The sequence below is a fragment of the Perna viridis genome, chromosome 4 (assembly GCF_037379345.1).
Source record: "Perna viridis isolate PV_CMFRI_1.1 ecotype Kerala chromosome 4, ASM3737934v1, whole genome shotgun sequence".
NCBI classification, from domain to species: domain Eukaryota; kingdom Metazoa; phylum Mollusca; class Bivalvia; order Mytilida; family Mytilidae; genus Perna; species Perna viridis.
The window spans coordinates 20681143-20825321 of NC_142448.1; the positions used below are offsets into that span (position 1 = coordinate 20681143).

The 144179-nt window shown below is 33.4% G+C and overlaps 5 protein-coding genes across 12 annotated transcripts in view; 3 read left to right on the forward strand and 2 right to left on the reverse strand.

Annotated features, from left to right (window-relative positions):
• The first annotated feature begins 416 nt into the window (after window positions 1–416).
• On the forward strand, window positions 417–22396 carry LOC148619270 (radical S-adenosyl methionine domain-containing protein 1, mitochondrial-like). Of its 5 annotated transcripts, XM_088578970.1 has the most exons (17): window positions 417–617; window positions 3558–3680; window positions 4177–4353; window positions 5844–5896; window positions 7399–7505; window positions 8870–9002; window positions 9742–9787; window positions 11735–11796; window positions 12159–12264; window positions 12871–12963; window positions 13299–13349; window positions 14583–14636; window positions 15577–15640; window positions 16704–16851; window positions 17602–17656; window positions 21504–21607; window positions 22081–22396. In XM_088578970.1, the coding sequence occupies exons 3-17, from the start codon at window positions 4204–4206 to the stop codon at window positions 22172–22174; spliced, it is 1320 nt and encodes a 439-aa protein (XP_088435096.1). In that variant the 5' UTR covers window positions 417–617; window positions 3558–3680; window positions 4177–4203; the 3' UTR covers window positions 22175–22396. The 5 variants fall into 5 exon arrangements, with proteins under 5 accessions (XP_088435096.1, XP_088435095.1, XP_088435097.1 ...); XM_088578969.1 differs by lacking the exon at window positions 3558–3680; XM_088578972.1 differs by lacking the exons at window positions 417–617; window positions 3558–3680; window positions 4177–4353 and adding an exon at window positions 6362–6653 and having other exon boundaries at window positions 5863–5896.
• A 9670-nt stretch (window positions 22397–32066) lies between these two features.
• LOC148619271 (tuberin-like) lies at window positions 32067–83407 on the reverse strand. Of its 2 annotated transcripts, XM_088578977.1 has the most exons (38): window positions 83084–83407; window positions 78888–78974; window positions 76574–76684; window positions 76156–76235; window positions 75435–75499; window positions 74260–74392; window positions 72281–72329; window positions 70201–70326; window positions 69769–69842; window positions 69302–69422; window positions 68755–68898; window positions 60981–61136; window positions 60291–60394; window positions 58607–58688; window positions 57507–57800; window positions 56170–56298; window positions 55859–55974; window positions 55481–55607; window positions 54794–54919; window positions 54406–54549; window positions 53221–53410; window positions 52852–52945; window positions 52049–52151; window positions 50493–50605; window positions 49100–49261; window positions 48357–48784; window positions 48003–48157; window positions 47079–47259; window positions 46304–46351; window positions 45473–45495; window positions 44172–44744; window positions 43674–43760; window positions 43013–43199; window positions 42363–42502; window positions 41180–41258; window positions 39505–39531; window positions 37007–37098; window positions 32068–36768 (listed from the first exon to the last, which is right to left on the reverse strand). In XM_088578977.1, the coding sequence occupies exons 1-38, from the start codon at window positions 83216–83218 to the stop codon at window positions 36592–36594; spliced, it is 5262 nt and encodes a 1753-aa protein (XP_088435103.1). In that variant the 5' UTR covers window positions 83219–83407; the 3' UTR covers window positions 32068–36591. The 2 variants fall into 2 exon arrangements, with proteins under 2 accessions (XP_088435104.1, XP_088435103.1); XM_088578978.1 differs by lacking the exon at window positions 39505–39531 and having other exon boundaries at window positions 32067–36768.
• Window positions 83408–93944: 10537 nt separating this feature from the next.
• LOC148619272 (carboxylesterase 1D-like) lies at window positions 93945–113733 on the forward strand. 3 transcript variants are annotated; one of them, XM_088578979.1, is made up of 3 exons: window positions 93945–94041; window positions 110342–111867; window positions 112205–113733. In XM_088578979.1, the coding sequence occupies exons 1-3, from the start codon at window positions 94015–94017 to the stop codon at window positions 112455–112457; spliced, it is 1806 nt and encodes a 601-aa protein (XP_088435105.1). In that variant the 5' UTR covers window positions 93945–94014; the 3' UTR covers window positions 112458–113733. The 3 variants fall into 3 exon arrangements, with proteins under 3 accessions (XP_088435105.1, XP_088435106.1, XP_088435107.1); XM_088578980.1 differs by lacking the exon at window positions 93945–94041 and adding an exon at window positions 95204–95279; XM_088578981.1 differs by lacking the exon at window positions 93945–94041 and adding an exon at window positions 106688–106776.
• Window positions 113734–119423: 5690 nt separating this feature from the next.
• The window catches only part of LOC148619273 (uncharacterized), a 33358-nt gene continuing 8602 nt past the window's right edge, over window positions 119424–144179 (reverse strand). Inside the window, exons 6-7 of the mRNA XM_088577028.1 lie at window positions 123536–125041; window positions 119424–121551 (exon numbers count right to left, since the gene is read on the reverse strand). Of these exons, the coding sequence (XP_088433154.1) occupies window positions 121257–121551; window positions 123536–125041 (1801 nt within the window). The 3' untranslated portion in view covers window positions 119424–121256. The remainder of the gene's footprint in view (window positions 121552–123535; window positions 125042–144179) is intronic.
• Window positions 126971–132212, forward strand: LOC148619274 (fatty acyl-CoA hydrolase precursor, medium chain-like). The gene is made up of 3 exons (XM_088578982.1): window positions 126971–127060; window positions 129751–131300; window positions 131667–132212. Exons 2-3 carry the CDS (start codon window positions 129775–129777, stop codon window positions 131854–131856), a joined length of 1716 nt encoding a protein of 571 aa, XP_088435108.1. The 5' UTR covers window positions 126971–127060; window positions 129751–129774; the 3' UTR covers window positions 131857–132212.

Genomic DNA, 144179 nt, shown 5'->3' on the forward strand with positions numbered 1-144179 from the left:
ACACCTGCATCCTAATACATCCCATTCATTTAGTTAACGCATATAAATATCCAATTTTTAATTAAATACCAGGCTGTAACAACTGAAAGAACCTAACCACTTTGCAAAGTAAATGAAAAAATATCAAATATTTGAACAACCAGGCATGAAAAACAGGAATATTGACTCTGCTATCTTTTAGAAACATTTGTCATATGTATCGATTAAAATCTCAATTCAGGTAAAGAAGCATGAATTCTATATTTATAACGAGTCTCTGTTACGGGCTGTTAGAACGGCGAATTTTGTCTATACTACCCCGTCAGATAGTAATGATAAAGTACTTAAGTCAAAGTCAAGTTAAAAAAGGTCCGTTTCAGAAATGGTATAACTAAATACCAAAAAAATCTTCCACACCTTTTGTAATGGGTTTTTCTCCCCTATACTATAATACCCCTGACAAAGTATATGCACAGCAAAGATAGGATTTCTTGAATGAAGCTCAAACTCCGTTATTCGAAGACATTTGTCATATTTTTTTAAAATAGTTTTTATTACATTGCTTCGGACACCTATTCCTAAAAGTGATTAAGTTACAATATATTACAAAAATGTAAGGCTGTCTTTACTATTTAAAGGTAATTGAGTTTTGATTCTTCAGGATCAGAATACCTGTCACCTGTTTATGTCAGGAACTTACAGTTTCTGAATGAATACACATAATATAATTCCTTTCAAATCAATTAATAATATGATGAACGCTCCAGAAGAAACATTAATTAAAAACAACTTTGATAATTTTTGTCAGCTCTTCTTTGATATATTATACTTATAACCTTCTAATATAATATATTTTGGAATGATATATGTCCTGAAGCATTATACTAATTGTCATGGTCCGAAATGTCCTTGGGTCGAATTGTCTGGCATTGGTAAACATTATGCTTCTTATAATTAGCAAAACATCTTAACAGATTTCTTTTATTCAATTTAGTTTCGCTTGATACTGTTTTGATTTGTATCATTTAATTATATTTTTATTACGAGTTGATTCATTTTATTGAATTGTTTCATTTTGATTCTTTCTTTTAACGATTATTTTTGTTTCGTTTTCGTTTCATAATTTTTATGACCTGAGAATTATGGGCAATATTGATTACATAATTTTAGTAAACAACTGGGTGTCATACTGCAGACTATGATGACCAACCCTATCTTGGAAAAGCTATGATTCGATTTGTATTTGATTATCGAAACTAGCGAATATTTTCCAAGACTGGTTTGGCTCTCAAACGCATATATCCAAGTATACGCAAATGAAGCTGCTATTGTGCTGTTTTTCAGCTCCTGAAAATGAAGGTACAAACCAGATATTGATGCCTTTTCTTGCCTTAAGTATACAGAATGCAGGGGTCGCGCTGGGCTTCGCCATTGTTGCAATGTGCGATTTTTTATTTGATCTGGCGACAAAAATAACCAGTTGGCGATTTTCATGGCGCCTAAGTTTTGTATATTAAAATTTACAGGAAGTTTATCAGCAAGGGATATTTTCTCTAATTATCAAATTATGTTGACACCTGGTCAGAGTTAACTGACCATGACCAATTTATGACTGAAGGAAGTTAACAGTAATTAGACCAGAAGACCATGACTGACAATATCCTCATGGGAGGTGTCAATCAAATGTAAATATATTATTGAGCCAATCAAAACTCTCATCATCTGGGCAAAGGTAAACACAATTATGGCCTTGTGCATGTGGCTACATACAAGCTTCACAGCCCTGTTTAACCATGTGATACATTCAGAAACAGATTTACCTAATAACAGAATAAATTAAATCCAATTAACAATGATTATCCCATCATGAAGTGTCTAAATACTTAGAAATTAAAGAATTGATGAAAGAAAATGGATGACATTTGTTTACACTTTTGCCATGTGACTTTTTGGCAGAAAAATCGGTAAACAAATAGAATGGGGATTCCCAAAATCTAATTAAGGAAATACTATTCAGATACCAAGATAATTAAACAGGGACACAATTAATGGTCCATGGTACAAAATGTGGTTTGTTAGAAATTTTATCACTTGAAAAAAAAAAGAATCAAGTTTGTTAAATTAAAAAAAAAAAAATTGTATTGTAAGATAAATTAGACCATAAAGAACAAAGGTGAAAATGCTTTAAAATCAGGGACTAAAATACCTGTTTCTGGAGTAGTACTTATTTTATGCATATGAAAGTGACAGACTAGAGCTGAAAACCTGCTACATTCATGCATCAAGAGTGAATCTTGTGTACATGTATGTCATGAATGGAGAGGTTATTTTGATGAATTGACAAAGATAATTCATCAGTGGACTTAATACTGTCATATTTTTAAAAAAAAGTATAAATTTTTTTTGGCCCCTCCCTGGCTCTAATTTCTGAAAATTGGCAACATAAAATGGCAGCTGGCGATTTTTCTGGCGACAGAATTTTGAAAGCCAGAGCAGCCCCTGGAACCAAGTTGATAATACACCATAAATGCTCCCTTTGGGAGCGTATTATGTTTTAAAGTTAGTAATTTTGTTTCAGCTTAATAATTTTTATTCCTGCAAATAAAATGAAGTTGTAGTCTTCATATCAAATGATTTGAGCAGGGACTAAAAGTTGTTTATATTTAATCCGAGATTTGAGGAACTTCTTTTTGGCCTTGGAAGATGTTTAGCAATAAATTTGCTATATTTTCATTCAAAATTGTCAACTTTCCTTTCATCTGAGGCAACTTCCCTTCAGCACCTGCATATGGAGTGTTCATATCACAACTCATACATTATGCCAGAGCTTGCCAAAACTACGCAGACTTTTTGTATCAACTAGAACTCTAACAAATAGGCTTCTGGAACAGGGTTATGTTGCTACAATATTGAAGTCATCACTACAGAAATTTGATGGTCATCATCATGAACTCGTGGATAGTTACGGTGTATCCATCTGCGCCATGCAAACTGATTTATTCAACGGGTCATAGTTTTTCTTTCCTGTTTTCTTTTCCTCGTTTGTCTACCCCGGACTTGACTTTTTATGAGCAACTCGGCAGGTGTTTCTAGAAAAGCAGAGGACGCTTACCCTACCAGTGCACCTGGTCTATGCTCCCAGTTCTTAGTGGAGTCCGAGTTGCTCATTTGCTTTTGTTACTTTTTATGTATGATTTTAGTTACTTTATGTTCTTTGTTGTGTATGTCTGTTTTCCATATCTGGTCTTTGTCCCAGGATTACATTCTTTTGATTACCGCTATAACCTTGGTTTCTTGATTACTCTATAAATGTATGAGGAAAGTTTAGTTTTTGCAAAATGTGTCAAGAAGCATTGAATATGTTAAGCATATTTATCACAATTATCATAATTTTCATCCTTCCATCAATATTTTATAACTGATAAACAGGAAGTGAAGAGCAGTAATTTTAAGTAAAATTGAAGGGAAATTCGACTTGATGAAAAGTGTGTATTTTTTTAAAAATATTTTGTACGTCTTGGAAATTATTTTCTTAAGCAGAGTTTTTGAATGAAATTGCAAATTAATTTTTTTTACAGGTTTAGGAAATTGTAAAAAAAAGTTTAAATGATCTAAAAATCATATCCATACCCGTGAACTGTCCACATTTGGGGAAGACTCCCACAAAAGCAATGAAAAAATGAGAGTCTCCAAAATAAAAAGTAAGACTTGTGGAAGGTTTTTAGGTTAAAATACTACCAATATATTTTCTATGAAAAATATGAAATAATTAAATTTTGTCATAATTTTTTTTTTCTCTAAAAATCTCCCACACGAACTGAAAAGTAAACAGGTATGCACATCTCTAAATCGATATTAAAGATTAGCATTCAGTTTCAAATTTAAGAAAGATAACCAGTTCTAAATTACATGGGAAATGCAAATTCATTATTACAGTTATATTTTACATCACAAAATCATTGAAATTGACTCTCTGTATTCTACTATTACTATAATCAAAAACCTTCAGTGCTAACAGCACTTTGATTTTTTATTGTTGATGAATATTAATTAATATATGAGAGTTACCTCCCATAATGCATTGTACACAAAGGACCATAGATACATATACATTTTGTAGTGTTTATTAATTTGATATACACTCATGTCATGCAATATTCAAACTTTACATTAATATTTGAATCATTTTATTTTCAGGTACTTTCAATCAAAGATTTTTGAAATATGTTGCAGTTCAGAAACTTAGCCATGCTCCCTAGGTTATTTGAGAAAACCTCCAAGAACTACTTTGGACCTATAACCTTTTGCCTCCTTTCAAGTGTACAGCAGAACACCAGTATTACTCCTTACCAGAAGGCTACACTTTACATTCATGTATGTTGTTAATGATGGAATTTGATATGATTTTTCCTTTTTCTTGATTAGTTAAGGTTATTTATTGATTTACATGTGAATATTATATCTGAAGATAACTGATAAATGGTCACTGTGGGTGAACTGATGTAAGATCTGTAAATATACACCCACTCATTAGAGTGAGGCTATATTGCAATCAACTTGTCTGTCTGTCCGTGACACCTGTTAGTTGTGGGCCAGGTGAGCTATAGCCACCACTTGGCATCTGTTGTCGTCGTTGTCCACCAGAACCAAACTTGGTATAAATGTTCCTTAGGGTATTCTGCATAGAACTGATTTGGGGATATTTGATTTATGAAAAAAAATGGCCGCTGTTGCCAAAAGTAAAACATAGGGGTCAGAAAGAAGTTTTTCGCATATATCTCCAAAACTGTAAGGTTTAGCCAAATTTTGTGTGGGTAAAAATGTTAAGCATGATGGATCTCTCTGTAGTCAAATATTTATTCTAATCTGTAAAGCCATGTGGGAGTTATTACCCTTTTTCAACCTTTTTTTTAGCTCTTTTTAATTTAAAAAAAAAAAAATCTTCTCTGTCATTACTTGATCTATTGGAACTAAACTTGGTATGAATGTTCCTTAGGGTATTCTGCTTAGAAATCTCGAGTGGATTTTTGATCCATTGAAAAACATGTTCACTATTACTAAAAAAAGAATAAAAGGGTCAGTCAGAAGTTTTTTCTCATTTATCTCCAAAACTGTTAGGTTAAGCAAATTTCTTTCACATGCTGAACAAATTCTTAGTATAAGGCCTACAAAAGTTTACTGGGATCAAAGGTGTTGTACAACTCCTTGTTAGAGTTTTTGCTCTTGAATGGCAAAAATTTAACCCAGGTGATGATTCATGCTCCTGGGAGACTCTTGTTTTGTAACAGATTTCTCATCCTCTACTGTAGGGAATGCTTAGACATTTTTTATATTGCTTTCTCATGATAACTTATACAATGTCTCACCTTTTCAGTTTTAGGGTGCTGCATAAAGGAAATTTATGTAACAGTTTTCTTATCTTCTACTAAAGGGAATGCTTAGATATTTGGTATATTGGTTCAGCATAACAAATTGTTCTATGTCTCCCTGTCCCAGCTTTGACTGAAATGGTTGAGTGGGGGGTATTATTAGCATGATGTAGGGTGCAACATCTTGTTTAAAGCTTTCTACCATATTAAAGAAGAGTGTTGTTGATTTGTATGTGATCAGTGGAAATTTTGCTAAATATTCTTATAACCAGTTGAAAAAAACAACTAATACATTATAAATACAGACAATATATACGATAGAAAGTACATGTATCTGGTATTTGCTTTATTTACAAAAAGTAGTGACTAGGATTTGATTTATCATCCAAACTAGATTGTAAAAATGAAAATAAGACTGATTTTTCTGAAATGTGAAAATATTGTTTTAGTGTACCATACTATTTAAATATTTATATCTAGGATGATAATTTTCAGTGGCCTTATTGTGCAAAGATGTGTTCCTACTGTAACTTTAACAAATACATTAGGTAAGTAAACAATTTGGTGTATACATGTACATGGATTTATATTTACATTTCACATCCATATTAGAAAGCTAAACTGGAAAACATCATGATGTTGCAGTTTAGCTTTTAGTACAGTGTTTAAAAAAATATAATTAAAAACAAATTTTACAGAAATTTAACTATTGTTGGTAAACAATTTAGGCACCGGTACTCAGAACTGTATAAAATCTGATAGGTTATACCACTGATATAGTGGGAAATAGATCACCATTAACATTGCCTGTGTTATAATTGGCAATAGATAACCACCAACATGCCAGTGATATAATGGGCAATAAGTAACCATCAACATGCCAGTGACATAACAGGAATAGGTTACCACCAACATGCTAATGATGTAATGGGCAATAGGTAACAACCAACATGCCAGTGATATAATTGGCAATACGTAACCATTTACATTGCTTGTGTTATAATTGGCAATAGGTAACCACCAACATGCCAGTGATATAATGGGCAATACATTACCACCAACCTGCCAGTGATGTAATGGACAATAGGTAACCACCAACATGCCAGTGACATTATGGGCAATAGTTAATCACCAACATACTAGTGATATGATGGGCAACTGGTAACCATCTTCATTGCCAATGATATAATGGAAAATAAACAACCACCAATATGCCAGTGATATAATGGACTATAGACAAACATACTAGTGATGTAATGAGCAACTGGTAACCATCATCATTGTCAGTGTTATATTTGGCAATAGGTAATCATGAACATGCCAGTGACATAATGGGCAATAGGTAACCACCAACATGCCAGTGATAAAATGGGCAATAGGTAACCATCAGCATGCTAGTAGTATAATGAGCAATAGATAACCACCAACATGCCTGTGATGTTATGGGCAATAGGTAACCACCAATATGCCATTGATGTAATGAGTAATAGGTAACCACCAACATGCCTGTGATGTAATGGGCAATAGGTAACCACCAACATGCCTGTAATATAATGGGCAATAGGTAACCACCAACATGCCAGTGATATAACTGGCAATAGGTAACCACCACCATGCCAGTGATATAATTGGCAATAGGTAACCACCAACACACTAGTGATATAAAGGGCAATAGGTAACAACCAATATGCCAGTGATATAAGGGGCAATAGGTAACCACCAACATGCCAATGATATTAGGCAATAGGTTATCTCCTACTGAACTACTGTAAACCATATTTTTGCTGTTACTTATTTTCATGTTTCAGGATATCAATTCCTTTTAGCTATTTCAGGACTCTGTTTGTCTTGTATTCCATATAATGAAGGTACATCACCAATGATTTATTTTCTTGAAGTTTTCTTGCTTGTGAAATTGACAAACTTAAATTGCTTGCAAATGATTTACAGTAAATATTAGAAATATTTTCAAACTCAGGTTGTATAAGTAGATAGATCTTTCCATCATAATATTTTAACTGGTGCACTCAAAACAAAATTCTTGTTGTAGGGATACAGTTGACAACAAAAGAATGACTGAATGTTTAAAAAGAGAAGCTGAGACGTTAATTAGAATGAGTGGTGTCACAGAGATTCAGACTGTCTACTGTGGTGGAGGTAAATTTGTTAGAATGTTTAAACATAAAGTACAGTTGCATTCTAGTATTTGGCTTTTGAGTTATTCTTATAAGCATATTTAAACCCCCCTTGTTTGCGGGGTATAAGTTTCATCCAATCTGTCCATCTATATTTCTGTCAGAACTGTTTTCTTAGCAGCTTGCAGCATTGTTATAAAGTTTTTGGGATGTAATATTACCACATGGAGATGTGCATACTGTATGGAATTTATGTTTGAACAAAAATTGTAGAAATGACAGCTGTTGAATTTAAGTGTTTTTCAGCAAAACTTCTCATGCTTTGTCCGCATCTCCTCCTGAACTTATTGCAGGATTGTTGTGGAAGTTAATGGACATGCACGTATCGTCAGGAATTTATGTTTGGACAAAAATGTTTGAAATAACAGCTGTTGAAGTTAAGTGTTTTTCAGCTAAACTTGGTCTCATGTGTTGTCTGCAACTCCTCAACAACTTGAAGAATTGGTATGATACTTAATGGAGTGTTAAATTACCAGATTGGGATATGCATATTGTCAAGATTGTATATTTTAAGCAAATTTGCAGTCACACTCTGTCATTGTGTTGTCAACAACAAAAAAAATAGTACTGATAATGGTTTTGAGTTTTAAAAAGGGCAGCAAACTTTTGTGTCAAAAGTGCTTAGTTTATCCCCCATAAAAATAGTGTACAATATGAATCTTGTGTGGTCTCCGAATATTTAGGGTTTAACAGTCTGTGGGAGGTATAAGTTCCATTAGAGGCAATGTCTAGTTAACCTTGTCTCACTCATTTTAGAAGATTTAATATTATTTTGTTGTTTTTTATACTAAAATCTCCTTCAACCAAAAAGTAAATGGCTATACTAATTAGATTTCCATATATACCCTATACTGTGAAAGTACTATTGTTTGTTGGGTACCAATTTTCGTGGTTTTCGTGGGTGAGTCAAGCCACAAAATTCAGTTTCTAACAAAAAGCAGATTCCCATTGATGTGTGTACTGAAAACCTCAAAACTACAAATTTTTCTACTGCATATAATGAAGAAGGGTAAAACAAATTTCATCTGCATTGTGAAAATGTCAAAAATTATTTCAAAGAAAACTTTAGGATTACAAATCAGAAATTATAATCTCTGTTAAGAGAAAGAATTCATTTTATTCTAAACTCACTTTGTAGACTTTATCAATTATGATAGCTATTGGTAAAGGCAACTTTAACATTTTCATAATAACATATTTCTTATACTGTTAATATTGATGATTGAATTCTTGTTCTCAAGAACTCCGAATTCATTTTTTGTTTGGAAGACAAAAATGTTTTGTCACACAATGCTTATGTAATATTCTGTTGACCATATTATCTAGGTACACCAAGCTTGGCTGAAGCCAGTACCGTGGCAGCCATTTTAGATACAGTCAGAAATACTACTATGATGGCATCAGATACAGAAATAACTCTTGAGGCTAATCCTACAACAACAGAAAGGGAGAAATTAAAGTGAGTCAATATAATAATATAGTAAGGTGGTGTAGGAGAAATATTGTTTTGATACAGTGTATGTGTTATAGTAGAGGAACAGAACCAATTCCTCAGTTATTATTATAGGTAGACAAGTCAATTGTAATTTGACATAAAAATTTAAATTTAAGGAGTTTTTAGATTAAATTTATAAAAGTGTCCTATAGTAATAAAGTTTCATTACACTAACAGAGAAAGTACTGTGAACCATTTTATTTTTGTAATTTAGGGTGTAAATCCCATTTAGAGGCTATTTAATTTTGGTCTCACACTCTGTCAGAGTTGTATTCTTCTGTAAAGAGGCTTTTTCCCAGTGGTTTGTTTCTTTGTTTTCTCTTGCTTGCCAAAAAAAAAAGTGGTTTATATTACATGACTATAGTTACAAGACAGACTAGAACACACTTTGATGGATATAAAGCTGTGACAAGCCTCCTCAAAGACATAAAAAGCCAACAGTACAATACCTTGGATCACTTGGGATTACATTTATTGTCATCAAAAGGATTTTTTGTTTTCCCCAAAATCAGCTCTTATATATGCAGCCTATGACAGTGAAGGCCATGTAGAATCATCTCTCATGGCTTGATAATCATGATATCTGTAGTGTAAGAATATTGATCTTTACTGGAGAAAGGTTCTAACTCCCTTTTTAAGATCTTCAATTAAACACTAAATAGTGATTTTAAAGTATTTGGGTCCTTGTTTTATATATTTACAGACAATTTAGAGATGCCGGTGTGAACAGGTTATCAGTAGGTGTACAGGTATGTTGTAATGTCTTGTATCATAAAACTAGAATTTAAATATGTATTTTTAGTGTTAAAAAGTATAATTTTACTTTAGATTTAGTCCACAAGTGATGAGGCATGGGAAAAAAAGGAACCAAAGACATTTAATAGGTGTTCAAGTACTTGTACATATTTTTAACAGAAAGTAATAGCAGTGATAAGACCTATACTGCTACCACACTCTCCAAAGAAGAGATTGTGGAAAACCATAAATCTGTGCTGTCCTGTTTTGGTCTCTCTACCAAGGACGATGATTGTGATTTACCGTCTATGTACTGGATTCCTAAACTCACCAAGAATCCATACAAACAACGTTTCTTAGCTGGATCTGCAAAATGTACCACCAAACCTCTTTCAAAACTTTTAACTTCTATACTCACAACTGTCAAAGAGGGTCTGCAGTCCTACCACAACACTTGTTACTCCCGTAGTGATATTAATTCAATGTAGATCTTGAAAAGATCTTGAAAGATCTATTGTAGACAATCAGTTCAAGGCTATTATCTGAATATAATAGCATTAAAACCTATAATTTTTCAACATTGTATATTTCTATTCCCATACTCAGTTAAAATCCCGACCTAAAAACATTATACATCGTTGTTTTTCCCAAAAAGATGGTACACCTAGATACAAATATATAGTTCTTGGTAGAGATTACTCATATTTTGTAAGAAAAAATTCCAAATCATCTTCCAAATATACAGAGGAAGATGTTTACAAAATGCTGGAAATTTTAATTGACAACATATTTGTCCAATGTGGTGGATGTGTTTTTCAACAAACAGTCACATTTCAATGGGAACAAATTGTGCTCCTTTACTTGCTGACCTATTCCTTCACTCTTATGGGATTGACTTCATAGCTGATCTGATCCGAAAGAAAGAATATCGTTTTGTTAGATCCTTTAATCTCAGTTTCCACTATATAGATGACATATTATCTTTAAACAATCCCAATTTTGGGGATTTGATACATTGCATCTACCCAAAAGAACTTTAGATAAAGGATACTACAGACACTGTGAAGTCAGCCTTATATCTTGACCTACACTTAGAAATCAATGGTAAAGGAAAACTATTGACCAATTTTTATGACAAACGTGATGACCTTTCATTCAGATTTGTCAACTTTCCTTTCATCTGTGGGGACATACCTGCATATGGAGTGTTCATATCACAACTCATACGTTATGTCATAGCTTGCCGAAACTATGCAGACTTTTTGTATCCCGCTAGAACTCTAACAAATAGGCTTCTGGAACATTATGTTATGTTGTTACAAGATTGAAGTCATCACTACAGAAGTTTCATGGTCGTCATCATGAACTATGGATCGTTATGGTGTATCCATCTGCGCCATGAAAACTGATTTATTCAATGGGTCATAGTTTTCCTTTAATCGTTTGTCTACCCCAGACTTGACTTTTTATGAGCAACTCGGCGGGTGTTTCTAGAAAAGCAGTGGATGCTTACCCTACTGGAGCACCTGGTCCATGCTCCCAGTTTTTAGTGGAGTCGGAGTTGCTCATTTGCTTTTGTTATTTTGTATGTATCATTTTAGTTACCTTTTGTTCTTTGTTGTGCATGTCTTTTTTCCATGTCTGGTCTTTGTCCTTGGATTACATTCTTTTGATTACCGCTATAACCTTGGTTCCTAAACAACAATACATCATAATAATATACCTGGAAGTTGCAAACTAAATAAAAATTGGTCTTTCATTTTTAATGCTTTCAACAGTAGAAAGTTGGGATAAAAAATATATCTAGATGAGACTATCAAGCCCTATTTCTACTACATTACTTTATCAATAAATCTGTTTATTTTTGTATTTTGTCTTGAGTTAAATTATGTTTTGTAGAAATGCAGCTCAGACAATGTTAAATGTATAAAAAAAACTGTCTTTTTTTTTTTTTATCATAGACCTTACTAGAGGATGACCTTAAGTTCCTGGGCAGACAACACACAGCCAATGATGCTATAAGGTATGGACAGTTGTTGTCTTATTGTTGGTCATGTTTAAGTGTCATTTAAGGGGGAAGCGAATCAGGGGAGATAATTTTTGAAGAAAAATAAGTTGATTATATAATGTATGTATCATTACTCATGAAGGTATAGTCATGGGGTATAGAAAAACTCTTTAGTAACATACTGACTCCAACTATTTCAGTCCAGTTTTGAGGATTATAAGTTATTGACTTTGATACAATTAAAACTGGAATGTAGATAGAGTATTGGAGTGATTTCACCTTATTTATGTCTTGAATTTAGATTAGGGTAAGCCTCTGGCAATTCTTTAATCTTACTAGTATGTGACAGTAAATGAATAAGTCAATGTTCTATTAAGGTGTATAAGAGATGCCAAGGAACTCTTTCCTGGTCAAGTGTCAGTGGACATTATCTTTGGTAGACCTGGTCAGACAGTTGACAACTGGAGAGATGAGTTAAATAAAGTAAGTGTCTGCTATATACATGTACAGTCAAACCTGTGATATCAACCACCTGTATTCAGAAATAACCTGTGATAGCAACCACCTGTATTCAGAAATAATCTGTCATAGCAACCACATGTATTCAGGAATAAACAGTCTTAGTGACCACCTGTATTAAGCAATAACCTGTCATAGCAGCCACCTGTATTCAGGAATAACCAGTCTTAAAAGACTATGATTAAGATATCCATATGAAGTTATATTATATAAAATATTATATAAAGACAATCTCAGTTACATGATGATGATATCACTCTCCCTTGGAAGATCATTTATGACAGTTGTTACCGTACCGTTAAATTCAAAGACTTCCAAGAATAAGGTAGACAAGTAGAGTATAGTTGATTTTGTGTAGTCAATCAAACTGCAGAGACGATTCATTTCCCATCAACTATTAAGATGTTGGCTCCTAATACCAGGTTTAGATTAATATAGATTGAGAAAATTGCTTAAAACTGTGATTAATGACATCCATAAAGGATAGCATTTGAGGAATGTGAATAAACCAATAAATTAATGTTAAAACTTTTGTACTTATTGTCAGCATAAAGTTTTTGTATAACTCAGGTAATGGAACTCTGTGATGACCACATATCTCTTTATCAGCTCACCATAGAAAGAGGAACACCATTGCAGAAATGGGTGGATGAAGGAAAAGTGGTATTTTATTTATTTTTATTTCATATTCGCCATTTTAATTTCAGCTTGTACTGTTTTTCCATGGGAACATTCTTTCCTATACATACATCATAAATATCATTTATATCCTCCTTGAAAGGTTATATACAAGTTTTAATTTTCATCTGAATTTTCTTTAGTCATACATCATTTGAGTTGCCTACCCGGTAATTTTAAATTGATTTTTCTGTATTGTTTTACTCATTGCCATAATTTCTTTGTTTGCACTAGTTCACTGTACAAATTGATGACTGTTTTATAGAAACTTACAATGCTACATCAGAAATTTTACCACCAAAATAAACAATTTTTTTCAGGTATTACCTGATGATGAGATGATGGCAGATTTGTTTGAATCAGCTTTAGAGGTATAGCATGTTTGTTTAACATGTATTATTATTTTATTTTATTTACCACTTAAGCGAGATAACAGGAACTTTTAAAATACTGATATAGAACAAAGGGTACATTTATTTCACTCTATGGAGTATTGTCCCATACCACACAATCATCAAAGTTTTGGCATACTGAAGACCAACTTATTTTCATGAGCAATCTATTTTTACTATTAAGTTTCATGAGCAAGAAAAACTGTGAAAATAAACTGCCACAAATAAGTTTATACTAGATTACATCTTTGAAAGTGTGTTTAATAGATGCAAAATTAAAAAGAAGCAAACTTGGATTGACATGCTAAACCACGAAAATAACTATCTGTGAAAATAATTTGGTATACAGTATGTGATAACTTTATATGAAAGATTATTAGGCAAAACAAATTTATACCTCTGTTTCCTGTTATCGGACCGACTCATGCTTTACACTCCAACTGACTGAATTTCATGTTAAAAATAATATAAAGTACCACCAAACCATACATTAAACAAATAGTAGTCAATTTTGGGTTTCCACAAAGTCCTTGTAGACAATTAAGATGATTTTGAAGTTGATTTCCAAGAAATTTGGGAAAAAATAAGTAAATAAAATAAAATAAAATCCTGACCTACTGGCCTATTTTTTCCTTACATGTAACAGGAAACAGAGTTACAATTTTGTTTGGCCTAAGTATGGCTATGTTAAACTAATCAATACTTACAGAAACTATAAATGTACAAATATTAGCTCTGGGTATTTCAGTTGACTAAGATAGTTTGTAGTTGTGTCATAGGAGTACATTTTCACTATTTTTGGTGGCTCACAATATGATAGGTTCAAAATTTGTATGTTTATTGTCTGTGAAACATTATTTGTTCATATGTGTACAATGTAAAGAAATTTAGAAGAGGTGAACATGTCTTATACTCAGATTTTTTTTTTTAAAAAGATAATCATGAACAAAGAAAGATAACTGCAGATATGTTTTAAATACTGTATGGAGAACTGTGGGTTTATATGATAGACAGGATAAATTCTCCTTTCACTAAATTTTAACCAAATTTTATTGTAATTTTAGGGCCAATTACATATTTAAATTTGATGAAATGTGGAGTTTTGCAAAAAAATAGTTGTTTCTCACAGCCCTAAAAGAAACACTGCCATTATACAGTCACACTAAACAAATTTACAGGAATTTAGTTATCACTGCATAGTTTATGTTTCAGACATTGGAAAGTCATGGCTTTATTCAGTATGAAGTTTCTAATTTTTCTAGAAATGTAAGTGACAGAAATTGACTTTGCTACTTTTTCATGTTATATGATAAATTTGTAAGAAACTACAGTTAGAAAGAAAAGGGAACTTGAATTAAAAAACAACTTACCACATATAAGAATTAAAAACAGACAAAAACAACTCACCACGTATAGATATCAAAAACAGACAAAAACAAACTCACCACATATAAGAATTAAAAACAGACAAAAACAACTCACCACGTATAAGAATTATAAAACAGACAAAAACAACTCACCACTTATAAGAATTAAAAACAGACAAAAACAACTCACCACGTATAAGAATTAAAAACAGACAAAAACAACTCACCACGTATAAGAATTAAAAACAGACAAAAACAACTCACCACGTATAGAAATTAAAAACAGACAAAAACAAACTCACCACTTATAAGAATTAAAAACAGACAAAAGCAACTCACCCAGTATAAGAATTAAAACAGACAAAAACAACTCACCATGTATAAGAATTAAAAACAGACAAAAACAACTCTCCACGTATAAAAATTAAAAACAGACAAGAACAACTCACCACGTATAAAAATTAAAAACGGACAAAAACAACTCACCACGTATAAGAATTAAAAACAGACAAAAACAACTCACCACGTATAGAAATTAAAAACAGACAAAAACAAACTCACCACTTATAAGAATTAAAAACAGACAAAAGCAACTTGCCCAGTATAAGAATTAAAAACAGACAAAAACAACTCACCATGTATAAGAATTAAAAACAGACAAAAACAACTCACCACGTATAGAAATAAAAGGAAATTATACAAAAACCTATAAATTATAAGATAAACCAACTAGACCATATAGTATGGACGTGATGCATCAATAGAGTACAAGTCTCGTAAATACATTAGTAAAAAAATCTACAGGATTAAGTTATATTTTCATCTATGTATTTTTTCAGGGTAAATTTGGTCGACATAACAAAGCATACTGGGAAGGAGTTGACTATATTGGCATAGGACCAGGTTTGTAAAACTTCTCACACAAGTTAATATGATGGAGGAATGCAATATATGTGCATGGGGTCCTCTTCTGAAATTATTTCTTCAATTTTCTAGTATGGGTTTACAGAAAAACACCTTATAGGGTATATTTGGTTAATAAGAAATTTGGCTAAGAAAATTTGTCAATCAATATGGATATTTCATGCTACATGTATTTGATAAAATATGTGAACAGTTTTTGTCAATTAAAATTGACACGTTTTTTTTTCATAAATAAAATGAGTGATTTCTTAGACAGCAAAAGTTTCTCACAGTTTGTGAATATATGACATGGAATCTAAAGTGCAAAATGTGTAAATATAGGCAGATTGATTTGTTTGATTGAAATATAGGACTTCTGTCTAAACAACTCGAACAAAATCTATTGAACTGAGACAACCTCAGACAGCCTATATCTTAGAAGAAATGCCGTAAGCAAATGTTTTAATAGTGTTTATCAAGGTCAGTCACCTGGTTTATTCAGACTTTCACACATTAGATATAAATTTTAAGGAATGTTTCAAATTTTTGTACAGGTTATACGAAATAACCTGGTTTGAGGCAGTTTATATTTATATACCGCAAAAGTGTAAACTGGCCCAAACAGTCAGAAACATTCCTTAAAATTTAATTTCTAATGTGTTGAAGTCCAAATATTAAGAATTGATTTGTTATTAAAACATGATTTTGTTCGGGATTTTTTGAATCGCAGAGTGTGGACCCATGGACATTGATTATGTTGTAGTACCAAGCTAGGTTATACAAAATAACCTGGTTTGATCAAATAGAACCAACCAATCAGAAATGTTGTCACAAATCAAATTATTAACAAATGTTATTTCTTAAAGAAATTGCTTGGTTTGGGCCTGTTTTAGAATATTTTTGTAGAACACTGTTTCACAAGATGTTGATGTCTTAGATATATGGAATAATCTTGAGAAGAAAATACAACTATTGAACTTAATACAATGTATATCGGTTGAATGAGCATGTTAAAAAAATAAAACTGCCTATTCTGTTGTACTGATTATAGGAAATGTTGTAGGTGCACATGGTAGATTTACACCTGTGAATTCAGGTAAACACCTAAGAGAAGCCAGGGTTCAAATTCTAGAACCAAATAGGTGGATGAGAGAGGTAGAAACACATGGACATGGTACAAAGTTGGCCAAGCCTCAGTCTATTTTGGAACAGTGAGTTATATATAGTGCCAAATGATTCTTTTAGATAGAAAAAAAGATTTCAGTAGATTAAACAATAAAAATTACTGTTGCTAATAACAAAATTTATCTATGAAAAATGATCTAAAATACTAGATTTCTTTGATGCATGTAAATTAATCTTTGAGGATTTGTGACCTCATAATCCATAGGTATATCAGATGTATCATAGGTCATATTACCTTCAGAATAGATGAAGTCTGCAAAAGCAATAGACTGTGCATGTGTTTTGTGATTTGCCACTATAAAGTCACAATGACAGTTGTGGGAAATGATGATGGTGTTTCAGACTTAATACATGTAGTTAGATGGCATGAAAAATGTAGTGTTTTTCAGAAGTGGATACTTACTATTAACCCTATTGAAACTATTGGATTTCTTTTCACTTGTGAGAGAAATTTAGTATCATTTCACTTCTTACACTGCACTCCAAACAAAGAAAAATCAAAAAGACAAAGTTATCACCGTCATGGAAGAATTTCAGTAGGGGCTTGGGTAAGAATTTATCAGATATTAAACTTTAATTTTCCAGAATAGATTTTAATTTTTAACTTAGAATGATGGAAGCTCAAATGACAGATACATAGCCTATTGAGTCATAAGTTAGAGGCCATTATTTTATGGTAACAATGGTCACTTAGAAGTAAAGTTATTGGAGGTATTATAATGGTTTTTCATTTGATGTTAGTCGATTTTGTATATAATTACTTTGATTTATTTCAGGCAAGAAGAACTGATTGTGATGGGGTTGAGAACTATCAATGGTGTTATGAAGGAGGTATATAACTGTATTTATTATATTGTGCTCTTATGTTTGCCAGTCTCTCTTTTGCTTTCAAATGCTCTTTCCCCCTTTTTTTATAGAATAGACATCTACAATCAAAGAAAGGTCATATTGATCTAGTTTCAGATTAGGTCTCAGTATCGTATTAATTTTCCCATAGACTTCTATAGTGAAGTGCATATTTTTAGGAATTTTTAAAAAATATGTAAATTGATTCAATAAAACTTTCACTTATGTAGCATTTCTAAAGACATGTGAAAAAATAATTTCCCGCAAAGAAAATAGGGTGAGTCCACGAAGATCGGACAGAAAAGTAGTCTCGAACTATAAATAGCCATTTTCCCTACTTTCACTTTCGTTTTGCACTCACCAAACCAACCTTTTCAGTGGAACATTTTTATGATATCATGTTAGATTTTCTTTTAAAAAAGTTCTTCACCTTACAGTGTGATGTTTGCTCTATTTTATAAGTCATTGTTCATATCTTTTGACAAAATATTAGTTTGTAGAGAGGCAAAAAGAAAATGCACTATATTTTTATAGCATCCATGTTTTGACGTACACCTGCTCAGGGATATGCAATACGATACTGGTACCTATTACTAATAAACATTTCAATATAATCATAAAAGTTGTTGTTTTTCTGCTAGAGTATTCATTTTCATACTGAAAATTCAGAATATCATTGCCCTGCTATAAACATGAGTTTTCTATTAAAATTTTTATATAGGTACCCTATTCCAGGCATGAGACTAATATCTCAATGTTAGCCAGAAAATATTACTTTTGATAAAAAGTTGCTGCATTAGTCAAACTAAGCAAATTTGTGGTTTATTCTGACATGGTAGATACATGAGCTGTACTATGAGTTCCAAATCATTATTTAATCCCCCCTTGTGAGTTCCATATATGGAAATATTAATATCCAAACCTCCTTTTTTGTCTTTAACTCAAGGGAGCCTCTTGTTTAAAGTAAAGTATAATGACCGGCACAACCAACTGTTTTAAACTATAGATATGGTCATTTCAATTATAATAAATCCAAAAAAAATTATACCAATATCATAGTTTTAAAAAAATATAGCTTTTCATATGCAGAAAATACAGATTTTAAGCCATTTTGGTACCCCAGGCAGATACAAATGGACCTCAAAATGACAGGAAAAGGACTTTTATTTAAAACAGATAGCTATGATGCAAGAAAAATAGTTTATTGGTATAAATATTATAATAAAAACTGTCTGCTTTAGATACTTTTTGAAAAAAATCAGTTTTTATATGAAAAAACACCTTTAATTTTCTTGCCGCATTAGAATCTGTCCATTTGAACCACTAAAAAAAGTCCACTAAAAAATTGGCTGTTGACTTTTGTGATATTTCTGTGTTTAAATCAACCACACAGTTATATGGCAACTCATTTGAGCTATTTATTTGAAAGAAAAACAAAAAATAAAAAAAATATTTATTTTTTCATATATAAGAGGCAATGTATGGAAAATGACTATTTTCAAGTCCTAACCACATACTTAAAATGTGTTGTAACTTGAAAACTATCCTTTATGCAGGAGTATTACTTGCTTTAGGTTACATGAATATAGATATGCTCATCATAAACAGTCAAGATAATAATTTTATTGAACTGATATTATACAAATTCATGAAAACAAAATGCATTTCCAAATTTGGTAAAGATTAACCATAAATGCAAAAAACCAGAGCTACCATAAAAAATCAGGTTCAAAAGTTGGCTAATTCATCTTAAAAGTGTTACCTGCAGTGGGGTACTACTTTTTCAGTTGGTAAAGACCACTTGCTGAATATCCAACTTTACTTGAAAAACTGGCTTACTAGGTCTCAGTATCGTATTAATTTTCCCATAGACTTCTATAGTGAAGTGCATATTTTTAGGAATTTTTAAAAAATATGTAAATTGATTCAATAAAACTTTCACTTATGTAGCATTTCTAAAGACATGTGAAAAAATAATTTCCCGCAAAGAAAATAGGGTGAGTCCACGAAGATCGGACAGAAAAGTAGTCTCAAACTATAAATAGCCATTTTCCCTACTTTCACTTTCGTTTTGCACTCACCAAACCAACCTTTTCAGTGGAACATTTTTATGATATCATGTTAGATTTTCTTTTAAAAAAGTTCTTCATCTTACAGTGTGATGTTTGCTCTATTTTATAAGTCATTGTTCATATCTTTTGACAAAATATTAGTTTGTAGAGAGGCAAAAAGAAAATGCACTATATTTTTATAGCATCCATGTTTTGACATACACCTGCTCAGGGATATGCAATACGATACTGGTACCATTATACAAAGTTGTATAAGAAAATAATTAGAGTTATCTCCCTGTGTGTCTGTCAAATTTATTGTTTGTCACTTTGGGGAAAGAAAATTCTGTGAATTGATTTATTATAGTTATCATCCTTTTTTTACAGATTACACATGATCATGGCTTGTCTGCCTGTCTACTCCTATAGTTTTTGAACTACATCTAAAATGTTTTACTGGGTATTTTTACACATGATGAAGGTGTGCAGGGCCAAAGGATTTTGATTTTCATGAAATATTATGGAAATTGATGATAGTTACACTTAGTCATTTTACTCAGAAATATATGGATCATGACTAGTCCGGCTATCTCCTCCTACAGTTTTTGAACTACATCTAAAATATTTAATAGGATATTTCTACACATGATGAAGGTGTGCAGGGCCAAAGAATTTTCATTTTCATGAAATATTACGGAAATTGGTGATAGTTACGCATAGTTATTCTACTCAGATATATATGGATCATGCTTTTCCGGCTATCTCCTTGTACATTTTTTTTAACTGCATCTAAAATATTTTACAGGGTATTTCTACACATGATGAAGGTGTGCATGGCCAAAGGAATTGTCTGCTCTTTGGAGATGATCCACATTGAAAATCCAGCAGTTCCTATTGTATTTTAATGTCCCTTAATTTTGAAGTCTACTCTACATTCTATATCATTTTTATCTCCTAAGAACAAGGGCTATATGAAAAGCCTCATGTTAATTTCAGTTAACTATAACATTTTAAACAAAATATCAAAAATATGTAGGCTTTCCAACCATGAGTCACATTTGCATGTTTCTTGTCTGGAGTGCTACTTAAATTCTGTAGAACACTCACTGGATAGCGAAAATATCTGTCAGTCTTTAAAATGATGCTTCACTGTATGTTTTTAACATTTTGTGCATACTGGTCAATAACATTCTTTAAAGTTTCTTTTTGTCTCTGAATTTTCTTTATTTCTCAATGTTCAGTCTAAATCCTTTCTAGAACACAAGTGGCTTTCAAGGTCAAGGCCATTGAGACAACTTTTTAAATGAAGGGGTGTCATGTTTCACATTTTTTACTGCTTTACTTAAAATTGATATTTAATACATACTTGAAAATTAAATATTAAGTACTTATAGTCCAGTATTAGCAATGAGTGTTCAGTCACATCCCTATGAGCTGTCCTGTATAGGATACTTTCAAGTATATGGCTTTGGCTAAAGTCATGTTTTTTATTACATATAAATTTAACTCAGACAACATGCCTACTCTGAAAATCTAAATTCAAATCCACTAAATTAATTGTTTTTATCTAAACCTTACACCATACATATGATTTAAGATATTCATTAACTGAGTTTTGTTGATCAAAACAAGCACTGTAGCTAGACAAAATTTGTCTGAGTGAGGAAACCTGGAGGTAATCAGAGGTGGACAGGAATATAGTTTCTGTCTTTGTTTACAATTTTAATATGTGTTCTGACCATATGTTTTTATTGCTAGTAATATATATGTTATATTTTCAGTCATGGTCTAAAAGATGTAATACCCAAACCTTGAGAGAAATGTTCCAAATCCATGACACAGTTCAGAATTATGTAGATTCCAGACTGTTGGTGTTTGATGATAGGTAATTTAACATTTTTATATGACAACAAAATGAGCTTTACAAATCTTCATGATATTCTGTAAATAGAAATATATAGAATCTACAACGATAACGAGTTGATTATGGAATTTCTCACATCGAGTGAAATAAATTTTATAGTTTTGATAGCGAGGCTTGCTGAGCTATTCAAACTATAAAATTTATTTCACGAGATGTGAGAAATTCATAATTAACAACCTTTGAGTGTAGATTCTGTTTCTCTAATGCCCTAAAAATGTCAAAAATACCCAAAAATGAAAAGCGTGTGTAATGTTATGATTTCGATTCATAGGAAACATGTTGATGTCACACAAACGCAAACATTCCAAACAAAAGAAACCAGACGATTTCAAAGGTTTTTTCACTTCAAATCTTCCAGAGTCTCTTCATAATTCTTATTTAAGGTAAGAAAACACCAAAATATCTAAAGTGATGTTTTCAATATCTATTTACAGGGGAATGAGAGCCACAAAGAAAGGACTTGCTGTATTGAATCCTATTTTACACGATTTACTGAACATTCTCAATGACCAGAGGCCTGGTGGCTGATCCTAGATACATTATCACTAGTTAGAGAAAAATAAGTCAGATATGAATTGCTGATGAAGTGATTAAGCTTTAAGAACAGTGTGAGCAACTGCATATGTTTCCCAACAGGCTGAATTAACAGATGAAATTAATGCAATGTAGTTTGGAACCAAATAAAGCATTCCACTGAAACTGTCTATATTATAGTTATGGCTATTATAGTGAATAAAACAGTTAACTCAGGGAATAGAGTTGGTCTTCCTTGGTTCAAGTAATAGGAAGTTTATTTTCATCCAAGTTCTAATAAGACAGTTCATTCAGTCAAAAGAACTCAAACTATCACCTAGAGTTAAATATTTTACTTGTTTTAAGGTTTAGAATACTTCCCTGAAAGGGTTTGTATAATAATGACCAATTTAGTTTTTTATCCCACGTGGACCACTTTCAAAATCCCACCTGGACCACTTTCAAAGTAAGTTATATTTTTGAAATTGTACCACTGTCATTACCCCGAAGGAAGGTGAGAACTGGAAGCATTTAAGAATCAAGGGCCTAAAAGGAGCCAATTTTATTCCTGCCAAATTCTCATCCTGTGACAAATGTCATATTCCAATAAATCTTCAAAGCTGTATCATAGGCTATGTGTCTGTATTTGCACCAATTGTTCAGGGTTTGACCTATGTGATTGTATCAAGCTGTACATAGTGAAGCAATTTATTCAATTTCAGAGTTATTGGACTAATAACACAAAAAATGAGACATGAATATCATGTGCTTTAGTGAGCTGTTCATTGTTTAAACTCACAATCACTTTAATTTCTTTTTATTGCATTAACCAATAGCTTTATTGTAAGGCATGCTTCCATTTCTAGGAGACTAGTCTCTGAATCTAGATTACCTTGGAAGTTCCTTACACAGAATGGTAGCTTATGTGTGCTAAAGTGAAGTTCTGTTTTAAAGGTCACCTACAAATACAACAAAACAAAAATATCTTTGGTTATATTCCCTTCTAGCAAAACATCTTGTTCTACTCATTAAAACATGTGCTCATTAAAAATGAAAACACAAGGGCAATTTCCTCAGTAATTTGACAATACAGTGTAGTAGATGCAATTTAAGAATATTAAGACCAGTAGACATTTTCAAGCGACATTAACTCCAGGAGTGATGTCTGTTATACATTTAACCCAATAACAATGTCCATGATTACATTTAACCTAGTTGTATGGTTTTGTTGCCTATGCCTCATTTACTCTTGAGACATGGCTAGGACTGATGTTCATGAAATATTCAACTGTAGGAGTGATGTCCATGAGACCTTCAACTGTAGGAGTGATGTCCATAAGACCTTCAACTGTAGGACTGATGTCCATGAGACATTAAACTGTAGGAGTGATGTCCATGAGACCTTCAACTGTAGGAGTGATGTCCATAAGACCTTCAACTGTAGGAGTGATGTCCATAAGACCTTCAACTGTAGGAGTGATGTCCATGAGACATTAAACTGTAGGAGTGATGTCCATGAGACATTCAACTGTTGGAGTGATGTCCATGAGTCTTTCAACTGTAGGAGTGATGTCCATAAGACCTTCAACTGTAGGAGTGATGTCTATGAGTCTTTCAACTGTAGGAGTGATGTCCATGAGGCATTCAGCTGTAGGAGTGATGTCCATGAGACATTCAACTGTTGGAGTGATGTCCATGAGTCTTTCAACTGTAGGAGTGATGTCCATGAGACATTAAACTGTAGGAGTGATGTCCATGAGACTTTCAACTGTAGGAGTGATGTCCATGAGACATTGAACTGTAGGAGTGATGTCCATGAGACATTGAACTGTAGGAGTGATGTCCATGAGACTTTCAACTGTAGGAGTGATGTCCATGAGTCTTTCAACTGTAGGAGTGATGTCCATAAGACATTCAACTGTAGGAGTGATGTCCATGAGACCTTCAACTGTAGGAGTGATGTCCATGAGACATTCAACTGTTGGAGTGATGTCCATAAGACATTTAACTGTATGAGTAATATCCACTAGACATTAACTAAGGACATAACTGATTTACCCCAGTAGTAATTTTCACCCTCAGGCCAAATAAAAATAATTAGTAGATTTTTCATCCCCTCCTACCCCCTAAAAAATAGAAAAAAATATAAAAAAAAATGGGGAGGTAATTTCAAACTCGGTTTGATTTTTTTCGGGTTAGTTGCTACTATTACGATACTTCAACGCACAAATTTTTCATTTCTTTGTGACTGAAACAATGTTTCTTCTCTGAAACTGATGTGACTATAGATTTAGAACATGTCTATACTTCAAATAGTTAAAATTAGGCTAGCAAATAGCTGGTAAGGAATAAAAAATAAAACCTTCCACCCCATATGTTTTGTGACGATTGGGTGAAAATCTACCGTTACTTTGCCGTATAGTCATATCAGTAAATGTACTCGTTCTACAACACTACACTAACATGAACCTACTGAACTTGTAAATACATTCAAGATAAGTTCTTATCATGGACTATATTAACTACGTTATTAATATAAAGTCCCTGTTTTATTGAGCATGGTATGAGAAGACATTCTACTGTCATGTCTTGTACTTAGGTAATCTTGTTCAATGCACGATGTCCCTTTCACTATACAATGTAAAACTACTAACAAATTGCAGTTATTTTAGGCTATTCGTGGCATTGATCTTAACTTGCGAGGTTAATGTCTTAACTAGTAAATATTGAGGTTTAACTTCATATCATTTTGAGCTATATTTAGCGCGTCTGCAATATACCTATAAATGGCTATATAAGAATATCACTCCCCAAAAATGCCCAGTCATATTGCATTTCTCTGTTATAATAGGAAGCATTTTTATTTGCCATCTAATACAGTATAGGGATAAGTGTATTGTGGTAGTGCTATTTAAAACAGAGCTTAGAATGAAATGTATTGAAAAGATTATTTTTTTATATTGCGTTTGTCATTAAAAAAGAACGGGTGTCATACAAAAATACCCTTGGTAATGATCATATGATTGACAGGCATTATAAATACCTATTGAATCTTGCAAGTCTTAAACACTTCAACTACACACGGCTAAACCTATAGGTCACACAATACTGTATATTTCTATCATCCAACGGTAATAATTTATAATTTGCTTTCCCTTATGACACCGAATAGTTATTTGACACTCCTAAGTGTTGATGTAAAGACAAATATGCCGACATTTTAGCACTGTTGAATTTGTGATATAAGCATTTTAAACTATTTGATTCATTAAAAAATAAATCATACAAAAAGTCTCCATTGTATATTTTCAAATTCTGTTATTTCTCTGTGCATCATTGGGATAACTCGGGAATTACAAAAAGTGAAAACAGTGGAGCGCAAACATAAATTACTAACAAAACATTCATCTATTCCGACTGCCTTATGAGGGTTGCCGATCATTTTTGGATTGATTGATTGTTGGAGTTTAACGCCCGAGCAGCAAAATTTCAGCTATGTTCAGGCTAAAGATCATTTTTGGTATTATTATCTCTTCTTTTTACGCTATTCCGACTTCCTTGTGAGGTTTGCTGATCATTTTTGCTTTAAGTATCTCTTTTGACGTTATTCCGACTGGCTTGTGAGGTTAGCTTCCGGGGGTTTGCTGATCATTTTTGGTGTTAGTCTCCAGGGTATTACCTCTTTCGGCGCTTATTTGCTTCAGTTGGACGAAAAAAGAACTTGGACTGAAATATGTAAATTCAGACTTTCTGTGAAACTGAAACCTGATAATTAGGAACAAAATTTGTTATCGACTAAATGTTACACTCCTACATTGCCACAAAGATTCCAGGAAGTGTATATAATGGATTGGTATTTCATACCTTGAATGAACACGGATATACGATTATATAAAGTTTAAATACGCTGTTTGAATTCTACGGTATTTGGGTTAATACCAGCAAAATATCGTTGTAGTGACGTGTGTCTTAAGTTGGTATAAGACTTGCTGAAACTCAATTGTAATATAATATTCCACTCCATTTCAATTTTGCATGATTTTACCTGTGTCATTAATGGTGAAAGCAGGTCAAGAAGCTACTTGATTTCGTTCGTCCGCCCGTCCATCCTGACGCTTAGAGGGTACATACTTTGTGTAATTTACTGTTGTAAACTAATTACTCCATTGAACCCTCCCCACCCCCCCCCCCCAAAAAAAATATTATATTCATTTTATCAGGGTTTACATTCAACACAAATTCGTTTTTTAAAATAAGGAAAATGTCAATAAATATACCATTCAAGTTATCGGCGAGCACTAATTAGCAAATATCTTTTTTATGTAGAACTCTAAAAACAACACACGTTGAAGACCAGCAGTGAATGAGCGATAAGGGCGATCTAGGAATCAGCTCTAACCCGGCCCAACATGTATGAAATTTTCAGTGTCTGTAAGTGAAGTATTCTCATCTCTGAAGTACTTGTGATGGGAAGACTATCTATTAGAATTTCCGAAAAGGGGAAGGGGCTCCAGTAATTTCCAGTTTTTATACTACCGCCAAAAAAAAATGTGGTCCTATATTTGTTTGGCGTTTTCGTGAGTTAAGTTGAATATTAGTCGGTTGATCTTTATAAAATTTGAGAACAAGGTTTCAAAATCACAAAGGGAAGGTTGGTATTGATTTTGGGGTTATAGCCAAGACGGTTTTAGAATTAGGGACCAAAAATGGGCCTAAAACAAGCATAGAATTTAACTATAAAACTCGAGTAAAAACATATTAGTGTCAATGATATTGTTTCACAGAATTCTATACCACAATGGTCAGACTTGAACTGATTTTGGGGGTAAAGACTTGAACTTTTCGAAGATTAGGGGCAAAAAGGCGGGCCAGAAACATGCATTTTCCTTACGTCAAGACAGTCACTTGTTTATTTTTTGTCCGATTTTGAGAATGGTTTTATTGAATTCCGTATGAAAATCCCTGCCTGCATTTTAATCAGATTTTAGATGTCTCTTAAGGTTTTTGAATTATAAGGGGTCTAAATGGTCACGCTCCAAAAATCGGCTTTTTGGTCTGATTTCGAAATTTTTTTTATTGGCTTCCTTATAAAAATCCATGCCTGCATTTTTGATCAGGTTTCAGATGTGGTTTACTGGTTTCGAGTTATAAGGGATAAAATGGGTTATACCCCCCCCCCAAAAAAAAAAAATAGACATTTAATTTTTAGGATACGGAAATTTTTAATTTAATTTCAAATTTTGTGCTATATTGTGTCCAAAACAGTTGTTGTGTCCATAATGTATTGCAAGTCCGTTTGAAATCTTTATAATGGTGTTCACACTTGCCCCATCTGCTCAGGGTTTGACCACCGGGGTCGTATCTTGCTGCGCTCGATGGGGCTCTTTATTTAATATGATCACCAGCTCACGTTTCGTAAACCTTAGTTTATATATATGTTGTAGCCACAGGGGCTTGCTCCCACAATCAAAAATGCAGCCCACTAGTATATATATATTTTTTAATTGGATTTTAAAACGGTCTGTGAAATGGAAACTCGTCATGTACTAGTAAATTCTATTTTTGTTGTTATAGAACAAAGGCGCATATTTTTGGGAACAAATTAAATGTAATATTGTTGGGCCAATGAAAGGTCGCAAATTTTGTGCAAATAGAATGCACCTTTTGTTTGGCGACATTGTATTAGCATGACATCGGGGTACTTAGCTGAATAATAATATGTAGTAGTATACGTAACCATTAAAATATTTTTCAAAAGCTTGTCAACTCCTATTCATAGCCAGATAAGATTAGAATTACATAATTTAGTTTTATTTGGACATCAAGTTCGAATGGTTAAAAAAGTAACACGGTTACAGTTGTTTCTTTTTCGCCTATTTTTTTTCCAAAGACAAGAACAGGTTAAAATAGGCAACTTCCGAGTCGGTGGTGACATATCCCCGTGACTTAAGTACAAATTAATAAAATATTATTGCAGTGTCACTAAAAATAAGAAATGGCTCCAGATGGTGACTGTATGTGGAGGTTCTGCTTCGTTTCTTGATCAATTGACTTACATACAGCAACTGGAATAATCCACTGAAACAACATTTGAAAAGTGAACATTTCCAGTGCGCCGAATTTACTGAACATTACAGATGCGAGCGGATGAATGCGCAAATATTTCAAAATTTTATTCATTCATGTAGATGTATCTCGTAGTTTGTGAAAAAAATGTTAAAATTACAATAGCCTTATCGATCACGTAAGCGCATTATTCAGTTTGACATTTTTGGACGTAGTGCTAAATTTTACAATTTCTCAATATTTGTTTCCGTTTTCGCGCGGTTTTATTTGGGGTGTATTTAAACCTGTACACTGTCGACTTTCTGAAAATGTCGGGAATTTCATAGTTCTAAAAATATGACACAAAAACAAAGGAAATTTAAACTTAACAATCGTTATTTCTCCGAACGTAACAAGAGGGAAGTATTTTAAACTTCGTAGAATTGATCAATAGATAGTCGACTCAGGTTAGGGTGGACGAGTTTTGGCAGTTCAATATTCAGGAGGGTTTACGAGTAGAGCCTGTTCATATGGACACGGGATTTCAACTGGACATTACCGAGGATAGAAAAACGGAATGCCCCTTGAAATCCTGTATGTGTCTGAACTAATCTTCAATGAGACCGGTGCTATGTCAACTTCGGGTAAGTTATTCAAATATCTTCACTTATTTTTAATTCATATTGCATTATTACTTTTTTTATTCTACATACTGAATAATACTTTTCAAGTCAAAATTCCTTGACGACTAACCACATGAAAGCGCTTGTCGACTTGTAATTTCCATATTATTTTTTTTTCTCGATCCAGGAAGTATTTCATTTCTCACTTTCTACACGTTAATTCTACCAGGCATAAGCATGACACATCCTAAAGTTTAAATACTTATGATTTTCACCTCTAAACTAACAGAAAAAGAATTTACACCAGAAATCATTTATCCATTTTAGATGTTTACAAGGTTTTTTCAGCTTTTTTGGTCACACCTTTTATGGGAATATTTTCATTATTGAAAAAGAAAAAAAAGAACAGATATGAGGAAATGTAACAAATGCACCAGAAAATTACTTAAGTACAAAATAGTAAATACTTTCATAGATCACCAAAAGGTCTTTAACAAGTGTAAACGCACTTTCAAGCGCTGAAATACCACAACAACAAATAATAATAATAATAATAATAAAACTCCACGGTAACAGAACGGTGAGAATTCTTCAAAATCGAACAAAAAGTAATATACATTAATGACCAAAATCTCCTAATTGTGGACAGGCGCATGTCTGGTGCGGTTAAACTACTTTTATAAGGCCTTAACCACCGCCCTTGGATGAAAGATCTAACACGAACTGAAGTACATAAAGACGATGATGGAATCGGGTAGGTCACAACAAACAGCCACTTGTAATTGCATTTTTTTTAAATAAGAGAGTAGACCTTGACACTAATATTTAATACCAGTAGCAGTTAAAAAATATTATCAGTACAAAAAGTCGACAAAATTAACAATGGCTTGCCATAAAGGTATACTATGTACATGGATAAAGACGATAAGGAACCAATTCTGACCATCAAATCCATAAATCATACATGTATGAGGAACAAGCACTATGAAAATATCAATATGGAAAAAAATCATTGACAGACGGAACTTAAAACAATAATCCCTTTAACTTTAACCGGTTGGGGACTAAAAAAATACGTGGAACAAATCTAATCGAAGTACTTTTCAACATCCCGGATATGGGTCCTTTAATTTCAAGAGACATCGACCATTGTGTGGCTTCACAATTTTGTTTCCTTTGTTCTGCTCTTTCATTAAACGCGGAAATGGAAATGTGTGGGAATAGATAAAAACTTAATTGTCATCTTTCCGACAAGGAAATTATTTTGTATGTGAAAGTATATATTCTTCCTTGTTTTAACTCATTTATTGCTAAATTAAAACAAGTGTTAATTATTATAAGTTATTGAATTAATAACTAATTAATTTAAACCAATGTAAGTCATATGAACAACTGTTTTAATGTCCACTTCTCACATCCTAGAGTCATTCCTTCCAAAAATACATATGGTTATTATTTTCGCCTACCAAGTAACAGTTAAATGGAATAAATCTTTTCATAAGAAGTAAACGTGCACTTGTGGCTATAGTGCCTCCATTTTATCTGTTTTATTTGTCTGCATAGGATAAAATTAAAACCCACATTTTGTAGATTACAATTTTATGTGTTGATTACTCATTTTCTAAGTTATTTTTCTGAAATATCTTTATCTTTACAGAGAAAATAACAAAATTTCCATTTTTAATTAGTCATGTTTTCAATATTCGCATATGCGTTTCCTCAGTATTTGACTTGAACTCATTTCCTATACTCCTATTTATTTCGATGAAAAACATATTTTCCTTGCAGCTAACAAATACAAAAATACCCACTTTACATAATGTAAAGGATGTGAAAACATTGCACAATGGTAACACGATGTAAGAGGAATTCCGTTAACAGGTGGCAAAAAGTTAGAAAATATCTTGCTATTACTGGAGTAACTTCGTCAGTTTTAACTAAAAATAAAAATAGAGAAAAAGTGATGCCCCCGCCTGCAGTTCGCTTGAAGAAAAACTAAAATTTTTAGAGTGTCTTAAGACAGGAATGATGCCTCGAACAAACACATATAACGCATTTGTCCTTTATAAATGGACATATATAGGCATTAAAGTGATATCCAAAAATACATGTCATGTAACCCTTTGGAATTTTGAAGTCGATAAGTCCAACTTCGGGGAGATTTTATCAGCAGTAAGAAAATCTTTGGTCCTGCATATACAAAATTTAAAAGCTGTACATAAAAAAAATTGCTGGGACAGATAGGTAGCTGGGGCAAACTATGTACCTCTATTATTCCTATCACATATTTCTAATTGATTTCAACTATCTCTAATTTTGGAAATATTTTTTTTACCCTGTTCATCTCCATTGTGTGTATAAACATCTTACAAAATTCAAAAGAAGAAGCTAAAAAACTGTAGGTGGAAATAGGGAGACAAATCATATACCCCTACCCAGACAGACAGACAAATGAACAGAAGGACAGAATAAATAAGAAGTCCCCAATTTTTAGTTACAAGTACACATTTTGGTAAGGTTAATTAATGCACTTCTTCAAATCAATCCACCTGCACTGACTACTTAAATAAGTATTTCCTTTACCAATATAGTCAATGGTCAAATCCCAACTCTGCAACTGATAACAAATTCCAAAAGTAAAAGAAAATAAAATAAAAGGACAATTGTTGCAAAACAATTGCAAAGATCTTTCCCATGAATATTACTTAATACCAATGTTTTTCAGAGTAAGAAGTATCCAACTTAAGAGTGAAATGTAAAATAAAATAGAATAATAATAATAATAATAATAAAAAACATTTTCTCTTCGAAAATCTGAATCAAGTGTTCATTCTTTTTGACATCGTAACTGACACGTCCAGCTTTTTAAAACTTCAATTAAAATATGAAGTGTGTATCTTTTACATCATGTGTACTCATGTTGTTCTTACTAAAATTGCTTTAAGCTCCATTTAATTAACATAAATAGAGATTTATCACAATAAAAAAAAACAGTTTCGATTATCTATTACAGGATCGCCTGTATTACGTACAATTTAAGACAGTAGAATTTGCATTCCCAATTATCAAGTTCAAGATCAATTTTATAAGTAGACTTCAAAACAATAAAATTTGCAGTTCCACTTATCAAGTTCAAGATCAACAATAAAAGGTAAATGTTATTAATTATTATTATTATTATTATTATTATTATTATTATTATGTTAACAAGTTTTGACAATACCAACAATATGGATATTTTGAAGGAAACCCAATGGTGTATATTTACCCCAACATAATAAATGGTTTTATCAATATACATCAGAAATCGTATGAATAAAATACAAACGGTACTTCTTAGTTTGTATGAAGTAACTCCACCAGATTATACGGTCACATGATTCACATACCATAAGCCAGAGGTATGGGTTTAATATGCTCCGAGGCGATCAAATACAAGTAACATGCAACAATACGAATAAAGCACATTCATGAAGCAATCAAAACAAAATTTTGTATCCGAGTAGTACGAAAAAACTATACTCAACGCAGGAGTTTATCGGTAATACTGATATTTATAATATCAATTATAAAAATATGTAGACTTTACAATAATGCATCATGATTTGCATGTATCTTAGATGGAGTGGTACTTAATACTACAGTTTGGTACAGAAATTAATACAAAATTTTTTTATCAATATTTATTTCACATAATATTTTGTTACTGCAATCATAATCAATATTATATATAATAAAGGTTAATATTTATTAATTTGTTTCCGTTACATTTGAAACTTTTGGACTATATTGGACTGAGCACAACATAGCAGATAAGCAACAATAACCCATGTATAAACAGGGACACAGATAGTTCAGCCTTAGAGGGCATATTACATAATGAAGAACATCCGCATTGATAAAAACAGTCTGTTGTCAAATCAGGCATACGCAAATGGACATAAAGCTTTTCATAATTTTTTTTGTATTTTAAATTTACTACTAGATCAATATGGTGAGGTAAATCTCCAGCGATGCAGTGGCTCAATGATAAAATTTGCTGACTTATTATGCCTTGTCTTGTTATATTAGCTATGTACCTAAATTGTGAGCGGCGAAAATGATCAGGTGCACCTGTATTAGATTTCAGCTATCAGTTTTTCTTACGTAACTAAAAGGAAGAATGCAAAAGATTATTCACGGCTCATTGTCAACAGCAATAGGCAAATAACAGTTGGCATACCTGACTATGTTTGACCTTTGAATTTTCAAGGCCTTCTGTGCCTACACATGAAGGTCTTCTTAAATAAAAATAATGTGGTATTTAATTTTTTTTTCTCCCTTTGCAACTTGACAAAATTCAAAAAACAGTCATTAGCCACATTACATAACGGCAGTAGTAAATAGAAGCAAATAGAGAAATTTGAATTCCTTTGACCGATTTAAAGACATAATCTCAAAACAGATTATTTGTTATAGAAAGAACAGACAAGGTTTATGCCATACATGAGTAAAGCTATTTGATATAACAAGATTGAACAAATACAAAAGATTGTGGATCATGTAAACTGATACATCTAGCTTTTAGCTGATAGAATAAATTGTCAGTATTGTATTTTGCATTAATGCTTTATATGAACAGCTATCATTTATTATTTCTACTATTTCAGACAAATAAGTTGACATAAGAAAATGGATAAGCATACCATAGTATTAAAATCTGCAGATAATAAGTTTACAAAGATATTTTCCCTCACATAATGATGTCACTCATTCACCTGATTTTCTTGCAAAAATGATATTTCTCTCTTTAATATATGTAATTTTTTATGTAGTAAATCTTTCTTTCTCACATGCATCTGTTGCTAGCCTTCTAAACTCAAACTTGCACTAATGCGCTTATAAGTCTTAGAAATACAAGAAATAAATATTATTTTAGGCTTTGTCTATGAGGGACGGTGCTATCTGTATTCAAATCATAACACTGTTGATAATGTGCCACCAATTTGTTATTGGTAAAGTCTCAATCAACAGGAATATGTGTAGACTACCACCATAAGCCGGTCTTAAAAAAATCACATAATAATGTCTGATATTGCATACCCCCTAATTATATAGACATCACTGACACACTGCCTTATCTATCATTAATATTAATTTTTAATTGGAATGTTTCATGACTTCACAATTTGAAAAGTAATCATCTGAGAATATTGTCTGCTCCAAATGACTTTAAAGAGATTAAATCACCTATGAAGGCAGGCTGTGTTTGTTTTGCTTCTTCCATTTTACAAATCAGTTTTCTAAACAGCAAATATCTATAAAAATCACTTATGTTAGGGGAAAAGACCCTGTTTTATGTTAGGGGAAAAGACCCTGTTTAAAGTTGGACTCATAGCACAAAGTACAATTCAAACAAGAGCTCAATGTGAGCTATATTCCAAAACATTCCACGATACCTTCATAGGTACAGTTTAAACCTAGATTTTATATGGCAATGATCATGTACCACAATGGGAAAAAAACTCAGTGTGAAACATCGTCAACATATAATAAAGCATCATATACTCTATCAAAGAATATCTCTTAGACAAAAACAAAGACAATACAGTGAAATACTGCAAAAGATTCCTGCATATTGACACATGGTTTATGGGACTAAATATTAAAAAGAACACTAATTTAAAAAAATATCCTATGACTAAGGGGTTATTTTTGTTCATGTTTTATAATTGGACCATAATTTTAAAAATTGATGGAAGGACAAACAAGACCTGGTTAATTTACTCACTATTGGTAAACACATGATTTATCAAATATAGTAAAACATTTAAAGTAATTGTGCAGAGAGCCATTTTTCTAATGTAAAGGAATAAAAATAAAAATTGAGATGTGACATTTACTTTACCCTCTTACTTGTTGCACATGCCTCATCTTATCAGGAAAACAGTTTGTTTCCAAAACAACAAATATTTCTATTGAGTAACCAGAAAGTTACAAACAAGTTAAGTGACTCAACAAGAAGTTAATATACAAAACAACAAGAATCAAAAATGCATTTACAGGTCACTCAAGACTGAGCTCTTCCATTATCTTGTCACCAAACATTTACAGGCCACTCAAGACTGAGCTCTTCCATTATCTGGTCACCAAACATTTACAGGTCACTCAAGACTGAGCTCTTCCATTATCTGGTGACCAAACATTTACAGGTCACTCAAGACTGAGCTCTTCCATTATCTGGTCACCAAACATTTACAGGTCACTCAAGACTGAGCTCTTCCATTATCTGGTCACCAAACATTTACAGGTCACTCAAGACTGAGCTCTTCCATTATCTGGTCACCAAACATTTACAGGCCACTCAAGACTGAGCTCTTCCATTATCTGGTCACCAAACATTTACAGGTCACTCAAGACTGAGCTCTTCCATTATCTGGTGACCAAACATTTACAGGTCACTCAAGACTGAGCTCTTCCATTATCTGGTCACCAAACATTTACAGGTCACTCAAGACTGAGCTCTTCCATTATCTGGTCACCAAACATTTACAGGTCACTCAAGACTGAGCTCTTCCATTATCTGGTCACCAAACATTTACAGGCCACTCAAGACTGAGCTCTTCCATTATCTGGTCACCAAACATTTACAGGCCACTCAAGACTGAGCTCTTCCATTATCTGGTCACCAAACATTTACAGGCCACTCAAGACTGAGCTCTTCCATTATCTGGTGACCAAAAGAAACTTAACATAACACAACAACTAAGCAGTTTAACAAGTGATAAAAATATTTCACTTGAGAAAATTCTACTTTAACTAATCTGTATTAGGTTTAACAGAAAACTAGTAAAGTTACAAAACCTAACAGAGTAGTAATGACTTACAATCATGAGTAAGAGCTATCAAAACAAAAAATAATTGACAACCTGACATCTCCTTTAAAATGTGCATACTGGTACATTTGTAATTACAATTGTTTGAAAATAAAAACAAAACAAAAACAAAATAAAACGACAAAAAGATAACAAAGAGGAACAATATTTTGATAGTGTGGGAGCAGTATGACAAAAACCCATAATCATGAAGGTATTTGTAGGTTTGAAATGCCTTTGAAAAACATGATATCAGTGAGCCAATGCCTACTAATAATATACCAATCAAAACTTAACTATATGCATTATAAACCTGAGGTCAAAATACTAAGAAAGTACTTTAATTCGGCGATACCAATTTCCGTGGATTAGGAAACACAAGTTTGTGGATTCTTGAATTTCTAGCTTTGAGGTTTTCAGTATACACATCAATTGGATTCTCCTTTTCATTTGAAACCAAATTTCGTGGTTTGGCATACCCATGAAAACCACAAAAATTGGTATCCCATGAACAATAGTACTTTCACAGTACATACAGAGATTAGTAGGAGCATAAGCCTAAAATCAAATCCCAGGATAGGGCAAACCTTAAGTCAAAACTGCAAGTGACTGTGACAAGTATGTGCAAATGATGTCATATAAAACTACCGGTATACAGGCTTGAAAATATTCTTTAGTCAGTGAAGGGAAAATAGGTTGATGAAATGTTTGAATTTGTTAAGCCCAATATGGGACCCTAACCTGAGGTTTTATGTGAAATATTAAGTTGCTCAGAAAAGTGCCAAAACAGTTTTTTGAAAGAATGGGTGGACTGAGGGTAAACCTTTGGAGTGGGGTGTTAGAAAAATGTGTGTTTTGTTAACTAATTAACAATTGTTAACATGGTAAAAAATAACCTTTAGAGTCTTATTTAAACAAATTCAGTGAAATCTTCTACTTTATGGCCCTGATCTGTAGGATTCTGTAGGTCTAACTCTAACAAGGCTTTCTGTTTGATTCGTTTAATTTGCCTCAATCTCTCCAGTGGGTTGCTAGCAAATGGATCATGTGGATTAGACTGATGTCTCGATAACACCAAGGATGCTAGCTGTAAAGATGTAAACAATAATGTTCATTTTTTGGAGCAAGATCCTTTTTTTCATTTTTTTTGTCAGTCGCAAATCAAAATGAACCAAGTAGTCTCTCCTGGAAAGGGAATAAAATCAAATAGGGATATCTTGTTTTTTTCTCTTTCGTATCAAATTTGAGCTTTAAAACACAAATCTATTAGTTGTTTCTTTTCTTTTTACATCTATTATCCCCAGTACAGATAAACTGGTACTTACATTGCAATTAACAGCAATCTGTCTAACTAAATCAGCCAAGTGTTGATCTGATATTACTTTAGTATCTTTGTGGCCAAGAATTTCTGCAATATCTAAATAGTAAAAAAAAACAATAAATCAAAGTAATTATGAAGTTACATATCTTATGTCTCCTTATCACATAATTAAAAAAAAAACACATTTGTAGGTAACTATTCCTCTGTGATGTGATGCATTAAACCTTAAGAGTTTTAAAAGAAAAATAAGCCCTACTGTCGGTATTTTTTTCATTTCAATAATGGATTTTTATTATGTAATCTTTGCAAGTGATCATGGAATCCAGGAAATTTTAAATTTTCTTATGACATTGAAAATTGTCATTTGTTTGAGGTAAATAAATGGATGTATTTGTTTTAATACCATGCTGGTATTAATATTTCCGTACAATGGGCTACCTGAATACAGATCACCTGGTGAAATCAGCCCTTTCTAAGGTAAATCAATTGTTATGATTAAGTAAATCAAAATGTTTTTGTCTTTATCTGAAGAGGAAGACAACCTTACTGTTCATTTTATGACAATATATGGGTTACATGCCAGGACATTGTGCTGAGTTTACATGGTACTGATGATGTGTTGTTATAATCAATTGAGTATCTGATTTAAAATCATATACTATTATCCATGTTAATACAGACTGCAAAGTATATAATAATGTTTACTTCAAGCAAAAAATATTGATGACCCATAATGGGCTCTACTTTTCTCCAAAACTACCAAAGGAGATGAATTTTTTTGGGCAATTTCCCCCAAATAATTGTTTCATTCAAACTCTTCCAGGTAACCATATTCTCATGTTATTTATCTTGGTAAAAAGACAAATTTATCAGAATGAAGCATATTTGATGACATTCTGTTGAACATGGAGGACTTATTTGAAAAATGAAAAATTGAATGACAAATGTAATGTACTTTGTGCTTTAAACATTTTGATGATAACTATATGGCATATCCAAGCAGGAAGTAAAATGTATATGGAAACATTGACAATATATATACTGGAGACAAAGCACAAGGTATCAGCTAAATCTCATAACTTTACAAAATTTGATAAAAATTGGTGGCCTATTCCACCAAAACATCCCTATCAATTAATATTTTGAAAAGACTTCATAGCTGAATGATTAAGATGATATCTAAACATGTTTTTTCCTGCTAGCTGCTGAATATACAAAAATAACAAGACAAGATTGTAAAATGTGGTATAGAGAAGGTCCAACCTATATACATGTACTAGTATTTTCTAATCATTAACAGTATAAGTAATGTTTTATGAAATCTGTACTATAAATAGGAAGGAACAGAGCATGACAAAATCATTGCACAAATTCCATGTATTATCCTCATGATTATTTCCAGTGTTTTTTTTGGTGGGTTTTTCTACACCTTGAATCACTTTACAATTTGCAGTGTGGACTGGTATTTAAACATAAAAAAGAATGTGTTTCTGTCTTTCTTAGTAGAAAGGATTTTTTTTTCAATAAAAAATATGCATTATATTTAATCTACAGGTATAAAAGAACATGTCTATTAATATCATCTAACATACTTAGAAAAGACATTTTAATTCTAAAAAAGCCCATAGATAAAGAAATATGATCATCTGACAGTAGGAATTTCAACGAAATGTTGAATGTTTAACCAAATTTTAAAATCCATTGAATTCTTTTTTCAAGTGAACATTTAACAGACAATAAACATCTCTTTTTTTAAATGAGAAAATACAATAGTTTTGAAGGGTGCAGCTTGATACAAACCACAAAGGTCAAACCTAAAACAGTTTGGTCAATTATGGCCACAACATTCAATCTTGATGCAGCTCTTAATTTAACACAGCATAGGCTTTAAATAAATTGAAAGTGTCAAAAAAACTTCAGAATTCAAAATTATACAGAAGAAATCGTCAATTTATATATTAAGTTGAAGGAAGTGTTTATTGCAGATACCTTATTTTGAAGTGGTTAAGGCATTGATCTATGTGGTAAAACTGTATAGAAATCTATACAGTATTAAATAACATAGTGTTAAATGTGATTAAATGCTTGTTTTGGTCCCTATTTCTAAATGACTGGGACTATAACCCCCATAATCAATACCAATTTTCCTTAAGACCCACAAATGCAATAATATTCATCTTATAGCACAAATTCTGAATGTCTGAAGATGAACGTGATAAAGGATGATGCCACAATGACAACAGTGCCATATCACAAAAAAAAAATTGCAGTTGTGTAATAAAGATTCTTTTTTTTTTTTGTGCATCTTTTTCTGGATAAGTTTCTTCGAGCTTAAACTGGCATTCTGACACAATTCCAACTTTATTACTAACATACTAGCTATACAGATCAGACTTAGGAAGAATTGGGTTAGTGTGAAATCAAGCAATCAAAAGCAAGCAGCAATGTAAAAGCAGTGATATTTCTAGATATTAGCAGCACAGAAGCAATACAGAATTATACCTGTAGTAATACTGTCTTTAAAAGGGACTAGAAATACAAAATATTCTCTGTTATACATGCATTTCATAAATAAAAAGGATATTTCTAAAATAGTTACAAGGTACAATAAAATCAGGTGGATTTACATGTATTGGTGAGACATGGCCTCACATAAGACAATCTTTTAAAACATTTTAAATTTATATATGGACTTATTGGAGAAAGTCCTTTTGAACTAGATTCCCTTCACCTTTCTCTTAAGCACTTTAAAGCATACTACAATACAAGCGGGTGAAAATTGTCATGGCACATGTTAATGAACACCCTGATACTGAATGATGATTTGAAGATATGTAAACTTACAATAAGGTCAACGAAAAAAAAGTTAGGAAAATTTGAATCAGAATTGTTTCGCACATAAACTTGATCACTACATGAATGATTTTGTATCAATATTTATTTTCCCATTTTTTTCAATATAAAATATTCCATGTTGGAAACAGACTTATAAATCTGTAAAATTCATGTTTCTTAATCTGTGCCCATATTTTTGTTGTTGTGTAATGAGACCGTGACATCATCAACCTTTTTAAATAATGGAATCATTAAATTTTTATACTAAAATTAAATGATAATGGAATTACTGTTATATTGAAACAACCTCAATAAATTGTGGTACACTCTTGAAAATAACCTGCTCCACATGTTATTATCTGTGCACAACATTGTTGAGGTTATTTCTTCAAAGACAGAAAAAAATATAACAGTCATTCATTGAATAATGTGTTATTCTAATAGCAATGACTAAAGTTACTTGAATCATAAGATTGAAAAAAAAAATTGTCATATTTTTACATTTTAGTCAAAAATTGTTCTTTTTAATTCAACAAATTAATTGTAAACAGCAGGGAATGCCCCTTAATATGCAGGCAATTTTACTGATGCTAAAAATACATATCACAAGTACTGATGAAGCATTTTTGTTGAAGTGCTATCAATATTCTAGGTTTTATGTTTACAGCACATATTGGAAATTCTCAACAAAATATACTGTAATCTAAATAAACGAAAAAAAAAAATCATCAACTGGCAAAATTATGATGGACCAGGTAAAATGGAAAACCAACATGCTAAAGTACCTTTAGGCTTTATAAAAATATACTCAGATAGTATACAACATGGTGATAGTTTAATAATGTGTTGTGTTACTTTTAAAACATCATGCAGAGTTTGCATAGAAGTTGCAGTTGTGATTTGAAATTCATTAGTCTCCAGTAAATTCATGCCAAGAAAAGCTTCTTAATAAGACACACACTTTAAGGAGGTAGACCTAGGGTAAGGGACACAACTCTTAAAAATCATTGGAACATTTGTATTCACCATTTTACATCAACCTTATGTAAGCATCAAAGTAACTTGGATTAAATTTATTCTGTTTCAAACGAAAGCTTGAGAGGCTTTGGTGAAATTGAATATAATACATACATATCCCTGATTTCATGAGTTATGTCCTTTAGCCTGGGTCTACCTCCTTAAAGCAATAGCTTACAAAAAAAACCCCAAAACTTACTTATAATGTATCAATAATTAGTTGTAACATTTCAAACATTTCAAAACATCCAATTTCAAATCTCATCTGAACCAAATAAAAGAAATGAAAATTCTGCTTTAGTGGAACTATAGATGATAATCATACCTTCTTTCGCTTGTAGTGTGATGGCATTACTCTCATGGTCGATTGGCTTAATTATAATATTGACATAATTAAATTGTCCCTGAAAATGGAAGATTAAAATAATATTTTGAGAAATGTCCATTTTTTCACAAGAAGACAGCGCCTAATCTAGAGGGAGAAATGGGCTAAAACTTCTCCTTATTTGTCCTCACTTCTCCTTTGAGAGGGAGAAGTTTTTATAATAGATTACATAGACAATAATGTCAATATTGTTAATTTTTAAACAGAATTTACTAAAACTTCTCCTGGTCATCGCTGTCTAGATTAGGCCAAGGAAGATAGATAAAATAAGTGTGTTATAAAAATAAAAACATACGTTTGTGACCAATGAATAATGACCCAATCTTCTACGGTAATCAAGCTTAAAATACTAATTTCATTTGATATTTTTTCATTTACATGTTATAATGTTTAGTGACCTGTAATTAAAATAACCTGAAAAAAAAACTGACATATAACCCACACTACCAATTTAAAGTTAAAAGGGAGACAAATGCTATTTCCCTAATAAAGTGAAATTGCTATACGTAAAAAATACATCTAAAGTGTACAACATAATATAATAATATAAAAATTTATTACATAGATAGCAATGATTTATCAAATGTTTCCAGTGTAATAAATTTCGATAATTCACACTGTGAAATAAATTCGGTAATTTCACTGGTGGACTTTCTCCCGCCAAAACGTCACAACTTTGATATCAATCCGCTGAATTGAAAATTCATGTTGAATATATCGATAAATTGTGAAGAAAATCTATATAATTAATAGGATAAGCAATTGGTTATTCATGAATAACCAAAATATTATCACTCATGCCAAGAATGCTTGAGGATTTAACTCGTGTGCAGAACAGGTTCTGCACACTTGTTAAATCTAGGCATTCTTCGGCACTTGTGATAATATTCTGATTATTCACTCTTTCCAATTAATTATCCTATCAATATCAGGCTATGGCAAGAACCAAACTGATTCCTTTTTCCTAGTGCTGTATCAAACAAAAGTGAAAAATACTCAAACACAATGATTATTGATAGCTACAGGAGTAGGGGGGATTTAAATGTCTACGATGTAGAAAAGTACTTTGATTCCACCATGAAAAATGACATTTAAAAGAAAAATGGGAGTAAACTAATCAAACCTTGATTGTACCAATCCTATAGTCTTCACCACTCTCATTATACACTATAGTCACATAGTCATTTCCTATATGTAACTTCTTTGCATTACAGTTAGGATCTGATTCCTTGTTAGGCATCAGAGTAGCCACATGGAATATCACTGTAAAAAGTAATCTTAGTATTACTTTCAATAATATCATTAGGACAATTGATTTGGGCAAAATAAAGAAGTTTCCAGAATAGAAATCAGGAATTCTGAAGTCAGATTTTCTTTAATGGTCAAAAGTGAACTTAATCACAAAAAGGTACTACTTAAAACATTCTAATAAGAGCTCATGGTTGAGAGACTTAGATGTTATTTCTACTTATAAATGATCAGTGTAACATTTGAACACTATTGGTCCTTTTCCAACAGATTAAATGAATCAGGGCATGCATGCTGATATGACATCAATCCACTTGAATCATACCATGATTGCATAATTAACATTAAAGTCTAAATTTACTCAAAAAAAAAGATAATAGTGACTATAGCATGTAAGAAATGCTCAGTTTAACATAGATCTTTATATACATAAATGTCTTTCAAAATTCATCACAGTATTTGGGAGACCAAACAAGCTTCAGACAGTTTTGATTTTATATTCTCTACCATTATTTAGGTACATACCATGCATTGTTTCATCTTGCCAACCATAACAGTATTGGCCATCACTCCCATCACTATTAAGACCACCTAGATATACCCTATTGGGGTCGCAGTCACTCAGCCGTATCAGCTGACCTAATCCTTCAAGGAATTTTAGATACCTCTCAGAACCAGACTGGTTAGAAAGGATGGACTGTACATCTTTAGCCTGAAAAGTACACAATATTTGTACAAAATATACAACTTACAACGAATATTCTCCCATTAAAACTTTTGATTAACCAAATATGCAATTCTATACACAATGTTCAAGAACAAGTTGTGTTCAGTAAAAAAGTACTCTTCAGAACACCTTAATTTTGCTTCCAGTTTACTTCTTAAAGAATTAGCAGGAAAACTGTGAGCAATGGCTCATTAGAAATACCCCCGGTTTTAATCACAATGTAAGAAAAACGAACAAATGAGGAAAAAGTCCTTGGTAAACAGGAAGTTGAGACGAGAAATTGCCGAGAAAAGTGTGACGAAAATTTCAACTTTCAAAATATGAAGAAAAAAAAAACAACAACAAAGTCCTCGTTAAACAGGAAGTTCTTATCAAATTTTTCCAAAAATAAATCCCACCATTCCACATACCTACAGGGCATAATGAATCAGAAATTGAGAATCTGCCTTTTTTTCTAACCTGATTATTTCCAACATAAATTACTCCTATCTTGTGTTGGGCAAATGGGAAAATTCTATCCAACATGTTAACTGATCTCTTGCTTGCCTGAAAAACAAGTTAGAAACAAACTTCAAATATTATTAAAGACCATTTACAATTTGTATGTATCCAAAATATTTACTTTGTTATATATATGATTCTTGTAATACAGGGAAGAGTTTCAACTGAATCTATACAAAACTTAAGATTTCAGCTTGTTTTACTTGACATATGAGTGGTCACAATAAAACACCCCAATAAGACGGATACCACAGGCTTCAAAACATAACTGTTTCAAATTAGTAATAAGTTTTAGAAAGATCTCAAAACAAGTTTCAATACAAAATTGAAGCACAAAAAAGGAAAAGTTACCTACATATTTTCCCATAACAAAATTAACATAAACATAAATAATAGAGATTACAATTGAAGGGGGACAACTGTGATTATTTGGAGTAAAAGGGAACATGAAAATACCTCAGTTTGTGGAAGTAAAATTGGCATTTCCTGTCCAGCATGAAGAAGTCCACTAAAATAAAGCTGAAGGAACACAAAGCTGGGACTATTACCACCCTTCCCAGAATCCTTCACACCAGTCTTTTCTTCATGACCTCTATCTTGTGGAATAACATTTATTGTGTGTCCTCTAGGTTTCCTAAATGCAGGGAGGTCAGGAACCTCATCATGAGCTGATGATTCTGAGCTACCTGGTGACAATGAATACTCGGCAGAGTGTGCTAGGTTTAGTTTACTGGATGAACTAATGACCTCTGAACTTTTTGAAGTTAAATTAGTTGGTCTAGAAGCAGACAAATGGTTTCTATCCATACTTGTTGAAATACTTGTTCCATCAATGCCAGCTTTATGCAAATGAGAATCTGAGTCATGATACTGTTTGTTTATATCGGATAATAGTTGTGTTTGTAGATCCTTCTCGCTAGAATGGTTACTTCCTGTTTCCAACAAAGATGGTGAAGACGTACTTCTTTTCAACAATGAAACAATTCCATCATTTTCATTAGTACTGGTATTCTCCTTGTATGTATTGTTCTGTAATAAAAAGGAACATGTTTAGTACAGGTTTGTCTAAGCATCATGCAGAAGGTAGTCAATTGCCTATTTGGTATTTAATCCTAAGTATTCTATACCAGACTTTTTTTTAAATATAACCTTTAATTAATCCCTGCAATGTTTGTTTCCCAATGAATGCAGTACATTACAAGATAATTTATCACTGTTTATTGTGTAAAATGATGTACAAATTTTCATGGAATATTTTCCTGTACATTTTCATAAAGATACACATGAATCATTAATTATCTACTTTTGCCTTATCCTTAGGTTGAGCTATATTTCAATCTTAAATTTGTAAGGAAATTAATAAATATTTCATTTTTAGAAGAAACAAAAATATGCTGTTACATGTAAGCTCTACTCCATGTTATGCTCTTGTTAATCTTTTGATAAGACATCAGCTGATGGAAGTCATATCACAAATGCAAATTTTAATTTACAGCAATGCACAAAAGTATTGTTACATGATTATTGTACATATATCTTTCATCTAAAACCATTTACAATGTTTAAGAATATAACACCTATAATACCTGTTCTTCTGGTGATTCATTTGCTGTTTATTCCATTTTAATACTTTAAATTGGCAAAAAAAGAGGGTATGAATGTTTTACCCAATACAAGTTAGAGTTCGTATTAAGGTTGTATAATGCTTTTTTCCTTTCAGTGTTGCTAAAAAGAATAGTTCTATCAAATATACTTACTTGAATATCTACACCATTTTCTTCTGAAAAAAAAAAAAAAATAGTGACTCATGATAAATCAATATTGCTTAATTCTTAAACACCTCAAACACATTGCTGTCATCACTTACAGAAAATACTTTCTTCACAGATGAATTCTACTTCAAATCTATAATAATTCTACAAAAGTGTTTCAAGAAAACTAAAAGAACACTTTAAATAAGTATAATGCAACCTCTATTCAGCAGCCTATGGGGATTGCAAAAGTGACCTCTCAAGAGAGGTGACCTTTACACAGAGGTTTAGTAAAATGGTAAAATTTTCAAAGTCCGAAGTGAAAAGTACACTAGTTGTGAATTCATGCTATTTCAACACAAACTGTTCATAATTTCCTGTTTTATGATGCTTTTGTTTTATATCTCTGGGATCTTTATTTTCTAAATCATCTGATATTTCAACTTTTCTATTCAAAATCTGTATGATCTGAGTTTTTCCAACACCCATGGCTCCAGCACTTTTTCCACTTATCCAGTAAAGATTGTAGGTTTAATCAAGTACCAAATGTAGACACAAATAAACGACTGTTATGAACAAACAATTTTTTTTAACATTAAATGCACTACTACTGTCCACATTAATGAGGTGGCCGCTGAAAAGAGATAAATTATATAGGAAAACAATGCCAAAGGATCAAAATGGGTGTACAATGAATGTGACTGCTGATTTGAGGTAGCTGTTCCATGTTCCACTGTAGTCATTTTTTTTCAACATCATGACTATAATATTGGTTTTTATGTAGCCATTATATTTCCACATCATAACCAATCTTCATTGTTTTTATACACTACTCACCACCAATTTTGTTATCTTCATCAATCAGCACTTGAATATTGTCAGCACCTGCAGAAAGTAAATAAATAATTAAGGACATTCAACCTACAGTAACTCGTATCCTTGTTAAAGCACATAAGTTGATATTACAAACCATGAGAGACTTATGGGATAGAAAGATAACCACATCACTGTAATGTCATGTTAGTAAACTCAAAGTTTTACTTTAAAGGAGACATTTATCTGCAAAAGTAGTAAAGAAAATTCATCACAAGAGATAAAAGGATACAAGGCTCATCGATGATTACTGTAACATATAAAAAAAACAACATACACAACACTTTACCGGAGGATCTATGGTGTTAGATGAATTTTGTTCATACAGAGAAACACAACACGTCAAGATCACAGGCTATACACAACACTTTACCGGAGGATCTATGGTGTTAGATGAATTTTGTTCATACAAAGAAACACAACACATGTCAAGATCACAGGCTATACACAACACTTTACCAGAGGATCTATGGTGTTAGATGAATTTTGTTCATACAGAGAAACACAACACATGTCAAGATCACAGGCTATACACAACACTTTACCGGAGGATCTATGGTTTTAGATGAATTTTGTTCATACAGAGAAACACAACACATGTCAAAGTCATAGCACTATACACAACACTTTACCAGAGGATCTACGGTGTTAGATGAATTTTATTCATACAGAGAAAAACACATGTCAAGGTCATAGCCCTGTACATTAAAACCACATTATATTATATAATAATACATACATTCTGCAAACAGACCACCAGACGATCCATGATCTGAGGGGAAGTGTTGATCATACAATGTGACATACTCCTCCTCCCCTAAACTGTCGACATCAATCCTACTGGTTAGACTGTCAAGGTCAGGTTGTTTGTTGTTCCGAAAGTTAGCAAACAGAATCGTGAAATCATGCAGTTGTGAATCCTAGAAATAAAAACAAAGGCTCTGAATGAACAATTAACAATATTGACATTGCTGAAAAGGAAAGTTGATTATCATACATAAACTGAAACATACGATAAACATATCACACATAATTCATGATGGGTGATAACAAAATTACAGAACTTATATAGTTATGGTTCACCTGTAATAAATGTGTCAGCAAAACAGTAAATAATAAAATAATTAATAATTTATTCACAGGCCAGTTTGCATTTCAACAGCAGACAGTTGTTTATCCCAGACATCACCTTTTGTCACTGGATGGGTGTTAATTGGTTTGTACACACATCAGACAATCGGTGTCATTGAATAGAGCAATCTTTAAATCTTTAAATCTCCACCAGTAAACTGACAATGTGTAGGGTAATAGAACACATAAATGTAGACAACTCTTAGAATGCATTGCTATTTTTCACAAAACTGGCCATCCCTATAAACATGTCATTCCCTCTTGTCCTAGCGGCGTCACACTTGGAGAAGTTTCACTGTATATCAAATTATCAAATGCAAAGATTTTATAATTATTAAAAAATATTTACATCTTATTTGATAAAATATTTCTTAACTTGAAAATACCAGCTTTTTCACAATTTTTTCCTTAAAACTTTACAAGAGGCATAACAGCTACAGACATTCCAAGCAAATGCATTTTGTCAATTAAATAAACCTACAATAGAAGACACTGTTGTATCCTACTTATGATAACTACTAATCAGACAGACCTGAAGTGAAGTGAGTGATGTTTCATTCTCAATCCTCATCATCCAACCAGTAACACCACTTGGTGATCTAATGTACACTTCAGCCCATCCTGTACACCAACAATTACACTGGTAGTTACTGAACATTCTACCATCAGCTGACTTGTTCATTGGACCTGTATGGAATATAATATACCATATATGCTTATTCATAGTACTGGAGATGATCTTTAATAAAAGTCTCTCTTGATTTTAATAAAATAAAAAATATTTTACTGTTATCAATCTCCAATATAATATATTACTTAATAAAAAGATTTTTGTATAATATAGAGAGAAAAAGGAGGAGTGACTTTTAAACAATTTAGACCTTACCACACAATATGGATTCAAGATTTTCACTTTCAAATCCAGATTTTGGAGTGTGTTCTGTCAAAGAGGATCCTGTCTGTACTCCAATGCCTTGATCAAGCCCCTCCTCCATATTCATGTCATCTGAGAAGGAGAGTCTTGATTGAATACCAATGTCATCAATACTTGATTTGGTGTTATCAATCATTGATGAACTCCTCCCAACATAAGCTGATCTATGCCGTCGTCTACTACTACTTGGAGTTACAGGTGTCTTTTGTTCTGTTGGTGTGCCTTGTTGTGTGTAGTGTGCTACACATTTATCACACAATGAACCAGGGTTACTATATTTAGCACCATTACCACCACTAGTTGTTATGGTAACCAGTTTGTTGCCAAGTATCCAGGTTTGAGATTGACCACCTTTTAGTAAAAATTCGGCAACCTGTGACCTTGAAAGATACATGTAAATATGTCCAAATTAAACAATTAAATTATACCTATGTTCTTGTACTTAATATTTTCTAGTAATTAGCTAATAGGACAGTGATGATTTTTAAAATCACAAAATCATTCAAATACATCATAATGAACTAAATATGACTTGTTTTATACTGTATAATGACTTTCTTATAATTTGTAGTCTCAAGTAATTTGATAATTTGAATCTGAATTCATTTTTTTTTTAAATATAGCAAACATATTCAAACATTAATAAAATATCTCAAACAAATAAGTAATACATGCATATACTTAAAAAAAATTACCTTTGTGGTACAGCATTGTAGTTGGCAAATGTGTATCTAGACATGATATCCATACATGTCTCTGTCAGCTCTCTATGGAATACAGACATCTTTTCCTCGATAGGGGGAGAAGGGATAGTGTGCTTGGGAGATGTTGTTCCTGATGCTGCTCGCCCCCTCCTACTGTCAAAACAGAAAAACAACTTCAAAATAGTATAATAAATTTCTATGTTCTATCAAAATAAAGAACATTATCGTACTTTTCTTGTGATCAGTTGATTATTTGGAGTCACCCAACAGTTTTAGAAACTAAATGCCAAAATTTGAACTTTTCATATACAATCCAACATATTTTCTCTTCCCCTATCACATTTTAAACAGCTTTATGTCTCTCTGAAAGCTATTTATCATATATTACACATGGAAGTTTGAGATTACAGATTATGTTCTTAAGATTAATGATGGAGGTCATTTTCTTTCCACAAGTAATAGACTTTTTGTCATTCAGTTATCTCGATATACAAATCTCAATATACAATCAAATTAGAAACTCAAATATCTAGGTTGATTTTCACTAGTTAAATAAAAAGAATAATGATCTATTCTAAATCAAATGCTCAACAGACATTAAAAGGATCCTGAACAAAAAGTGATCTAGAAGTTGTTCAAGGTAACATATTAAGGAATTCTATTTTTTTCAACTTAGGCCTAGGTATTCAGGTACAATTTGCAAACTAAATGCCGATGCAGTATATATAGGTAGTGATAAGAACTAAGCGCCGATGCAGTACATATAGGTAGTGATAAGAACTAAGTGCCGATGCAGTAGATATAGGTAGTGATAAGAACTAAACGCCGATGCAGTACATATAGGTAGTGATAAGAACTAAGCGCCGATGCAGTACATATAGGTAGTGATAAGAACTAAGCGCCGATGCAGTAGATATAGGTAGTGATAAGAACTAAGCGCCGATGCAGTAGATATAGGTAGTGATAAGAACTAAGCGCCGATGCAGTATATATAGGTAGTGATAAGAACTAAACGCCGATGCAGTATATATAGGTAGTGATAAGAACAGAAACTGTCAAATCAAACATAAAACAATAATTTGATTTCCTTTCATTATTGACTGTATTTCTCTGATATAGCAACATTCAAAGTATATTCACAATAATTGTGTTAAAAATCACAATACGTTTATCGCAAAGTTAAACCAGTTACTTTCATGTTAGAAAAAATATGTTCTGAAAAAGTTGTATAAATTCATTAGACAAATAAATAGTATTTTATCTCCTGGTATAATTGTTACTACTGTGTATTTGTGTTGTTTTTATGTTTTGTATTTCTCTATAACATTGTAAAACTGGCTGTTTGAGAATAAAAGTTTTAAACCATAATCATATGTGTCCTTACCTTTTCATAACAGATTCATTAATAGTAGCAGACCTCCCTCTCTCTGACGAGTCCTGATTCAAATGACTCAAAGCATTATCTTCAAACTGTTTCAAAACATTAGCTTTCAGCCCCTAAAATATATATTTCAAGCAATTAAGTATGTCTGTTAATAATCATATTAATTATTATTCTTCAAAGGGTATAAAGCTATCAATACTGCCCAAAAATATGAACTTTGTTGTAATAACATAAAACTTGTTCATAACATAGTAAAATATACAAATATAAGAAAATGTTTACTGCCATTAGTTCATTGTAATGACCTCATGATGGTGTCACCATTATACCTTAATTGACAAAAACTGCTGAAAATTTAAATTTTGCTGTTTTTTTTTTTTTGACAAACTTACATCCAGAAAACTATGTCCACACCAAAGAAACAAGTCCACATTTTCACATATGATAAACTATTTAATAATGAATGTATTCACTAAATATGATTGACTGATTGATTGTTGGGGTTTTATGTCCAAGCAGCAATATTTCAGCTGTATTCAGACGATCACTAAATATGAAGTTGTTTCTTTAGTGTGAACACCATTTCCATGCCAAAAATATTACTGGAATGAGACCAAGTACAAAATTTACACAGTATCTAAATTTAAGTCAACTTCATGCAATTCTTTTGTCCTTTTAATGCAAGAATAAATGGATGTCTTATTGTTATCTCATTTCTTATGGATTTCAAGTCCATAAATAGTCAAGGATACCCAGTGGATTTCAAGTCTTCAAATTCACAATTAAACCTTTCAACAATGCATAATTGATTTTCAGTTGCATTTTATGCTTAATACCTGCCTTTATCACTCCTTCTCCTTTAAAGTACAAGTGAAGTACAAAACTTGATTGTAGTTTGAACAAAATTGTGTTCAAAGGGAGCAAACTCTTAAAGCTGCATTAGCTGCCAAATTTGTTCAGTTTTGATTCTACTGGATTTTGCTGATTCAATGAAATAAGTTTGTTGTAATGCAATTGAAGCAATTAATGTCAATAATACCTACAGAATATTGTGAAAACTACATTTTTAATCAGAGAAGATCGATAGGTCTGATCTAATTATTTTTCGCCATTACTTTCGAAGATTGCTGACAGGACATTCACCAGGGTTAAAAATACTTTAACCTTGGTAAAAAAAATAACAATAACAGATACCCAGGTAAGCATGTGTCTTGTTTTTATTTTATTCCATCTATTTCAAATAAATAATGACCATATTTGAGCTGCATTATATCACAATACGTAAATTTCAAAAGGATCCTTGCGTTATAATCAAACTTCTTTCTTTTATGGCTTGCATTTTATTTGTGGGTATCAAATGAAATTGTACAAGAAAAGTACAATTTAGTACAAATAATTCAAATTTAGGGTATATTTCCAAAGAAACAAAAAATTAAGAAAATGACAGCTAATGCAGCTTTAATATTATCAACATTTTGTGTAAAAATACAAGTTAGTAAATTATACAGCTAAACTGCCAAACTCAACATAAAGTCAACATAAATTATACTATATACCTTCTGAATGAACTTTACAAATCCTTTCCTAAAAGGAATACGACATCTGATGAACCATATAGCAATAACGTGATGACCCAATGACACTGTATAGTGACTAAACCTAAAATTAAATTTAGTCTGCTAGAAAATTCATTTGGTATATATCTTGAAGAAATAAACAAACAAACAATAAATATCTACATACTGCAATATAAATTTTTAGGCCTGGTTATTTAAAAAATTTAAATTGAAGAAATAAACAAACAAACAATAAAAATCTACATACTGCAATATAAATTTTTAGGCTTGGTTATTTAAACAATTTATCCGATGGACAAAAATCTTCCACTGGGTAAGTCTAGTACATTCTATATAATATATCCAGTGGATAAAGTTTTGGACAACCTGACCCTGGTCATTAAGTATTCTGTTGTGTTGTAGTGGTATGGAAGCAATACCTGCAGTAGACTTTACATTCATAAATAAAAGCACAAGAAAAAATTATAAAAAGACTACAGTAATATTGTATGCCTAAATTTATCTTTTTCTTGACATCCTCTATAGAATTAATTTTATGAACTATGAATTCAATGTTGCATACGTTTATTCCAAATTCCCCAATTAAAAAAAATGCCACATATTTTCCCAATGAAAAAGGGATGAGGTAGTTTTGAAAAAGGCCAACAATATCACTGGACTACATACTTTATAATTGTAATTAATTATGTTCATAATAATATAGTTTTGGAAGTCAAGTTTCTCAGGTAGAATCCTTTCCATACCAAGTAACCAATAATTCTAGTTACTATTCTCCTACTTACTTGAAAGGATTTGTGTAAGGTAAGGCTATTGCAAACACACTCATGTATTCATCCTCTACAAAGTTGGCATACATCTTTGGTAAACGTACAATACCTACAAAATTATGGCACTTCAGTCAAATCTGAATGATAAAAGTCCTTCATTTTTAGGCAGCTATAAAGAATTCATAGAGCTAATAGATAAATGATGTACGTAGACCTTTATCTTTACTGTAACAAAGGAAAAATAAATTTCATGTCAGTTTAACATGATATCACATAATTTAGGTTTAAGTCATCACATGAAATATGTATAAAATTTAACAAATAAATCATGAATATCACATGAGCTATTTCCCATCTATCTTTCTTTTTAGATAAAAAACCTACTAGAGAGAAATGCTAAGACTGGAATAGCCATGTGAACTGTAGCGGAGATCTTAGACAGCTGTAATAACACCGAGGGAAGGTTCCTCATCATAACATCCTGCATCTCCAACGTACAGATTCTCAGTGAATTGGTGCACATCTTGGAACATTTGGACACCAATCCAAACTGTAAACACCTAATCAGTTGTCTCTAAGGACCAGAAAGAAAACTTTTACTAATCACAATATTATTATAGGAAAACCTAAAAATCACAATACAGAAAATACTTAATATCATTGTACACAATACTGTAAATATATTAATTTTTGGGGTGTTACAATTTTTGCTATTTTCACAATGGACAGATAAGTGTGAAAAATTGTACCTGCATATTTATATTTTTAAAACTATTTAAGGATAATCAGTTTTATACCCCTGATTATGGTCACATGACAGAATACACTAAAATAAGGAACTACAGAATTCCAAGCAAAAACCAGGCAGTGGGCCGCACATGACAAATTTTGTTTTAAAAAATTATTCACTTATTTCATACTGTGAAAGTACTATTGTTCATGTGGTACCAATTTTTGTGGCTTTTGTGGGTAGGCCAAACCACAAAATCTGGGTTCCAACGAAAAGGAGATTTCAACTGATGTGTACACTGAAAACCATCAAAACCACAAAATCAAGAATCAACGAACTTGTATTTCTTCCCTAATCCAAGCAAATTGGTACCCATGCATTAAAGTAATTCACAGTATCACATTTGCCTTCTTTTTCAAAGTTGAATATTGATTTCTGATTAAATGCAAGGATAAAAGAGAAATGAATTATGTAGAAAGTATTAACTTCATTGAAAAAAGAGAGATAACTCTTTAATTTGAGCAAAATTTGGTTGCTCTGTAAAGAAATTTAAAAATCCCTTTCTGAGCCATTCATTGTCCATTTAAAACAAACTTATTACTGTTTGACATATATGTTGTTTAACTTTACATTGGAACAAAAAATTCAGCAGGATAAACTTTACCTCATAATATCTGCCAGATATTTACATGGACAGCTTCTTGATAAGTTTATTATAATTTAAAAAACAAGTCACGAGTAAAATAAAACAAAAATCAACATTTAAAGAGAGCCATAACAGTAAAATAAGTTTCCCATTACATGGATATTTGTTCAGAAATTTATTGTTAGAGAATTACCTGCTGGTTTTTATCCAGATATTTATGGTAAGATACCAGTGATGCTAGGACAGGGAATATGAAGGTATGGAAATCTGAGCGTGTAAATTTCCCTGGGGGAACACTCTGCAGCTTCTCTGGGAATCCCAACTGTCTGTCATTTACCTGTGATCGGAAAAGGTTTTATAAAAAAATACTTAATTTTTGGAAAACGCAAGCACTTAAATTTTAAAAAAAAATTAATATTATTCAGTTTTAAGTCCCCGTTTTAATTCTGAAAAAAAAAAAACAACATAAAATGTATTGATTGGTAACATCACATAAACAGGTTAATATTTTGACGACTTAGATTTCAACACACAGTTATTTGTTGGACTAAACACCATCATTATATGTAGAAACAGTTTACCATTGAGCATAGTTTTTGGCACAGATCATCAACCATATAACGTTTAGTTGACAATACCAGGGACTTGTTCTGTAAAAGGAGAGGTAGGTTAACTAGCACACACTCCATCACCTGCCAATCTTTATCCTGTTGAGAAAATTTAAAAAATTGGACGTTAAATTAAACTCTGCCAACACTTTTTGGGGGTTAAAAACAGATTGAAATAGCCATTACTTTTGTGTAAATAATCCAGCAAAGTGAAATTTGAACTTGATCTGTATTTTATGTTACTCAATAACTGAACAAAGGTTGAATCAGATCCTTTTACAGTTAATGTCTGGAAACTGTAGGGGACAGACATACAGACATGCAATTTTTCGGAGGGAATCAAATAATATCTCACCACCTTTAACAGATATTAAACTGATTAATGAAATTTTTGTAGTAAGCAGGCATTTTATTATAATGTGTTTTATTTTAATTCCACATATACATGTTTTACAAGCAGCATTCTAGAATTCTTATATTCCATAAAGTTGTAATTAATGGTAACCTCTAGCCAAATACACCTTCAGTTTTTATGTTAGTTTTCAATGTAACTTTTTATTGTTTTAATTCTGAAATATATCCACTTAAAATAAAATGTGTGATACAATTAAATACTACTTAAATCACCAATCTTCACATTAGAAAAATAAAAAAACTTACGTGTTCCAAACAATCTATGAACATTTTAAATATATCATCATAACTGAGCAATGCAGCTTGGGACCATAAGAATGCAGCACTACTGGTTTGGTCTGGACTGGAAGGTATTGGATTAGACTGGTCCTCACTGAAATAATAACTTACATGGATGAATAAATTGTAGAAAATTCATCTTTTCATCCATTACTAATCATTTATTGGGTGATTTTTAATTACATTTAACACACTCAGTCGAAAAAAAAAGAAACAAAGTGATTCATTAGATACAATAAACATTTCAACAAAAAAATGTCATGTAATTTCATTGTAAATTCACATTTATATTGTCATACTTCAACGTAATATAATCTGTGTGAAAAAAGACTTATTAAGACACACCTTGTCTGACAAACAACATAGGGACTAAATGTAAACTGATTTTCATCTATGTTCTTGGCAATAAATCCTAATCTATGTAAACTGTCACATCTCAAGTGAAGAAAAGCTTCTAAAATCTGCAAAGTAAACAAGAACAATTTTCATCTTGTGCAAATATTTCCAAATTGTACTGGCAATGTCAAAATATAAACGCCTTTGGAAACCGTGAAACATTTCAATCAAAACATTTGGTCAAACTTGTTACCATGTCAACAACTTTTTGGAAAAAAAACCAACATGCACCACACAGATTTCATATTGTTTAAACTTACATATTTTCTAACATTAGCAGCAGCAATACTTTGGTAATCTTTAGGAGAAGAATATTGTTGTTTCATGTGACCTTTAAGAAGGTCATACAGCTTCAAACATTGGTTTGATGGTCTAGTATATAACTTGGACTAAAAAAAAAACCAAAATATCATAAGTCAATACAATTAGGAAGTGATGTAATGAAAATTTTTATTAAAGTAAAGACTGTTTTCTTCTTTCTGTTTACATGTATGGAAAATAACTTCACAATAAAATACTGTAAACATAGTGATTTTCGAGGTTGCTAATTTTTGCGGATTCTTTCAAGTGAACATACTTGAGGGTAGTAATTTTCACATTAAAAAAAAATGTTTAGTTTTATATAGTGTAAAAATCAATTTTGTGGGTTTTATTTTTGCAGTTTTCTGTCCATCACGAAAATAGCGAAAAATTAGAACACAGCAAAAATTAGTATGTTTACAAGAGTGCATCCTGGGCATTGAAATTAATCAATATGGCAGAAACAAATATTACAGTCATTCCTTATACTTAATTTAAATATAAAAATATTAACAAGATAATCAAAAATGTTAAATGTCACCACAGTCACACAGCGAAATTTTGTCCCTGAGTTGATTAACAAAATCATTAAAGTATTGCTTCTGATATCAATCACTATAACAAAGATAGGTAAGAAGTCCTCAAAATAAACAACTATAAAATACACAGTGAAACTGGTCTAAATCATACTGAAAACCTGTCTAAACCAGTCAGCTTCTACAGTTTCTTTATATCAGTTCTAATACATTTTGAAACTATGAATTTAAAACACTTCCCTAAAACAAACAAATCTTTCAGTCAAAAGAGGTTCAGTTTGGACAGATTTCTCTGCACTAATGAATAATAAAAAAAAGGTCATGTACCTAGGGGTTCAAATTTGCTTTTAAGGATTGAAGGTCTAGGACCTTTGAAGGTTTCAAATCATAGATCCACCTGATGTTAACCACAGGTCTTTATTAGAAATTCAATGTAATGTATTGAAGGTCTAGGATCTATGTCCTGGCATCGATTTCACAAAAAGTTGTAAGTGTGAAAATAATCGTAAATTATGATGTCACAATGCTATTTTTGGTTGTGACATCATTACTTACGATCAACTTTACACTTTTAACTTTTTGTGAAATCGATGCCTGGAGATCAGACCTGCATTAATTTGAACCCTTGCAGTGCCTTATCTGTAAGACAAGTAAACTATACTCTTAACCATGTCTCAGTCCCTAGAATGACATTTATGAACTGAAAAACTCCAACAACAAAGTGAATTTTGATATGTAGACAATATATTTAACAGTAATACCTTGAACAGGTCGACAAGTCCAATGAGTGATGTTTTAATGTCCACCAGATGTCCTTCGTCTAATTTCTGTAACATATCACTACCTTCCATACCAGGATGTGGTGAGGTTAAGTGAGCTATCATTGGTCGAGTGATTAGTTTGTCCAGAAGGCCAATGATCTCTGTGAAGCTAGCAGGACTACAGCTCTGAGCCAGATTGATCAGAATATCAGCTGCTACTTTCCTTACAGTAGGATCTTTGTCATTTTCTATATGGCACAATATTGGCAAGACAACAGTGTTTATCAAGTCATCCTGAAAAAAAACCCATAGTACTATGGGGTTAATACGACATGAAACCAACACCATACATTACACAAAACAAATTTCAATTGACCATGTGACTCTTGTTCAAGTGACCTCATACTATACACAATAGACCTTTAACAATTCATATCTACCATCTAAAAGAGTATAGGAGTCAGATTATTATCAGATAATCTTTCAATGTTAACACAAGTATAATCTATATCTACACAAAATAGAACATTCTGGCTACCATGTAGGCTTTGGTCCATATCTCTTTTAAAAGTTCCATAAAATATGATATTATATGCACTGAGCTGCCATATTTATGTACCATCATTTGCTTTGACCTTAATCTTGTGATCTATCATTTGTTTTAAATGAATTATTTACAGGTAGTGGAAATAACAATATAAACATTAAACAGAACAATTTACAGGTCTCAAACAGCAAGATATGTTATCAATGACCAAAAAGAAAGGTTACATCATTCCATACAAGGTATGATTCTCTCTTTAGGCCTGTAGCCAAAATTTTGTTAGGGGCTTCAAAAAAAGGTTACTTACGAATATTTTGCAAATGTTAACACTGCTAAACTTGTTTTAACAGTTTGAATGCCTTATTTGCCTCCGAGGAGTATTTTTTATTATGTCCCTGGCAAACTGTCTGCTCTTGCTTATGAAAAGTAAATGTTTCTTTTTTCAGTAATGTCAATGAATAGATTAATTAATCAGATGATAGCATTGAAATTACATGATTATGCATATGATTATCATTTAAAATATGAACTTTGATCCATACACCTAATTACTAACCTCATGCATATATTTATTCACACTAAGTGTGAAAGCCAAAACATTCAATGCCTTGACTCTAATGGCAGTTCTATGTTCACATCTAAAAATATAACATTAAATTGTTAAATATGTACCATATTTTCTGGACTATAAGTCTATGTGGAATATAAGTCAAATTGCCTAACTTTGAACAAAATTGACGAAAAAAAACATAGATAAGTCGAATTAGTCAGATAAGTCGAGGGTCAGACATGTGCATTTATATCGTACGTATCAGTGAAGATCAGAGTTGAGCGGTTTGTTTTCAACAGCAAATTATTCCAGCAATATTACTATGTATAAGATTTCTGAATTAAATAAATATCTGTGTTTTTTGTTAAAATGTACTTTGTCCGGGAGTTCAATTATTTTTATTGAATGGCGTGTTAATGGCTCTGAAGCCATATATCATCATAAGTATGAAATCGTAAACATGTCAAACGTGGGTAGCCATGTGTGAAATAAGCGGGAAATTTGTTTGATGAATTGGTCATAATTACGAGCTGTAATTAGTAAACAATATTACCTGGTATTACATAATACAATAAAAAATAATTGTTACCTGCAAATTTGGTTGCAATAAGCCATTTAGATAACACCTTTATTGAATTATAATTTGAGCCACGTGCAAATGTGTTACAACATACCACAAATGGGTATAAATTTGCATATTAAAGGGCCAGTAACTCCAAAACACTCGGTAATGTTTTTCAAATTAAAAAAGGGTTTTGTATATCTTCTAGAGTTTATTTATATATTTTAGCGGTTTTAAAGTTTCTGAGTTTTTATTAACATCATCGTAATCATTCACAAAGGATAGCGGCAATGATCAATAATATTTGAATTCAATCGCTGGTTTGACTGTTTGAGTGACGACTTTCGTTAATTGCAGTTTACCAAAAATTTTGAATTAAAGCAATCAAAAGTGAACTAAACAAATCTAATGAAATGCATTGTTGATGAACATTTTTTTCTTGAAAAATCCTTAGATAAGTCGAAGTGGACGATAAGTCGAGGCTGACACTTTGCTGAAATAAAATATGGACTCATAGTTTGGAAAATATGGTACCTTCCTTGTCACATTTGCGTCCATCTATGCAAGTTTCATTCAAATCCATACAAACAAAACTGAAGTGCCATATATAGACAGAAGAACAAGGCCAAGTTTTACATGTATGCAAGGTAAAAAAAAAACCACTTAATGTTTATATAAGAATATCATATATCTATCAAGTATGATCCATGTAAGAAAGATAATAGAATTCTCTTACATTACTAGCACATTAATTTTTTTTCATCAAATTTCTCCATAATAAGAAGTGTACATCTACAATATGTACATTTATATAAACCATGTGCTAAATTTGGAAAAATATTGGTTCAATACTTTTTGAGTATTACGTAGGTACCCCCTACAGCATGTCAGATGCATAGACTAAAACAGTTGCTAGAGCTGACTATACCAACTGACTTGACTTAGTCCTCTTCGTCCTTACGAAACATAGGGCTGAAACAGTTGTTCGCCATTTAACTCATTCACTGGGTCTTGCTTTGTTCAAATATAGAGGTTCTTGTTACTTATGGTTTGAGGACACCAATTGTAACATAGGTAATTATACAAAATTTCATACGACAACTGTTTTGTAAGCCTAACTAAGTTCACCTGAAGTATTTATCTAATAGTTGGAAGAGATTATTTAGCCAGTTCTCTTTGCCTGGATTGATCTGCTGGGCATGATAGTCAATCAACATGGAAACCGAACTCTCCTACAAAAGATCACCACACTAAATACTATAGGGCTTCACAGTCTGAGAAGGGAACAGTTTAATACAAGTGGGTAATACTGCATCCTATCAGTAATTAATAGATGCTAGAAAATGATAGATTTAGACAGCAGATTTCAGACAATTCATCTTAGGACTATGCACAACTAATTAGCAGATTTTGTAAACTGTAGGAAGATTGTTGAGTATAACGATCCATTGGTGCATCATGATCTTTCCAGTTACGTTCTGGAAATCAATACTGGGGCTGTTTTTACTATTCTGATCTAACTGGAAGTAAACGAAATAATGACCCCTAAAAATTTTGTTTCTCAATCACAAACTGATTTACCTTCTGTTTTGAACAATTTAGACTTGCTTTAAGTGTGGCTATGTCATTTTTTTGGTAATTAGTTGAAATTTTAATAAAAGAGCTCTATGTATAATATACATAATATATACCGGTATACTAGTATTGAACAGAATTTAAATGTATTTGAGAAAAGAATAAATTACTTTTTTAAAATGATTCTTAGTAAGGTTTTCTCTTATTAAAACAGTTCAGAACTATAGATTAAGATATACTGACTGATCTCTTGGTAGCACACAGTTCTATTAACTTGAAAAACCTGGAGACACAACCACTGTAATGTCCACGAGCATACAATTCCTCTACCACTGTGAGAATGTCATGTAGATCAGCTATCATCTGGGGGAATCCTTGTTGCTGTGTCTGTACTGGAGTCTATAATAATAATATTACACTTACTGTTAACTTGGAAATTAAAGCCTCAATGTAAAATTGTTGTTATCAAACTAATTAAATAGAACATGATGAAAAGAAATTAACCAAAGCATGATTTTTCTCCTAATTTGTGAAAAATGAAAACTGCAGTATTATACTGGTTTTCAATGCCTCTTGGGTTTAACTGGAAAAATTTTGTGCTTTACATTGTTCAATTAAATCTGCTGTTAAATAAAGTCATATAACATCATTTAACACAACTCAGCATGTTAATGAAGATCCTTTGAAGTTTAACGATCATATCAAATAATGTATTGGTTTTGTGTCATTAACCCCATTTCTTACAGTGTTATTAACACAGCCTCGGCCAAAAGATGCAAAAACATAGCCTCAGTCAAAAGATGAGCACTTAACTTGCATGTTTATAAAACTATTATCAACCTAAAAATAGAAAAAAAGTTTTTCCAAACGTAAGGAAATTACTCTAGTTCAAGCTACAAATGCTTGCTCATGCTTTAACCAAATCACATTCATTCTTTGTTTCTATAACCAAAGTAAAAATAGTCTAGTTGAAGTTTCATGCTCAGTAATTCGTAACCCTAAGGTTACCGTCACAGATTTTGACCTGAATGGAATCTCATGAAGAGACTCTACAATACAAGACAGAACCTCAGACGACAACAGTATCATCATTGCATGATTCTCAACATACATGAAATAAGTCAAAGTTTCACACTCAATACAACTTTTATAGAAAGTAGTTGTCTAAATACCTTGACCATGTACAACTTCTTGATTATTTGAAATATTTCAGAAGTAAAGTGTGTAATACCAGGGTTAAATTAATAGAAGCTATGTCTGACACTTCGGGAGTGGTGGGGTGGGAAGTCCAGATGAACAAACAACCTAATCATTTTCAAAGTAAGAACATTTCTTTTAACCTGTGAAAAATGGGGGAAAAATCTAGTTCAAGCATCATGCTCAAAAATGAGTAACTCTAAAGTTACACGTCACAGATTTTGACCTGTATGGAATCTCATCAAGAGACTCAACAGTACAAGACAGAACCTCAGAACGACAACTGTATCATCATTGCATGATGGAATCTTATTACTCTTTAAATGGCATTCATATTTATCACATAGTAATTTTCACTATGGAATAGATTGGTTCAGTCCTTGTGCTAAGCGGGTCCTCTGTGTACCACTCAATCATAAACTTCTTTATGATTTTCAGGTATAGCCAAGGACCAAATGTGTTTCCCCAAAATGGCTGACAGAAAATTGTCAATACACGGTGGTGCAGTGTTGACAGTAAGACAAATTTTGTTGACAATGTAATTTTTAAGATTAATAAATGTCACCATCTCTGTTAACAGTTAAAAGTCAATATTTATGTCACAGGAAATGCTTTTGTTAACAATTGTATTTGCTAAAATGGCAGGGGAAAATGTAAAAAAAAAAAACTGACCCTTGACCTTACAAAACATCATCTTGGCTCAGTAAAGATGGAAAGAGTGGTCATAAAACACATTTACCAGACATTATAGGAATTAACCAATCAACAATCAAAACATTTTTGCAACAGTTCCACAAAAGAAGAACAGCAGAAAACAAACTAGCAATAGGAGGCCAAAAATCACAAGTACCCATGACAAACATAAGCTGGTCTACAAAGTAAAACATAAGGATCATTTCAGTAAATGAAAGTCTAAATCTATCATAGTTTTCAAGACATTGGCTGAAAACTGTAATAAAAAATCCTGTCATTTTCCCCTGTCAAGGGCAATAACTCTTATAAGAAGGCGTCTGACAAATTTTATGCCTGAAGACTTCTTTAGTCCCAAAAATAAGGATCATTTCAGCTATTGCCATCAGCAAGAATTTGGCTAAACCTAATGGTTTTGGAGACATATGCGAAAAACTACTGTCTGAACCCTATGTTATATTTTTAGTAACAGTGGCCATGTTTTTTAACGGATCGAAAAACCCCACTTCAATTCTATGCAGGATACCCCAAGTAACACTTATACCGAGTTTTGTTTCAATTGGTAAAATAGTGTCAGGAGAAGATTTTTGAAAGAAATAACATTAAAAATAGCAAAAAACGTTGAAAAAGGGCAATAACTCCAACATAGCTAAATAGATTAAAATGAAAATTTGACTGCATATTGATCTCATCATGATAAACACTTTTACCCCTTTCAGAATGGGCAAGACCTAACCATTTTGGAGATATATGCGAAAAACTATTGTCTGACCCCTACGTTTTATTTTTAGTAACGGTGGCCATACTTTTCAACGGATCAAAAATCCCCACATCAGTTCTATGCATGATACCCCAAGGAATATTCATACCAAGTTTGGCTCCAATTGGTCGCATAGTGTCAGAGGAGAAGATATTTGAAAGAAATAACATTAAAAACAGCAAAAAATCGCCAAAAAAGGGCAGTAACGCCAATGTGGCTAAACAGATTAAAATGAAATTTGACTGCAGATAGATCTCATCATGCTGAACACTTTTACCCAGTCAGAACTGGGCTTAACCCAACCGCTTAAATATGTGAATAACTACTGTCTGAACCATGTTCTATTTTTAGTAACGGTGGCCATGTTTTTCGACGGATCAAAAATCCCCAGGATACCCCAAGGAATATTCGTACCAAGTTTGGTTCCAATTGGTCAAGTAGTTTCAGAGGAGAAGAGTTTTGAAAAATTGTTAATGACGATGACGACGATGACAACGACGGACACCAAGTGATGGAAATAGCTCACTTGGCCTTCGGCCAGGTGAGCTAAAAAAAGAAAAGGGCTATTTTCCACACCATCTGTATGAAACATAAGTGTAGGTGCCTTACAAGGCTCATATAGACAATTTTTACCTTTTTTTTTAATTAAATTTGCTGTTAAATAAAAAATACTGAATCATTAAAAACACATCTAAGTAACTGCTTGTTGATGTTACCCATTTCCAGTAATAACAATCAAGTCAAAACAACTCAGTGATTTGGTGTCCTTTTCCCCCATTTAATCTTGTGTAATAAACATAGCCTCAACCGACAGATGCAAAAAAAAAAAAAAAAATTAAGCCAAAAGATGGCTATTATCAACCCTAATAATAAAAATAAATAACTTTTTCCCCAAGAAACAGGAAAATTACTCCAGTCAAGCTACAAGTGCTTGCTGCTTCTTCAATAAAATCACATTCATTCTTTGTTTCCCTTAAGCAAAGTGAAGAAGACAAAAAATCTTGTTAAAGTTTCATGCTCAAATATTCAGTAACCCTAAGGTTACACGTCACAGATTTTGACCTGTATGGAATCGCACAAAGAGACTCTACAATACAAGACAGAACCTCAGACGACAACAATATCATCATTGCATGATTCTCAGTATACATGAAATTAGTCGAAGTTTCGCACAGAATACAACTATTATAGAAAGTACCTGTACTTGTCAAAATACCTTGATGAAGAAGAACTCCTTGCTTATTTTAAATATAAATTGTACCAGCAAGGGAAGTCTGAAATACTACTTTTAAGCTAATGAAAATTATGCCTGATACTTGAGGTCAAATTTCAAGATAAAAGTATTTCTTTTACTGTTAAAAAAAGGTGAAAAAAATCTAGTTCAAACATCATGCTCAAAAATGAGAAGCTTAAGAAATACATGTCATAGATTTTGACCTGTATGGAATCTCAAGATGAGACTCTACATTACAAGAGAGAATCTCAGAACGACCGCTTTATCATCATTGCATGATAGAATCTAACTAATCAAAATAAATGATATTTATATTTATGACATTATAACTTTTCAATGTTATTTTGTTCCATGGAATTTAATTGGTTCAGTTCTATGGCTAGGTCAGGTTGGCCCTTTATGCACCACCTAATCATCAGCTTCAATATGATTTTCAGCTACCTTTATTCCTTTCATTTACCAATCAATTGGCTGGCAAAATAGAATATTCTCAGATTATACTGGAAGCCTATACTTGTACCTCATTAGATGAAAAAAATCCTAGAATGTCGTACCTCAACTGTTTCTGAAGTTCTAAGTAAATTAAGTGTATAACAAATGAAGAAATTTAACATACAAAGGGATTTCCATGTTGTCTAATGTTTTAGCTGCTATCTAATAATATCAAAAAAGTTGTCATCAATTTTTTGGGATTGGACTTAAATGTTAACTTAGAATCTTTACCTCAACAAAAAACACTTACATAAACATACATGTATTATTAATATTAATCATACAATAGAATTATTAATGTTATTCATATAATGGAGTTAAGTCCTTTAAGTAGGTGTTAAATATTTTTTTCAACAATTAAAGAAAGTTAGTGAGCATGCGAACAATAAACAGACAAACATTTGCATTCTTTGGAAAAACTTCATTCCCTACACCCAAATAAAAAGTGGTCCCCCTTAACTGATTTCTGTGAAATTAATCACATCCAAGATGTTATTGCTACTAAGTCATTCATCAAAGTTTGAATGAAATCCAACTAAAAAATAGAGGTACTATCAAGTGACAAGCATAAATAACAGGCAACAAGAAGTTGTGATTTACAAACACAAATGTAGGTCCTTTAACATTATACCCTCACAACCTTATTTCCTAGGGTACAATAAATTTTCACAGCAATAATTAGCATAAAATGCTTTCTGCTAAGCACATTTTATTATCCTGGCCCCATTTTCTGGACAAGTAACACAGATATCTAATCAGTCGTTGAAGATATTCCATATTTTCATAACAACATAAACTAGCTTGGAATAAGATCTAATCATTACTAATCAATTGTTGATTTCACAAAAAATATTAAAAGTGTAAAATCAGTCATTGATTTAAATATAAAAAAGCATCCTGACGTCATTATCCCTTTCCAGTTATGAAAATCATGTCCAAAAAAACTCACTGGTTTTGTATCTGCAAATATCATAAGTTCCCCATTACTGCTGTTTTATAAATATATTTTCAACCAGAAGATGGGCTCCTAACTTGCTTACTAGTAGGTTTAATTATCAACATTAGCATAAAAAGAAAATAATTATTTTTCAAAACGTAAGAAAATCATTCAGTCAAGCTACAAGACCACATTCATTCTTTGTTTCTGTAACTAAAGTAAACAAGACCAAAAACCTATTTTAAGTTTCATGCTCAAAGAATCAGTAACCCTAAGGTTACATGTCACAGATTTTGACTTGTATGGAATCTCATGAAGAGACTCTACAATACAAGACAGAACCTCAGATGACAACAGTATCATCATTGCATGTTTCTCAGTATACATGAAATAAGTCAGTTTCACACACAAAATTATTTTAATAGAAGGTAGTTGTCTATACCATGACAAAGTAGAACTTGTAGTAGTATTTGATATATATTAGAAGGGAAGTGTGCAATAGTAGGTTTAAGCTAATGAGAGCTTTGTCGGACACTTGGGGAATGGTAGGGGAGGGAGGCCAGATAAACAATCAACCTAATTATTTATGAAGTAAGAACACTTCTTTGAACCTTTAAAATGAGGAAAAAAATCTACTTTAAGCAACATGCTCAAAAATGAGTAACTCTAAAGTTACACCTCACAGATTTTGACCTGTATGGAATCTCATCAAGAGACTCTACATTACAAGACAGAACCTGAGAACGACAACTGTATCATCACTGCATGATGGAATCTTATTACTCTATAAATGGCATTCATATTTATCACATTGACACTTTTCAATGTTATTTTGTACAATGGAATTTAGTTAACAGGGGCGGATTGAAGTGGGGGCGTGGCGGGTGTGCGCCCCCTAAAATTTGCAAAGCATGGGTTATCAGAGGTAGATTTAGGCGGTTTATGGTTGAAACTTTAATTCATCACTAATTTTACCACAAAAGATATCTACAATGAACCCACTCTAGAAGAATATTTCAAAAATTAAACCTTAAAAAATTTTAACCGCGACTTCCCTAATCTAAAATCCTGGATCTACTCCTGGTTATTTCAGTCAGTGTGCAAGGCGAGTCCTCTGTGCATCACTTAATCATCAACTTAATTATGTTTTTGAGGTACAGCAAAGGACCAAACATGTTCCCCCAAAATGGCTGACAAAGTATTTCAATATATGGTAGTGCAAAGTGTAAACATAAGAACAAATTTTGTTGACAACCTAATTTTTTAAAATTTATAAATGTCATCATCTATGTTAAAAATAAAAGCCAGTTTTTATATCACAGGAAGTGTTTTTGTTTACAATTTCATCCCCTAAAATGGCTGGAAAAACATAAAGAACTGACCCTTGACCTCAAAAAACATCATCTTGGCTCAGTAAAGATAGAAAGAGTGGACACAAAATATCAAACATGACAGGAATTAACCTGATGTCATTACTTACGATAAATTCCACATAAGATTTTTTGTGAAAACCACTAAAGCTTGGCAATTTTAAACTGATTACCTAAATAACATATAAAAAAATCCTCAGCATTCAATGTGCTTTTTGACTACATGTTATAAATGATACAATCATGCTCAGAAAATGAGTAACCAAAGGTAAGTAATCACTGACAGATATCTGAATGGAATCTCAGAGAGAGACTCTACAATACCAGATATCTACTCAGAACGACAGATCCTATCATCATTGCATGACATGTGAAATAAAGCATCCTATGGGTTAGTTTGATCAAACAAAGTTTCTTATCCTGGCACTCTACAATAGGGTATATTGGCTTATAGCAGTTTACATCTTTATCATTTATGGAATATTTTAGTTTACCAAATAAAAAGAATTTTGGGAATATTTAGATGTTAAAATGATGACTAAATATAATGCTTCACAGAATGCAGCTAGATAAGCCTGCAGATGTTGAACCCAGAACAGATGGAACAAATATGGACACACAATTCAAGCCTGAAACAGCTCTGAATTTTTATCATCATTAAATATTTGACTCAAAATATATAATAATCAAAAAGGAGTTTACATTAATAAAAGAAAAAAAATCAACAAAATTTCATGAAAGTGCAATGATGGGAAATCTCCCATTTTAATTGTGTCCAAAAACTTAAACAGGAATTTAAGACAATTGAAAAGGGAGCTTACACCAATTGATATATACTATTTTCCATTTTTAATAAACATAGTCCAATAACACTTAATCAGAAATTTATTAAAAAAATAAAAGAGAGCTTACATCAATACAAATAAACAATTTACCAATGTTTCATATACATTACTGCTAGGGCTTTTTGAGTGACAGTCCTAAAACTGATAATCACCCTATTTTTGAATAAATAAAATCCCATAATTTTTTTTAAAAACAAAAGATCAGAAATTTATTAAATACTGAAAGGGAGCTCACATCAATAGAGAGAAACAATTCATCACAGTTTCACAAAACAATGATGCAGCATTTTTGAGTTATTGTGCAAAGAGTGAATGACTGACTGAAGGATGGAAACAGTCCTGGGTAGATAGAAAGGTGCATAAAAGTTGAAAGATTATGGGAACAAATGGTTGTGTGCAATACAGATATTCCAACTCATTCTGAGTATCTTCAATTTAAACTGGAGAGTGGGATGTAATATATCCAACTTTTACGTGACAATTTGTGTTTACCTCAAACAACTTAAGTAAACTTTCCAGAATATCCAGTATACAGTTCCATGTGACATACTGTAACTCTTTACCATACTTCTTCAGTAATCTCTGTACACTTAATATCACCTCATGTCCTACTATGTAACTGTTAGTTGAGAGCACCTAAAATTAGGTCATTCATAATCAATTGCTAGATTTTCATCTCCCAGCTGACATAAAAATAATTATCAATTTTTAAATTTTAATATATACAAAAAAATAATTCAACTGATATATAAAGTTGATAACACCTAGATCAAGAAAATTATCTAAAGCAAACAAATATACATGAGCATCATACATGTATATTGTTAAATCATAATTTCTACAACGTTTTTGAAGTTCAGTTTGAAATATAAGTTAAAACAAGTAACAATTTTTTGACAAATTTTCAATATGTTCAGTAAAACTCCCAAGTCCCACTTAATTGTTTGGTAAAATGCTTTACAGTATTTTATTAACTGTTTAATCATTAGAGCAGTCCATAATATATTGTATTACAACATTCAAACTATATTAATTGTACCTGTAGAAATGAGGGAAGAACTGATGAAGGTGTTTGTTTCAATGACGTAACTTTCTTATGGCCCCACAATGCCATTCCAATATAAAATACAGCACCACGTAAAAGTTCAACTTTCTGTTTCCTGTAATTTAGAAAGTAATAGAGCTTATTATGATAGAACTGAGCTTATTTTTACATAAGTATGTCTAACTGATATATATATACATGTATATATATACATCAATTTTTTCACTTCTTGTCACTTGGTGTAAAATACCACCAAAAATAAAATCTACCACATAAAGCCAGGAATCAATGAATTATTTCTAATTTAAAGCTAACTATGATTAAATTCCTTTTGATAACCTTTCCAAGAAGCTGATCTATATCGATTAATTCTCTTCTAATAAATCATTGTTCAAAATGTGTAGCCTACAAAAACATTTTATAAGTTACAGCCCTGAAATTATTTTAGTGCTAATACCTACTTATTTTGTAACATGCAGCACATGGTATAAATACTGCTGTGACCCAAATGTGTTCCCAGTAACTTTCTCATCAGCTGTTAAAATAAAAATCACACAGATACTCAGGCTTATTCTAAAATCTCTGTACATGGAATCAGAAGGCATCTGTCATTTTCAAAATTTCTAAAATAATCTGTCAAATTTTATATATTTATAGGCTATCAAAGGCAAGAAAATTGAATACTGCAACCAAAATTTGGCTCAGTTAAACACACTGAATGCAATATAGCCCTCTATTACAAGTTCAGGTTAAAGTAAGTCAATAAGAACACCATTTAAGCTTTATCCCTAATTCTAGAATGTGCAAACTAATGGCAAAGACAATGGTAAAGACAACTGGCACATTCATAGTTAAAGTATTTGTATGATTCCTTAATACATGTATGTACATACATCCCAGCTTGGATTACAGAAATGTGCAGAGTTGACCATTCTACACAAAGCAGCAATGAAGTAGTCTAGACATTCTGTTGGCAAGAAACTGTAGCATAGAACAGCATTCAGCACATCCAAACAACCCTGAAAATAAAAGAAAGTTTACATGTATACTTCACCTATTCTAAGCTGGTGATTAACTTTATGCAAAAGTTTTTCTGCCATTTTACATTTTTCAAGGTTTCTATAGATTTTAAGGGAGAAACTGATTCTCCTTAAGCCTATTTGTGACATAAATTATTTTTCCACTCTCAGATTTTACCATGTCGAATTTTATCATCTAAAATAAAGAAATAATTTAAACCGTCCATTATTGTATACGGAGCTCATACATTATGCAAAAACTATGCAGACTTTTTGTACCCTGCTAGACTTCTTACAATTAGGCTTCTAGAACAGTTATGTTGCAACAGAAGAAAGAAGAAAGATGAGGAAGAGAAGGAATAAACATCACTACAAAAATTTTATGGTCGTCATCATGAATTTGTGGATCGTTACAATGAATCCATCAGCACCATAAGAACTATTTGTTCAACACGTCATAATTTTCCTTGCCTATTTCGTCTACCCCGTACTTGACTTTTAATGAGCTGCTTGGCGGGTGTTTCTAGAAAAGCAGAGGATGCTTACCCTATCGGTGCACCTGGTCCATGCTCCCAATTTCTGGTGGAGTCAAAGTTGCTCATTTACTTTTGTTGCTTTGTACATATTATTTTGGTTATTTTATGTTCTTTGTTATATGTGTCTGTTTTCCATGTCTGCTATTTTCCCTGAATTACATTCTTTTGATTTCCACTAGAATCTTGGTTCCCCTGATGACTCTTATTGAAGGACAATCTATATGTATATGTAATGTACAACTATGTAAACTTTTATGACAAAGTTTCTGAATTACATGTAGTAGCAGTAAGTCATTTTCTACTTCATAATCAAACAATAATTAGTAAACAGATTAAGTATACTTGGGGGTGTTTGAATTTCTAAACATGGCAAAGGAACATTACCAATCTTCAGTTTTGTGAAGGTCTTAATTAGGTACAACAGCATTGCTGTATTCAAATTTTTTCAGTTAGTTGTGGTTGGAAAATGACAAGTTGAATGTAGTAAAAAACTTAGTTTTGGCAAAAATAGCTAACTTATTGTAAGTAACTGATTATTTTGTCAAATTTGATACCTGCACCAATGTAGACTATCAAATCTTCAGGAATTCGATGAAATAAGACAAAAATGCTTCAGAATATTGTGATATAACATAAGTCTACATTAGTCAAGACATTTGTATGGAATTAATAATTTACACTCGTTTTGTGAAATTTAAGAAATCTAGTTACTTTGACTAATGATTATTACCAAAATGTACAGTACAGATAAGTTATAAATATAGGCAATTAAACTTTAGGTTATTATTTTAGTTCAACAAGTAAAAGTTTGCTGTGACTCAAACATCAATTTTAACAAAAATAAAGGAGCAAATTTCACCTGTAAATGTACCTTCATTTTTATATATCAACTTTTTGAAAAAGTAGTAATTTGGTGATACAAGTATTTACCATTACAGATTATAACTTTCAATACTCCTAAATTTCTTTCCTGATCTTGTTTTTAAAAGCTGACACAGTAACACAGTACCATGAGAGAAGATAACCAGTTACCAATTGATGATTGCTATTTTTTTCTTAATATGTAATTGGCATTTGTGTCAACCATCCACTACATGTTTCCCTCTTGGTAATGCTAATTTGTGACTACCGGTAGAAATAATCACTCATTGAGGTTAAATGACAAATTAAAAAAATCATTGCACAGGAAATTTATCACTACATTTTTGTTTATCAATTTAGTGTTTGGCTACTTGTTTAAGAAATTTTGGCTGTTAACATTATAATCTGCAATGTAATATTCTTTTTATTTGTAAATCTACTCCATCCTTCCCACTCACAGATGTAAAGGATGTGGTATGTGGTTGATGTCTACTGTAGCTATGATTTTGCCCTTCCTGAGAATTCAGTGTACAATATATAACACAATAAACAAATACCTTACAGATTTCATCTGATCTTGTCTTGTCAGGAATGAGGCATGTCTGTCTGTAAAACAATTATCACAGTTATTTTTTAAGATGACTAATAGGTAGTGTTCCTCATAGACTGTTTCAGAAAGGTGCAGGCGCCCTACCCTTTTTGATGGCTTACCTATCAATTTTCCTTTAACATAGGTTAATGCTAGCATGGTGTGCCTTTAAATTTGCCTCTAATGTGCTGGAGTGGCCTTTTTTACCTGAATTACCCTTTCAGTCTGTCAAGCACTTTTGGGTCCAAAAAGAAATTAGGAAATCAGGAAATAATTTTCCAAAAAATCAAGAGGAAATCTGGAATTTTTTAATATAAAAAGTAATGTAATAATACAAAATTCCATAAATTGGCCACCTTCCACCACTTTAAGTAATAGCTTTCTAGAAATGTTGCAATTTGAAAAGCAACACTTTGAAAGAAGTTTGAACACTTCGATTAAAATACTTAGTAAAGGATATGTCAATATAATGCCAAAGTTTGTCTGATATACTAAAAGGTCTTACTAAATAGGCCATTTTCCTCACCTCCATTTATTAAGCTCTACATAACAAACAAACTTTAACAAAGAGTTTCATACAAACTTATAAATCAAATAATGTCTACATTTTTTAAGAAAAATTTTATAATCTTTTAAAATCAGGAGTTGTCAGGAGTTTCTCTGGAAAATTCAGGAAAAAATCAGGAATTGCTGAAAAAAAAACAGAAGAAATTAAAAATAATCAGGAAAATCAGGAGTCGCTTGACAGACTGACATTTGGAACAGGGAACATTAATAGGATGAGTGATAATCAAAATGTGATCACAAGTTCTTCAGAACAGCTTGATATAAGGAGAAATCAGTGATATGTGTGTATCATATTCAATTCTACTGAAGCCTATCAAGTTTTCATTTGAAACAGAATGAAATCAGTCCAGGTTACTTTGATGTTTACATGAGATTGATTTAAAATGCAGAATACAAACATTCCATTGACTTGTAAGAGTTATGTCCCTTACCTAAAGTCTACCTCCTTACCAAGTGTATGAAATAAATTTTATTACATGTAGTTAGGACTTCTGGTATGACTCACAATATTTTCATAACTCCTGTTAGTATGCTACACAGATTTATGCAGTGTTTTAAAGTTGATCAAGTAGAATGTCTAACTTTCAGTGAAAGGCACTGCAATTTCATGAACCACCAGTAATCTTAGAAAGCATTGTTTGATATATTAACAAAATATTGTAACAGTCTGCAAAATGTTAGTCTTGAAATGAAGGCAAAACATTTAAGTACCAGTCCACATAAAATTCAGCCACTGCCAATGGTAAAGTGATTCATGGTGTAGAAAAACCCACCAAAACAAACAATGTTTTTTCAGTCTACATATGCTATACTTTCAAATAACAATGAACATTTCTGTAGTCAGGTCTGCACTTTTTAGAGAATCATACATCTATCTCCCACTATAATCAACAAAATGGAACCAAATCAAGAACGATAACTCTTGCAAAGTGCCAATTTCATATACAATCTATATAATTTTTTTATCCCAAAAACGCAACAACCAAATGAAAAACTAAGGCTGGTTATGTGATCAGTAATTGTTTCTGAACAAGAAATAAAACTGAATTTGGTGGGTTTATGACATGCATGAATCACCTTCTGTCTGATTTTTATAAAGACTGATACTTAATTAACTGATGTATTGAAATTGATTACTGGGAAATCAGATGAATCATTGAAGCAATCAATTTTTAAAAATAATTAATTATGATACATTTTCGACTTATATTTGTTATTATATCTGGTCTATGATTTCCCCATTATTCCTATGGATTAAGCTTTGATTGCATGTATAGCAGAATTTCTTGAGGCATTGATACTTTGGGCTGATCAATGTTAACATTCAGAAGAAACTCATGAATCATTCTGAAATATGCTGAACTGTAAACAAATACAAACTTGACAATTCCAGACACCACATATTCATCCAAGTAAGCAGCATTAAACTTTATAACATTAACAATCAACTCCAAGTACTCTTTAATCTTCCCTGAAGACAAGACATCAGGCATCCATCTCAACAGAAAAGGTCCTAAAATCATTCAAAAACAATACAATAATGGACATAGACTGCTATGTGAATACAAGGAATACTTCTGAGACATAGCTTTCCAAGTGAAATATATTACAGCTAGTAATATAGTTAACTTCAGGGAATAGAGTTAATCTTCCATTGATTAAATAACAATCAACTTCTTACGGTAGTTAATTAGATAATATTGACAAGTATCAAACTTAAAATACCTATGAACTGTTCAGTTAACTACCTAAGACATTTTGTCAAGTAATGGTCATTCAATCAAGAGCAGACCCACTCTGTTCCCTGAAGTTCAAGATAAAAACATATATTTTAATAGCTTAACAAACCTTTTTTAAAAGCATGTTTTTTTTTAAATACAAAACATCCAAAAACCTTATGATAAGATAAAATTCCACATATCTCCAAAAATACATGTCAGATATTAGTGGTAAACACTGTGATTTTTTTGTCTATTTTACTATCAAAATGATCATTTGCAAGTCTAGGGGCAGTTTCATAAAAAATCTCAAACTGAGATTTTCCTCAAATCCTTCTACAACTTAAATTTCAACTAATCTGATGGCTTGAAATTGAAAATTTGTGGAAAATCTCAATTTGTGATTTTTTTTAGGAAACCAGGCCCAGAGATCCTTAAATGGAAATACCAGAAATTCTAGTGTAGTTTCGTAGGGAATATTTTTCATAGACACCATGAAAAAGAAACACATATACATTTACAAAATACAGAACAAAAAGGCAAATTTCACATAACTATGGAAAATAGAACCTAAAAAGAGTATACATAGAACTTTGACCAAATGAGTTTTAAAGAATCATGATCACTTTCTATATATAAAAGCCAAAAGTAAATACATGTGTCATCATTTTTTTTTATCTTTTCAAGAACAACAATAAAAGGAGGGTAATGTTTATTTAATACAGAAAGATAACTATAGAAAATTAGCTTGGTATAGTAATCCACCAATCTAATCCAATTATGACCATTGTGATCAAATAAAGACAAAAAACCCAAAACATGGTCTAAACAATATACCTGCGTCTTCCTCAAATTCATGTAAATTTCTTCCATGTTCACTCAGAATAATCAGCAGTTCTAACCTATCAGGTTATAAAGATAAAATAATATATATTTCAATAAATTAAAAAGAAGTATCTTCAATATGTATAAATTGTGTAATTTTGATCTTACCATATGATCAATGAGTGGTCATTCATTTTCTAAAAGCAGTATAAAATCTTTCTCCCTAGTCTCAGTCATCTGCATTATTAAAACAATATAACTAAAAAAAATTATTTTCCCATAGTAATCAACTATTAAAACAACTTGTAAAGGACAAAAATGTATATTTATGACAAACAGCACAATTTTGAAGTGTTCCTGTATTTTATTTTGACGGAGGAACAGAATGTAAGGACTTAGCCTCATTGGGCTGGACACCCATCTTAGAATCACATTGATTAAGTCAAGACAGCGTTTTAAAAAAAAATTAACAGATTTTCAGTGTGTTTTTGGGAAAAGAACATCAGGGCCCTGATCTTGGCTCATGAAAAAAAATAGAGATTTGGCAATAAAATAATTTCTGTCAGGCCCTTCAAATTGGGTCGGTCGGTGAACGGCAAACAAACATATTTACAATTTAGGCCCCATGTAACTGCCCCATTGGATCAATAAAAGTATGTATTTTACTTTTTTCATTGAGATATATCAGAACCAAAATTTTTACTCTAAATTCCCCAGTAAATCTACTAATTACTTGTAAGCTGTGTCACTGGCCACAGATAAGTTCTCAATAACATGGAAAAAGTAGGCTCTTAAGATTCCCAAGTATTGATGCTGTAAAGACATATCAATCATTATTGTAATACAAAGATATAGATGGTGAGAATCATAAGAACTAATTTAGGTTTGTAAGAACCTGATAAGTGTACTGAGTGCATTCAATTTCAAAATTTTTACATGAATAAAGTCTCATAACTTGAAAAAATAAAAATTGAAGTTTATCAAGATACATGAATAGAAATAAGTTTCCTAAATGAATAACTTTAGAAGGAAATTTGTATGATTTTTTTTCAGCAAGTAATTTTGAGAATTTATTAAAGCTAAAATAGATATAACCAATTGTAGACATCTTAACTTCCAAAAAATTACACGTATTGATAAATTAAATTCACCTGTCCTTGTAAAAGACATCTCAAAAACTGCAAAGCAATTGCCCTACTTTCTGGTTGAGCAGTATTCTTAACAAGGTCTTTAATGCTGTGCCATAGGGCTTCAATTGCATTCTACAAATAAATTATAAGTTCATTCAGCAAGAAATAAAACAAAAAAGAGCCATCAGTGAGTGTTCATATCACAACTCATACGTTTTGCCAGAGCTTACCGAAACTGCGCCGACTTTTTGTATCGCGCTAGAACTCTAACAAATAGGCTTCTGGAACTGGGTTATGTTGCTACAAGATTGAAGTCATCACTACAGAAGTTTTATGGTCGTTATCATGAACTCGTGGATCGTTATGATGTATCCATCAGCATCATGAAAACTGATTTATTCAATGGGTCATAGTTTACCTTTCCTCGTTTGTCTACCCTGGACTTTACTTTTTATGAGCAACTTGGCAGGTGTTTCTAGAAAAGCAGAGGACGCTTACCCTACTGGTGCACCTGGTCCATGTTCCCAGTTTTTAGTGGAGTCCGAGTTGCTCATTTACTTTTGTTACTTTGTATGTATGATTTTAGTTACTTTATGTTCTTTGTTGTGTGTGTCTGTTTTCCATGTCTGGTCTTTGTCCCTGGATTATATTCTTTTGATTGCCGCAATAACCTTGGTTTCCATGATTACTCTTTCATAATGTGCCTGTTCTCTTTAAGATCAACTTTACACTTTTAAAAATTGTATACAGGTATTTTTTTATTCATTAATGGGGATTGATTACATATAATGCATCTATCTAAATATGTGATATTGAAGGCACAGGTCTCACATGATAAACTAACAGAAAAATTACTCCATTTTTTACATGAATAAAGTCTCATACTTGAAAAAATAAAAAATGAAGTTTATCAAGATACATCAATAGAAATAAGTTTCCTCAAAGTTTCATGAAAACTACAGTAATATTCCTGAGTTATAGTCAGAAAACAGGAAATCTCCAAATTATCTTCAAATTAAATCCAATCATGAGAACATAAAGTTGGAAGTTAATAAAAATAGAAAAAGAGCTTACGTCAATTGAAATAATCAGTTATAGTTCTAAAACTGTGAAAACACCCCTTTTTTAACTGAGTCTGATAACTCTTAATTGTAAAATCAGAAATTTATAAAAAATAGGAAGGAAGCCCACATCAATGGTAAGAAACAATTCAGCCTAAGTTTCACAAAATTGGTAGCAGTTCTTTTCAGTTTTTGTGCTCGGTGTGAATGGTAGGACAGCCACAGATATATAATAATACCTCCCACCATGAAAGACAGGTGTATTACCTTGTTAACAGTACCTGAACTGATCTGTGGAACTATTGTTTATCGATCCGTCAAATGATCCACTAAACCAGTGACCACTTCCATTTAAAATCATGTGACAAATGATTGGTTAAAATATTTTATGGATCAGTTTTCTGCTTTCAATTTTTACACAAATTTATTAAATAAAATAAATTCTAACCTATATTCATTTTTTTTAAGAAACACAAATGTTGATTTATAATTTTGTTTTATATATCTATATAATTTGTACCAATTAAAATTCGGAAATTTACATAACAAAACTGCAATCAGACTGATTACTGGTCACTGGTAATCAATCTGTGAAAGTGTTGTTCAGATCAGTTCTGGGACTAAATATTTTAAATCTGAATTTTTTAAGAATTGAGAGGAAGCTCACATCAATGAAAAGGAACTATGTAGCAAAAAATTTATAAAAACAGCTTCAAGCATTTTGTATGCTAATCTACAAAGTGTGAAACAGATAGACATCTGTAAATATTAAAATGCCATGTCTAGATTGTTTTATAGAAATGATACAGGACTTTCAGAACTGTAAATCCCTAAGTAGGTAGATCTATCTCCCTCAACTACAATGCCAACTTTGGTACAATAGGCAGCAAAAACTTAGCACTGACTATACTGGACATTTGTTCAATCTCATTATTGATATATCAATATTTTCAACTATTTCATTTCAAGAGTAACCGTTCTAGTTATTTCAGATTGATTATCTCCTTTTGCAGGCACCATACAATAATATTTTTCCATCAAGCACATCTACATGTGCCTAATTTACAAGTAAAATTTATCCAAAAATACTTGAAGTTGAGTAATCATAGAAGGAGTTATGCTTACAAGTCAAAGAGATATGTGGACACACGAACAAAAGGATAAACAGAAGGGTTAATTTCTGTATACCCTTAAGTTGGCCCCAACTTTGTTTGCACAAGGTATAAGGATTTTGTATTCATGTGACAGGGACTAGTACAGGTAAGATATTTCACCTCTTCTAATCTTTTCACCAGTACAACATCACTTAATTCTCTTATTGTTTTCAGACGATTATTAGCAGGGCTTTCTGGTCCTATTTCCTGGAATAGAGAAAATATGTAAATTGGTAAAAATAAAGATATGGTAGCAAAATAAGAACTCATAATACCACTTTAAGTCTTTGTGGTAACATCTTGTAAATTCTATTTAACAAAAGTAATTTGTTTCAGAAAATAATTGTGGCAGTCATAAATGTGTACCCATATAATTAACGAGTCTTGAGCTCGACTGTGTGCATCAATAATTATTTTAATTTATGCTCTACTAGGTGAGCAGTTGATATAGTGTCTGTTTACAGTTCCAGACTGCACAGACAGGCGGAACAGGTCTAATTGCCATCTGGTACTACTGTAATTATCAGACACTTTACATACACAGCATTAGCATAGACCAACTTGATACCATTGAGATGGAATCCATCTCTAAAAGTCCTGCTGAGGTAAATTCCTGTACACCAGCCATGCACAACATTCAATTTATCATGCAAAACTCATTACAGCCATGACATAATACACTTATGCAAAAATTTGACCTTGAGATCAAAGTTAAGGGTCAAAGGTCAACAACCATGTTATGCAAAATTGTCTTGAACTGATCTACCCTCATGCCCAATATAAAATCAAAAAAGTTACTGCCCAGACATAAATTTGTATTAAAAATTATTAATTTGACCTTGAGGTCAAAGTTTAAGGTCAAAGGTCATCAACCATGTTACGTGACATGTTGTCTTGAGCAGATCTACCCCAATACAAAACATCAAATGCCTACACCAAAAGACAACAAAGTTACAGCCCAAACACAATCTGTATTGCAAAATCATTAATTTGACCTTGAAGTAAAAGATTGGTGACCATGTTATGTGACACATTGTCTTTAGCCAATCTACCACCATGCCAAATATCAAAACTCTATATCAAAAGACAACAAATTACAGCCCAGACACAATTTGTTACTGACAGAGTGATTACGATAGCATTTGAATAAGGTATCCACCATATAGTGGTGGGACCATGATCAGACATTTGCAAATTACCTGAAACCTACTGAAATACATGTATGTTTTATATTAGAAGAAAAGTATATTACTAATACCCAAGTCCCTAAGAAAATGGAAGATATCAAAGTGGGTAAATCTATTGCATAGGCAAAAATACGGCATAATGTTTAGGAATAACATATTTATACCTATGCCGTGTACATCATATACAAACTGATCAGACAATAAACAAGAAAAATAAAACAAAATATAAAAATACAGAGAGATAAAAAAGACAAATAAAGGATTTTGGAACTCATAAACTACATGTATACAAGACATGTGAATTAAAGTGTGTAAATTACATAAAACTTCTAAATGTTTCAATATAAAATAATGATCAATACTGTAAACATATTAATTTTCACAGATTCTGCTAAGTGAATATACAGGTACATGTATAGATGGGCATAGATTTTCATGGTTAAAAAACTTGATTATCATTCCATAGTTACTACACTGCGAAAATTGATACTTTAACAGTAATCAATTCAAATTTTGGTTCTGTTTGCTTCCATGGCAAAGTATTTAATCCCATGCCAGTTGATCCAAGGAAAACTAACTGGCAAGAACATTTCCTTATTAGAAGTAAATAAGCAATTTGTTTATTTCAAGGTATAATACAGTGATTGCAAGGGAGTTCTGGCTTTTACTGGACATTTGACCAGTAACCATAATACAATGTATACTGGTATGCAATATAAAATTTGACAAAATTATTGCCAGACCAAACAGAATTTCATTGGACATTGCCTGTGATCAGCTGGACCTTTGGAATCACTGATAATAGCAATATGTAAGCAATGCCAGCTTTTGAATCATAGAAAAGTTTATATCATAAAACTTACTAATTTAATAAATACAAACTATATCAATACAATGTACTAATATTACTGTAAAACTAATTCAGTAGTTGAACTGACAAATTTTTGATTTTTGGTCAAGTGGCATTTGAACACATGTGAGATTGACTGGAGACTGTGCAAAAAATCAGTTAGAATAAAATATGAAGTTGTGGTAACCAATCTATAACTATTATTGAACTCAGTAATAAAGTTAATGAGTCATTTTCCATTTTGATAACTGAGGAAAAAAGATCCTGCTATTTTGCTATACCTGCCAACCTCAAAAGTGCTGTGGAGGTCATGGCTCAACATTCAGAATTTAATGTTGGGTCATAGCACATCATTGCATGTCTCTTGGCAGGTATGTACATGTAATTTGTAATGTATTGCAGAAGCTCCTCTAAAGGAACAGAAAAAAAGGTATGATCTATAGATCATATTTACTAAGTATAACTTTTCTTTTCACAGTGCATCATGCTACACTCCTTGAGACGTTCATGTTTCCCATTCAAGCGTTCGTGCATCATGTATCGTGCATTTACACATCGTTTTGGGTTCGTCTAAATGCACGATAGAAGCGTTCGTTTAAACACACACTGGAAGCGTTTGTTTTTACGCACGATAGGAGCGTTTGCTTAAACGCACGATAGAGGCGTTTGTTTAAATGCATGCCAGGAGTGTACGTTTAAATGCACGATAGAAGCATTCATTTAAATGCACGCTGGGAGCGTACATTTAAATGCACAATAGCAGCATTCATTTATTTATGTACTTAGATTATTTCCTTGATTTAACTGTTATTTTTATATTTTTGCTGTTATTAATTTATATAATTTCATTAAATTTATTTTCTATTTTTTCTGTCTTCATATGTCAATACTATTTTTTGTCGTTCATCTATTGTGAGTTTAAATGCACGATATGAGTGTTTGTCTATTGTGCGTTTAAACGCACGCTAGGAGCGTTCATTTATCATGCATTTAAACGCACGATAGAAGCATTCGTTTGTCATGCGTTTGGGTATAGTGCGTGCGGGAAACCTAAACATCTCAAGGAGTGTACAGGTATCATATGCAGGTGAGATTTGTTCAACTTTACAGAATAAACATGCATGAACATGTACAAGCAAACATTTATTATATGCTCTATATACCTTTTAACCCATGAGTAGGTTACGAATGATTTCACAAGAACACTATTGAATGTCTCCAATGAGTCATGACTGCCACAGTGCTCCTGCTAGGAATTGAAAAGGGCAAGGCACCAGTGGAGGGAAAGGAGCTGTCTCATATTTGAGAAGCGCACATTTTTGTAAGGTAGTTTTTCCTTTCTTTGTTTTAATTTCCTCATTTTTTTACATGAGGTCTCTTACTCATTTTGTAATTAATGCTTTTCTCATTGCTTGAAGACATGTTAGATAACAATTATTATCATTTATTAGGCCATTGTTGAACTTGGACATGTGTTTCATAACATTTACTGTATATTATGAGGTAGTGTTTTAGAAAATGTTACAAATGATCAAGACTGCTGCTACCAAATTTCCAAAATCTTCACCAAGTTAAAGGAACTGAAAATGGTAAGGGAGCTAACAAACAATTTGAAAAAACAAACGTGTAATTATATAATTGTCTGCACACATGGTTCAACACAAATTTACAGTACTTGGCTTATAAATTGTGTAGTGGAAATTTATCATTATTAAACATATGATTGGCTATTCATAAAATCGTTTTACATCCAACTGGGAACCATTTCCTACTTGTCAATTATCACTGGATAACCCTGACCAGCAGATTATTAGACAGCAATTAATTAATAAAAGGCACAAGAGGTTAATGGGTCGTTAAAAGGGCAGAAGGGCGCAGCCAAGGGCAAAAGGAGTATGGCGCCCTAAATTGGGGTGACGAGACAACTGTGCCAGTTCTCCTTTGCCTGAAATTCCATGCCTGAAGCTATTTTCTGATTTGGCCATCAGCTTTAGACACTGAATAATACAGATGTGAATATGTAGTTCTGGAAGGTTGCTCTACTTGTATTTCGGATGTTTTGGCAACCATATGCAGCTGTGAATGATTAGTGCAAGGGATTAGGCATGCTGCATTGCTGGGGAGAAAGATGACAATGAATATTCGTCTGTAAAACCGCTGTGGTAGAATCTTGACATATGCGGAACTGGAAATCAATGGCAGTATCCATCTCCCAGATGAAATAAGTTTAGCTCCCATACAATTCGACTGGATTTTACTAAAAAAGTCAACATGCATACCCGTAAACGTTCCGGTGTAAAAATAATTTCTTTCGTGCTAGACTTTTGAAAGGCAATCGGTTTTTCTTTATCTTTTGAAAGTCCCAACACTTTCTTTATCTTGTTTGTTAGGTTATCTTCACTTCTTCTTGACATATTCACGGCCCTCCGGCCAACACTGGCCAAACCAAATTGTGTCGCTTACGTTCTTGAAAATAACATAGATCCCTTGTGTTATTGAAAAAAGGCATCGAATGTTCAAACTTAGATTAGGTTTGCCTTTTCTTTTTACTTTAGTTGATATCTTATGTTTTTCTAGCGTATCCTTTTTGAATACACTATGAGAGAGGTGTTTTTGATAATAAAATTGACAGCATAATCGAATCCGGGTTCGTTTCGCCCTCAGTAATGTTCGCCCCATTACCTTTTCGCTCTATTATAAAATTCTAGTTATTAAGAAGGCCCTGTCATGTTATAAGTTTATCAGGATGCAGAGTGCTCTATCTTCTCTTTTGTATAAGGACTCCTTCTCAGTTGACTATACTAACATTTCAAAGTTGCTTTCCATCTATCTTCTGTCTGCTATGTCTTCTGTAAATTGTGAGAGGGTTTCCAGCAGGTATAACCTGATTATGACTTATCTCAGGACCAGGCTCCATGCCAGGCCTCAAAGTCAGAGTTCACATTTCATGTGCTATCATTGTAATAGTCACTATTTTGTTTTAGGTTAACAAACACTTGTTTAACTGCTTAAAACTGTATTTTTTATAGAGATAAAACAACATTATTATGACTATATTTATTCTATTGTGCTGTATTTTATGTTATCTGTTTAATTCATTAGTGTTGAAAAAGAAAAAAAGAAATCATTAATTAGTGTATATTAGCTATTTCTTGATATTAGTGCCTTATATAGTGAGTGAATTCAACTTCATAGAAATAATTTCCTGACGACGCAGATTTCTCTGACCGCAAAAGTGACTCAAGGTTTTTTTTTTCATAATCCAGTCAATTAATATGAGAAATTGGAAGCCAGACATGTTGCATCCTTTGTTTTACTCCAGATTTGATCTTAAGCCAATCTGAATTTCCACTAGATGTTACCACTTGCATTCTTTGTCTCCATACATACATTTTACCAGAGTTATTAGTTTTTCCGGTATACCATAGTGTTTCATTAATTTTCAAAGCGTTTCTTGATGGGCACCATCGAATGCTTTCTCGAGGTCAATGACGCATATATATAGAGGTACTACTGTTAGCTCAATTATTTTTCTGAGGATAAATGTATGTTCAGTTGTACCGCGTCCTTCTCTAAATCGTGCTTGTTCTTCTCTTTATCAACTTCTTCTGCTATTCTTTTTATGATGATTTTGCCTAAAATTGTTGATGTTGTTGGTATCAATGTTACGCCACCCCTCCAGTTTCCACAGTCAGTTAGGTCGCCTTTCTTGGGTAGTTTGAAAACTAACCCTTTTTCCAGTCGGTTGGTATCTTTTCAACATTTCAAGATTTCGTGAGAAGTTTGTGAATTTGTTTTGTGGATGTTTCTGGGTCAGCTCTTATTAGTTCGCTGGGAATGTTGTCAATCCCAGTGGCTTTTCCATTTCTTTAGGTCTTTAATTACAAATCTTACTTCATTGAGTGTTGGTTTGTTTGTTTGTTTGTTGGGGTTTAACGTCCGAGCCATTGAGTGTTGGAGGTTCTACACTGATTGGTAGTGTCTTGATTCCTTCCATATTTATCTTAGCCTGTTCTGGTGGTTCTGGTCTGTTTAAAACTTCATTGAAATGTTCTATCCATCTGGACTTCAATTTAATTTATTTTGTCAGGAGTGTGTCACTTTTGTCTTTTTACGTTCCATTTGTTTTGATTTATCTTTGCAAAGTGTTTTGGTTTTGTCATACACTGCTTTCATATTCCCTTTACCAGCTGTTGTTTCAGCCTCAGTTGCAAGATCTTCAAACCACTGTTTCTTGTCCTTTCCACGCTCCTTTTTCACATCTTTGTCTTTCATGTTATATTGCCGTCGCAGTTTATCTTTGACCCTGATCTTGTTCCATTTTTTCAATGTTTTCCTTTCATCGATGAGTTTCCAGCTGTCTGCAGTTATCCATTCTTGGTTCGATCTTTTTCTTGGACTAAGGGTGTTTTAAGCTGTTTCATTGTAGATGTTCTTAAATTCATTCCACTGGTTTTCTATACATTGTTCCTCGTTGTTAGCAAAGGCGCTAAATCTGTTTCTCGGTTACAATGATAAACTTTCTTTTATTTTTGGTATTTTCAGCTTAGAGGACTCGTATCTTTTAGATGTTGTCGCCTTTCCAAGCACCTTGTGCAGCTTTAATTTGAGTGTAGTAACTAGTAGGTTGTGATCGCTTCCAAAATCGCTACTCTCATGACTCTTATATCAATTAAAGATTGTCTGAATTTTCCATTGATTGCCAGAAGGTCTATTTGGTTCTTGTGTGCACTGTTAGGCGATGTCCATGTATGTAAGTGGGTATCTTTGTGCGAAAACATAGTTGTTGTAATGGCAAGGTTATTTAGGCCGCTAAAAGCAACATACTTTTCTCCATTGTCATTTCGTTCGCTTTGTATGCCGTGTTTTCCTACTATTCCATCCTCTCCTTCAAGTGAATTTCCTACTTTGACAATAAGGTCTCCTATAAGCAGCAACATGTCATGATGTGGTGTTTTATCGACTACTCTTTGCAGCTGTTCATAAAAGTTATCCTGGTCTTTTTCGTTTGTATCGTTTGTGGGTGCATATATCTGTATAGTTGTTGTTTTTGTCAATGAATCCACGACAGTGGCTGAAATTGACCTAGGCATCACATGAAAATCTTGCTAAATATCATAATTTGCGGTAGCACTCACATGCATCCGCGATCAATACCATTGTGAATGGAAACAAGAGAAATTTCGCATCTTCCATTTTATTTAGAAATCCGTGTAATATTTACGCACTATTTAGTGACTTGTTTCTTCGGACTGTTGATCACGTGGTGAAAAATTGTTACAGTCACCGGCCATCTCATGCTTATGAATATCTCACGTGACCTTAGAAGAAAAGTTTCTGAAACTGAAGGGGACGCCAAACGACGGGAAATAGTTTGATTAAATAAGGTGGGTTACTGCACGAAAGCACTCCCTAAAGTAGACAATTCTTTCATTACATATACTATTTGCGAACAAGTTCTGATTATCTTGAGGGAAAGAACGGATTTTTTTTCTGTGTCTGTAACCCCCGCTAGTACCCTCGCGTCATCCCGCTATCAGTTGAGCATCATGACAAATCTAAATATATTCTTTAATTTGCCTTACAATTTTTAGATGTAGACTTAAAATAGCTGAAAATAGGATTTGAGAGACAAAGTTTTATATATTTTGATATTGAAGGGAAAATGAATCTTTTTTTTCGCCAGTCAACTCGTTAGTACAGTACTTTCACGTCACCCCGCATGCATCTCAACAGACGAGCATCATTTCAAATCTTCTGTATTAATCTTGTTTATATATATATTATTGGTGTACAATATTTGTAAAATGTTCATGTACTCTCTTAGTTTATGATAAATAGGTATGAATCTATCATGAGCTCATAGTCCTGATAATTTACTTTTTTTTGCTGTGTAATGTATGATTATACTCATGTTACAAACGTAAGTAGGTTTAAACTTTTTGAATCAGTTTATAATTATGCAACAACAGCTAATTTTAATAGTTTTTAGCAAATGGTGTACCCTAGTTAAGGTTCATAATGATTGTCCTTTTGAATACTCTGGTCATTTTCCACTGTCTATTCCTTAGATATTAATTTGCTGTGTGACATATCATGCCGACCTTGTGTTCATAAGCGTGTTTAGAAGTGGTCAAAAGCAGATAATTTTGAACTTAAAATGTATCAAACTGAAATTAATAAACTTTTAGACTTTCATAGTCCTGATATTTCGTGCTGTAACACAAACGAGATAGAGCAGTATGCGTGTATCATAACGAATGTTCCGTATGGACAGTTTCGTTCCCTTTTTAAACGTTACTGGAAGCGTAACGATTTAGATAATTACCATTACAAACAACGAAAGGCCCGACATGAGTGGGTCGACGCTGGGAGACCAAAGGGAATATCGAATAGACTGTACACGGAATACAAAGAGTAATCAAGGGTACCAAGGTTATAGCGGTTATCAGAAGAATGTAATCCAGGGACAAAGACCTGACATGGAAAACAGACATACAAAACAAAGAACATAAAGCAACTAAAATCATACATACAAAGTAAACGAAAAGAGAATTTAGAAAGCGGAAGCGACAAGCAGAAAGGATATGGAATGCCGAAAAGTATGAGGAATTCAAGCAAGCAGCTGAATGCGATATAGGTGAGTACTACAAAACGGTCCGAAATGCAAAAAAAATCGAGGTGCTTCAACTTCTAAATTACTTTTCGATAATAAGGAAGGAACCTCGCCAGGCGAAGTGTGTGACCTATTGGGACAATATTTTGAACGGTTATACTCGGGTATTTCGGACGACGAAAACGGTACAAGTTTTCAAATTCACGTGACACAATTTGTTCACAACTTATTTTTAAATAATCATAATAGTGGTAACAATTTAGAAAATCTGATAACAACTGATGACTTGCAAAGCTATGTTAGTACTTTAAAAACTGGTAAATCCCCGGAGCAAGATAAAATAACAAACGAACATTTAATCCACGAAGGTAAAACTGTGTTAAAATAGCTATGTTCTTTATTCAACATGATAATGAAATATGAATATCTACTAAACTCATTCAGACACGGCGTCATAATTCCATTATACAAAGGGAATAAGACAATAGGACAAGACAAACCCGAACAGCTATCGCGCTGTCACATTAACCTCAGCGATTGGCAAACCTTTCGAGAAAACGTTACTGGGACGTATTCAAGACAAATTAACTAAGACGAACTGTGTTATTCCTCATCGTTTATAAATCGGGTTTGTTAAGGACCATGGAGCAATACCTACAATTTATACACTGAAAGAGTCGCTACAATATTACTTGGAGATTCTAACGTTTATGCTATATTTATAGATAACGAAAAGGCATTCGATAAAGTGTGTCAAGACGGTATCTTATACAAGCTAAACGAAATTGGTATAGTTGGGAATTTTTGGAGTATTGTTTATATTTCGTACAAATCCGCCACTGCACATATTCAATTCAATGGAATCTCAAGTAATGTTTTTCGGATTAAACAGGGAGTGGGGCAAGGTCGAGTATTGTCAGCTTGGTTATTTGCAGTTTTCATCAACGATTTGATTCAAGAACTTTTATCAAGTAATAGTGGACTTAACGTAGGGGGTCTTCATATTCCTGCTATACTTCTTGCTGATGATACAACTATTCTAAGTACAACGATCAATGTTTGTTAGAAAATGCTAAATATTGTTAATGCATATGCGAAAAAATGGAAGCTCAAATATAATGCATCAAAAAGAAGTACCTTACTTTTCCTACCAAAAAAGAACCGTAATTCAAACGAGCAAATGTCATTAAACCTGGGTGATTCTGTAATTGAGTGGAAGAAACAAATAACTTATGCAGGGACAGTAATTGACACGGAAAATAACACGCTTCAAAGAACTGAAAACATAGCCAACAAACTCAAGCAAAAACTTCACTCACTATATTCTGTTGGTTTAAATCCACGCGGTATGAATTCACTTAAAAGTAGTTTATATGGGAACGTGTAATCCTTCCTACTGGACTTTTTGCTTGTAAAACGTGGGGACCACTTACAAACCGAGATATCAATATTCTTGAAACAACACAAAGATACTTCTCAAGATTCATACTCAGATTTTATAAAAGAAGCCCCTCCGATTCCTGTGTTAGTAATTTGGGACTTTGGTCATTAATGGATATATCGACAAAATGAAATTGCTACTTTTTGGACGATTATGCCGTGCTAAATCTGACTGTTTTCATAAACTGTTATTTAACCTACGCATAGGACAGGTTCTTACGGGTGACTGCAGTAAAAAATCAATAATTCTTGATTTCATCAAAATTCTGGCTAAATATGACTTAACACTTTTTCTAGAAGAGTTTTTGACTGATTGCTATTTCCCGAACAAGCTACTCTGGAAGAAAATTATAAACCAAGCTTTGGAAACTTATGAAGAAAATCAATGGCGATCCACGCTTATGAAACGACCAACCCTGGTGCGATATGCGAAAATAAACACAAATCTTACTGAACATAGATAATTAAGGCTGGCGGTTTTATATCCAAACAATAACAAACAACTGTTGATACTTGTTAAACTAGGCTATTTACCGATTAAGGCAGCGAACTGTTCTTTGTGCAACATTTACTCACTTGATATACTTAAACACTAAGTTGTGAGCATTTTCTGAATACTCGAACTGAAATGTTTTATGGAATAGTCAACATTTTACCGATCAGTAACTCCATCAGTTATTTCGAGCAAGATGATGACGACTTTATGATTTCGCTTTTGGGTGGAACGACGGACAGTATAAAAGCGTTATCTGCCAACTTATGGACTGAATTGATATGTCACACAGTTGACTATATGTATAAGCTTCATGGCGAATTCAAATACCCCCTATACTGTCTTATATTCGACCTCACTTAGATGTATTGAATATTTTATGATGATATGACTTTACTTTGGATTCAATTTATGATTTTTCATGTGTAAATATGTTTTATCTATTTGCTTCCTTGAATTAGTTTGAGTTGTATATACTGATGTAACAATAATATGCTCTTCATGTTAATGGAGGAATAAAAGATAACCAATCAAGGTTACACAGGGGTTGAACATTCCTCAAGCCCGACGCCCCGGACTAAAAAAAATGCACCTCGGACTTGCCGTTTTTCAGTGAAATAAGTTCGTCGGGCATGGCAAATCTAAAAAAAATAAAAACTATTTTTTGAAAGATTTTGTTGTCATTATTGTACCATGTTTCTCGATCTATTTCCAGGACCTACACATAGTTATAACTTTATTTTTAGAATGGGTATTCACTATATCGATCTATAGGGTATGTAAGTCTCGTTACGTGACTCCGTAATTTCATGAGAATGGGTCCTCATCTCCCATTCAAATGCATAGAGATTCGTCATTAATATAGCATTGAGTTCAATGTTAAAAGCAAAATATATTTTTGTGAAAAAATACTGATAAAAAATGACAAATATCTAGTTCTATTGAATAAAAATGTTAAGAAAAGCATAGAAATAGAAGATTTTGCATATTGATACAGCGTTTTCATTTCCCGGAAGTGAACAATAAAATGCAGACCGGCCGTCGGATTTCAATACGTTCTACATCTAAAATTCCGGAAGGAAAACTGAAACTAGATTTAGGTTACAGACCACCAATTCAACCAATGAGCATTTGGAACGTACGCAAAAATAGTCCTACGCAGAAATTACCCCTGTTCCTCATAGTGCTGTGAAAAAAGTTCTCATCTTATTTAAAAAATTTAAACAGTTTCTGAAATGAAAAACATTTCTGTACATTTTATAGGTACATTTTGCTTCTTGTGATGTGAAGCCTAATCTCCATAATGATTTTTAAATATACCCCTATCTTGTGAAAACACTGGGATTTCCCATGCTATTTATAGACCCTTCACTTCCGGTGACCAGTACTGCACTGCAGTCTGCTAACCCCACATGCCATTCTGAGGATTGTGAGCTGACATATGTAGAATCATGCTGATATATAGTCCTCTGCAGGTTAAAGTTAAGGTAAAGTCAAGAGAAGCCATTGAATATTGTGAAATTAGCATAGAAGCCTATGGGAAGTGGAATTAGTGGTTTTTAGCCTAGAACGAGACTTACAAACTCATTCTCAAGTCTGAATCACACCTGCGCTTGATCAGACGCATTTTTAGACATACTACAAATTTTATTAATCAAGCGCTGGAATGATAAAGATCAAATTTCGTTAATAAACTTTTGAGGAGAATATCGTTGCTCAATTACAATTTCACGGTTAAAAAAAACGCAGAAACGGAAAGCTGCCGACAAGGCATCAGACCTGGAGACGGAATCAATTGACACTGTGTCTTCTTCCCCACAAGATAACATAAGAATATCAGATAACAAAATGGCATTTATATCGATTGGGACTTGACACAACATTGTTCGGGCTTAGTGTACAAAAGATGAAAAAGTCCAGGGCTCGGGTCAACCCCTGAGGTATTGCATGCTGTACATACATTGTATGCACCAACAGATACTTGTAACATGTATTCTTTTTCCGACGCAGTTATTTCCAGAATGAAATGTAAAAAAATATAAGTAAAAAGAACAAGTTTTCCTGCGTTGGCTATCTTTTTGTTTTTTGTTTTTGAAAGATAAGACTTGTTTACAATGTGTTACTTGTAAACAGTAGTTTCAATTGATGTATTCATATTGTTAGTCATCTTAATACATACACACATATTTACAATTAACAACACATGTCGAAAACTGTGTAACGTACTTGTTTTTGTCTAAGCTTAGAATAGATAGTAAAAATGTTATTTATCAAAAGTTTTCAGTTTCTGTTTATTTAGAATATTTTGACAGCATTGCATTTAATAGGTATGGAACTTGCTAATTATCTGATTTGGCCATTAAACAAATATATGAGGACCATTAGTACTGAAAGATACAAGATGTTTGAATGACATGAAAATACAGATTGTTTCTATCACAGTCTTGAATACCCTTTTTTGCCTTTTTTGCGTCTCTCGGGACTGCTCCATTTTATTAGACTGTTAGTAACTCTATTTAGTAGAGGTGAACGAACCTTGGTTTTGGGTGAACACCTATATTGATGCTTTGGTCAGATTATATGGTCATAATTCATTTTGAAAGTAATTAGACACCACAGGATTCAACAATGGTTTAACTAAAGAGTCTTTGTCCATGTATGACTAAGGGAGAACTTGAAGCTGTATAAATATTTGCTTCAATTCTATGATAAATAAAAGCAAAAGCTTGGAAAAAACATGGAAGAGTGAATTAACATGTATATTTTTAAATGCGTATGTCAAATCTGTGTGTGTAAAAAGTAAGAAAAGGTTGTGAGTCAATAACATAAGAATATCAGATAACATATGTGACTTCTCCGTCTAATATACATTCCCTGATTTTTAATGAGTAAGAATAAATTAGAGATTTTTAATTCATGGTCGTAATATTCTTAATGTTGTGACTGACGTTCCTTTGAAACTGTGTACATATTTCAAATATTCTTGGTCGGGGGCGTTCTGTTACGTACTGACATAGATGGTATTTTTGCATAATGTGGAAAACATCAGGAAAAAATACCACTTCTTAGTTGAACATTTTGAAGACAGTAGAGAGGCGAATTAAAAAAGAAATTCTTCAGAAAACTTTCTGGTAGCATTGTGCACAGTTTTTCAAATAAATAAAGTTTACAGGGTTAAGATTTAACATACTCTCACACATGTCAGATCTTATCCTAGGATGAAACCTTTGAATGTCCTTCTAAATGAAGTGTTGGAGACGGTTGATCTGTAAAGTTTCTTGATTCTTTAAATCAGACCGGAATTCACAACCATATAGACAATTTGGTATAACTACTGGTTTATAAAGTTTTAGAGTCGCTCCAGGATTGACACTTTCAGTTAGAATATTGGCAATTGCAAAGTATTCTTTTTGGCCTTTCCTACATGCATAATTTATTCTGGTAGAGGATTTCAAGTTGTCGTTTGTATCAATGCCGAGGTAGGTATGTTTGTCAGTTATCAGAGTATATTGTTTGTTTATTAACAATTAGTAGTTTGGCTTACAACTTCTTTTGCAGAAAGAAAAACATGAAGCAAAATTTAGATGCACTAAACTGGAATCGCCATTTGATGGCGTAGTTTGAACATGTCAAGCATTTGCTGCAGTTTCGGTGGTGAAGGAACCAAGCAATCAATATCATCCGCAAGACACGAGGCATACGATGTTACGTCCTCGACTCCCATTTTCAGATTACAGTTATCAAATTAAATAAGCAAACCATTCATGAATACTAAATAAATTAAACCAGATAATACTTCAAGCGAGACATCAACAATCTATCTCTTTCAATATAGGCACGATAGTAGACAAACTGGTCTGTAGCTATAAGGAGACGATTCAACTTTGTTTCCACCTTTGTAGATGTGAACTATCAAGTCTTTCTTTCATTTTTTTGGGGACGTTTGATTTGTTCACTATGCAATCAAACAGAAAAGTTAATGTTTCACAACAACTTTGCCTCCATGAATTAAATGTTCATTTTGTATCTTGTCTGTTTTCAGGTGTTGAGTTCCCTTTGACATCACGTGACCCTTTTGTTCAAAGTAAATGGTAAAGCTGCCTGCAACAGATTCAGGTGTTCTATACGTTATGTCAGATACAGTTATTTTGTGTAGACATTGTCTTGTTTAGGCTTTTGGCGTTTGATCGTTTTCCAAAAGAGTCTAATGTCACATTCGGCAGTTCTGTTGATATCATCAAGAGTACATTTGTACCTATCGTAAGCTGCCGTTTGAATATTTTTAAAAACACGTTTAGCCTGTTTGTGGTTAGAATAAGACTGGTGTTCCATACCACGATGTCTTCCGTCAGATAACCAAATTTTACGCATTTCTCTTCAAAATTTATGTGCCACCTGTACGTCATCATCCTAATATGGCTGCTTTGTGTGGTATATCTTGGGACCACTTTATCTGCAGTGTCAAGAAGCATTGACTCGATTAAAACACAGACTGTCAGTGTCTATATTACATTTATTTTCAAAATTTAAATCTATTCCTGAATCTAACAATTTGAATGTTTTTTTTTCTAGCTGTTTTAGGTAGCGCACACTTGTTTCCGGTGTGATTTTGTACCAAGCGGGAAGTTTGAGAAATTGCTCTATATCTCTGAGGGTATTGAATGGTAAATCAATGGAACTTAAAGCAGGTAGGTGATGTGATGTACTACTTACATATCCATCTCTCAGAAGATTAAAAAAATAATAATACTAAAAAGTACTATAAATATATATTTGTATCTGAGTGTCTCGCCTTTCTTGGAGTAGCAGCGATAATGTTTCTGAGTCGGGTTTCATTTATGTGTGTGTGTATGTATATATATATATATATATATATATCATGCTAGTGTATAAATTTTAAATGCAACGCAAGGGGTCACGACTTTTGCATACCCAAAATCTTCTTGCACACACGACAACCGTTATCTCTAAAAGAATACTGTAATACCCGTTTTTAAGATCTTGTTGTGCTTAATTCCAAACAGGCTTTAATTCCTCTCAAATAAATTTTTTTTTATCCCTTTTCCGTCTTGTTTGGAAATCTAGTGCTTTAATAATGAATAAATAAAAGTTACCTTATAATTGTGATTTCTTCCTTTGTTTAAGGTATCATGTAGCACTCCAGCTACGAATTATGCAAATTCTATAATATGTGATACACCTCAAAAAGGCTACACATCTTAATTTTTGTAATTAAGTTGCTTTATATGTCTATATAATGAAATGTGTAGTTATTCGTTCCGATCTGTAGGCTGTTACGAGATAATTCACATTGAAAACCGAGTAGTTTCTATTGTATTTCAGTGTTATTTGCAGAGTTAGCTCCATTATTTTTGAATTCTACAGTACATTCAGTATGATTTTTATCTCCTATGAACAGGGTTTGTATGAAAAGCCACATGTTATTTTCTGGCCACTATAACATTGTAAACAAAATATTAAATATAAAAAATTGTTGGCTTTCCAACCATGAATCACATTTTGCATGATTCTTAGATAGAGTACTACTTAAGTACAATACATCTACTGTAAAAAAATCACCACTGGAAAATGCACTTCAGTTAGTTTCTTCTTGGAAACCCAAGATTGGCTCCATCACGGATGAAAAAGTAAGCGAAATTTCAAAAGATACATCCTTAAAAGCATTGTTTATTTTAATATTATGGAATAAGACACCGGCGTTCATACAAGTATTAATAAAATGTGTGATACAGCTTTGCTTGCTTTGGTTTTCGTATCTTGTTTAAAACATACAAGTCAGTCATAAAGAATCGAAACAGGATTTCATTTCCTACGCGTTGCTATAAATAAAGAACATCTACATTGATGAGATATAAAGATTTCACACTACATTAACGTGTGTGTGTGCATTGTGTTTATAGAGTTGGTAGGTAGTTTTTATTTTAATATCTGGTTATAATTATATGTAGCTCGTTTTTTAAACATAATTAGATTTTCTCTGTTTTGAAAATGCTTTAGTTTCGAATAAGGTACATTCCTTACCTCAATTTTAAGAATAAGTTGAGCTGAAAATATTTAACTTTTGACCTCATTTGTCATATAATCATAGGAAATTATGACCATAAATTGAGTGAATTTTTTGTGATGAAAGGAGACATATGTTCTTGTATCTATCTATTTCATTTTTTACTGCAGTGTTCAACCGAGGATTTTTATGTCTACTGTAAAAATCATTGGTTTAGCATAGATTGTTGGTACAAGTTACCAAAATGCCTACTGACATTCGTCCCTAACTAATGTAAATGTAACAATTTTCACTATACCTAGGTGTCTAGCATGTAAAAAAAAATAATGACATAACAGTCGTATTATTTAGTAATATGTAGACTTTATATACGGGATATCTGAAACCAGATATAGCATTGCATGTTTTTTTTAATTAAAAACTAACCAGCACTTGGGAATGTTTAATAAATCCCTGACTGCAAAGATAAAACAAGTTACGTGGATATTGAACGAACTCTTTTCTGCATCAACTTATTTCTGTGTGAATTAAGGTTATTTACTTTATTCGTTTTTTATTCTTAAATTTATATCTAGTTGTATAAATACCAATTTACGGAAGATATTTTTCTCTTTTTCTGAGAAAAAAAATATTTCCTTGTTTTGAACAATTAACTTATTTTTTTGTATTCCAAGTCTATCTTCAAGCACCAAATGTGCGACATGTAAATACTTTGTCACTGTAAACCAATTATAAATCCTTATATTAAATTTTCCCCCTTTTTTGTATCCTCTCAAGTCATGGTTTTGAGTTCACATTCGCTCCCTCAAACATTCATTTTTAAGGGAGCGAATGTGGACTCAAATGCCTGACTTTTGGGAGCATGTCATCCTTGAAGACTTCACTGGGGCAGATCCAGGATTTCACGTTAAAGGGCGTAAATAGAATTTAAGCCCGAGCGAAGCAAGGCAAGAAAATTTGTGGAATAATCAAGGTTTCATACAAAATGTTAATTTTTTCTCCAATTTTAGGATTTTAGGGGGTGGGGCGTACATCGGGACTTGCAGGTTTTTTTCCCCATCTACGATATCACTCGGATTAGAAAGGCCATTAGATTAAAGATGTAAATTGGCCTTAATACCCTACCATTTTAATTTTAGCTCTTTATCCAGAGAAAAGGGACGGATATGGTGAAATGCAGAAATATCAGACAGTAATCTATTAAATTACCTTGATTTTAGATAACCGTATCTCATCAATTTTAGAAACTGTTAAACTTCCTTGAATTTCGACCAGTAAATGTAAAAAAACTAGTAAATACATTGTATTGTCGATCCCTCAAAGAACTAAATCTTTTTGATATAAAAATACAATTGAATCGTTATAATGTTGCAATTTCTTATGTTACGTTTAACTTAAAAACTTTGAGAGTTACTTAAGGCAATTTTTTTGGGCTAATTTGCATGTTTGCTTTCTTTAAAGGTACAATTTTTGTTCTGATTATGGCTTGTAGGTTTTTGTTTTAAATTATGAGTTTTCTAAGTAGAAACTGGACTTCATATACTTCTGTAAGGCATTTGCTATTTTCTTCTCGCGTAGGCTTAAATATTTTTGTTGAGTAAGCATTGTTTTGCGGGAACACGAAACAAAATCAGCAAAAGCCGGAATTGATTTTGTGTCGGAAAATCTATATTGTAAAGTAATGGAGAGGATATTGAATCACATTTTTCCTGCCAGTGGCTTAATATTTTTTTTGCAAAAGTTTGAAAAAACTGATTTTTTCAACCGCTAACTGCTGAACAGTAATTTTGAGAGGATCAATTTCCTTCTCACTACATCAACTACATAAGATTGTCCACTTAGCATCGTATACGATGTTGGTAGAGTCTCTGACTGCTCGCTCAGAAAAGCCCCTCTTCTTGAAACTATCCCTGAGAGAAGCCACGCGAAAAGATGTAGATTCTCTGGTTTGGGACGAAGAATCTTGCCCTTGAACTGGGAAAGAAGATTGTGTCTTACTGGTAGTAAGAGTGGACGAGCACAAGATAGTTGAAGAAGATCTGGATACCAAACTTGCTTGGGCTAAGCTGAAGCAATAAGAATGATCAGACATTGCTCCGAAGCAATCTTCCGAAGAACTGCTGACAGAAATCTGAATGGAGGGAATGCATATCCGAACATACCTTCCCAAGGAAAAGTCATGGCGTCTACTGCATAAGCTTCTGGGATCGGGACAGGAGACACGAAAACTTGAAGTTCGCAGTTGAGACTTGTTGCAAACAGATCTACACGAGGAGACCCCCCAATGAAGAGTTATTGCTTGAAATACTGATTGGAGAAGTTCCCATTCTGTATTCACTGGGGTTAGAGTTTTCGATAGAGAGTCTGCTAAGACACTGAGTTTCCCTGGAACATGACGAACTACTAGCTGAAGCTGAAGTTGATTGCAAAGATGAGAATTTTTTTTGCAAGAAGAAATGGCCTGAAACAATGAGTTCCCCCTTGGTTTTTTAAGTAAGCAACAACCGGCGTATTGTCGGATGCAAGAACACGAGCAAGAACTTTGTTTAGCAGAATGTGCTGAAAATGAGAGATTGCCAGAAGAACTGCTTTCATCTCTAGAAAATTGATGTGTTCTTTCAGTAAGTCTGGATTCCAGATCCGTGATACTGAACGTCCTTCCAGATACGCCCCCGATGGAGGTGGGAGGCATTTGTAAACAGAGTCTGATTAGGAACTGGAAAGGACAGAAGCTGGCCTTCCAAAACATTCTCCTGAACAGTTCACCATGAAAGATGCGGAGACAATTCCTGAGCAATTTGATATTACCAATTCTGAGAAGACGGGCGCCAATGTTGAAGTAAATAAAATCGGAGAGGTCGGATGTGTAGTCGACCAAGAGGAAACATTTACTAAAGAGTGCAAGAGACCTAGTAGCTGAGAAAATTGGCGAGCAAAAACTGATGAATTTTCAAGTTGAGGTTCTGAAATTTTTCCTGAGGAGGTAGAACTAGTCCTAGATGAGTCAAGAAATGTTCTCACAGAAAAGTAAAGTCCTGAGAATGAATCAGATCTGACTTTTACCAATAAATTAGGAAACCCAGGGAAAGAAACAGTTTGATGACTAGATCCGTGGTTGCGAGAAGCTTGTCGCGAGAAATTTCTTTCAACAGAAAATCGTCTGCATAAGAATGAATCTGAATGGCCTGAGCTATGAAGATGAGATATGGCAGCCTGCATAACCTTGGTGAAAACTAGAGGTGCAGCAGAGAGGCCGAACAGTAACGCTCTGAATTAATAAACCTTGTTGTTCCAGACAAAACGAAGAAATTTTCGGTAAGAAAGACATATTAGAAATAGAAAAAAGCGTCTGTCAAATCCAGGGAAGTGGTCCACATACCTTGAAGTATTGAAGCTCTGATAGAATGATTGGTCTCTATCTTGAAATGGGGAACAACCAGATAAAGGTTGAGAATGGACAGGTCGATGACTAGTCTCATTCCTCCTGTTTTCCTTGGAACAAGGAAAATCCGAGAATAGAAACCTGGATCTATTGATGATACAGGAACTTCCTCTATTGCCTTTTTAGTTTAAAGACAATCCATCTCTGCTGATAGAAGAGATATTTTTTTGCAGATGAGTCGCGTTGGACAGTGGAATGGGAACTGATGAAAGAGATGATAGTTTCTTGAATTACTGACAATACCCAACAATCTGAGGTAATATCTTTCCATTTTGACAGAAAATGAGTTAACCTATCCCTACTGGGATTTGAGAATGAGGAGTTGTGTAAGAAAACCTCTGGATTTGGTTTTGTCAGTAAAGTACGGGAGAGCAACTGATTGGACCTCTTACCGCCTTTAAAATTAACTGGTGGGCGCTTAGTAACGGTTTTCTTAGAACCACCTTTCATACCGCCATTAATGAAAATCATCTTTCTCTTTTCTGTGGAAGGAAAGGAAGAACCACCAGTAGAAGAACCACCTCGCTTAGAATTATTTCTTAGGGAGAGAAACGTTCACCTTTACTGGTGCTGGAGTATGACTGAGCTGTTTCTGAATCTCATCAAGAGGCAAACCAAAAAGTTTGTCGTCCATTGTATATTTCATTAAAAAATCCATCAGGCTGTCTGAAACTCTAGCTTTATCCAGGATCTCAGACCTTTTGGGTAAAGTAAAGTTTGCCAAACTTCCCGTAAGTAAGAGCTGAGAAGAGCCTAGAGCTTTATCAACCTGAAGTAAAAATGGTTTTACTTCAGGAGGAAGAGCAATATCTTTCAGTGAGGAGGCTACAGCAGACAAATAATGTTCTGCTGTACCTAGTACATGAGAAGCATTTCTAAGAAGATTCTCAGTTTTAGACCAGACAGTCCGTCCACAGGCCTTGAATTAATTGAAGAAGAAAAAGCTTTATCACAAGAAGAAACCAACTTACCCAAGTGGAATTGAAAATATAATAATCCCTAGATCGGAAATGATCATTTAAGGAAGTTATGCCAAAATCACTTACCTTGGAAAAATGAGACTCATCGGCTATGATATCTTCATTATTAATTTGAAGAGAAGTGGACATGCGTCTATCAAGATCAAAGATCCTTCAAAGAAAAAGGAGTACCCTCACTTTCAGCAGCCTTGTTGGAATTGGTAGGAGACCGACCAATAACAAAAGGAGCAGGATTACAAACAGAAACATTCTGAGGAACCTTATCCCTAATTTCACCTTCTTCACCAGAGGAAGAATTACTTTCCTGACTACCTGGGGCCACTGAAAAGCGTTCCTCATCATCACTATCCTCGTGTTCACTTTCAGAGTTGTGAACTGTAGGAAGTGGAGTCATAGAGGAACTAGGTGAGGGTTGGTTGGTATTTTTTATCCAAAGCTGCAAGACGATTGGAGAAAGCAACAAACTCAGAAGATATGGATTGACGAAAATCATCTAAAACACTTTTAAACCCATCTAATGAGGGGACAGATTTGGTAACCTGATTAGACTGATACCTAACAGAAGAGGTAGGTGCAGATGCAGGTATAGTAACACTACTAGAAGGCACTGCTACAAAAGAAGCAGGGTGTGACAAACTAGGAGTGAAACTTTGAGGACCAATAGGTCCAAAGTTGTTACTATAAGGTCAGAAACCTGAAAAAGCCTGACCAGGAAATCCTGGGTAAGGATAAGTCTGAGGCTAGAAATGGCTTGACCAAGACATGGGGTTATTAACCGAATAGGGCAAAGTAACACCACAGTAAGACACTGGAGGCTTAGAACCAGGTAAATTTAGACCCATAGAAACACCAAAGGTACAGAAAATTGAACCCGTGGTGTCTACTGGTCTAGATACTGTAAGAGTTACCGTACCTAAAGTAGGGATTACTCTATTACTATCCACAGAACCTACAACAGGAGTCTGTGGAATAGTAGTGTTAGTCACCGAAGTTGAAACGTCGGTTGGTTGACTGGACACATATGGAGTAACCACCTGGCTATCGTAAGGTAACGACCCATCCAAAAAACATCATCGCCAGTGACGGCTTGGAATGGGCTACTAACATTAAACTCCATAATAAAGTATCAATATACAATAATAATAAATATATAAAAGAAAATTCCTCAATAAAAAGAATTTCTAATATTACAAAATTTCAGTATTATTCACAATATAATTTACCACATGTGTCTTCAGAAATTAAATGGATGAATAAAGGGTAGATGGCTACCATAAGGTCATCCCATTGGATGATATTTTTAGATAGGGGATTCCGCCTGCTTGACTTGCGCAGATGGACTAACTCAGTATTTATGATGGTAACGTATTTATTGTAATAAAATCAATCACGCACGAAGAGGTTATCTCCCTTCAAGTAGAAAATAGAAAAGACAAAGACCAAAAATTGCTTACTTAACTCAAACTACTAATCCGGAAAAGAAACATTCATTTACTGGAAAGACAACAATCTTAATCAATCAATCAAATACTACATGTGTAATCAATCAATCAATCAAGTCTAATAAATCTGATGGGATATCAAATACAAACTAATTCAACAAACACTGATAACTAGGGGGCGCCTCCTGTCAAAATTGTCAACGAGAGTGAAGAGTGAAGAAGAGAAGAATCATACTGTCAAAGTCAATTAGAGTGCTAGAAGTACTATGCGAGTAAAGAAGAGTAGAATCAAACCGTTTTACGAGAATGCTAAAAGTGCTATGTCAGTGAAGAAGAGAAGAAAACCAAACCGCTTTACGAGAGTACTAGTAGTGCTATGTCAGTGAAGAAGAGAGAGTAGAATCAAACCGCTTTACGAGGGTGCTAGCAGTGCTATGTCAGTGAAGAAGAGTAGAATCGAACCGCTTTACGAGAGTGCTGGAAGTGCTATGTCAGTGAAGAAGAGAGAGTAGAATCAAACCGCTTTACGAGGGTGCTAGCAGTGCTATGTCAGTGAAGAAGAGTAGAATCGAACCGCTTTACGAGAGTGCTAGCAGTGCTATGTCAGTGAAGAAGAGAGAGTAGAATCAAACCGCTTTACGAGGGTGCTAGCAGTGCTATGTCAGTGAAGAAGAGTAGAATCGAACCGCTTTACGAGAGTGCTAGCAGTGCTATGTCAGTGAAGAAGAGAGAGTAGAATCAAACCGCTTTACGAGGGTGCTAGCAGTGCTATGTCAGTGAAGAAGAGAGAGTAGAATCAAACCGCTTTACGAGGGTGCTAGCAGTGCTATGTCAGTGAAGAAGAGTAGAATCGAACCGCTTTACGAGAGTGCTAGCAGTGCTATGTCAGTGAAGAAGAGAGAGTAGAATCAAACCGCTTTACGAGGGTGCTAGCAGTGCTATGTCAGTGAAGAAGAGAGAGTAGAATCAAACCGCTTTACGAGGGTGCTAGCAGTGCTATGTCAGTGAAGAAGAGTAGAATCGAACCGCTTTACGAGAGTGCTGGAAGTGCTATGTCAGTGAAGAAGAGAAGAATTAAATAGCTTTCACAAAATGCTAGTCGTATATGTACACCTGTCTAATAATATAAAAAAATCAAATTCCAACAATGGCGTTGATGGTGAATTGAAAGAAACAAACGTAATTTTAGTTTGTGACTGCATGATGTAAACAGAATGTGTTCTCTGTATGTCTATCACAAAATAGTAATAACACCTAGACAACCCAAGTATAAAATGTACAACACTATATTAAGTACACAAATACATCTTACTTGAATACCCGTAAAATTACATGTACAAATTATATATTGTGCCGATCTTGACTAAGTCTTAACTTACTATTACATGTTTTGGATAAATCCGTAGAAAATGTTGACAGTTTTGATTTCTCCATACTTCCACATTACCCCATTAAACAGAAATCATATCTTAAGGAGGTAGACCTTGGGTAAGGGACAAAACTGTTGAAATCAGTGATATGTTTGCATCATATTCAATTTCACCAAAGTATATCAAGCTTTCATATGAAACAGAATGAAATCCATCCAAGTTATTTTGATGCTTAAAGGAGATTGTTGTAAAATGCTGAATACAAACATTCCAATGATTTGTAAGAGTTGTGTCCCTTACCCTAGGTCTACCTCCTTAATCAAAATGTGTTTCGATAAAACAGATATGTTTGCTGTAATAAAGAAAGATATTTTTTTCTCTGACAAACGAGACAACTATAAAAAAAATATACTTACTAGACATATGATGACATGATTAATTTTCTTCTTGGCAACATTTATATCCGTTTTAGCGATCAAATTTATCAGCAGGTTGTAGGTATTCCGATGGGCACAAATTGCACTCCATTAATAGCAGATCTATGAATCTCAGTTTATGGTCAAACTTCAACCTTCAAAATCTGACTTGATAGACAAATTTCATGATAGTTATCGCTACTTTGATGATATTTTTGCGGGTTTTACTAAATTCTTCCATAGATATAAAGAATTGATGCTGAAGTTTTGGTTGTAATTGTCGTAACATAATCAAAAATAGGATTTAACATGCTAGTTTTTATGGTACAAATGTAATGTGATAAATAAAGCTCGAAAGTTTTAACTGAATTCATTTAGTCTGTATAAAATATTTGAATATATTTATCCGTAATGGTTATTCCATTTATTGGTTCTAACACCAACTCTCTTGTTCTTTTTATTGGTTCTAACATTAAACTCTCTTATTAATACATAGTAAAAATTTGATATTGATTGACTCTATTTCATACCGTCTTACTTCCTGCTATTACTTTTTTCATTTGCACGAAGACCTTGTTTTACTTAGATATTTTATTATGTTTTCAATAAATCCTGTTTACCTACAGACAAATGTATTAATAATTGAAATATTAGGTTCTTTACGGTGGTACTCTATCCCTTGTTTTCTAGTATGGCGGTGGCGTTTAATAGCACACAAAGTTCAAGATTAACGAATCCAACGTATAATCATTACGTTAATGTGCCATGTGAACGCCATTGCTTTTTATCTTGGTATTAGCACGTACATGCACAGATACCTTGTTTTATTGATACTTTTGAGTTAAACAAGGTGTGCTCATCAGCTGCATTTAGATTTTGAACTAGCTTACAGAAAAAAAAGCAAGTAATTTTTCGAGGTAGATACAGCTTGTTGTCTTTTGGCCTATTTGGTAAGGTGTCTGCATTCTGTATCAATTTCAGGAGTTAAATCTGAATTCAACAGATTTCTAAAGTTCGTTTTATTGTTGTATTCTCCGACCACTGCCCCAGATTAAGGGAGTGTTGAGCGTTCGCAATATGTTTAACCCCGACACATACTTTATGTGCCTGTCCCAAGCCAAGAACCCGTAGTCCAGTGGTTGTCCTCGTTTTTTATGCTCATTGTTATTTATTCTACGTTAATTTCTATAGATTAGGTCGAATTTCATCTTTTATGGATATTTTTTGCTTAATTTATTTGGGACCTTTTATAGCTTGCTTTATGGTATGGTTTTTGTCCATCATTGAAGACCGGGTGACCTGTTGAATTGTTCGTTGCTTGGCTTTTGTGGATGACTGTCTCACTGGCAACCATATCACTCCTATTTTCATATAAATGCAAACTAAATGCATATACATGTAGTTAATTTATCTTAGTGTCATTACAGTTGTAGCAGAAATAAAAAGAATACAAACCATAGTCTTGAAATACACAAAAATTAAAAAAACAAACAAACAAACAATGACTCAATTCACAAGAATTAATGTATCAATGTATAAATTAATATTAATAAAAAATATGAAATTCAAATAATGCAGTCTCCAATTCAAAAGCGGTAACGGTTAGTCACACCCGAATAAAACTGTTTCTTCTAAAACGGTTCTCATCGCAAATACGGTTGATAAAAAAGTAAAAAATAGAACGGAGTTGAGTGAAAAATATTGTTATACAAAGTATTCGATTATATAAGAAAAATATGAATTAATCTCAGTAAAAAGCAAATGTTCACTTTTCAATAGTTTGAAATACACAGTAAGTGTGTGTTGCATTTTTAGCGGACATTCCACTTATCTAGGTCATTTTAGGCTCTTTCTTAAATATAAATCACGTTGCACCTATTCTAGAGCAATATTTTCATGGGGCGTTGATACCTATGGTATGATTGATATTCGATTAATGTATATCAGTTTTTCCTGAATATTAACTGTTTTCTAAGAGGAAAATAAAACATTTTCTGATGAAGTGGTGTTGCTTTCACACTGGTTTAACTACAATTGTGACAGTGCTTGTATTATGCGGTTGATGTTATCGTCAATATGAAACATGTTCGATGATAAATAAAGTATTCCAACTGTCATAATGGCTGTAAATGCTTGATGTTTTGGTTCGTTAAAATACGAATGAAAATCATGTTTGTGTTTAGATTTGCCCATTTTCAATGAAAACAACGATATTTGTAAAAAAAAATCAGATAAAAAAAGAAACTTAATACTCCGAAATGGAAATTCTCTAAATCTACAAGATTAATTTCAGTTTTCTGTGAAAACCTTTAATGGAGGGAATGGTGAAATAATTGCCTTAAAAATCACCACATCCCTAAGGATTAATTTTTCTACACCCGTGTCCATTTTCGTGAACTTGTATATCAACCGTATTTTCGATAAGCACCGTTTTCGAAGAAACAGGTTTACCCGGGTGTAGTCATATGATATATAAATGTAAATGAAACGAATGTTAACATTATAGCTTGTGCTTTCGTTGGCACTATCAGTATTCCACTGGCACTCTGATTCACCAAAATTACTCTACGTTGGGTCGGTTGAATAAACCAAACTCATGTACAACATTATTATTGGTTATTTACATTCATTAAGCATATTTAGTGTAGTTTACAGAGATGTGTAGCCAATCAAATCGATCGTATCAAAGGTGTGAACCCATAATTAAACGCGCGCTTTCTTCTATGCGAGAGTTAAGATTAAACAAACCCCCTGGTCATATACTTTGGTTTTATTTTTTTTTCTTTCCATATCAATAACGCTTATCTACAGTTTATGTTTTTCTTTCCCAAAACGACCCCCTATCAACCTTTGGCGTATTTTTTTTTATTTCCAAATTTCTCACTTGGTTTACTGCACCTGGTCTTGCTTTTCCTCGTACGTTAAACATTTATTTTTCTTTAACTTTTTTATGATTTTTGTATATTTTGTATTTATCACTTAGTTTGTTATAGTTTCATTAGTATACATATTTTTTTCTTTCTTTATTTTGTTAGGTTATCAATTTCAATCTTCTAAATTATATAATATAGTTAAACTATAAATTACAATATTAAAGCGGGATAAAGGGTCGACCATACAGAGTCACTGGGGTATATACAGGTCTTTAAACTCCTATCGTCGTCATCTCTGCTACTTGAATTTGAACGAAAGCCTCACATAAATCATTTGTGTTGGTTTTCAGAGAAAGAAGAAATTTGCGGTGACTGTTAAGACTTTTGGATAAGGATATAAACAGGATAATAGATTAAATAAAGGAGACAACATTTTATACCATTATGGTTAATTGAATTAATGCAATACATCATACATGTAGGCCCCAATTATTATAGCCCTTATTGCTACTAATAAAATGAGTAAATTATTACATGTCAGCCTTACTTGACTGATTCATAATTATACAATTAATTGTTTATTGTTTGCTATTGCTTCTTTAATTTGATCTTTTTAATTATTTATAGCTGAATTTTTAACTGTCACATGCCCAAAGTGGGCAAGCGATTTTATGTACAATATATAGAGAGATTGTTTATTTAATAAAAGGAAACGCTACTAATTTTAAAGTCTTCACTAAGCATAATTAATTACCTCCTGATGGGACAGACATAGTTTATAGGCAGATCCCTGGCGTTCAAGTTATCGCGTGGTTTAGGTGAGAAAATGCTCAGATGTAACGGAACATTGGATTGGTTAATATCTAAAACAAAATGTAAGCCGTTACTTTTGATAAGTATGCCGATACTTTTAACAAGTAAGCCGATACTTTTGAAAAGTAAGCCGGTACTTGTTAAAAGTAAGCCGATAGAAATATCCCTATTTTGACATGAACGGCCACTGATAAACGTGTATGCTTTCATAGAAAAGAGCCCAATACACATCCATAATAAAATGTTCTTAAGTTCAAAATGTCACATGTACTTTAACATGAAAAAATAATCTAATGTAACATTGCGGTATTTACTGAGTGTTCCTTCTGTTTCTAGAAGTAACACATTTTCGAAAAAGCGCAGGAAATGCGCAACTTTGGAGAAAATCTATACTTTTACCGGTATATGTGCGGAAGGGTTTTCATACACTTATCGTTTTAGCAATGCTCTGTATGCTTTCTAAAAAAAGATAAAATGATTAATGAAGAAATATTCCTTTAAAATAGTACTGTAATCAATATAGTATGTTAAAGACACGTGACGTAAATTTCCAAACCCCAATCAAAGTCAAAAATCAATAATTACTTATACTTTCTAATATAGTCTATTTCAAATAATGTCTAGGATTACTTTACCATGCATAGTAATGCATAACATTAAAACGAGTAAAGGTTGACAATGCTACACTAGATCAGCCAAGACATATCGTATACCGTCATTGACAATACTACACTAGATCACCCAAGACATACCGTATACCGTCATTGACAATACTACACTAGATCAGCCAAGACATACCGTATACCGTCATTGATAATACTACACTAGGTCAGCCAAGACATACTTTTTAACGTCAAAAAAAGCAATATATATATTGAAAGGAAGTTATCTTAGACATTTCCCGATCATTAATTAAACCACTCTTTGTTTATGACTTCACGCCAATAAAGTAAAGTTTGTACATGTGCATAAAAATTTAATTTTGGTCACATTCATACTTAAACATTTGCTAAAAGGGTGGGGATTTTATTAAGTATCAAGACATTAATACTACACACGTAAAAATAAGTAACTTTTGTTAAATTGTGAAGAAGATTTACATGATTTAATGAAATAGAGACTCTAAAGCTAATAAAAGTGATGTGAAGTACTGAATGTATATACGCGTTATGTAGTTCTGAAACCAAATAATACTGGCAGTGCTTCTGGATACATTTCATACAGCAGCAAAACAAGTACTACAGTATAGGAAACATTTTTCAAGCTATTTAGAAGTTGATAAAATTGTTTTACACAAGATTTAGTTGAAATATTGATTTTGAAGTGTTAACTGTGAGCCAGTATCGATGGGTTTAACGTTTAAGTCCTTCTTATATTGGTAGTGTAATTTTGATTCAGAACTTTTAATGTTTTCTGTTGACTACATGACTGTAGGTGGGAAAACTTTACAGTTTTGCAGTTTTTTTCTTTTGATAGGGAACTGTTTAAGTAGGACTAATGTAAAAACAAAGACCTTATATATGTAAAAAAAATGCGGTCGTATATAGGTATGGTGCTTACGCGGCGTTATCGTCGGCGGCGTCCATGCCGTCGTCCATATTCACTTGGTTTTCGTGCGATAACTTTAGTTATGGTTTATTAATTGATATGAAATTTTGATATGATTTTAATTTACTACTAAAGGAATGTTCCTATTTAATTTTGAGTTTACGACCCCTACCGTTTTCAAATTAGGCCACCCATGTAACTGACAGATACCACACTGTTGGTTTCTGTTAATTAAAAAAAATGAGAGTCCAGAATTTCATCAAGCTAAACTGAAGGTACATAAAGTGAAATGGTCAATCCTTAACATGACATATCAAGTTCAACACATTCATGCACGTACACCTTCAAGAAAGAAGCATTGTTATATGTATATGACTTGTCTTGTGGTTATGGCAAGCCATTGTGGAATTTTTTCCCCATTTATTGATGTCAGTAGATATTTAGTAACATATATTAGTGGATATTGATCAATATACCTATAATTCAATTATTGATATCAATAAATGGAGGAGTTTTCTAGACAATGCAAACACATTCAAGACAAAACGTATGTATGTTCATATTTGCTCTTCGGGCAATACCAGTCTGCGTCCATAATTGCCCCTCGGGCAATACCAGTCTATGTCCACACTTGTTATATAAGAAAATGAATATAAATAACTTAAATATTACCCTTACTATTGTGAGCTACATACCAGGCACTCAGTTCAATCAAAATAACTCCGCAATAAACTAATATACCAGTAATCTGTATCAAATAACTCAACAAATGAGTGAAAGTTGACAAAACTACACAAGGTCAAACACGAAATACTCTGTACCATAAAAGAAAGTTACCACTTTGTTCTCTGAAAGTAAAAATATGTTAAAATAGAGAAATTTTTGATTATTTTAGGCTGTATTTTCATTCAATATCATAAAGATATTTTATGTATGATGATACTAGGCAGTGCCTTTATTTCGTAAAAATAACTGTGCTTTTTGGGGAATTCTATAAATGATACCGCTCATTGATAAAGATTTTGACGTGTCATGTTCAATATACCAACTTCAATGTCCTGGGGTGTGATATAGGGTATGCAATATAGGTCCAGGGTAAAACTATACAGATCACTTATAAAGCATATACAAATATACAGACTATACAAATTGATGCCCCCGCACTCCAAAACACTCAAAGTAACCTACAAACATCTTTGTTGATGCCCCCGCACATGAAAGATTTCAATCTACTTAAAAGCCGATCTCGCAGTGCACCTGGTTTTCTGTTATGTCGTGTGTGAGACATAACAGAAAACCGGGAATAATGTTTTAAGTGTAAACCCCTTTTAAAAATATTTTCATCTATATGTATTTTTCTTCATGCATATTCATATGTTAATGGGGGTCCTTAGAAACTTAGCAGCTCAATGTACAGTTTTTTCTCTATTGTGTTGCCCAAGTGTCAACACAATCAATTAAAAGCCGAACTCGTAGTGCTCCCACGACGGATATAAACACTTTCTCAAAGTTTCAATTAAATTTGTGCAAACATTTTTTGAGTTATCGCGTGCGAAAATGTGCGGGACATTAGACGGATGAGGATAAATACTATCAAAAGTATACACAGTTCTTTGAGTTTACTTTTTAGGGGGTATATAGTGATAGGGCTGCCTGTCCTTCCTTCTGTCCGTACGTCATTTCTTCCTTCCGTTACGCAGAGAGGACCCATCTCTTATCCGTTATACTCCTCATACACCACTTAAACTTTCACACATCAAAATCTGCATTACATATTCCCAATGTGCATCTTCTATTTTAGATTTTGATCTAAATCAATTTGGCTGTCATGAACTTTCCCATTCATGAATATGGAGATATGGGGTACTAATCTCTGATCCGTTACTCCTCATACCATTGCTGAATGAAATTTTATGAAACTTTTACACAATTTTTATTACATATTCCTGCTGTGAACCTTCTGCATAAGATTTTGATCCAAAGTGGTGCATGTTATCAAATGATGGAGTAGGGTATCTATTTAGTGAGCGTCGTTCATCATTTCTCTAGTTTATTTATTGTGTTCTTTCTTTTTTACAGAAAAGAATTTCCAGGTCAAGCATGTTTAAAATTATACTACTTATTATTCCGAATCTAGCTATACACGAAAGTGCATTCGTTATTCAGACATCTTTGGGTGAAATCAAAGGAATATCAAGAAGCGTTAATGATGATAAAAATACTTACCACGTAAGTGTGTTTCGTAAAATACCGTACGCTAAGGCACCGATAGGAGAACTACGGTTTAAACGACCAGTTCCCTTCGGCAAATGGACAGGAGTAAGAGATGGTACAGAATATGGCCCTTCTTGTATCCAACCTCCCCCTGGAAAAATAATGTCATCTCTGTTACCAAACCTTGACCAATCAGAAGACTGTTTACATTTGAACATTTTCTCGCCACACAATGCCTCTAACACCAATCAAAAGGCGGTTATGGTATGGATTCACGGAGGTGCTTTCATTACAGGACAGGGTACAGTATATGATGGAACATATCTGTCTGGAATTGGAGACGTCGTAGTTGTTACTATCAATTACCGTCTAAATGTTTTTGGATTTTTTAGTACAATGAATGATCATTCACCCGGTAATTATGGTATATGGGACCAACAAATGGCTTTACGTTGGGTACATGATAATATTGGTGATTATGGTGGTGACAACAACTCGGTTACAATATTTGGTGAGTCAGCTGGCGGATTTAGTGTGGGTCTTCATGCAATACAACCCGAAAACAAAGGCTTATTTAAACGTGTCATTGCACAAAGCGGTGTTGGCAGTTCCTTACTAACTACCTCTCCAAGACCGAGATATGCTTCGAAGGAATACGTTAATATGATTAATTGTCCACCGCTTTTAGATGGAAATACGATCACCTGTCTTCGTAACAAAACATCTGATGAACTATTAAAGGTTTTCATAATAATGTTAGGACTCTCTATTTTTAAGCCTGAAATACGTATCGAAATGGGATTCGCTCCTGTTGTAGATGGGAAGTACTTACAAGATTCACCAGAAAACATAATGTATGGTAAAGGACATGGGTTTTCCTTCTTCTCATCGCTTGATGTCGTTATTGGCAATAGTGAATCTGAAGGATCCCTCTTAGTGAGCGTATTAAAAATCAGGAAAGCCAAAGATTTATTGGAAACTGGAATATCATGGCAATACTTATGCAATACCATAATTTCTACAATAGTGTCAGATTATTATGGTGACCGTAAGCATTTAAAAAATTCAGTCTGTAGCCAATACAAGACTTCTCCTGTTTTACAGAGTATGAGTGCTGTTGACTTTATCGGTGACATTTTTTTCTACAGCCCGGCTATCAAGAATCTAGATATTCATGCTGCTACTAGCAATAAATCACACTTTCAGTATCTCAGCAAAAGGTTATCAATATTCTCAGTTTCTCAACGAAGAGCAAAATGGTTTACTGGAGCAGGGCATGCATCTGAGTTACCTTTTCTATTCCCTTTCAGTAATTTGTCGGATGCTTCATCTGACGATCGTACTTCAAGTATATTGATGATGAAATACTGGTCAAATTTCGCCAAAAATGGGTAAGTTGTACGTATTGGATAATTGTTTACAATCTTTCCTGCTTCAATTCTAAATTTTCTAGGAGATATTTATGCAGGGAGCCAATATAAAGCTGACCGTCGGACATAAATTATCGCATACGTCATCGTCCGCTTTCTTCAGAAATATAGAAAACAATTTTAAGAATAAAACCGCGTGTCAGCGTATAAATATTACGTGTAAAATAACTTTAATTACATCAATGATTCCTGACTGGCTAAATAATTTTGTATTCCTTGTATATATAGTAGAACATTTTTTTGGAGGGGGAGGGGATTCGCATTGAAACACATTGCCTTATTAATGCATATTTTCTAGGAATGTTAATGGTGAAGGTTTGCCAAAATGGCCACAGTATGACCCACATAACAAATCTTACGCTATCCTTGATGTCAATGTAACTATACAACACAATCTTTACAAAGACAGGATGGATTTCTGGTTACAGGAGATGCCAGCATTATTGAACCAGACTAACACTCATGTACCCAACGGGAACGATGGTCGACAATGTCGTGCTTACATACTGACATTTACGCTAATAATGCTGTTCAATGCCTTGAATCTCTAGACATTTGAAGCTTTCAAAGATGTTTAATTAGAAATTTTTACGCCGTGTAAAGCAAGTGATGTGTTGCAAAATTCATCATTTTTCAATTTTTATTCAATATTTTTTTATTAATATGCAATATGTTTTATTATAATGCAAGATTTTATGTTACAATGCAAGTTTTTTTCATGGATGTGTAAGATTTTTTCATTAATGTACTAATATATAATTGCGTGCCATGTGTTATTTTCTTGAATGAAATGTAGAAACTTATAAGTAAAAAGAACAAAAGTTTACTGCGTCGGCTATCTTTTTTTTTAAGATAGTACTAGTTTTTATTAATATGGAAGATTTTTTTTATCATAATGCAAGAATCTTTTATATATTAATATACAAGATTTTTTTCATTGATATGTAATTTTTTTTTATTAAGATGCAAGAATTTTTTATTATTATGAGATTTTTTTATTAACCATTGTCGTGCTGCACATTTCTGAACGAAAGTCTAGATTTCGATATTTTGCAAACTTATGCAAATTTTATTCAAATTAGTTGCACAATGGTACTGATGTTGATTGTTATTTATGAATTAAATGGGTGATCACGGGGTGGGGTGGATGGGGTGAGCAGGTTGTGGGAGGGTGGATGGCCCAACGCGTGAAAATGGGTCTGTCACTCGAAAATGGTCATCTCTGGTCATTATTTGCTATCTGTGGGGTTCAACTGGAACAAATCAGGAATCAAAGCACATTCATCCTACAGCCTGTAGACCGCGAAGGCTATTGAAGCCAAATAAAATATGTTACAGTCACGAGTGGGGGTCAGGAGCTTCCTAAAGGGTCATTCGTGTGAAAAAATGAGGATTTTTTTCCAAGTTTTGGCATCTGTTTGTCCTTAAACCGGAAGTAGTCGATACAAGGGGTTGACATCGAAATTGTGGTGACAGAAATCATTATTATTTAGTTTCCAGGCAAAATAGAGTACTACAGATTAATTCTGCTCGGGCGAAGGCCCGACAAATGAACCCTACCCCCCCCCCCCAAAAAAAAAAAATATCATTTTTTTCGACAGCGGAAACTCGTGACCTCTTCTTTTAGCGTTCAAGTCATTATTTATTAACAAACTCTATATCAGATAGCCTCATTTTAAAGCACAGTTACGCTGCTTGCAGATGGACACAAATTACGCTTTCCTAAACTCAGATTTACACTGCCAAAACCGATATAGCGGAACATGGCCCAATCCCGAACAGGTCCGGGTGTAGCACGAAAAGGTTAGCGACAAAAGCGACAAGAAACGTAGGATCCGAATAGAAAAAAAAACCGACACAGCACGGGATGACAATAATAATAATCCTAAATTTGGAGAATGGCTTCCGTTTATCTTTCTCACCAGACCTTGGAAATAAATCGACTACTCGCACAGCTTCCTCTGTGTCATTTTCCAGACCTTCACCTCGAGTTTGACGACAGTAGTCATCTCAATACTAAGACGTAGTGTTGGTGTCATTTTTGGTAACGTCGAAATCGGCAAAATTTGACGTCTTTTTTGTATTGTTCTATAATTGTTACATGTAAAAAGAAGTGTGCTTATTTAATTTTTTTTACATAAAATAAAACACACGACATGTTTTATTATTTAATTATCCGATTCGATATTAATTTTTCGTACGTTTTGGTCAATTGAAATGATCAGATTACATCCTGATATGATAAACAGTTTGGCATCAACCATTTAAAAATGATTTGAAGGAAATTTTATCCCATGTGAAAAATGTTAGGAATTATGATAACAAATTTCGTGATGCGCTAAAAAAAGTAAAACACCCTCACTAAAACAGAAAGCCAACAAACCTACAAGCAATAAAGTCAGTAGCACACCCCCCGGGGAATCATATTGTGAAAGCGTATAAAGTCTTTCCAATTTGGTTTTATATCTCAAATGTAGATGTATGTTGATATTTCCGAATACATGTACTCGTTTCAGAATTTTATCAGGTATGTTGCTAAACATAAACATTGCTAAACATTTCGAGAAAACAAAACCTTGGCAAATCTCCCTCTTTGAGAAAATTTGAGAGCGAAATCTCCCGTTTTATTGTACGACGAAAAAAAAACTTGCGGTCGTATAATGTTATGGCGCAGTCGTCGTCCGCGTCGTCGTCTTCGTGGTCTTGGGACACTTCGTTTCCGTGCGATAATTTTAGTTGTGGTTGACGAATTGTTCTGAAATGTTGATATGATTTTACCATTAACTAAGAAGATTCCTATTTAATTTGGACTTTCTTGCCCCTGTCGCTTTAGAAAAAGGGGCCAAAAAGGGTGAAAGTACGTATTTCATAAAAACCCACGTAGATTGTTTTTTTTTTCGATTTTAATTATTCTATTTTTAATGTGTAACTTTTTTTGGGGTCCGATTTCGAAATTTTTTATTTCATTGGTTTCTTTATTGAATTCCTCATTAATAATCCTGCCTGTATTTGTCAATCAGATTTCAGATAATTCTTACGGTTTTCGAGTTATAAGGGGTAAAAAAGGCCACACCAGAATAAATAATTTTTTTTGGTTTTTGTTCTTGGTCCAATTTGAAAAAAAAATCAAAAAAATATTTTTGCAATATTTGTACCGCCTATTATGTCTTATATCTAAAATAATTGTCAAGAGGTAATTTTTAGAATATACTATCTACAGCATATATACATGTAAAATTCAAAATTTGATAGTTATTAGTTCACTCAAAGCTAACGAAAAAAGCTTTTGATAAAGACTGGGTAGCACGCAACATGTAGAAAACGTCGGAAAAAAGACAACGTGACATCACAACATACGTGCGTATTTATCTACTATTAGACAATAAAACTCATTATTGTTTTTAGAATAAACATGATATTCTGAATATTTGTACAGTCCTTTAAGCGTGAATATACTTAGGTAAAAATACTATTCCTTGTTATATATTACAACCGTAAGCAAGCAAGAAAGTAGCCAATGGCCAATGTCGGAAAAATTAAGATTTGTGACATAATTGAAATACGGACAAAAAGCCTTTTAACAAAAAGACTGATTGAACATTTTATATATATTTTCATTGGGGTTATGTTATAAATTGTCAATATAGTTAATAAGAGTCCCGATTAAAAAAAAGCTGTTCGCATAACTTTACAAAAATGTCTAACATTTTATCTTCAAATCGATTTCTTTCCATTTTTACAATGTCCACATCAAAGGGGAAACATTTGTGATATTGTAATACACTTTGATCTTATCATTACGTCATGAAAAAAATATGTTATCATCTGCAGCATAGGCTGCTCTTTCCAAAAAAGTTTGTTTTATCAAAATACGCCAAGAAACAACTTGGATATATTGGTGAAATAAGTAGCAAGCATTTCTTAATGTTACCCGTCCACATATGAACACACGAATAATGCTTTCCCTCAACAATTAACGGCATCTTCAAAGATTTATGATTGTGATCCTAAAACAACAACCATTTTCGAACATTTTAATATCTATATTGCCTTTGATAACTTCACATTCTAATAGCAATATTTCGGTTTTTGTAACCAGCCCCGGTTCAATCGAATGTGACACGAACAACGTACGCAACGTCTAAAATATATGACAAATAAGGGTAACAACAAAATTACCGAACATCAATCCGATTCATAATCAAGTCAAGTCTAAAATAAATCTGGCAAAATAGATATTACACCACCGGAGCAACTGTTACCGCAATGGTCCTGACTTGGTACAGGCACTTCAGACGAAAAGGTAGATTAAATCTAGGTTTTACAGCGCTAAACCCCCTCTTCCTTTGTGGCGTGACTATACCAGTGGTGATTAAACAACATTTGCATACAAATGAGACGATTTTGATTTGAATATTTCTTATGCAGTAATATTCCAGCTTGCGTCGCATATGTTTTTTTTGTATATATTTCTCTGTTGGTAAGGTATGTCAGAGCTAATATAGTCTATTCTACCTTCTTAAGACGCCAGGTAATAAGAAAATACGTCTCATACGCTGCCTAAGAAGTTGAATTTCCGATCGCCACAGCTTCCTGAAAAATATTCTGTTTCTGACAAACATATTGATGTTTGATTTTCATAATGTCTTCATATTAATTTTCTGTAGTTTTTACTTGTGTATTATTATTATTTTATCTTGGACTTGGTGCTCCTTCCATACAAAGTTCAAGACTTTAAACTTCCTAAACTTCACAAGAATCCATACAAACAACGTTTCATAGCTGGATCTGCAAAATGTACCACTAAACCTCTTTCAAAACTTTTAACTTCTATACTCACAACTGTCAAAGAGGGTCTACAGTCCTACCACAACACTTGTTACTCCCGTAGTGGTATTAATTCAATGTGGATCCTGAAAAATTCAAAAGATCTTTTGGAGACAATCAGTTCAAGACTATTATCTGAATATAATAGCATTAAAACCTATGATTTTTCAACACTGTATACTTCTATTCCCCATACTCAGTTAAAATCCCGACTTAAAAACATTATACATCGTTGTTTTTCCAAAAAAGATGGTACATCTAGATACAAATATATAGTTCTTGGTAGAGATTCCTCATACTTTGTAAGAAATAATTCCAAATCATCTTCCAAATATACAGAGGAAGATGTTTACAAAATGCTGGAATTTATAATCGACAACATATTTGTCCAGTGTGGTGGACGTGTTTTTCAACAAACGGTCGGCATTCCAATTGGAACAAATTGTGCTCCTTTACTAGCTGACCTATTCCTTCACTCTTATGAGGCTGACTTTATAGCTGATCTGATCAGAAAGAAAGAATATTGTTTGGCTATATCCTTCAATCTCAGTTTCCGCTATATAGATGACGTGTTATCTTTAAACAATCCTAATTTCGGGGTTTTGATACATCGCATCTACCCAAAAGAACTTGAGATAAAAGATACTACAGACACTGTGAAGTCAGCCTCATATCTTGACCTACACTTAGAAATCGATGGTAAAGGAAAACTATTGACCAAACTTTACGACAAACGTGATGACTTTTCATTCAGAATTGTCAACTTTCCTTTCATCTGTGGCAACATCCCTTCGGCTCCTGCGTATGGAGTGTTCATATCACAACTCATACGTTATGCCAGAGCTTGCCGAAACTACGCAGACTTTTTGTATCGCGCTAGAACTCTAACAAATAGGCTTCTGGAACAGGGTTATGTTGCTACAAGATTAAAGTCATCACTACAGAAGTTTTATGGTCGTCATCATGAACTCGTGGATCGTTATGTGTATCCATCAGCACTATGAAAACTGATTTATTCAACGGGTCATAGTTTTCCTTTCCTCGTTTGTCTACCCCGGACTTGACTTTTTATGAGCAACTCGGCGGGTGTTTCTAGAAAAGCAGAGGACGCTTACCCTACTGGTGCACCTGGTCCATGCTCCCAGTTTTTAGTGGAGTCCGAGTTGCTCATTTACTTTTGTTACTTTGTATGTATGATTTTAGTTACTTGATGTTCTTTGTTGTGTATGTCTGTTTTCCATGTCTGGTCTTTGTCCCTGGATTACACTCTTTTGATTACCACTATAACCTTGGTTCCCTTGATTACTCTTTAAAACTCGTGGCTAGGATTAACACAATTTTTACTGTATTAATTTGGTTATTTACATTTTCATCTTTTCTTTTGTTCATATCATCTGCTGCCAAATTTTTGTTGCAATGAACCGTAATGTAAGCGGGATGTTAAGCGCTATAAAACATGTTTTAACCCACCTTCCATTTTGAAATGCTGGTATCAATACAAGTCGCGACCATTGCGGTGGCTTCCAACCCTGATATCGCCATATGGTTTACGGACTTTTCTTTAAGACCATTCCTTTTGATTACTGCATAGATTTGATCAGTTCGGTAATTTTGTTATTAGCCTTCATTTTTCATTTTTTTTTGTTTTAGATAAGCTCTGTTTCTTTGGACGAAGTAAATCAGTCATGGCAATTCTTTGCCTAAAATATACATAATGTTGGTTGTAATGAGACATTTTCAATTGATTTATGATCACGAAACAGACAAAATCGAGCTATGTGAAATTCTGTCATTTACTACTTCATTTGAATTGACAGATATTCCAATAGACTCTCATTGGAGAAAGATTTACTGCACTTATTTTTTTTTGGCAAACAGGCGGATTTGACTTTCTAATCTTTCTATTGTAAAAATTTATACCTATATAAGTCTGCAAAAAAAACCGTGGGGTTCGTTATTTGGCCAATAGACTATTTATAGAATGCCGACGACTCTTACATTAAAAATACTCAAAATATCCATGAAGATGATATGACAAGTCATAAATTGTTTTAAACTAAAAATAAAACAATGAGGTTTATTAATGGATTTTATGAATTAATTTAAGGCTAATTGACGGTTTTCTAAGTTTGGTCTCGATTTTGTATAAAAAATAATCCTCATTTATAATTGACAATAAGCATGCAACTAGGTATATAAATGTATATAATTTGGCATTAGAAATATTGCCGCTGTATTCTTTAGAACTGTAAGCTCCTATCATTTCAGGACCAAAGGTATCACCAGTACGATTTGTTCGTTATCACCATCTGAATCTCCAATTTTGGAAGTAACGTGAGTCTTATCGGGTTGAAAATTATAATTGTTATAACCATTCAAAAATCTGTTTAGTCACCATTTGGTCACTTTGAAATACTATTACTTGAAAGTGCAAAATATAATAGTATAATACACGTTCTTTGAAATCTAGTTAGCTATAAATACTTATTGAATATCTGGTTGACAAGCAGTTCTTGCTTTGGATCGACACCATTTGCGAAGTACGACTGGTTAAATATTAAAAAAAAAAACAAATTAACCTAACTAAACAAAATAAAACCAATAAAGAAACAAATTTATAAAAAAAATCATCAACATTTCATATTTAATTGTAATATAAATAGTTTTAGTGTGATTAAAAGCGATTATACAAAAAAAAAAAAAAAAAAAAAAAAAAAAAAAAAAAAAAAAATTGAAAAGCATTGTTATAACAAACGCCAACAAAAAACGCTATTGAGTCGTTGAAACAATAGTCGAAAATTAAGAAATCAATGTTTCTGACTGGTAGGATAGAACTTTTGTCTGATGAAAGAATATTCTTATGTTGGTTTTCCTGAATACTCGGATTATTCAAGCACACGTGGTTAGGGATAGATTTGGGGAAAAAGGTGATATATAAATAGGTGACGTTAAAAATAGAAATAGAGCTTTTAGTGAGAGTAATCATATTTGTTTATGGATAACAATTGTGAGCCTTGCACTGTTTTGAATCTGTAAATGCAAGACTAACAAAAACCTTTTAATATGCGAAATCTTATATCTTAACCTACATTTAGAGATCGATGATAAAGGAAAACTATTGACCAAACTTTACGACAAACGCGATGTCTTTTCATTCAGGAATTGTCAACTTTCCTGTCATCTGTGGCAACATCCCTTCAGCACCTGCATATTGAGTTTTCATATCATAACTCATACGTTATGCCAGAGCTTGCCGTAACTATGCAGACTTTTTGTATCGCGCTAGACATATTACAATTAGGCTTCTGAAACAGGGTTATGCTGCTAAAAGATTGTACTACAGAAGTTTTATTGTCATCACGATGGACTCGTGGATCGTTACGGTGTATCCATCTGCACCAAGAAAACTGATTTGTTCAGCGCGTAATAGTTTTTCTTTCCTCTTTCATTTACCTCGGACTTTACTTTTAATGAGCAACCCTGCGGGTGTTTCTAGAAAAGCAGAGGACGCTTACCATACCGGTGCACCTGGTCCATGCTCCCAGTTTTTTTGTGGATTTCGAGTTGCCCATTTACTTTTGTTACTTTGCATGTATTATTTTAGTTACTTTATGGTCTTTGTTGTGTTTGTCTGTTTTCCATGTCTGGTCTTTATCTCTTGATGACATTATTTTGATTTCTGCTAGAATCTTGGTTCCCGTGACTACCCGTTAAGCTTTAACTGTGTGTATATGACATTTAAAACGGAAAAAATGAAAAGAGCAACAAATACTAAAGTAACATGGTTAGAAATATAAAATTTAGACAATTTCGGAGTATCCAATACCAAAACGAACAAAATAAAACTAGAAATGCTGTGAGAACAGATTACTTGTTGATAATTGCGCTCCCCTCAAATGATTCCATATTAAAAAATCCTAAAAAGTCATCCAAAGGTACACAATAGCATCATGTGATAAAAATGTGTGAAAATTTAATCAAATTTCATATAGCGATTTTAGAGGAATTGCGGATTAGAAGATGTTACTTCCTTGGCACATCAATAGAGGTGTCCATTTTTGTTTGCATCAGAAAACCACAAAAAATCTTTCAGATGTTAAAAACAAAAGAGCGAGTGCAAAATAACATCATGTGATGAATGTATGAAAAAAAACTTTATCGAATACCATTCAGCGGTTTCAGATGAGTTGCGGGTTAGAACTGAGAACGGATGAACATTACAATCGTATATACCTTTCAAGCGGTGTATAACAAACAAACAAATTTTAAACAATAACCAGTAAAAAAAAAACAAAAACAAAAATAAAATGATACTAAAAATAATCACAAAACTTTATGCAGATAATTTGGTTCGGCCAATGCGTATCTTGTAACTTGGATAAACTTCGGATTTTTGTTGACACTAAAGGAAGTTTGCCATGCCAAAACTGTTGGTACCTTCGGTTTTCTGTAAGTCGAACGCAATATTTTCTTGTTTCACAAGCTTTGAGTTTCGCCTTAACAGTGATTACTCTAGATCTCATTTATAAAACTTGACACAAAACATCCTCAATAAAATACATTCTACGAAATTTAATAAAAATGCTACAATATAATAAAGGGAGAATTAAGGCTATATTCGAGTCTTTTAAAAGATAACCCTTGTTTGGTATGATATTGTTTGATGGCTCCAATAAAGGGTCGATTTTATTTAACCAGAAGTCCATCCTGTTTTTGAACAGCATAGACTGCACGTTGATATCTGTGTTTAATAAAGCATAGGACTGGTTATAGACATCATACTGTGGCCAGTGTGGTACTCCTAGTCCATTTACATTCCTAAAAATAAATTGATAAAATGACAAAAACGTAAGAGCTTTTTTGTCACTACTTTAATACAACACTATTATAATAAGTTTGGAAGAAAGTGTGAAGGCAATACATTATACATTTACACTTGTTTCGCGTTGTCGGCATTACAATAGGGAATCACCAGCGGCATGTATTACATTGGACCCGTGCAGGTCCGGGTGTCAAAGAATAGGCCTGCAGCAGCACTAAGCTTGTTAAAGGCGACTAAATAGTGCTCAGAACCCTAGCCGGGGGCTAGGGCGCTCTGCCCACAGAGCAACTTGGTTGTGTGCCCCAGGTGGTGGAATGGGATACCCTTGGCGTGTTACCTGCTGGGTTTGTCAGGCTGTAATACGGAAAACCTGAAAGATGAAAGATGCCACGTTCATCGCACGTTAAAGAACCCAACTGTGGTATTCTTCCGGAATAGGAACCATAGGGCTCCGCCACAGGAGACTAAATTTCCCGACCCTACCCACCTCTCCCTATTTCCAGTGGCAATCAAAATTTGTCGACCCCATAATCATTGTGTCCCATCCCAGTTTTATTTCATCATTTCATGTTCATTTTATTATCCACTTCATGTTCATCGCCTGAATATAGCTGAAATATTGCTACTCGGGTGTTAAACCCCACAATCAATCAATCAATCAATCAATCAATCAATCAATCAATCAATGTAATGTCGGATCATCATATCAATATGTCCATTTAAGTACTTCTCCGTCTAAGAATCAGGCAAAATGTGTATAAGGTGTGGCACATGAAGTAAAAATACGCATAGATTTTATTGTTTGTTTGTTTGTTTGTTGGGGTTTATTGTCCGAGCAGCAATATTTCAGCTATGTTCAGACGATGAACATGAAATGGATGATAAAATGAACATGATATGAAAAGAAGGATGGGACACAAGGATAATAAGGTCGACAAATTTTGATTGCCACTGGAAAAAGGGGGATGGGTAAGGTCGGGCAATTTAGCCTCCTGTGGCGGAGCGCAAAGGTTCCTACTCCTATCGAATACCACAGCAGGGTTCTTTAACGTGCGATGAACGTGGCATCTTTCCCAACACGGTGCACCACTATGGTTTGCGGTCAGGTTTTCCGTATTATAGCCTGACAACTTCAGCATGTAACACGCCAGGGATACCCCATTCCACCACCTGGGGCACACATCCCAGTTGCTCTGTGGGCAGAGCGTTTAGCCCCCGGCTAGGTTTCTGAGCACTATTTGTCGCCTTATACGACAAGCTTAGCGCAGCTGCAGGCCTATTCTTTTAACACCCGGACCTGCACGGGGTTAGGTTTTATTGCATTATCCAAGTATTTATACCTCATAACCTCAAGGAAATATTGTCAAAGTGTTTGTAAAGTTTGTCTTTTTAAGATATTGATAGTTGAAATTTAGTTGAAATGCACTATGGAAAATTTTTTTCCTTATATAAGCAGTCAAAAAATATCTACGTCACCAATACTCCAGGTTAAATTTAAGGAGGTAGACCTAGGGTAAGGGACATATCTCTTGAAATCAGTGATATAGGATATATCATATTCAATTTCACCAAAGTCTACCAAGCTTTTATTTGAAACAGAATGAAATCAATCCTTGTTACTTTGATTCTTACATGAGATTGATATAATATGCAGAATACAAACGTTCATATGATTTACAAGAGTTATGTCCCTTACCCTACGTCTACCTCCTCAAATAGCTTTTAAGTTGTTTTCTAGATGTATTTGAATATATTTGAGGCAAAAATACCAAAATTGAGAAAAATGATGTGCCACTCTGGTTCTTACCCAGAACGTAAATGTACATATATCGTTCTGTTAAAAAAATGTTATGTCTTCTTGTTGCAATAGTATTATCGTTTTTTTTTGCAAGATGCAAAACAATTACAAGGTTAAATTTGCCAAAAAAAAAATTCTAGAAGAATATAAGAAAAGATAATGTGGAAGGAATAAATGCTTACCCCGTCTTTGCAAAATTCGTCCAATATTTAATAAGCATAAAACTGAACGCCAAATCATCGTTTGTTGCATTTGAATTGAGACTAGGAAAAAGATAAAATAGTTCTTCACCATGACCTGTGCTATGGTCCCACGGAACAGGTTGAATGCTGTCAGCTGCGTGTCTCTTATTCACGTAGAGAAATCGATTTGATTTCGAAGTTTCTGAATGAGTATATAGGTTTTCAATTGATGGACTGTAAAAGAATAAATCGCCAATGTACTCAACTGCCAGTTGGCTTTGCTTTAACAGTGACTGTGCACTCGAGTATTTTGCACACATCATATCATTTATATTTGAGTTATTTCTGTAATAGTCAGAAATGACAGCTGGAATTACACGGTTGCACAGGTATGAAGATGGTATGCCTTCAGTAACGTTTATATCAGCTCTTCCGAGGAGTATGTGAATTAGAGCAGTCCCTTCAGATTCGTTATTCCCTATTATTATATCTAATGATGTGTATAAGTCTTTTGAACGTCCAGGATTTTTCAGAAGTTTTACCGGTTCATCACGTAAAAAGTCATGATCTACTACTGGAGCGAAAAGCAGATCGATGTGTACATTTTTAAGTTGACGTGTGTAAGAATTCATTCGTTCTGTAGCATTTTGAATTGAATTTGCTGATTTACTTCTCAAGCACTCTACGATTTTTGCCGTATTATTTGTTGGACAGTTGACATATTCTGCTAATTGTTTTGCTTTGGTCAGGGGATTTAACTTGGTCGAAAATACGCTATTTCCAACACCACTTTGAAATATGACTCTTTGGAACAACCCTTTATTTGCGTAATTCAAAGATTGAAGTCCTAAACTTAATCCTCCAGCTGACTGCCCAAATAATGTCACTGACATGTTATTTCCGCCAAAACTGTTTATGTTGTTCTTGACCCATTCAATAGCTAGTTTTTGGTCCCATAGACCATAGTTTCCAGGGGCATGGTCGTCGCCAGTACTGAGGAAACCAAAAGCTCCCAAGCGGTAGTTAATTGTAACAACAATAACATCGCCAACAGCTGATAAATGTGAGGCATTATGTAACATACCCTGGCCCATTAGAAATGCTCCCCCATGAACCCATATCATAACTGTTTTATTATCATGTTCATTGTCATTTGGAACGTATATATTCAAAAACAAGCAGTCCTCAGATAGATTAGTATTTGGAAGCAATTTCTTTGTAGATGGAAATAAAGCTTGGGTGCACGACGGTCCAAAGGAGGTTGCATCAAGAGTCTTTTGCCATTTTCCGAACGGAATAGGTTTTTGAAATCTAAACTGTCCCACTGGTGATTTTGCAAACGGTATCTTTCTGAATTCCTTGTAACAGAAGGATGTACCATTGAATACAAGGCAATTGCGAATTCCTCTTATATAACCTAGATCAGTTTTGACCTTTACATACTCTTGAGCATATACAAATCCAACGAGAAAGGAGAAGCTACATAGCTTCATTACGTAGCTGAATCTACAAGAAACAAAAGTAAAACAAATAAAAAAATACTTTATTGACTAGGTCTCGATTTCACAAAAAGTCGTAAGTGTAAAGTTGATCGTAAGTAATGAAGTCATAAACTAAAATAGCATTGTGACGTCAAGATTTACGATCAATTTCACACTTACGACTTTTTGTGAAACCGACGCCAGATCAGCAAAGCTTGTTAATGATCATCTGTCTACTTATAAATCCGCTACACGTGCAAGCCATGTCAATGTTTCGAGGTGTCCATTGTAGCTCTGCACTCTAACATTTTTTTAATGAAGAAAGTTTTGATTTGATTTTTGTATTCACTATGGAGACAATGTGAGACCGACCGTGACAAGAAAGGTCGTTTGTAGTCTCCTATACTGGTACATCAAACGTATTGATGTTTGCTATATATTTTTCATGGCAGTGATTAGTTACTTTTCTCAAATCAATATTATAAAAACGGAGATACTATAAAGAGTAATCAAGGGAACCAAGGTTATAAAATAACGTCTTATAAGTTCGGTGTACCAGCTTTGTTAAGGAACCAGATATGAAGAAATATATTAATGACATGAAAGTCACATGTATAAAACTACCAATATCCACCTAAAATGTTGAAATCAATTTCTAAAAAGAACAACACTTGTATAAAAGGTACTATCATCATGTATACTTACATTAAATGTAAGACAATCAAACTGCTCTAACTTGAGTAAGCCTTTAATATCCGTACCCGTTTTCCATCATTGGTAACTTAAAATTATTCTGGCTAAAACTCCCCATGAGAAATAGGGTCTGATAAACATTCCATTATATCTATACAATGTTGCATAGGGTAGGATAAAGATTCCATTATATCTATACAATGTTGTATAGGGTCAGATAAACATCATGTCTAATGATATTTTAGATAAATGTTAGGAGCAAGATCAAGTGACAAATATCAATAAAATGGGCAACAATAGCATCGTCAAATTCAAATAGTGTACAACAAACTTTTTTGGAACAAGCCGAAACTATTGCTTTCATAATCCGTTAATCATGATTACGAAAACGAACCAATAGCAAGACAAATTTAAAAGAACAAAAACGAACCATGACAAAAAGAATACAATAAAACCCATAAGAAACATACGAACAAACCAACAAAAACAAAAATCTCTATAAGTCTAACAAAATACTACTGAAAATGATTTAACTTTTATAAAGAGTACTAAAATGAACAAAACTAACTGTGTTTCTAGAATTCCAAAGAATTTGAATTTTTCAAACTGTCATCCCATATCTTCACCAGTAAAGGCAGATTATCTTCAACCACTTGGGAACATGTACTTAAGGTTACATTGACTTGTCACCAGCCATTGTTATCACCACCAATTAGATATGAATTAAGACATCATTTATTCATTCTTTATTTTTAATCCATCAAAGCCGTTTAACCATCTGTAACACCAGATTGATAATAATTAGACATTTCTTGAAGCGTTGAAGCGTTGACTGTACAATATTATCGAAACATTCTTATCAGAATATGATTAAAAACACCACAAAATTTGTGAAAAAAGACATTCCTACGGTACTGTTAAACTGCCCTGGTCGTTAATATCTTCCACAAAGATCATTTATTGACTCAAGTTTTTCTGGCAAAAAGTAAGGTAATTTTGTCATCTCTAAGTCAATGTAGCATATTTCGAAACAAGAAATGCGGGACAAAATTAAATTTGCAAAATAGAGAAAAAAAAAGACCAAGTCGAACAACACACAAAGACCAAGACGAACCAAAATATATGCACATTTCTTGCATACTAAAGTGACCTTTCTTGGAATCAATAATGAAGTTATCAAAGTAATTATTTACATAAGCACTGATGATATTGGTAATAATTTACCTGTTACATTTTACATACGATATTTGTATCACTAAGGTGCAAGTCTGAACAGTTCATACAAGGCATATATATATATAGGTCTTTTCTTATCCTTCACTCATATTTCAGGACACCAGATATACACTAGGTAACTATTATTATTACATTTGTTAGGTTTGTTAACTGATACAAAAAGTGCTTTAAAAAGGAACCACGATCTTAAATACAAACTCAATCAGCAAATAAAATGGAAAAAAATATCTTATTTGTTTTAGATAAGAAGTGCTCATATTTTTATCGTGTATCTCTGTCTAGTGAAAGAATAAAATAGTTTAAACATATTTGTTCAGTCAGATACATTTCTGTTTGAATTTTACACAGTACAATTATACACACTGGAGCAGGAAACGAGTAAAGCTTATATCAATCCATCCCCTTATAAATATGACAATTATAATATCTAATAACATAGTTTGATGCTCTGTGTACGAATTAAGATGAGTTGCTAGAAGTTAACGGATAGTGTTGAGCCTGACGAGTGTTATGATTGTGACGGTTGCCGACAAGATTAAGAACCATATTTTGTAAATATAACGGTGCGATGCCATTAACCATTTTATGGAATAGAACTAATTTATGCCCTTCACGTCTAGTGGCTAAGCGTTCCCAACCAGTCTCTTCGTAGAGCTTCTGCAGAGACATTAGTTTTGTGCCACCCGTCGCGATTCTAGCTGCCTCCAGTTGAACCGATTCGAGTTTTTTAAAGTCCTATGTTGCTATTATCCCACACGACATCTCCGTATTCGAGAATTGGTCGTATGTAGGACATACAGATTGTTTCTAGTGAGAACCTGTCAAGCAAACATCTGTATTTTCTAAGGATGTTTAAACGGCGATATGCCTTGTCGACGATCGAATGTATGTGATCATGCCACGACCCGTTATTTAATATAGTGATGCCGAGATATTTATGATTGACAACTTCTTGTATAGTCACAGTGTTCATCTGGAGTACTGGATGGATATGTTTGATTACTTTACGCGAAATCGTCATAGCCTCGGTTTTTTTGGGATTGAACGTAACTAACCAGTTTATGGACAGCATCTAGATCACAGTTTAGCCTTTCGGTCGACAATACTGGATTATCAACAATAAGAAAAATACTAGGGTCATCCATAAAAAGCCTTACTTCAGCTTGAATTTCCTCGACGATGTCATTTATAAATAAAATAAAGAGCAAGGGTCCTAAAATAGAACCTTGCGGAACACCCGCGTTTATATCCACCCAGTCTTTGTGCCAAACACGATCAAAAGCTTACTGAAATCACAGAAAACAACCCTGAACTCCTTTCCGCAGTCAAGTGCCCTCCAAATTTCATTTGAGATATTTACCAATTGGTTAACCGCCGAGTCGCCACGAGTGAAGCCAGACTGGTACGGTGTAATGACAGCATTGTCTGACAAAAAGTTGTTCATATATTTATAAACACAACGTTCCATGCATTTTGACATTACACATACTAAAGATATAGGTCTATATTCTTTACATCACTTCGTGCTCCTTGCTTAAAGACTTTAGTCCCGTTTGATCATTTCCAAGAAGACGGAAAAATTTCTAATGTCAAAGATAGGTTAAACAGTGTACATAAAGGGTTGGAAAGTTCGCGAGCAGCTTCCTTTAACAGACGCGGATTCATCAAGTCTGGTCCAGAATCTTTTAAGGAGTTTAATATAGATAGTACACCATTAACGTCGCACTCGGTTATTATGATGTTGTCAAGCTTTTGTGGTCCGTTAAGAGGTAATTCTAGTAAAGTGGCATTGGTATCGTCCAATGCAGACTGTGAAGCAAATTATTCGTTGAACATGTTCGATTTTTCGAGTTCGTCGAAAATAAGATTATCATCTCTGACTAAAGGAGGAATACCCGAGCGGGAAGATTTCATGCCCGTTATAAGATTGCATGTCTTCCACCAAGAACGAGATTTACGAATAAGATGTGTTACTTCATTGCCAATTGTACGCCAGGATTGTTTGTACGTCTTGCTTTTTAATGGATCCTTTTTTTTCTGTCGCATGCGTCGGCGAATATTACCAGTAAGCCATCGCGGTTCGTCCTTACGAACAGTTACGATCCGGCTAGGTATTTTTGCCTGAGCCGCTTCTAGAATACAATCAGTTTTATCAATCGTTGTCTTGTTCATGTCATTATTGTGAAAAAATACACCCCAGTCAACGAGAGATAATTTCCTGCGGTATTCTGAATAATCACCTTGATTATATAACCAAACTTTCCGCTTAGATGTTTTATGGATACTCTTCTCACAATTTAGAAATCCGAAAATAGGACAATGATATCTGACGTGGTCCAATATTGGTGGACCTACAGCTGTGTAAGGAATAAAATTCACGTTTTTAGTCAAAATGAGATTGATAGTCGAAGAAGAGTGTTCAGAAAAGTTAGTTGTCAGTTAATTGACTAAAATTATAGCGTGATAAAATATCATTGAGCTTCGAGTTGTTTGGGTTTTGTTGATTGTCATTGAAATCACCGGTAAGTATAACGTAGTCAGTAGTCAGTTATCGACAAGACTCCACGTATCTTGCTCAGAGTTAGGCGGTAAGTAAAAGGTTTGAGCTGAACCCACACAGCTTCCAAATGTTGGGATTCAAAGTCCGATCGTCTAGTAGAATGAATATTATTATTGACATATACGATAACGCCAACCCCACTCTTATGAAATAAGATAATACAATCGTCTTTTAGAAACATTTAACAAAGTAATAAGTTAATGTATTCAGTTGGTATCATCGTACGGCTTTTATTTTTTTTTCAGGATATATTTTGAAATAGATTCTTTATGATGAGAAAAATGTTGTTTACACGAATAAGTATATTATGTTTTGCTGTGGGTGTATCAGCCGAGAGATCGACATTAGTGACAACACGACTTGGGGATATCAAAGGTATTATTTCACCAATAGCGATCGATAACTCCACTTCTTATGTCAAAGCGTTTAAAAAAATTCCATATGCCAAGCCACCAACTGGGGCCCTTAGATTTGAAGATCCAGTACCTTACGGACCTTGGAATGGTACTTTAGACGGTATGCGTTTTGGACCATCCTGTTATCAACAGTCTTATCCGGCATTTGATGAATTTCTACCTAATACTTTACAGTCTGAAGACTGTCTTTTTATAAATATATACGCCCCAGCTGATTCGTCACCAATAAATAAGAAATCAGTAATGATTTGGATACACGGAGGAGGATACGTGATCGGACAAGGTATGTTCTATAATGGTACAAGGCTGGCTTCTGTCGGTGATGTCATTGTTGTTACATTGAATTATCGTTTGAATGCTTTTGGTTTTTTCCGCACTACAGACGGGCAGAAAAATGGAAACTATGGACTAAATGATCAAATCCTCGCGATGCGATGGGTCAAGGACAACATCGATAGTTTTGGTGGTGATCCTGAATCAATAACAATATTTGGAGAATCTGCTGGCGGGTGGTCTGTTTCATTACATGCTATCAATGCAAATAATAATGGATTGTTTCGGAGAGTTATTCAACAGAGTGGTACAGCTAATGCTCTAGGTGCTGTATCAACTAACCCTTATGAAGGAAGTTCAAAGCTTCTAGAAAAGCTAAAATGCGACAATGGTACAATTACCGAAAATGTTCTATGTGCTAAACGACAATCAGCAGAAAAAATACTGAAGGCTGCCATAGAGGTTTATACCCGTGATCCAAACTCAATTGAAATTCAATTTGAATCATTCTGGGCGCCACTGTTTGAAGAAAGCCCACGTGATATTTTGAATAATCATACCTCTTCTGGAAATATCTTTTATAAATCACTGGACGTAATCATTGGTAACTGTGCATCCGAAGGTTCTACTTTGTTGGACGTACTTTATTCGATGAAGGATATTTTACCATTCAATTTATCATATGGTATAACTGCTGACTACTTCCAGCAGCATATCATTGCTCCATTTGTTCTAAAGAACTTTGGAAAAGACCTTTCTTTAAGAGATAAGATTTTTCAGGTGTACAACGGTAATGGATCACTCTCAACGCAGGGAAAAGAAGTGATCAACTTTTTTGGGGACTTCTTTTTTGTTTTTCCCGCTGTCCAAAGTCTTGATAGTCACGCTAAAAGCAATAAAAACCATGCTACACAGTTTCAATACTTAAATCGACGCCGTTCAATACTATCTAGTCCTATCAAGTTACATCCATGGTTTATAGAAGCCGGGCATGCCGACGAGATTCCATATTTGTTTCCAATGACATCTGTGTTACCATTCAATAAAGAAGACAACAAATTTTCTCATTTAATGATGAAATACTGGAGTAATTTTGCAAAATCAGGGTAAGCACGGATATAATATTCAAAAACCTGTACATGAATGTAATAATTGAATGCACACACTATTCCAAATTCTATACATGCATGATTATTGAATGTTAATCCATTACCGTTAAGGATCGGTTTTTATTTCTTAATTATTGGATCGAACAAAAGTATATGTTCAACAATTCAAAAATAGAAACAACATACCAAATATTTTCAACAACCCAAACGGTCCATACACTAAAATCCAAAACAAACATAGTAACATAGTAGATATTGCTATGATAACAACATTTGACAAGTGCAGTATTATGAGATAAACAAACGTTTAAGACGTTTTGTTAAAAGTTTGTAAGTAATGTTATGCCACAACTTTGTTTTCAGGGACGTGAATGGAGATGGATTACCACATTGGCCCAAGTACAACTTAGAAGTAAAGAAGTATATAGATTTGGATCACACACAAACTATCAAGGACCATCTTTATAAAGACAGGATGGACTTTTGGCACAGTGTGATGAATGGCTCTTTGTCTCCTACACCATGCAGTCAACCCTCTTGTATATTCGGTTGAACTAGTCTAAAGACAAAGTTATCTCTCTGCGTTTGTTCTCTAATTCATATTTATGTGAAAATAATGCTTAGTATTTTAAATATTGTAAATTTATTAAAGATAAACGCAAATTCGACAGACAATTTTACAATATAAATTACAATGAAAATTCAAATATGCCCGGGACGTAGTACAAAATTGTTGCCCCATATCTTGGTATTAAACTTCAATTCTTTAGGCTGCCAAAGAGGGTCTGTAGTCTTACAAACGCACTTGTTACAGTCGAAGTTGTTTCATTTCAACATGAAATATGAAAAATTTGAAAGATCATTGAAAAATCTTAAAGCTAGATTAATAATAAACAGAACATGAAGACATATGATTTTCAATACTAGTATTCCCATTGCTCAGTTGAAATCCCGACTCAAAAGCATTATATATAGTATTTGGCAAATATTCTTAATATTCATCTTCTTAATATCAAGAAGATGTCAAAATACCTGATTTTATTTTCGAAGAATTATCAAGGGAAACTAGGTTATAGCGGTAATCAAAAGAATGTAGTCAAGGGACAAAGACCAGACATGGAAAACAGACATACACAAAAAAGAACATAAAGTAACTAAAATCATACATACAAAGTAACAAAAGTAAATGAGCAACTCGGACTCCACTAAAAACTAGGAGCATGGACCATGACCATAGGGTAAGCGTCCTCTGCTTATCTAGAAACACCCGCTGAGTTGCTCATAAAAAGTCAAGTCCAGTGTAGACAAACGAGGAAAGGAAAATTATGACACGTTGAATAAATCAGTTTTCATGGCGCAGATGGATACACATAACAATCCACGAGTTCATGTTGACGACCATAAAACTTCTGTCATGATGACTTCAATCTTATAACAACATAACCCTGTTCCGGATGCCTATTTTTTTTAGAATTCTAGCGCGATACAAAAAGTCGTAGTTTCGGCAAGCTTTGGCATAACGTATGAATTGCAATATGAACATTCCGTACGCAGGTGCTGATGGGATGTTTCCACAGATGAAAGAAACGTTGACAATTCTAAATAAAAAGTCATCAAGTTTGTCGTAAACTTTGGTCAATAGTTTCCTAAGTGTAGGTCAAGATATTATGCCGAATTAATGTTGTCCAGTTTTGTGGGGACAATTTTGAAGATTTGCATTCCACTAGGAATAAATTGTATTCAGCAACACGCTGACATATTCTTTGTCTCTAATGTAAATGACTGTGGAAGGTAAATCCAGATGTGCCGGAGAGGATTTTTTCAAGGTGCTGGAATTTTGTCCTGTGTGATGGACGCGTTTTTCGACAGGGGGTCGGCGTTCCAATGGGAGCAGATTTTGCTACTCTACTAGCTGACCTGTTTGTTTACTCTTATGAAGTTGACTTTATAGTTGATATGATCCAAAAGAAGGAACATCGTTTGGCAAAATCCTTTGATTTCAGTTTCCGCAATATAGATGACGTATTATCATTAAACAATCCTAGTTTCGGGGATCTGATATATCGCATCTACCCCAAAGAATTTCAGATGAAGAATGCTACAGATACTGTGAAGTCAGCCTCATATCTTGACCTACACTAAGAGATCGATGGTAAAGTAAAACTATTGACCAAGCTATACGACTGGCGCGATGCCTTTCATTCCGAATTGTCAACTTTCCTTTCATTTGTGGCAACATAGATCGTTGCGTAATATCCGTCTGCACCGTAAAAAACTAATTTGTTTAAGGTGTCATAGTTTTCCTTTCCTCTTTCATCTACCCTGGAATTGTATTTCTATGGGCAACTCGGTGGGTGTTTCTAGAAAGGCAGAGGACGCTTTCCCTACCGGTGCACCAGGTCCATGTTGCCAGTATTTAATGGAGTCCGAATTGCTCACTTACTTTTCTTACTTGTGTATTATTTTGGTTGTTTTGTGTTCTTTGTTATGTTTGTCTGTTTTCCGTGTCTGTTTTTGTCCCTAGATTACATTCTTTCGATTTTCGCTGGAGTCCTTGTTACCTTGTTTACTCTATAAAAGTTGATTTTATCCAAAAGAGAGAACATACTTTAGTTCCTTTGGTCTCAGTTTCAGCTACATATATGATGTTTTGGGTTTTAAATAATTCAAAGAATCGAGGGTTTTGTACATACCATGTATCCTAAGAACTTGATATAAAGGATACTAAAGACAATATGAAGTCAGCCTCAGATCACGACCTATTACTTCATGATGGCAAGGATAAACTTTTGAAAGAACTGTACGGCAAACATGATAACTTATCGTTTTGTATCATGAACATTCTTTCATTCCGTAATAACATTCATTCAGTACCTGGTTATGGATTTTTCATCACAACTCATACGTTATACCAGAGCTTGCCGAAACTATCGGTCTTTTTGTACTTTGAAGAATTCTTACACTTCCAATTCGTGGACCGTTAAAACACATCTTCTGCATATAAACCCATGTGCTCATGACATCTTCTTTTGTCTACCATAGATGTGAAATTTCTTGAGCAAATTTGAAGGTGTTTAAAGGATAGTAGGTGGCGTTAAGCATACCGGTGCACTTGATGCGTGCCCCAATTGATAAAAAATGTGTTATATTCTGTTTGTCAGATGTCTTAAAACCAAGATATTTAGTTACAACTATATGATCAATAATTGTGATTTTTTCCCGGGTTATCATGAGTTAGTTACCACTCTTCGTAATAACAAATGATTGACTGAAATAAATAAGATAAATATAATTTCCAAGATTTGTCAATGCCAATTTCATCGATAAAGTCAATAGTTGCATTAGAATTGAAATTATAGTATAGTATTTCTCGTCGTCAATGCAAAGTTGACTGTTAAAAATAATGCATTATTTGGTGCCGCTTTTTTCCAGAAATATTAAAAATGATATACTGTACACATTTTTCATAGAAAAACTCTCTTCAAAATTCGCAGGACAAAAAAAAATTAAAATTAACAAACACACACGAAAAAAGGCAATCAGCTGAATATTAATATATATTTGAAAATATTGTACAATTATATTGAAACGCATTTTTCTGTCCATAGCTTAATATTTGCAAAAGTTTGGAATACATTCCGATTCTAAAAAGAAAATACAATCTTTTCTTTCGCTAATGAACTTGGGGTTCCTTATATCGAAATGTTAATACTCCATTAATTAATCATTTGTCTTTTCTTTGCTGTCATTTTTTGGGGAGTATACTACAATAATGTTTATTTTCAGAGTTTTGGTGTATAATATTACATACACCAGTTATTCATTTATGGGTTTTCATTCCAGTAAATGGAAAATGCCAAAGATTTACATACCAGTTAAAAGAAAATTGTCAAGAACCAATATAACTTTTTCCTCTTGATGAAGTACTATGTTCGTTAAGTGCGATTCGGTGGAAAATGACGATTTAACGATTTAACCAATCTATGTGTGATGGTGTAACAAACTGGTATTCAAAACACAAGTCAAACACCAGTGGTTTACCACAAGATGAGTTAAGAAAACAATAATAATGCGGTTAGCAGCAAAGAAAAAAATCACTCCCTCAGCAATAATTATCTCCCTTTACGTAGAAATGACTAATACCAGCTACTGCTTACTTAACACAAACAAACTGGAAGTAAAATACTCCAAGCCACTCAGGGACTGACTCACTGAAGAAACAATCAATCATAAGAAAGACAATGTGCAATCGATCAATCAAGATGGGATATCAAACACAAACCAACTCAACCAACATTGATTACTAGAGGCACCTACAGTCAAAACTGTAAAAAAACCACGAGACTGCTAGAAGTGACATGTGAGTGGTACACTAAGTAAGACTACTAATCAAACCGCTTTCACACTTACAAATCATCAATTGTAATACAATGTGTATACATGTACACCTATTTAATAACATCTGGAATCATAATTCAATTATTTGCTTAATATAACACACATGTAGCATAAGCAATATAGTGATACCATCATGAAACGCTACATACAAATAAGTTTATAAAATATTCCATTCCAACAATGGCTTTGATCGTGACTTGGAAGAAATATGTATACTGGTGGTTTATCCACAGGTCACTATTGTGCGCCTAGTGTGGCAGGTACTTGTTACCAGTTGTTTCTGGCTGGCTTACTGGTGTATACGAAAAGTTAGTCGAGTGCGTATAAGTCTTTCATGCCAGCACAGAGTCATTACACTATCAAGACCAGTGTCTCCTCATGATGACACATGAGCCAGAATCCTATATCTCAGACAGTTTTTGTATAGGGATCTCAAAATATCAAGAACCCCAGAGTTGTAGAGTGCAGGCCCATCGGCGCGTGGACACGCCCTGACCCTCACTAACCTTGCCCCATATAATGGTCAAATAGCTCCACTGCCTTGTGGACTACTTGGGATAGTCATGGGATATAGATGAAAAAGCAAGACAAAACATCTGGATAGATGACACGGTTACCAGAGAAACGGAGTTATTTAAGGTATGAAAAACCCAAACAGAAATCCACTGGTCCTCGGAATCCAACATCGGGAGAGCAACCCTCTAACCGTTCGAAGCAGTGAACAACATGACATGATCTATGTATACTATAGAAAAACATTGAAGATAAAACATGAAATGAGTAAGTACTGACTAGACATCCTCGACATTGTGGGAACATTACTGGAGGAAGTGAAAATGGTATACACCAGGAAGAAGTAGGAGTTATGCTGTCAAATAGAACCAAAAGTCAATGTCTTTAATGGAATGGAAACCCATAAATGAATAAATGGTGTATGTAAGATTCTACACTGAAAAAGCATTATTGTAGTATACTCACCAACCAATGAAGGCAAAGAAAAGACAAATGAGTTATTTATAGAGCAACTGCAGGTAGTCATTAACAACAACAAAAACATGACATTTTGTAGTGATAGGCGATGGTAATGCAAAGGTTGGCACTGACAATAAGGGCCATACGAGTTAAATGAGTTAACAAGGAATAGGAAAGCGAAGTGAAAACGGAGAAAACTTCGTAGTGCTCTAATATCAACTTGGCAATCACTGTTGCACTATTTCCACATTAGCCCAGACACAAGATATTGAAAGACTGAAAACCAAATCGACCATGTGTTCATCTAAAAATAACAAAAAGCATCTAGACACAAGGGCAATAAGAGGAGCGGACTCAAGCAACGACTATGAGTTCATACGTTGTAAGATCAGAATAAAGTTGAAGACATTGAAGCAGTCGACAGAAAAAAAAAATAGAATGAAGTATGATACCACAAACACTAACAGCCAGATAAATAAGGGTAACAAAAAAATTACCGATCTGATTCATAATCAAATCAAGTCCAAAGTAAATCTGGCAAAATAGATATTACACCACTGGAGCAGCTGGTACCGCAATGGTCACTTCAGACGAAATAGTGGGTTAAATCTAGGTTTTACAGTGCACCAAATATCCCTCTTCAATAGCGGCGAGACTATACCAGTGGTAATTAAAAAGCATTTGCATGCTATTGTCATAATCGGTAAACCAGCGGTCACATCAGTATAAAGAACATTTTATAAAAAAAACATTACGCATTGTTTTAGAAGAAATTGAGTATTTTTCAACTAAGGATTGATATCTAAAAAAGAATTTTATAAAAGACCTTTTAAAACGCATTTTCTTATACCCCTGATTTCAAATGGCGTTCAAGGAAAACAGAGTACTAATTACTTGCTTTAGCGTATCGAATCAAATGTGAAATATAAACTCCATATGCATGAGATGACGGAATATTGCTGCACAGGTAAGGAAAATTTATGATATTAAAACTAAAGTCGTCTCTTTTATCATAAAACCTCGTGCTGAGATGACCACTGATATCAAATTCAAGAAGTAGGTCCAAAAAAGATAGAGAAAATGTTGTCTGTAGTCTTCTTTATCTGGAGCTCTGGTAGATATATCGACGGTAACTATTTACCAAAAGAAGGGTTGTTGATGGATAATATATCATCAATATATTTGTATGTAAAGCTAAATGATTTAGCATCTTTTAAATTTTTATTCTTTACGAGGTTCTACGCATTTTCAAAGAAGAGCATTTCAGTTGAAATTAAAACTAGGTTCCAAGGACTAGATTAAATTGATATTTGAAAACCCATGGGAAACGGCTACATCGAGACTTCAAAGACCTTATTTGGAGTCACGAAAAAGGAACAAAAACATGGATAAGTAAAGAATCATGGAAGATTGTGGATACAAGAAAGCAATTAAAACAACAACTCAACAATAGCAGGTCATAAAGATTGAAGGAAAACCAGAAAACTAAATATAGCAGAATATACAGAGATATTAAGAGTAGGATGAGGAGTGACAGAATAATTTTACAGAAGGCCTGGTGTCGGTTTCACAAAAAGTCGTAAGTGTGAAATTGATCGTAAATCATGACGTCACAATGCTATTTTAGTTTATGACGTCATTACTTACGATCAATTTTACACTTACGACTTTTTGTGAAACTGACACCTGATAAGTAAAGCAGGAACAACTTCTAACAATGGACACAATAAAACAGTGTATGAAATTACCAGAGTGCATAGTAATGAGAGGAAAACAACAACATTAACTGTAAAAGACGATGGGGAGATCTTGAGCAGCCAGGATGAGAAAAAAGATTAGGTGGGAAAAACGCTTTCAGAAAACATTGAATCGCCCACAATCCTAAAGTATTTGAAAGTGAATATGACGTGATAGATGAGACTTATCCTGGTGTCATACGGAAAGATGAAATTATCAAGGCAATGATAATGCTTAAGAAAATTAGGATGTCTCGACGGGATAACAGGAAAATGTTTAAACGGAACAACAGTAAAATACTTAGAAAAACTCTTTACCTTATTTACTGATGATCTGGCTCTGTTATCAGGATATACAAGGCAAGACACAAAGACTACATGCAAATGCAACCAAGATTGCCTCAAGATCAACACTAAAAGCATTAAAGAATGATATTAAACTAACATAAAAGATCCAGTAAAAAGAAAAACAAAAAATAGAGGATGTTGAAACATTCACCTACTTGGAGACATTGAAATATTACCCGTAGGTTGTGATGAGGACATCAGCAATATATTAGGAAAAGCCATAGTACAATTTAGGCGGTTAAAGAAAATTTGGAGTTCCTCAAAAGTTTCCGTCCAAACGCAAGTCAAATTATTCAACAGTTTAGTAGTGTCAGTTCTTAAACGCGGAAGCGAATCTTGGAAAACAACTGAGCGAGACAAGAAGAAGCGTGACACATTTAAGAACAGATGCATGAGACAGATAGGAAGGATAAAATGGCCAGAAATGATAACAAATGAAGAAATCGAAAAACAAAAACATAAAAATAAGTGATACAATAGCACACAAAAATGGAAATGGATTAGGCACGTACTTAGAATGGTCAACAACCACCAAGATATGTAAAACAACATAGCAAATCTGTTTGGCCAAATTTCGAGGCAAAGGTTTCAATTAGAACTGGCTTTATTCAATAAATACTAGTGCATGTAAATAGAGATCTACTGATTTGTGTGACGAAATATATTTATTTCCAGTGAGACGAAAAGTAGTTTAACTAACTTATCTAACCAAGTTATCTTTCTGCATTAGAAGAACCAAATGTGATATAAATTTAATCACTTGCAGCTGTCATAATTTCTCTTCAAGTCGAAGTCAAAAGGTTTATTGACCCGTGCAGGTCCGGGTGTCAAAAAATAGGCCTGCAGCAGCGCTAAGCTTGTCGTAAAAGGCGACTAAATAGTGCTCAGAACCCTAGCCGGGGGCTAGGGCGCTCTGCCCACAGAGCAACTGGGTTGTGTGCCCCAGGTGCTGGGGTTGTCAGGCTATAATACGGAAAACCTAACCGCAAACCATAGTGGTGCACCGTGTTGGGAAAGACGCCACATTCCTCGCACTTTAAAGAACCCTACTGTGGTATTCCCCCGGAGTAGGAACCATAAGGCTCCGCCACAGGAGGCTAAATTGCCCGACCCTACCCACCTCTCCCTATTTCCAGTGGCAATCAAAATTTCTCAACCCCATTATCCTTGTGTCCCATCCCATTTTTCATTTCATCATTTCATGTTCATTTTATCATCAAGTTCATGTTCATCGTCTGAATATAGCTGAAATATTGCTGCTCGGACGTTAAACCCCAACAATCAATCAATCAATAATTTAAGTTGATACATATAACATGGTGAACAAATGTGTGTTCATGTTCCAATTAACTCCATGTTATCTATACTCTATAAATGACTGTAATGTGAGGCTTTTTATGTGATTACATATCCTTATAGTCCCCTGCAGATGAAGTACAAAGGAGACGTAGGTTTGCGCTCTGTCATTTGACATTGGACACATTGCTAAATGCCATGCCAAGTTCTAGATCTCTTATCATTGATAAAATTTGAATTTTATAATCAAGATTGAATTTTGTTACAATGAATTTAATTTGTTGCTATGTTATGTCATTTTGAGTGAATCACAAAAATACTGCGAATTATCCGTTTTCCACACCTTTTTTATCATTGGTACAATACTTTGACATAACATGTTACAGATCAAGTTTGCATTTTGTTACTGTCGATTGCTTTTTGGCTGAGTTGTGGGCCTTGCATTTTTTGCCAAACAAGATATGCATTTGCTTTATAATTCAATTGTTACAATCCTTGTTCTACTGTTTGACAATGTACCAATTTGGACATAGGGTAGTTATACAGATCTCTCAGAATGCCTGTTGTATATATTAGTAGATTAATTTTCCTCTCTGTATTTCAGATATACGTGATCAAACAAGCAAACCAGAAAAAAATGAAGAAGAGTTTGAGGCAGATAAAAAAGTAGAGGTACTATTTACATGAAATTGATCAGAGAATAGAACATGCGACAGGCAACGGAGCTGGAAACATCCCACCAAGTAAAGACAAAGTATACATAATGTATAAGGAGAAACTTGAACATTCTTTGTCTTTTTCCCTTGATCCCAACTTCATTCAGATATAATCATATGGAACCAATGATGTAAGATTTAACAATGGTGATGTCATCAGCATACCACAAGTCGTGAGAACACTTGCCATTCAACTCTGATAAATATGTATCAGAAGGTTTGCTTAGAAACCAGTTTTATACCTTCATCAGATACTACCCTTTTCAAGATACTGTCTACATGTGCATCAGCAAAGAGATCTAACCTATCTGGATTAACGTAGCTACAGATGGTACGTTTGCAGTGGACATTCTTAGAATGTCCTAGAAGAGTTTGGAGCAGAAAAATCTATTCTCTCTTCCATAAGGGCTGCACTAAAAACTTTAAATTTATATCTTAATACAAGATTAATGTTGCACAGTCCGATAATTGTGAAACTCACTGCATGAAGTATGCATTAAGTGAGCCTGGAAATTAATTTCTGCAAGACACATGTAACCGCAACCACGAGAACAACCAACTGTCAAAATGTAAACTGATAAGTGAAACCAAATCTAAGCTGGAGGATGAAATTCAGAAATTAGAATGTAAGTTTATAAAAAAGCAAAAGTTTTTATTAACATGAGCGTAAAAACTGAAACTTTGTACATATTTTTATATGGCAGTCTTAAAAGAAAAAAGTGGATGTGTCGGTTTTACATGCAAATTAAGGTTTGAACTTTGAATATTTCAGTTTAACTATCTATGGTTGAATCAATATATCAGCTTTTTTAGTCGCCTTTTACGACAAGCTTAGCGCTGCTGCAGGCCTATTCTTTTGACACCCGGACCTGCGCGGGGCCCCTATATATTTAAGAAATAATTCTCGGAAGGGGTAGATTTGTACTCATTTTAACATGGGTACGGCATTTATATTCGATTATTTAACACCGAGCGAAAACTGATCTACGACAGCAGATAGAACAGAAATCCTGACAGATCCTGACAAGGTCTGACAGAGGCTGTCCTGGGTCAGGACACATTTTGACCTATTCCATGACAGATCCTGACAGAAACTGTCCTTGGACGTGACAAAGAAAATACGAAAAGCTGTTCTAAACTGTCATACCCCTGGACAGTTTCTGACACTACATTTTTCTATTCTGTGTGACGTAATTTAGAACAGGAAGTCCGCGATTAATAAATGAAACTGTGTCGCTAATGTTAATGAAAAATGTTAAAATTGACAATTTTAGTATTAAATGGGTGACAGATACCTAAATATTTCGGTCAAAATTCTTCAAAATGCCACTTTTAGCAACGAATATGAGTGTGAACACTTCCAATTTACCTACATGGTTTTATATGTAGAAAATGTAGAAACTAAAAATGTAAGTTTCATATTAGTGACTCTGCGACCTGTATTTAAGTAAAAATTCTGCAAAATGCATTAGTGGGAGCATTTTTATTTTTCAAAATGGTCTAAAACTATTGACTAAAATGCTAATTTGTTCAATATAACTTTCATGTGGGTGACTGTGACACATAAATTTCTGTCAAAATTCTTCAAAAATGTAATATTCTTGCAAAATGTAAGGGTGCGAGCACTTTTAATTTTGCTTGAGGGTATAAAATTAATGACTAAAATGCTAATTTTTCAATATAAGTACTTGTTACCGGGTAAACGATAAAGCGAGTTTAATGAAAGTTCAATTAATGTAACGCTGATTCCGGAGTTGTGTCCGGTTTTCGACAAGCCTTTATAATGCTTACGTCAGTAACCTGTTACGTCATTGTCAGCGTTCATGAATGGCGAACGGTTCTCAAAAATGACATGCATTGAATTCAACATTTTCAACCTGAATAACACAAAAGGAGAGAAGCGAGGAGAACGTGCAATATCGACTGATCCCTCAGTGTACGTCGATTCAAGCTCGAGCTGGAAAAAGGGCCATATTGTGGACTCTGTCAGTTCTGTTTATAAATTACGGTAAGTTAACTGCTTCACTCTTCAAATTGAGTTTTATTTTGTTTATGTTTTAAAGTTCAGGGAAAAATCATTTTTACTTGTATCCGCTTGGTATGAAATTATATTCATAGGTTAAATCACCATCAACATTTGCAATAATATAACTGTATAGGTAAACTATGGAACGCTAATTTTGTCTCCGTCAAGGGCAGTGCACAAGGTTTTTTTCTATATTAAATGGGTATGTAAACTACACAAACGAATCATCTTCATATATGACACGCTGGCGTTACTCTTAAAAGCAACAATTGAAATTTTTATTATCGTACATACATGTATGTGGCATTTACGGCTTTATTGTAATGCCGAAATGTGACTTTTGGGTCCGCACCAGTCCCCCTTCCAGGAGGCACTATGTAGTAGGTCATTTTTTTTGTCGAAATAAAGCTGTTAAATAGAAAATTATATTTCCCCCTAGAGGCATGGTGAAGAAATTTGTATAATAATTCATGGAAGTAAACAAATAAAATGTTTTATTTAATGTCGGGCACTTGGGAGTTGGTCGCAAGAGGCAGTATGCCGAAGTAAAAAGTGAAAGCAAGAAAACATTGATTAGACCAAGGAGCTAGATATTGCAAAACTAGAAAGAAAGGAACACAGTGACTGCAAAATCAGAAATTGAACTACATGTAACCCTGACACTTAAGGGAATATAAATAACCGATACCCCAATACAAGGGTTTCCGATACACGGTGAGTTCCTTAAGTAAACCAATTTATGTTAGGAGAAAGAACTTTACGAAAGGGGACAAGAATATTTAGAATACCTTGAATTACAATTATTTACAATCAGATGCATTACGTAAGGCTAAGTGGTAAAACGGCTACTTTAAGCATTACGCCCACAAATTTTCAGAGGGGTCAGGCATGCGTAGCTTTCGGAACAGCACAAAGCCATGTTGTATTTAGGTTAGAGCGTGAGTATCGGGATTATCACTTGAAACCTAAATTTCTGTTGTATTTCATTTGCACGTGCTTAGAGTCAGTGAGTTACTTCTTTTATCCAGAGTCAAACAGTTAAATGGTTTTGATTAGTTTGTTGAGTTCTTACAAGGCTAGATAGTCTATTGTTCTTGTATGGTCGAATCCTGTTTATGTAGATGCAAATTTTTACACAAGATTTTGGAGCACAACAGTAACTTTGAGGGAGATACTATCTAGAAGAAATGGTAATACTGCTACTGCACAAAACATATAGTACAGAAAACTCGAAAAAACGAATAAACTCATTTGTGGATGAAAATCAAACATTAAAGCAGTATGAAATATGGAAACATGCCAAGCAGTATGCTTCTGACAATCAGCCTAGATTTTAATTATGCACACAAAATTAAATATATTATTTAGCAGTAGAAAAAAAAAC

What these genes read in the sequence shown, in the direction of transcription:
- LOC148619274 (XM_088578982.1), top strand. Translation starts at nt 129,775, where the DNA reads ATGATGAGAAAAATGTTGTTTACACGAATAAGTATATTATGTTTTGCT. An exon ending in AGTAATTTTGCAAAATCAGG is followed by an intron (nt 131,301 to 131,666) that starts GTAAGCACGGAT and finishes CTTTGTTTTCAG; the next exon opens with GGACGTGAATGGAGATGGAT.
- LOC148619271 (XM_088578977.1), bottom strand. Translation starts at nt 83,218, where the DNA reads ATGTCAAGAAGAAGTGAAGATAACCTAACAAACAAGATAAAGAAAGTG. An exon ending in TTGTAAAGTTCATTCAGAAG is followed by an intron (nt 50,606 to 52,048) that starts GTATATAGTATA and finishes TATATATTTTAG; the next exon opens with GGGCTGAAAGCTAATGTTTT. An exon ending in TTTATGTTGGAAATAATCAG is followed by an intron (nt 43,200 to 43,673) that starts GTTAGAAAAAAA and finishes TGTACTTTTCAG; the next exon opens with GCTAAAGATGTACAGTCCAT.
- LOC148619270 (XM_088578970.1), top strand. Translation starts at nt 4,204, where the DNA reads ATGTTGCAGTTCAGAAACTTAGCCATGCTCCCTAGGTTATTTGAGAAA. An exon ending in AACTTTAACAAATACATTAG is followed by an intron (nt 5,897 to 7,398) that starts GTAAGTAAACAA and finishes TTCTTGTTGTAG; the next exon opens with GGATACAGTTGACAACAAAA. An exon ending in TCAATGGTGTTATGAAGGAG is followed by an intron (nt 17,657 to 21,503) that starts GTATATAACTGT and finishes TTATATTTTCAG; the next exon opens with TCATGGTCTAAAAGATGTAA.
- LOC148619272 (XM_088578979.1), top strand. Translation starts at nt 94,015, where the DNA reads ATGGTAAATCAATGGAACTTAAAGCAG. An exon ending in ATCAATGGAACTTAAAGCAG is followed by an intron (nt 94,042 to 110,341) that starts GTAGGTGATGTG and finishes TCTTTTTTACAG; the next exon opens with AAAAGAATTTCCAGGTCAAG. An exon ending in TCAAATTTCGCCAAAAATGG is followed by an intron (nt 111,868 to 112,204) that starts GTAAGTTGTACG and finishes CATATTTTCTAG; the next exon opens with GAATGTTAATGGTGAAGGTT.